We start from the raw sequence: 144179 nt of genomic DNA on the forward strand, positions 1-144179 counted from the left end.
ATGAATATCTCTTCATACCCACTATCCTCTTCCCGTCCACGCCCTGGATATTCGACCAGTGGGAACCGGCATTATCTCACACGTCACTGCACCACTCACCTTCACAGTGGTATCACAGTGGCGCCAGAGGAGATGGCTGCCGTTTTGAGGTACCCTAACCAATTGTGCTATTTTGTTTTTTCGCGTTATTTGTAACTTATTTTGTACATAATATTTCTGGCACTGTCTCTTATGACTGAAAAGAGCTAGATATCAGGACAACGATTTACTCACCTCGTACTGGAAGAAGATTTTTGTTCTTTAACGAGTCGGACCCTAAGCATTTACTTCAGACATCCGATAAGGCCCTCATCTCAATCATATGCAGGAGAAAGAGACAGTTATCGGGGACATGGGTCGGGGTGCCTTGTAAGGATTCGACGGCGAGTGGGTAATCTGCAATCATTGGATAACAAAATAGACAAACTACGATCACATATCCTACCAACGGGACATTAAAAACAAATATTTTATGTTTCACCAAATCGTGGCTGAACGGTGACATGAATAACGTACAGCTGGCTGGTTTTACGCTGTATCGGCAAGATAAAACAGCCGCCTCTGGTAAGACGGGGTGACGGTCTGTGTATATTTGTAAACAACATCTGGTGCACGAAATTAAATAGTAAGTCTCAAGGCTTTGCTCGCCTTAGGTAGAGTATCTCATGATAAGCTGTAGACCACACTATTTACCAAGAGCTTTTATCTATATTCTTCGTAGCTGTCTATTTACTATCACAAACTGATGCTGGCACTAAGACATCACTCAATGAGCTGTATACGACCTTAAGCAAACAGGAAAATGCTCACCGAGAGGGGGCGCACCTAGTGGCCGGGGACTTTAATGCAAGGAAATGTAAATCTGTTTTGATCCTCGTACAAAGCTCTCCCTCACCCTCCATAAAGAAGTGGTCCAATGACGCAGACGCTAAGCTACAGGACTGTTTTGCTAGCACAGACTGGAATATGTTCTGGGATTCTTCCGATGGCATTGAGGAGCGGTGGTGTAAAAATACTTGAAAGTATTAAGTAATTTTTGGGGGTATCTGTACTTTACTATGTATATTTTTGACAACTTTTACTTTTCCTCCACTACCTTCCTAAAGAAAATAATGTATTTTTTACTCCATACATTTTCCCTGACACCCAAAAGTACTCATTCCATTTTGAATGGTTAGCAGGACAGGAAAATGGTCCAATTTACGCACTTATCAAGAGAACATCCCTGCTCATCCCAATGCCTCTGATTTGGCGTTATCACTAAACACAAATACTTCACTTGTAAATTATGTCTGAGTGTGACCATGACTATCCGTAAATTTAAAAAACAATCTTGCCGTCTGGTTTGCCTGATATAAGGAATTTGAAATTATTTGTACTTTTACTTTTGATACTTAAGTATATTTAAAATCAAGTAGTATTTTACTGGGTGACTTTAACTTTTACTTGAGTCATTTTGTAACAGTAACTTTACTTTTAGTATGACTAATGGGTACTTTTTCCCACCACTGTTGAGTACACCACATCAGTCACTGGCTTCATCAAAAAGTGCATCGATGACATTGTCCCCACAGTGACTGTACGTACATACACAAACCAGAAACCATGGGATTACAGGGAACATCTGCACTCAGCGAAAGGGTAGAGCTGCCGATTTCAAGGAAAGGGATCCTAACCCGAAAGCTTATAAGAAATCCCGCTATCCCCCCAACGAACCATCAAACAGGCAAAGCGTCAATACAGGATTAAGATTGAATCGTACTACACCGGCTCCGATGCTTGGCGGATGTGGCAGGGCTTGCAAACTATTACAGTCTACAAAGGGAAGCACAGCCAAGAGCTGCCCAGTGACATGAGCCTACCAGACGAGCTAAATTACTTTTATGCTCGCTTCGAGGCAAGCAACACTGAAGCATGCATGAGTACATCACTGCTGCCAAGCTTCCTGCCATCTAGGACCTCTAAACCAGTCGGTGTCAGAGGAAGGCCCTAAAAATTGTCAGACTCCAGCCACCCTAGTCATCGACTGTTCTCTCTGCTAACGCACGGCAAGCGGTACTGGAGCGGCAAGTCTAGGTCCAAAAGGCTTCTTAACAGCTTCTACCCTCTAGCCATAAGACTCCTGAACAGCTAATCAAATGGCTACCCAGATGTTTGCATTGTCTCCTCCCCCCTATTTTACACTACTGCTACTCTGTTTGATCTATGCATAGTTACTTTAATTCTACCACATGTACAGTTGATGTCGAAAGTTTACATAGTTAGGTTGGAGTCATTAAAACTTGTTTTTCAACCACTCCACAAATATCTTGGCAAGTCGGTTAGGACATCTACTATGTGCATGAGAAGTGATTTTTCCAACAATTGTTTACAGACAGATTATTTAACTTATAATTCACTGTATCACAATTCCAGTCGGTCAGAACTTCACATGCACTAAGTTGACTGTGCCTTTAAACAGCTTGGAAAATTCCAGAAAATGGTGTCATGGCTTTTTTTTTAAATTTTTTATTTATTATTCATAATACAAAAATCAACTTACATTGCTACATCAAACATGTCTAGCAAACCAAACACAGGTATTAACAATGCTCAAACATACACAAAATATAAATAAAATACAAAAAAGAAACCATTTAAGTGCAATTATATTCACTCTGAAAATATCTTATTTTAATGATTCATGAAGATGTTATTCTTATTGTTATTCACTAGGGTTAGTGTTTTAATAAGATAATTAAATTCAATCAGAAAAATTTGTATTTTTGTTATAGAATTTTGGATTTTTTGTTTGTGTATAAAGTATTTGGTAACAAGAATAAAAAAATTAACAATCATTTCAGTGGTTTTGTTATCATTGCAATAGTAACATATGATATATTTTATGTTAAAATTATAGGCAGTGTTCATAATGGTAAATAAGTACTTTGCAAGGTTTTCCCAAAATTCTGACACAAATTTACATTCAAAGAACAAGTGAGACAGATTCTCACCTTTTTCACAGAAAACGCAGATATCATCAATAGCCACAAATTTGGACATCATAGAATTACATGGAAATATCTTATGCAAAATGTTGAAGTGTACTTCCTTTACTTTGTTTGGTATACAGTATTTGTAAGGTCTTAACCATGCATTTTTCCAGACAATGTCAGGAATAAGCATGTTCCAGAAAAACGTTCCTCTCGGTGTAAGTTGGTTTTGTGAATGAAGAATTTGTCTTATCTATTTATTACAACAAGATTTCTCAAGTAAGCCCACGCCTTCCAATCTGAGTTCTGGATAAACTTTGTGATCATTCCCAAAATTAAGATGACTTTTCATAAGTGTAGTTAGACCACTGGGAACGGCTTTGATCACAGAAATAAACTCTCTGAAAGGTATTGGAAACTCTTTCAATGTTATACATTTTTCATATGTGAGAATATTACCCTTGTCGAAAATATCATGGACAAAGTCAACATTCCTCTCATGCCAGCTGGGGTAGAACAATGACTTATTCCTTACAGTTATGTCTGAATTATTCCACAAAAGAGCTTTATGTGGGGAAAAATTGTGCAGGAAACATATTTTCCAGGCCAGTAAAGCTTGTTGGTGAAACCTAGCCAATTTAGCAGGTAATCTTTCAGGAATATAATTACATTTCAGTAAAAACTGAAGACCTCCCAATTTATTAAACACATTATTTGGAATGAAATACCATATTGAATCAGTATCGAGCAAACATTTTTTTCAACCAGTTTATCTTGAAAGTGTTATTTATGACAACAAAGTCCAACACTTCTAGACCGCCTTCAGCTCTTTGGTTAGAAAGGACATTTTTAGTTTGTGAGGCTTATTTTTCCAGATGAAGTCAAGAAAGGTCTTATTGATCTTATTGAGGGGTACACAAAACGAGACAGTCCCTCTGCCTTGGTCAGAAGTACTCTCCCAAGTATAGAAAGATCTCTTTGTAGCCAATTATTAAATATATTTTTAGTTCTCTTAATTTTAGGAGAGAAATTCAAATGTTGTCTGACTAAGTGGTTTTTTGACAGATGTATTCCTAAATATTTAACACAGTCCTTTACAGGAATATTTTCAATTTCTTTATCATCAGAGTCAAATAAACATACAATTTCACATTTAGAAACATTCAGTTTTAATCCTGATGCAATAGGAAATGCAGTTCTAGCATTAAGGGCATGTGCTACCTGGTCTTTGTCTCTTAAGAAAATAATAGTATCATCAGCCAGTTGTCATGGCTTTAGAAGCTTCTGAGGGGCTAATTGACATCATTTGAGTCAATTGGAGGTGTACCTGTGGATGTATTTCAAGGCCTACCTTCAAACTCACTACCTTCAAACTTTGCTTGACATCATGGGAAAATCTATAGAAATCAGCCAAGACCTCAGAAAAAAATAATTGCAGACCTCCACAAGTCTGGTTCATCCTTGGGAGCAATTTCCAAATGCCTGAAGGTACCACGTTCATCTGTACAAACAATAGTACGCAAGTATAAGCATCATGGGACCACGCAGCTGTCATACTGCTCAGGAAGGAGATGCGTTCTGTCTCCTAGAGATTAATGTACTTTGGTGCGAAAAGTGCAAATCAATCCCAGAACAACAGCAAAGGACATTGTGAAGATGCTGGAAGAAACAGGTACAAAAGTATCTATATCCACAGTAAAACGAGTCCTATAGCAACATAACCTGAAAGTCCTCTCAGCAAGGAAGAAGCCACTGCTCCAAACCGCCATAAAGAGAGCCAGACTACGGTTTGCAACTGCACATGCGGACAAAGATCATACCTTTTGGAGAAATGTCCTCTGGTCTGATGAAACAAAAATAGAACTGTTTGGCCATAATGACCATCGTTATGTTTGGAGGAAAAAGGGGGACGCTCGCAAGCTGAAGAACACCATCCCAACAGTGAAGCGTGGGTGTTTTGCTGCAGGAGGGACAGGTGCACTTCAAATAGATGGCATCATGATGGAGGAAAATTATGTGGCTATATTGAAGCAACATCTCAAGACATCAGTCAGGAAGTTAAAGCTTGGTCGCAAATGGGTCTTCCAAATAGACAATGACCCCAAACATACTTCCAAAATTGTGGCAAAATGGCTTAAGGTCAACAAAGTCAAGGTATTGCAGTGGCCATCACAAAGCCCTGATCTCAATCACATAAAAAATTTGCGGGCAGAACTGAAAAAGCGTGTGCGAGCAAGGAGGCCTACACACCTGACTCAGTTACACCAGCTCTATCAGGAGGAATGGGCCAAAATTCACCCAACTTATTGTCGGAAGCTTGTGGAAGGCTACCCGAAACATTTGACCCAACTTAAACAATTTAAAGGCAATGCTACCAAATACTAATTGAGTGTATGTAAACTTATATATAAAAAAAATCAAACGCATAAAAAATGTATATATACAGTGCCTTGCGAAAGTATTCGGCCCCCTTGAACTTTGCGACCTTTTGCCACATTTCAGGCTTCAAACATAAAGATATAAAACTGTATTTTTTTGTGAAGAATCAACAACAAGTGGGACACACTCATGAAGTGGAACGACATTTATTGGATATTTCAAACTTTTTTAACAAATCAAAAACTGAAAAATTGGGCGTGCAAAATTATTCAGCCCTCTTAAGTTAATACTTTGTAGCGCCACCTTTTGCTGCGATTACAGCTGTAAGTCGCTTGGGGTATGTCTCTATCAGTTTTGCACATCGAGAGACTGACATTTTTTCCCATTCCTCCTTGCAAAACAGCTCGAGCTCAGTGAGGTTGGATGGAGAGCATTTGTGAACAGCAGTTTTCAGTTCTTTCCACAGATTCTCGATTGGATTCAGGTCTGGACTTTGACTTGGCCATTCTAACACCTGGATATGTTTATTTTTGAACCATTCCATTGTAGATTTTGCTTTATGTTTTGGATCATTGTCTTGTTGGAAGACAAATCTGTCCCAGTCTCAGGTCTTTTGCAGACTCCATCAGGTTTTCTTCCAGAATGGTCCTGTATTTGGCTCCATCCATCTTCCCATCAATTTTAACCATCTTCCCTGTCCCTGCTGAAGAAAAGCAGGCCCAAACCATGATGCTGCCACCACCATGTTTGACAGTGGGGATGGTGTGTTCAGCTGTGTTGCTTTTACGCCAAACATAACGTTTTGCATTGTTGCCAAAAAGTTCAATTTTGGTTTCATCTGACCAGAGCACCTTCTTCCACATGTTTGGTGTGTCTCCCAGGTGGCTTGTGGCAAACTTTAAACAACACTTTTTATGGATATCTTTAAGAAATGGCTTTCTTGCCACTCTTCCATAAAGGCCAGATTTGTGCAATATACGACTGATTGTTGTCCTATGGACAGAGTCTCCCACCTCAGCTGTAGATCTCTGCAGTTCATCCAGAGTGATCATGGGCCTCTTGGCTGCATCTCTGATCAGTCTTCTCCTTGTATGAGCTGAAAGTTTAGAGGGACGGCCAGGTCTTGGTAGATTTGCAGTGGTCTGATACTCCTTCCATTTCAATATTATCGCTTGCACAGTGCTCCTTGGGATGTTTAAAGCTTGGGAAATCTTTTTGTATCCAAATCCGGCTTTAAACTTCTTCACAACAGTATCTCGGACCTGCCTGGTGTGTTCCTTGTTCTTCATGATGCTCTCTGCGCTTTTAACGGACCTCTGAGACTATCACAGTGCAGGTGCATTTATACGGAGACTTGATTACACACAGGTGGATTGTATTTATCATCATTAGTCATTTAGGTCAACATTGGATCATTCAGAGATCCTCACTGAACTTCTGGAGAGAGTTTGCTGCACTGAAAGTAAAGGGGCTGAATAATTTTGCACGCCCAATTTTTCAGTTTTTGATTTGTTAAAAAAGTTTGAAATATCCAATAAATGTCGTTCCACTTCATGATTGTGTCCCACTTGTTGTTGATTCTTCACAAAAAAATACAGTTTTATATCTTTATGTTTGAAGCCTGAAATGTGGCAAAAGGTCGCAAAGTTCAAGGGGGCCGAATACTTTCGCAAGGCACTGTATATACACACAATGCTCAAAAAAATAAAGGGAACACTAAAATAACACATCCTAGATCTGAATGAATGAAATATTCTTATTAAATACTTTTTTCTTTACATAGTTGAATGTGCTGACCACAAAATCACACAAAAATTATCAATGGAAATCAAATTTATCAACCCATGGAGGTCTGGATTTGGAGTCACACTCAAAATTAAAGTGGAAAACCACACTACAGGCTGATCCAACTTTGATGTAATGTCCTTAAAACAAGTCAAAATTAGGCTCAGTAGTGTGTGTGGCTTCCACGTGCCTGTATGACCTCCCTACAACGCCTGGGCATGCTCCTGATGAGGTGGCGGATGGTCTCCTGAGGGATCTCCTCCCAGACCTGGACTAAAGCATCCGCCAACTCCTGGACAGTCTGTGGTGCAATGGAGCGAGACATGATGGACTGGGCGGGCCAGTCCATAGCATCAATGCCTTCCTCTTGCAGGAACTGCTGACACACTCCAGCCACATGAGGTCTAGCATTGTCTTGCATTAGGAGGAACCCAGGGCCAACCGCACCAGCATATGGTCTCACAAGGGGTCTGAGGGTCTCATCTCGGTACCTAATGGCAGTCAGGCTACCTCTGGCGAGCACATGGAGGGCTGTGCGGCCCCCCAAAGAAATGCCACCCCACACCATGACTGACCCACCGCCAAATCGGTCATGCTGGAGGATGTTTCAGGCAGCAGAACGTTCTCCACGGCGTCTCCACACTGTCACGTCTGTCACATGCTCAGTGTGAACCTGCTTTCATCTGTGAAGAGCACAGGGCGCCAGTGGCGAATTTGCCAATCTTGGTGTTCTCTGGCAAATGCCAAACGTCCTGCACGGTGTTGGGCTGTAAGCACAAACCCACCTGTGGACGTCAGGCCCTCATACCACCCTCATGGAGTTGGTTTCTGACCGTTTGAGCAGACACAGGCACATTTGTGGCCTGCTGGAGGTTCTGGCAGTGCTCCTCCTTGCACAAAGGCGGAGGTAGCGGTCCTGCTGCTGGGTTGTTGCCCTCCTACGGCCTCCTCCACATCTCCTGATGTACTGGCCTGTCTCCTGGTAGCGCCTCCATGCTCTGGACACTACGCTGACAGACACAGCAAACCTTCTTGCCACAGCTCGCATTGATGTGCCATCCTGGATGAGCTGCACTACCTGAGCCACTTGTGTGGGTTGTAGTCTCATGCTACCACTAGAGTGAAAGCACAGCCAGCATTCAAAAGTGACCAAAATATCAGTCAGGAAGCATAGGAACTGAGAAGTGGTATGTGGTCCCCACCTGCAGAACCACTCCTTTATTGGGGGTGTCTTGCTAATTGCCTATAATTTCCACCTGTTGTCTATTCCATTTGCACAACAGCATGTGACATTTATTGTCAATCAGTGTTGCTTCCTAAGTGGACAGTTTGATTTCACAGAAGTGTGATTGACTTGGAGTTACATTGTGTTGTTTAAGTGTTCCCTTTATTTTTTTGAGCAGTGTATACAGTGCCTTGCGAAAGTATCCGGCCCCCTTGAACCTTGACCTTTTGCCACATTTCAGGCTTCAAACATAAAGATATAAAACTGTATTTTTTTTGTGAAGAATCAACAAGTGGGACACAATCATGAAGTGGAACGACATTTATTGGATATTTCAAACCTTTTTAACAAATCAAAAACTGAAAAATTGGGCGTGCAAAATTATTCAGCCCCCTTAAGTTAATACTTTGTAGCGCCACCTTTTGCTTCAAGGGGGCCGAATACTTTCGCAAGGCACTGTATATATATATACACTGCTCAAAAAAATAAAGGGAACACTTAAACAACACAATGTAACTCCAAGTCAATCACACTTCTGTGAAGTCAAACTGTTATATATATATATACTCTATATATATACACGCACTGCAGAACACCCATTTGTTATGCATTTGATTTTTACACTTGAGGACCTTGACCTTAACAAGAATTTATCTTTCAGTCTGCAGCAGATGTTTTTGTTAAGTCTATAACAGTTATGTACATAGTTGGAGTGCAAGGTCTATAAGCAGTGCATACTGTGCATTTTGGAATCTGCTCTTTTGACTAACGCTAATATGGTGTATTTGTCTGTTATACTGCAGTATTCAAAGATGTGGTGGAAGATATGATGTATGTTCCAGAGTTGTGCATCGCAGTTAATTAATTTACTAAAAAGGTTGCTGAAGTGTGGTTTGGCTCTTAAGTGTGCCAGTGAAGTAGTAGCTCACTTTTGCATTGTTGCACATTATAATGTACCAGACATACGTTCATCCATGCAGACCACCAAATGTACAATGGACATGAATTACACAGTTCTATAAAATAACTAAACAGAACAACATATAACCTGCAACACTTACTGTGTAATATTGCTCTATCATTTGCTGTGAGTTATTATCCAACAATGTCCCATGTCGGTTGTTGCATTTACAATATAGTTTTAAAATGTGTTGTGTTTGTGTCAATCCTAAATGAACAATGTTGTGGTCCTTAGCAGATAATGATTACACTGTTCAAATATGGTGGCTTGCCAGTACCAAACAAACGGCATGTTCAACCCCTGGGACAATTTACTCCAGAAAAACATTCATTATAATCGTTTAAAGGCCCAGTGCAGTCACCACTTCAAATTAGTGGATTCGGCTATTTCAACCTCACCCGTTACTGACAGGTATATAAAATCGAGCATACAGCCATGCAATCTCCATAGACAAACATTGGCAGTAGAATGGCCTTACTGACCAGCTCAGTGATTTTCAACGTGGCACTGTCATAGGGTGGCACCTTTCCAACAAGTCAGCTAGGGTTCTGCCCAGCTAGAGCTGCCCCGGTCAACTGTAAGTGCTCCTATTGTGAAGTGGAAACGTCTAGGAGCAACGAAGACACAGCCGCAAAGTGGTAGGCCACAAAAGCTCACAGAATGGGACTGCTGAGTGCTGAAACGTGTAAAAATAGTCTGTCCTTGGTTGCAACACTCTCTACCGAGTTCCAAACGGTCTCTGGAAGCAACGTCAGCACAATAACGGTTCATTGGGAGCTTCATAAATTGGGTTTCCATGGCCGAGCAGCCGCACACAAGCCTAAGATTACAATGCGCAATGCCAAGCGCTGGATGGAGCGGTGTAAACCTAGCCGCCATTGGACTCTCTCTCTGGAGTAATGACTCACGCATCACCATCTGCCAACTGCAAAGTTTGGTAGACAAGGAATAATCGTCTGGGGATGTTTTTCATGGTTCGGGTTAGGTAGTTATTTCCAGTGAAGGGAAATGACACTAGACGATTCTGTGCTTCCAACTTTGTGGCAATAGTTTGGGGAAGGCCCTTTCCTGTTTCAGCATGACAATGCCCCCATGCATATAGCGGGGTCCATACATAAATGGTTTTTCGAGATCAGTGTGGAAGAACTTGACTGGCCTGCACAGAGCCCTGACCTCAACCTCATCAAACAACTTTGGAATGAACTGGAACGCTGACTGTGAGCCAGGCCTATTCCCCCAACATCAGTGCCTGACTTCATTCAGCCACAAGAGCATTAGGGAAAGCAAGTCCCTGCAGCAATGCCTTCCCAAAAGAGTGGAGGATGTTATAGCAGCAAAGGGAGGTCCAACTCCATATTAATGCCCATGATTTTGGAATGAGATGTTCGATGAGCAGGTGTCCATATACTTTTGGTCATGTAGTGTGAAAGCAGGTGCTTCCACACAGGTGTGGTTCTTGAGTTAATTAAGCAATTAACATTCCATCATGCTTGGTGTCATGTATAAAAATGCTGGGCAGGCCATTATTTTGGTTACCATGTCTATGCCCCCCATAGGATGACAATGCCCCCATCCACAGGTCACGAGTGGTCACTGGATGGTTTGGTGAGCATGAAAACGATGTAAACCACATGCCATGGCCGTCTCAGTCACCACATCTCAACCCAATTGAACACACAATTGAACACTTATGGGAGATTCTGGAGCGGCGCCTGAGATGGCGTTTTCCACCGCGATCAACAAAACAAATTATGGAATTTCTTGTGGAAGAATTGTGTCACATCCCTCCAATAGTGTTCCACACAGTAGATTATATGCCAATGTGCATTGAAGCTGTTCTGGCTTGTGGTGGCCCAAAGCCCTAATAAGACATTTTTATATTGATGTTTCCTTTATTTTGGCAGCTACCTGTCTACTGTATTTCCACAGTATGAGGTTGGAATAATACTGAAATTGTGAAAATGATGATAATGCCCTTTTAGTGGAAGAGGTGTTTCAAGAGACCGCCTTAAATTTCAGCCTGTTTTGGTGGGATGGATTTTTGGCCTGCCTGGTGACATCACCCAGCGGTGAATTAGTTTTATAGACCAATAAGAAAGAGAGTTCCAAACCTCTCTGCCAATAACAGCTAGTTTTCAGTTTGCCCCTCCCCACTCTGACTACTCCCAGACAGTCCTAGCTAAATTCTTGCTCGAGAAATTGCTATCTGCTAAGAAACTATTTAGTTTATTTTTTACCATTTTAATTTAAAATAATCACAGTAAGGTACTTAATTGTTACACAGAAATGATTTGATATTGAGATAAAAACAGCTGCATTGGACCTTTAAAAAGCCAGTAGCTCTATTGGACCAGTGCTGGATACCACAGAATACAAACATAACAGAATGAGAATACTGATATGGGAAGATACAATGCAGTGAAGTTCAATTGCAAGTTTGAGATGAACAGTAAAAAAAAGTATAAATGTTTAATAAAATAATGTTTGTGAAGGTATTCCATGCTACCCTGGCCCCAACTCTTGGCAAAATGTGTTTTTAGTTTACATTTGTCTCAAATGAACATTCTAGAAACCTTGCCATGTTCTCGTCCACCTCGGGGAAACACAGTGATGTAACACTGTGACTGTTAATAATGTGCAGTGAAATTGGCCACAAAGTCTATAAGTAGTGCAGACAGTGCATTTTGGAAGCTGCTCTTTTGACTACCGCTAATACTGTGTTTTTGTCTGTTATACTGCTGTGTTAAAACATTTTGTGGACAGTACAGTATGATGCATGTTCCTGAGTAGTGCAAGGCAGTTCATTAAGGCGAGGCACCACACCCTAATATGGTATTTTTACAATTATTTTACCAGTTGAATATAGACTCCAATATAAACTTTTCTGTATTACAACATTTCTGAAATATTTTAATACAATATGTAAATGAGGCAATTTTGTTACAACACTCCAGTACCCAACTTGTATAGAGCAGATTGTGGATATATATTTTTTTGATTCTTTCATCTGTAAAATAGATAAAATTGGTGCATATTTAAAAAAAAAACATCTAGAATCAAAGTCTGGAGAATATATCTAAGGATAACCACACAACATGTGGTGAATGCAGATGTTTCTGAATCTGAGAAAAATTAGTTAGCGTCAGACTTTCGGGAAATGGCAATTAAAGAGAAGTACAATGAATTTAGCCTATTTAGACCCAATCACAGTCTCTTCAAAGGTACAACTTATAGTCTAGTTTGTAACATTATCTATGAAATGGGCTTTTAAATTATGTATGATTACATGTAGTGAGTTTAGAAATTATGCATTTATGTCCATTTGAATGTGGTTTATTTTTTTACATTTTTTTTATGACGGTAGTATGATAAACATTTACATTAAGTTTGACTTTTTTTATTTAGCTTTTTGAAAGTACTAATATTAAAGGGCCGAATTCCCTAAAAATAAAAAATGTACTTTAATGCACAAAATGTCATTTCAGCCTGTGGTGCTTCACTATAATTAATTGATGAATGGTTACTCAAGTGTGGTTTGGCGTGCCAATGAAGTAGGAGCTCACTATTGCATTGTTACACATTATAATGTACCAGACAGACGTTTAACCATGCAGACCACCAAATGTACAATAGACATCAATTGCAGAGTTTTATAAAATAACTAAACAGAACAACAACATATAGCTCTATCATTCTCTGTGTGTTATCATCCAACATGTATTTTGACAATGTCCCATGTCCAATATAGTTTTTAAAGTTTTAGTTGTCGTGTCCTGTGCCAATCCTAAATGAAAAAAATGTGTGGTCAGCACTCCCCTAAGCAGGTAATGATTACATTCTTTAAATATGGGGGCTTTGCCAGTACCAAACAAACATGTCAAAGTTCAACCCCTGATCAATCCCAAATGAACCACACACAGTATATAAAGTGAATTTGGTCCAAATTAAGACGCCAAAGCTGCTGTCTGGAAGGGTGAGTAGGCTACTCTACTGCTATCTATCTCTACACTGGGAAATGTTAACTGGCTCTATAGCTCTGGGCCCGGTTTCCCAAAAGCATCTTATGGCTAAGATCATCGTTAGAACCTTTGTAGGAGCATTGTTAAATCTTCGTGCTGTTTCCCAAAACTATCGTTACTAAAGTTGCACTTGAAAAAGCTTGTTATTTACTGCCTGCCTCAGAGCACTCATAGAACAGCTAAGCACGTTAGAGTTTTTTTTGCCCTTCTGTGTCACTTTATACACAGAAGATCTCCGCTAAATATAGAATCACAATGCTTATCTGTCTCTCTGTGACTGCCGATTTCAGAATGAATTTGACTACAAATACAAAGTAGCCAATATGTTCGCAATTGTTACAAAAAAGTGAAGGATAAAAAATAATTTAGATTATTATCTTTCGATTCTATCAGTATAGAAAAGTATTTGGAAAGTATTCAGACCCCTTGACTTTTTCCACATTTTGTTACGTTACAGCCTTATTTTAAAATGGATTAAATAGTTGTTTCCCCTAATCAATCTACACACAATACCCCATAATGACAAAGAAAAAACAGGTTTTTATATATTTTTGCAAATTTATTACAAATAAAAAAGTGAAATAGCACATTTACATAAGCATTCAGAACCTTAACTCAGTACTTCGTTGAAGCACCTTTGGCAGTTATTACAGCCTCAAGTCTTCTTGGGTATGATGTTACAAGCTTAGCACACCTGTATTTGGGGAGTTTCTCCCGTTCTTCTCTGCAGATTCTCTAAAATTCTGTCAGGTTGGATGGGGAGTGTCACCGCACAGAATCTTTCAGGTCTCTCCAGGGATGTTCGAACGGGTTCAACTCTGGGCTCGGGCTGGGCCACTCAAGGACATTCAGAGACTTGACCCGAAGCCGCTCCTGCATTATCTTGGCTGTGTGCTTAGGGTTGTTGTCCTGTTGGAAGGTGAACCTTCGCCCCATTCTGAAGTCCTGAGCGAATTGGAGCATGTTTTCATCAAAGATCTCTCTGTACTTTGCTCCGTTCATCTTTCCCTCAATCCTGACTAGTTTCCCAGTCCCTGCCTCTGAAAACCATACCCACAGCATGATGCTACCACCACCATGCTTCACCGTAGGGATGGTGCCAGGTTTTTTCCAATTGTGACACTTGGCATTCAGGCAGAAGAGTTCAATCTTGGTTTCATCAGACCAGATAATCTTGTTTCTCATAGTCTGAGAGTCCTTTAGGTGCCTTTTGGCAAACTCCAAGCGGGCTGTCATGTGCCTTTTACTGGACTGACTTCCGTCTGCCCACTCTACCATAAAGGCCTGATTGGTGGAGTGCTGGAGAGATGGTTGTCCTTCTGGAAGGTTCTCCCATCTCCACAGAGGAACTCTGGAGCTCTGTCAGAGGGACCATCGGGTTCTTGGAAACCTCCCTGACCATGGCCCTTCTTCCCCAATTACTCACTTTGGAAGGGCGGCCAGCTCTAGGAAGAGTCTTGGTGGTTTCAAACTTCTTCCATTTAATGATGGGGGCCACTGTGTTCTTGGGGACCTTCAATGCTACATACATTTTTTTGGTAACCTTTCCCCATATCTGTGCCGCAACACCATCCTGTCTTGAAGCTCTACGGACAATTCCTTCGACCTCATGGCTTGGTTATTGCTCTGACATGCACTGTCAACTGTGGGACCTTATACAGACAGGTGTGTGCCTTTACAAATCATGTCCAATCAATTGAATTTACCCCAGGTGGACTCCAATCAAGTTGTAGAAACATCTCAAGGATGATCAATGGAAACAGGATGCAACGGAGCTCCATTTTCTTTTTGTCTCAAAGCAAAGGGTCTGAAAACTTATGTAAATAAGGTATCTTTTTTATTTGTAATAACATTTCTAAAAACCTGTTTTCACTTTGTCACTATGGGGTATTGATGAGGAGAAATTGAATTTCATCAATTTTAGAATAAGGCTGTAATGTAATAAAATCCGAATTCACTGTAGACACATGCTCCAATGATGCACTTGGTGAACGTTATCGCTGCGTGGTGTTTTGGGATCGTCAGCCGTTGTAGGAAAGATACATCATTAAAACACTCGTAAGTAGGGTTGCAAAGCTACCGGTAATTTAACAAAGTCACCAGAATCTTCAGTAATTTTGCTAAATTATACTTGAATAACTTTCAAAAAATGTATTCATATGTAGTATTCATTTTTTATATATCTCTGTCCATATTGTCTATGAGTTTCTAATAGATAGACCTTATGGTTCAAGAGAAAATAGCCTAATTAATTAAAAAAGCATTTAATCAATAATGGCATTATTTTCAATTACCTCTGAAACTTGTCCAACTATTGACTTTTTTCACAGCTGTCACCAGTTTCATGCCCCCCCCCCCCCCCCCCCCCAAAAAGGGATATTTCATGCTGAAACCCTCATATTAAACACCAATGGTATTCACTAAGTTTATGGTTTAGGATAATGTTTACAGCTTTGTCATTATATATTTGTATTTTAAAATCATCATATGTAATTATTTCATATATTTTACATGTTATAAGGCCAGAGAGAGGGCCAGAGATAATTAAAGACACTTGTGATAATCTGAATGACTAAAATGGCCATACATGTCCTGTGATAGATTACAGTACATAACATTATTGAAATATACCAAAAATATGGTAGTTTACTGGTAAACCTTCCAGTAATATACCCTCCCTTTGCAACCCTACTCGTAATATTGAGTTCCATCGCTAGCGGGAAACCGGGCCCTTCCCAAAAACATATTAAGGCTAAATGTATCATTTAACCCTTCACAGCAGCATTATTAAATCTCCGAGCTGTTTCCCAAAACCGTCGTTACTAAAGTTATACTTGTAAAGCTTGTTATTTACCTACTGCCTCAGACCACTCATAAAACAGCTAAGTGTGTCGTTATATGCTTTTTTGCCCTTCTGAGTCGCTTTATTCACAAAAGATCTATGCTAAACATAGAATCAAGTCTTTGCAATTGTTACAAACATGTGAAGGATAAAAATAGGCTTCAAATGAAAACCGAGATGACTGCATTAAAAGATAAATAGGCTACGTATATTTGAATCATATTGAAATCAATTTCATGTTCAATCAATTGAGTTCTGTTTTTGCCTCAATATATTTTATGATGTGCAACTTGTGCGCAATGATGTGACCAATCTGTGATTTAGAGCATAATAAACTGCCTCAATATTTGCAGCCATAGGTAGTAATATCTCTCTTGGTCGGAGCTGATCCGTTGTCAGTAGTGTGGAGTAATTCTAATGTTAAGGTAAGATTTAAATGGAGAAGCAGCGCTGCTTTTCTTTCGTACCAACACATGGTCTAACAACACACTTAGCGAACATTCTCTCTGCGTTGTGTTTTGGCCGTTGTAGCAAAGATGCATCCTTAAAACACTCCTAAGCATAAGTTTCATCCCTTTCAGGAAACTAGGTCCTGTAATGGTTGTAATTTCATATTATTCTGTACGTAAATCAGAGACACTCCATTTAGTTAATTACATGATATGTTATGTTTCGTATGGTATGTATTCATTTGTGGATGTCCATCATCCACTTTGTATGATATGTTACAAATTGCAATTCATACAATATTTTATGAATTAGGCTAAGGGTTAGGTTAAAGGGTTAAGGTTAGGGTTAGGAGTAGAGTTAGCTAAAAGGGTTAGGGTTAGTTAACATGCTAAGTAATTGCAAAGTAGCTAAACAGCAGTAAGTAGTTGCAAAGTTGCTAATTAGCTAAACTGCTAAAGTTGTTCATACGTTGAAGCTTCTTGACACCATTTGAGTCAATTGGAGGTGTACCTGTAGATGTATTTCAAGGCCTACCTTCAAACTCAGTGCCTCTTTTCTTGACATCATGGGAAAATCAAAAGAAATCAGCCAAGACCTCAGAAAAACAATTGTAGACTGGTTCATCCTTGGGAGCAATTTCCAAACACCTGAAGGTACCACGTTCATCTGTACAATATATATATATATATATATATATATATATACACACACACACACACATATACAGTGCCTTGCGAAAGTATTCGGCCCCCTTGAACTTTGCGACCTTTTGCCAAATTTCAGGCTTCAAACATAAAGATATAAAACTGTATTTTTTTTGTAAAGAATCAACAACAAGTGGGACACAATCATGAAGTGGAACGACATTTATTGGATATTTCAAACTTTTTTAACAAATCAAAAACTGAAAAATTGGGCGTGCAAAATTATTCAGCCCCCTTAAGTTAATACTTTGTAGCGCCACCTTTTGCTGCGATTACAGCTGTAAGTTGCTTGGGGTATGTCTCTATCAGTTTTGCACATCGAGAGACTGACATTTTTTCCCATTCCTCCTTGCAAAACAGCTCGAGCTCAGTGAGGTTGGATGGAGAGCATTTGTGAACCGCAGTTTTCAGTTCTTTCCACAGATTCTCGATTGGATTCAGGTCTGGACTTTGACTTGGCCATTCTAACACCTGGATATGTTTATTTTTGAACCATTCCATTGTAGATTTTGCTTTATGTTTTGGATCATTGTCTTGTTGGAAGACAAATCTCTGTCCCAGTCTCAGGTCTTTTGCAGACTCCATCAGGTTTTCTTCCAGAATGGTCCTGTATTTGGCTCCATCCATCTTCCCATCAATTTTAACCATCTTCCCTGTCCCTGCTGAAGAAAAGCAGGCCCAAACCATGATGCTGCCACCACCATGTTTGACAGTGGGGATGGTGTGTTCAGCTGTGTTGCTTTTACGCCAAACATAACGTTTTGCATTGTTGCCAAAAAAGTTCAATTTTGGTTTCATCTGACCAGAGCACCTTCTTCCACATGTTTGGTGTGTCTCCCAGGTGGCTTGTGGCAAACTTTAAACAACACTTTTTATGGATATCTTTAAGAAATGGCTTTCTTCTTGCCACTCTTCCATAAAGGCCAGATTTGTGCAATATACAACTGATTGTTGTCCTATGGACAGAGTCTCCCACCTCAGCTGTAGATCTCTGCAGTTCATCCAGAGTGATCATGGGCCTCTTGGCTGCATCTCTGATCAGTCTTCTCCTTGTATGAGCTGAAAGTTTAGAGGGACGGCCAGGTCTTGGTAGATTTGCAGTGGTCTGATACTCCTTCCATTTCAATATTATCGCTTGCACAGTGCTCCTTGGGATGTTTAAAGCTTGGGAAATCTTTTTGTATCCAAATCCGGCTTTAAACTTCTTCACAACAGTATCTCGGACCTGCCTGGTGTGTTCCTTGTTCTTCATGATGCTCTCTGCGCTTTTAACTGACCTCTGAGACTATCACAGTGCAGGTGCATTTATACGGAGACTTGATTACACACAGGTGGATTGTATTTATCATCATTAGTCATTTAGGTCAACATTGGATCATTCAGAGATCCTCACTGAACTTCTGGAGAGAGTTTGCTGCACTGAAAGTAAAGGGGCTGAATAATTTTGCACGCCCAATTTTTCAGTTTTTGATTTGTTAAAAAAGTTTGAAATATCCAATAAATGTCGTTCCACTTCATGATTGTGTCCCACTTGTTGTTGATTCTTCACAAAAAAATACAGTTTTATATCTTTGTTTGAAGCCTGAAATGTGGCAAAAGGTCGCAAAGTTCAAGGGGGCCGAATACTTTCGCAAGGCACTGTATATGTCACTGGCCAGAAAGTTTTACCAAGTTGTGTTCCCAGATTCAATGGGTTTAGCCTATATCATTATTGAAATGACCTCTGAATAGCGGTACATCTTCCAGATAGTGACATTAATTGTGGAATTGACACCAAATTGATTGACTAATGCTACATGTTTTACTTTGTGATAGTTGCCAAGATGAGGACAGCCCTGTGTTTGTGGATCGTTATGGGAGTGCTCTGCCCGGGAGAGGTCAGAGGTCACAAAGGTAACGGAGGTGACCGCCACCACGGTCACAGTCGCGACCATGGTGGTGACCGTGACCATAGTGACAGGCGTGACTGCGAACATGGTAACAGGCGCGACCACGGTCACGGGCGCGACCATGGTGACAGGCCCGACCACGGTCACGGGCGCAACCATGACCACGGTGACAGGCGCGACCATGACCATGGTGACAGGCGCGACCACGGTCACGGGCGCGACCATGACCATGGTGACAGGCGCGACCATGGTCACGAACGAGACCACGGGCATCATCATCATCATGAGCCCAGTGACAACAGCACTAAACCAGTGATCCAAGGAAACTTGGAGTTTGCTTATAGCCTGTACAATCAGCTGGTGGCTCAGCCTGACAACCAGGGCAAGAACGTGTTCTTCTCCCCGCTGAGTGTGTCCCTGGCCCTGGCCGCTCTGTCTGTGGGGGCCAAGGGTCAAACCCACCAGCAGCTTTTCACTGTTCTGGGCTTCAACAGTAGCCTACTGACCCAAGAACAGGTGGACCAAGCCTTCCAGACCATCCTCACACAGCTCAACCAGAAAATAGGTGTGAACCTGACCGTAGGAAGTGCACTTTTCATGCAAAACACCTTTACACCACACCCTGAGTTCCTTGAGGACTTGAAGCGCTTCTACCTTTCTGAGGGTGTCACAGTGGACTTCACCAACACTGCTAAGGCCATCGATACAATCAATACATACGTGGGGGACAAGACTAAAGGCAAGATAGACAAGTTAGTCAAAGATCTGGACCCAACCACTGTCATGTACCTCCTCAGCTACATTTACTTCAAAGGTAAGAGGATATTGCAAACTTTTAGACAAAAAACAATAATACAAACATGAAATAAGGTCCTTGAAATGAAGTAGAGCTCACTTCTTTGATGGATACAGATCTTGTGGAATCAATTCCTTCTAACTCTGTCAATATGGATTTTTTTGTCTCTGGATGTTGTTGGTGTTATTGATGCCATTGTACCTTTTGGTGGGTCTCCCCCTCAAAAAAACACTTTTGGTCTGGTAACTTTTACTCATCACACCCTGAAATGTTTTACGATTTTCTAATTCTCAAGGAAAATGGGAGATTCCATTTAACCCTGCAGACACAAAGGAGGACACATTTCATGTGGATGAAAACACAACTGTTCCAGTCCAGATGATGAGCATGATGAAGAGGTTCTCCGTCTACTACGACCAGGAGATCTCCACCAGTATCCTGCATCTCCGCTACAACGACTCAGTGTCCATGATGTTGGTGCTACCGGAGAAGGGACTCGCAAGTCTGGACGAGGTCATATGCCTCAACCACATCACCAAGTGGCACAGGTGGAAGAAAGCCAGGTATGACCTGTCTCAATCATTAAGCACCACTCTCATAGAACTAATAAACGTTGGGTGGGTAAAATAACTACGTATCACAATCATTGCAAGTAAAACCTTCTTCCTGTCCATGTTTGTCTTTAGGGAATATCATGTATATGTTCCCAAGTTGTCTATCACCACAACATACTCCCTCAAGGACATTCTGAGTGGAATCGGAATGCCGGACATATTCAGTGATCGAGCTGACTTCAGTGGAATATCAGAGGAACTGAAGGTGGCTGTCTCAGAGGTGGGGAACTCATTCACTCTCAGTGATTCATAAAGACATAAATATACAGGGAAACAACAGCAATACAGCAACAGCAATGCACTAACCTCTCAAGCACAACCATGTATTGACAGCCTTAATGTTGTGGTCATTTTCAATTGGTAGTTTTATCCCTGCTTTGTCAAGGAACCCCTGAAAGCTCTATCTGGCTCCCCAGGGTGTCCTGGGAGAATCACTGTCCTAGAACATATTATATGTGAACTAGGCCTATGTACTGTACATCCGACTGCATTGTGTGGTTGTTTTCAGGTGGTGCAACAAGCTTCCTTGGACGTGGATGAGGCTGGAGTGACCACAGCAGCTGCCACAGGTGTGGTCCTTATGCCCCTCTCCTCCCGACACACCCATGTCTTGAAGTTCGACCATCCATTCATGGTCTTTGTCATGGACCGGGAAACCAATAATATTCTCTTCATGGGCAAGATCATCAACCCAGCCAACAAATAAAACCGGTGCTATGTAAAACCTGTGCTGCAGAAAACATGTGGTCTATTATCACAAATTGAAATCTAAGTGCTGCTGTTAGGAAACCAGTAAGCAAACCCATCCAAACTCTTCTGGGTCAATCTAGCCTGGGAACCCAAAGTTAACAAGTGTATAAATCCTCTGTATTCACTTTGCTGGATATTTGTACTATTAAATACTATTAAATACATATCACCATTTGCTGCCAGTCTTCTTATCTTTTGGTTCTATGCCTAATGAAGCATGTTACAGAATTTGGACACATACATGTTCTTGCAACGTTCCCATGAAACGTGTCTAGAACATTAATACAATATATTTGGTATGGTAACCATGTTCTGTGCATGTTTGGTGGGACGTTCATGGAATATTCTCCTTACCCACAGAAAACTGGACACATTCATTTTCCTGAAATGTTCCCATGAAATGTGTCTAGACCATTAATATATTAAGTTCTGAGAACATGGTAACTGTGTTCTGGGTAAGTTCTAGCTGACATTAAGGGAATGGTCTCTTGGAAAAATTCCTTGCACATCACAGGAACATTGCTATGAAAATGTTAGTTAATGACCTAACTAGACTCGTAAGGGAACGTTCTCTAAAGTTCTGAGGAACGTTTGTTGGGATTAAGGATTGGCGTCCCATCAACGGGACAGTTGTAAATCATTCAGCATGTTATGTCAAGATCCCAGATTTTAGCAACAAATGTTGGTAGAAGTGTCTTATATCAGCTGAAAGCTTAAATTCTTGTTAATATAACTGCACTGTCCAATTTACAGTAGCTATTACTGCAAAAAAAATGCCACGCTATTGTTTGAGGAGAGCTCCTAACACCAAAACCGTTTTTTGACGGCGATAGGTTTGATAAATTCACCTCTGAAGGTGAAATGTGTACTTACGTTCTGAAATCTTGCTCTGATTTATCATCCAAAGGGTCCCAGAGATAACATGAACTGTCGTTTTGTTAGCTAAAATCCCTTTTCATGTCTTAAAAAAGTACATATAACATGCACGATCGATTTTGTATTTGTAGTTCAATTTGCAAAGAAATGAAACTGTGAAAATCTCACCCTAAACGTTGTTTCAACGAGTCAAATCACATTCATATCTATTCCTCAGAGATCCTAGAAGGTAAAACGACTTCACTATTTCATTAGAGGTGTACAGTCGTGGCCAAACGTTTAGAGAATGACACAAATCTTAATTTTCACAAAGTCTGCTGCCTCAGTTTGCATGACGGTAATTTGCATATACTCCAGAATGTTATGAAGAGTGATCAGATGAATTGCAATTAATTGCAAAGTCCCTCTTTCCCATGCAAATTAACTGAATCCCCAAAAAACATTTCTACTACTTTTCAGCCCTGCCACAAAAGGACCAACTGACATCATGTCAGTGATTCTCTCGCTAACACAGGTGTGAGTGTTGACGAGGACAAGGCTGGAGATCACACTGTCATGCTGATTGAGTTTGAATAACAGACTGGAAGCTTCAAAAGGAGGGTGGTGCTTGGAATCATTGTTCTTCCTCTGTCAACCATGGTTACCTGCAAGGAAACACGTGCCGTCATCATTGCTTTGCACAAAAAGGGCTTCACAGGCAAGGATATTGCTGCCAGTAAGATTGCACCTAAATCAACCATTTATCGGATCATCAAGAACTTCATGGAGAGTGGTTCAATTGTTGTGAAGAAGGTTTCAGGGCACCCAAGAAAGGCCAGCAAGCGCCAGGACCGTCTCCTAAAGTTGATTCAGCTGCAGGATCGGAGCACCACCAGTACAGAGTTTGTTCATGAATGGCAGCAGGCAGGTGTGAGTGCATCTGCACACACGGTGAGGCGAAGACTTTTGGAGGATGGCCTGGTGTCAAGAAGGGCAGCAAAGAAGCCACTTCTCACCAGGAAAAACATCAGGGACTGACTGACATTCTGCAAAAGGTACAGGGATTGGACTGCTGAAGACTGGGGTAAAGTCATTTTCTCTGATGAATCCCCTTTCTGATTGTTTGGGGCACCCGGAAAAAAGCTTGTCCGGAGAAGACAAGGTGAGTGCTACCATCAGTCCCGTGTCATGCCAACAGTAAAACATCCTGAGACCATTCATGTGCTGGGGTTGCTTCTCAGCCAAGGGGGTGGGCTCACTCACAATTTTGCCTAAGAACAAATCAAATCAAATTTTATTTGTCACATACACATGGTTAGCAGATGTTAATGCGAGTGTAGCGAAATGCTTGTGCTTCTAGTTCCGACAATGCAGTAATAACCAACGAGTAATCTAACTAACAATTCCAAAACGACTACCTTATACACACAAGTGTAAAGGGATAAAGAATATGAATAAAGAATGGTACCAACACATTCTCAGAGGGCAACTTCTCCCAACTTCTCCCAACCATCCAGGAACAGTTTGGTGACGAACAATGCCTTTTCCAGCATAATGGAGCACCTTGCCATAAGACAAAAGTGATAACTAAGTGGCTCGGGGAACAAAACAACAATATTTTGGGTCCATGGCCAAGAAACTCCCCAGACCTTAATCCCATTGAGAACTTGTGGTCAAGTTCTGACAAATTCTGACAAACTCCAAGCATTGATTATGCAAGAATGGGCTGCCATCAGTCAGGATGTGGCCCAGAAGTTAATTGACATCTGACAAAGTTAACATCTGACAAAAATATCTCAAGACACTAAAGCAGCAAACTTTGTGGAAATTAATATTTGTGTCATTCTCAAAACTATTGGCCACTTCTGTAGTATATCCTATAGGACACCATATTTGGTTAGAGAACGACGTCTTCATGGCACACCGATGATGCGGACGGCCATCTCTTGAACGACTGTATCTTTGTCAAATAAGCACCAATCGGGGTCAAACAAAGCTAGCTAGATAGCCAATGAGTTGGGCTTTATGGGAGTACCCGAAACCATGTATATGTCGTAAAATGTAGCTTTTAAACCTTGTACGACAGCATGATATTCAGAGCTATTAACTTATTCGATATAGGGGGCGCTCTTTTAATTTTGGGATGAAAAACGTTCCCGTTTTAAACAAGATATTTTGTCACGAAAAGATGCTCGACTATGCATATAATTGACAGCTTTGGAAAGAAAACACTGACGTTTCCAAAACTGCAAAGATATTGTCTGTGAGTGCCACAGAACTGATGTTACACGCGAAACCCAGATAAAAATCCAATCAGGAAGAGCCGCATTTTTTGAAACCGCCTCATTCCAATGACTCCTTATATGGCTGTGAAGGAGCTAGGAGTCAGCTTACGTTTTCCACGTTTTCCCCAAGGTGTCTACAGCATTGTGACGTATTTGTAGGCATTTCATTGGAAGATTGACCATAAGAGACTACATCTACCAGGTGGTCGCTTGGTGTCCTCCGTTGCAATTATTGCGTAATCTCCAGCTGCAGTATTTTTCTGTTTGCTTCTGATGAGAAGCCAACTGCCACCACTGATAGATTATCGAATTGATATGTGAAAAACACTTTGAGGATTGATTCTATACAACGTTTGCCATGTTTCTGTCGATATTATGGAGCTAATTTGGAAAAGAGTTTGGCGTTGTAAGTGACTGCATTTTCCGGTCTTTTTCTTAGCCAAACGTGATGAACAAAACGGAGCTATTTCGTCTACACAAATAATATTTTTGGAAGAAATGAACATTTGCTATCTAACTAAGAGTCTCGTCATTGAAAACATCCGAAGTTCTTCAAAGGTAAATGATTTTATTTGAATGCTTTTCTTGTTTTTGTGAAAATGTTGCCTACTGAATGCTAGGCTTAATGCTATGCTAGGCTATCAATACTCTTACACAAATGCTTGCGTAGCTTTGGTTGAAAAGCATATTTTGAAAATCTGAGATGACAGTGTTGTTAACAAAAGGCTAAGCTTGTGTTGGAATATATTTATTTCATTTCATTTGCGATTTTCATGAATAGGAAACGTTCGTTATGGTAATGAGCTTGAGGCTATGATTACGCTCCCGGATACGGGATTGCTCGTCGCTAGAGGTTAAGTTATTAAAAGTGGTTGTTTTGCAAATGTAGAACTTATAATATGACTACTAATACTTGGAAAGCTAAATCAAAGTCCAAGTATACAGATTTGACGATATTCTCACAGATAAATAGAATATGAATGTTAATGTCTCCTTCACGATTTTCCCAAATGTACATGGGGACTTGAGGATCAGTCATACTCCAAGTTATCCATCTGAAACTTTGCACATACACTGCTGCCATCTTCTGGACACTATCGGAATTACAACCAGAGTGATGGCTATAACAGAGACCATTCTCTTGCATTTCAAAGATGGTGGTAAAAAAAACACTGGTTGTTTTTTTCTTTGTATTTTCTTCTATCATATCTATTGTTTTATATTCTCCTAAATTCAATTCACATTTCCACAAACTTCAAAGTGTTTCCTTTCAAATGGTATCAAGAATATGCATTAAATCCAAGATGGCGCAGCAGTCAGACGTCTTTGTCCTCGTCCTGTCGTGTCCCATGTATATATATTTTTATTTATTTTTCTTTGCATATCCTTTTTTTTACATTTTTCTAAACATGAACTTCCAAATACTCTCCTGCAACCCGCCTCACCCAATGTGGTGTCGATCTGCTTTTTTCTAAAGTATTTTTCTTTACTTCGGACCGGAATCCCCTAACAGAAGCTAGCCAGCTAACTTGCTACTAGCTAGTTGTCAGCTAACCACTGCTAGCGGTCATAAGCTAACCTTTAGCTCGGAAAACTCTCGGCAATTTGCGATTCAAACCAGAGCATACCGGACCTATTTTCTCTCCATATCCCCAGATTCCTATCGCGAGTTCTGAACCTTTTCACCTGGATCGTCGCAGCTGGCTAGCTGCAATCCGAGTGGCTACTCCCGGCTAACGTCTAAGTCCCAAAGCAAGCACCAATTAGCCGGGAGCTAACCCATGCTATGTCCATCTCCCGGCTAGCTGAAATGTCCATCAGCCACTCTACAATACCTATTTTGCCAATTAGCCCAGACCCCTTTTACTGCCGGTACAGAGCTCCTTCACGACTGGACTACCAACGTAATCTGCTCAAGAGGGTTATTCAACTGGCTCCTACGTCACGACGTCCCCTGAATGCCCATCTGCTTGCCTGCTTGCCGCGGCCCGCTAGCTGTCTAGAGCATATCGGACTGTTAGCTGAATAGGTCCATCGGTCAATTTCTTGGGCCACTATACCTATTTTGTCAATTGGACTGAACCCTTTTGCTACACGGAACCCTACTACTCCATCACGACTGGTCTAGTTGACGTAACCACACGAGGAGGCTATAACAGACTTCCTCCGCCGCGATGTCCCTCTAAGGCCCTTCTGCTAGCTTGCTATCCCCGGCCTGCTAGCTGTCTGAGTCGCCGTGTCTCCAGCTAGCCTAACTACTCACTGGACTCATATGATCACTCGGCTACGCATGCCTCTCCCTAATGTCCATATGCCTTGTCCATTCCTGTTCTGGTTAGTGATTATTGTCTTATTTCACTGCAGAGCCTCTAGCCCTGCTCAATATGGCTTAGCCAACCCTTTAGTTCCACATCCCACACATGCGGACATCATGCCCACATCAGCTGGTTTAAATGTTCTATAGACAATATCTCTCTCATCATCACACAATGCCTACATTTACCTCCAATGTATTCACATTCTACCATACCTTTGTCTGTACATTATGCCTTGAATCTATTCTATCTCGCCCAGAAATCTGCTCGTTCTACTCTCTGTTCCGAACGTACTAGACGACCAGTTCTTATAGCCTTTAGCCGTACCCTTATCCTACTCCTCCTCTGTTCTTCCGGTGATGTAGAGGTTAATCCAGGCCCTGCAGTGCCTAGCTCCACTCCTATTCCCCAGGTGCTCTCATTTGTTGACTTCTGTAACTGTAAAAGCCTTGGTTTCATGCATGTTAACAATAGAAGCCTCCTCCCTAAGTTTGTTTTATTCACTGCTTTAGCACACTCTGCCAACCCGGATGTCCTAGCGGTGTGTGAATCCTGGCTTAGGACAACCACCAAAAACCCTGAAATGTCCATCCCTAACTATAACATTTTCTGACAAGATAGAACTGGCAAAGGCGGCGGAGTTGCAATCTACTGCAGAGATAGCCTGCAGAGTTCTGTCTTACTATCCTGGTCTGTACCCAAACAATTTGAACTTCTACTTTTAAAAATCCACCTTTCCAGAAACAAGTCTCTCACCGTTTCCGCTTGCTATAGACCACCCTCTGCCCCCAGCTGTGCCCTGGACCCCCTATGTGAATTTATTGTTATATCTGTAGTATTTCTCCTGTCTTATCTAGTGTCCTGTGTGAATTTAAGTATGCTCTCTCTAATTCTCTCTTTCTCTCTTTCTTTCTCTCTCTCTCTCGGAGGACCTGAGCCCTAGGACCATGCTCCAGGACTACCTGGCATGATGACTCCTTGCTGTCCCCAGTCCACCTGGCCGTGCTGCTGCTCCAGTTTCAACTGTTTTGCCTGCGGCTATGGATCCCTGACCTGTTCACCCGACGTGCTACCTGTCCCAGACCTGCTGTTTTCAACTCTCTAGAGACATCAGGAGCGGTAGAGATACTCTTAATGATTGCCTATGAAAAGCCAAATGTCATTTACTCAATAGGTGCTGACCATTTGTACCCTCGACAACTACTGTGATTATTATTGTTGGACCATGCTGGTCATTTATGAACATTTGAACATCTTGGCCATGTTCTGTTATAATATCCACCCGGCACAGCCAGAAGAGGACTGGCACCCCCTCATAGCCTGGTTCCTCTCTAGGTTTCTTCCTAGGTTTTGTACTTTCTAGGGAGTTTATCCTATTCAACGTGCTTCTAAACCTGCATTGCTTGCTGTTTGGGGTTTTAGGCTGGGTTTCTGTACAGCACTTTGAGATATCAGCTGATGTACGAAGGGCTATATAAATATATTTGATTTGATTAGTATGCATATTGAGAAACACTGTCTTTCACTGCAGGTGGAGAGAGTCTGTCCCCACCACCTACACTAAGAATGATCAGTCCATGCTGAAGTACCTGTATGACAGACTGGAAGCGTTGCCATGGCGAGAGAGCTGTGGCAGTCTGACGTGACATTACAGCGCAACAACCGATTGATTGGCTGCCGTCGAGAGCATTTATTTATTTTTAGTTTTTTTTTTTTTAAATAGTAAGAAGACAAACACAAGACAATGGAAAGGTTTGCTTTAAATGTGCTTATTTTCTATATCTCATTGCTGGAACTCCCCGATCACCTTACGTCCAAGCCTTTGAGATTGAGACGGACACCTATAATGGACTGATATGACTAAATCATTCAGCCCTTGGACTGTTTGTCTTCAGTTAGATGTAAGGTGATGTCTCCATGCTGACCTGATGTGGTTGCATGCGTGTTAGACCCGCCTCTACAGCTTCCCAATGTATTTATTTTGTAAAATACAGTGACCAACTCTGGCTATTTATAGTATTTTCTCACTGGGAAAAGTCAGTTGCTGGAGTTGGTAATACTGAGGGTCGGACAAAGTTGTTTTAAACTAATTATATGATTTGAATTTCAGCATTACAAACTGGATCTAGCTACTGCCTCACGTAACAATAAAGGAAAACACAATTTTAAGAAAAAAAATTTAATTTACATTTTAGTCTAATTTTGGTATTGTTCATGACGCAATTCAAATTTATTTGACCAAGGAGATATATTTAGAATGAATCTCCTATATTCCCTCTGTTTGCAGTTACAGACAGAAATAATTTGAAGCATTATGACCAACTATGATCAATGTAATTATTCTACAACAATTCCCCTTTGTCAATTACTGTCTTCAGACTATACAGCCAGGTAGATCGAGAAGTTACAGAAGATAAACATCAGTGGTGAATCCTTTATCATATCAATACATTTCTGTGTACACAGCACAAAAGGAGATTCCATAGTCGTATATAATTAACGGGAGATCCAGTCAGTGCACACATTAAATTATTCACTGACAATGATTGTCCCAATGACCATGTATATGAAGGACTGTCCTAATCAATTGAATGCCCTATTTGGCCATCTCAATAATGCTTTCTCAAGCAACAGGGCCTCTATCAGGTGGTGTGAAAGGAAGGCCCGGAAAATCACCCACTTCATTTGCTTACACACACACTCATACTGACTACACATACAATCATCATATATGCTGCTGCTACTCTGTTTATCATATAACCTGATGCCTACTCACCTTGTCCCTATATATACACACCTACCCCTACCACTCCAGTATCCCTGCACATTGTAAATATGGTATTGGCACTGACCCTGGAACTGATCCTTTGTGTAGCTTATTTACTTTCATGTTCATATTATTTATATTTATTGTGTGTTTTGGTTCTACTTGACTTTTTAAAATAAATATATTCCTACTGATATTTATTAATGCATTGTTGGGAAAGCTCAAGCAAAAAATTAATTTCACTGTACTTGTGTACGTGACAAACTTGAAACGGTAGGTGGCGCTATATTTTCTAGCTGGATTCCTTGGGACGTCCTTACCCAATTGAAATGTAAAATGTTTAGGGTATTCAACTGTTACCCTACGAGGTCCGAGTGGAGGCAGCTGGTTTTCTGTTCTACCTGATAACTAAATTTCACCCACCTGGCATCCAATGTCTAAACCAGCCCCTGATTAGAGGGGAACAATGAGGGAGAAAAATACAGTGGAACTGGCTCCGAGGTCCAGAGTTGCGTTTGAGGGGAGTAGGACACATACTAAAAATAAGGTTTAAGGTATGAACGTCCCGATGATACCAGATAGCACTAACCCTGTTGATGCGGAGAAGAGCCTTGATAGTGGTGGGCGGGAACAGGATACATCCTCTCATTGGTTTCCACAAGATAAGACAGCCACAAAGTCAAAATTGGCTGTATCGTAACATTTCATGAAAACAAACGTGCGTTTGTGTTAATATACAGTTAGCAGTGTGGTTAAGGTTAGTTTTAAAATCCGATTTTAAATTGTAGATATAGGCGGGGTTTATGACTTTGTTAACTAGTGACAACCACTTTCATTGGCCAGACCTCGTGTGAAATTTACACAGTAAGTGGTGCGCGGCTCAGTCAAAACATTGTTACCTGTTGTTGATGCTTGAAAGATTCCACGCTTGTACACATGACGAAAAGGCGAGCTGAAGACGTTTTGTTCCACGACACGCCTGTTAAAAGATCATGTTTTCGTCCATTTGACAAATTTGATACGCAGTTAGAAAGCATGGCTGCAGCCGGGTGCGTGAGTCCGCCATCTCTGCTCGCTTTGTTGGGGAGACGCTGCAAAAAGAGACCGTATTATTTCGAAGATCAGGAGGAACATCAAGAAACACTTAAACCGCGCAAGCTGTCAAATAGTGAACATCGGGTCAGTGCACCACCGAGTGTGCTGGTAAATAATTCTGGAAGTATCCGAGATAGTGCATCTGTGGACTCTGGTTGCTTAACGGTGACCTCTAAGAAACGTGCACGAGATAACACTGTCACAAGATACGATGCTCCAAGGATTGTAAGTATATATATATATATATATGTTACTGCTGCCTAGAAAGTGTATACTGGAACAAACTGCACAAGGTTGAAATTGTTGTAATCAACATCCATTGAGCGCAATACTTGAGGTGTCCACAAGATGTTGCACGTTGTATTTTTTCAGTACCCATTCTTCCTTTCAAACCATGTCACTAAGTTCTTAAGTCACCACTACAACAGTTTCTTGTTTCTGTTAATTATTAAACACTCTCCCTCTTCCTTTCACCTCTAGGTCACACACAAAGATGATGATGGCAATGACCTATGCACTTTCAACTCATTCCAGTACTGGAGGGTCCCTCTACCCGAACTGGACATTTCACTCCTTCAGAATGGAAACCTCTCTGGATCAAATGGAGAACCCCCTGCCAAAGAATTATCCTGTGAAGCCATGGAGTCATAAGTTTTAATTCATGAAGGTCTGCCCACCATGGAACTCTTATGAGAGGTGGCCACCAGTGGAGGCTGGTGGGAGAAGCTATAGGAGGACTGGCTTTGTCTCATGGCTCGAATAGAATTAATGGAACGGAGTCAAACGTGGTTTACATGTGTCTGATACCATTCCATTTATTATATTCCAGCCATTACAAGGAGCCTGTCCTATAGCTCCTCCAACCAGACACACTGCCCATCAGAGCCATAGCTTTAGATCTATACTGTGTAGACCATGGGGTTCTCAAAGTGGGGTACGTGGACACCTGGCCAGATCTCAAAATATATACTGAATATTACATTTTAACCTTAAATGTTATAAAATTAATATTACAAAAAAACATTAAATTGCTTTTGGCCAAAGGATCTGTGGAATAAGTTTAAAGTGTGTAATACAGTGTGATCCTATTAATCTACAATTGATGTTCTTAACCCTGGGCAACATGGGCCTGGGAGGCTCACAGGGATATTGGTATCCACAGTACTCCACAAATAATACATTTGTCAACTCCATACTATTCCCCCAAATTTTTGTTTTGACATGAATGCACTGTAATTTAAGCTTCAAAGCCGCAACGTTACCTCTGCCTCATCGCAAAATTGCAGCATATTATCTTTAAAGCTGCAACAACAAAACAGCTCTGCCCCATGACACAATTTGTAGATTTGCAGGAAATTAGCTTTACAACTGCAACATTTTCGCTCTTTCACCTGGCCTGAGACACTAACTCTGAAATCTGGCTACATGGTTATTGTACCTGCTTTGAACACAAGGATAAAGCTGTATGTACAGTGCGTTCGGAAAGTATTCAGACCCCTTGGTTTTTTCCAAATGTTGTTACGTTACAGCATTATTCTAAAATGGATTAAATAACACCCCCTTTTTTCAATCTACACACAATACCCATAATAACAAAGCAAAAACGTTTTTTTTGTAAATTTATGAAAAATAAACTGAAATCACGTTTACATAAGTATTTAGACCCTTTACTCAGTACTTTCTTGAAGCACCTTTGCTCGTGATTAGAGCCTTGAGTATGCCGCTACAAGCATGGCACCCCTGTATTTGGGGAGTTTTATCCCATTCTTCTCTGCAGATCCTCTTAAGCTCTGTCAGGGTGGATGGGGAGTGTCACAGCAGCTATTTTCAGGTCTCTCCGGAGATGGTTGATCGGGTTCAAGTCCAGATGCTGCCACCACCATGCTTCACCGTAGGGATGATACCAAGTTTCCTCCAGATGTGAGGCTTGGCATTCAGGACAAAGAGTTCAATATTGGTTTCATCAGAGCAGAGATTCTTGTTTCTCATGGTTTGAGAGTCCTTTAGGTGCCTTTTGGAATACACCAAGCGGGCTGTTGTGCCTTTTACTGAGGAGTGGCTTCTGTTGGGCAACTCTACCATAAAGGCCTGATTGGTGGAGTGCTGCTGATATGGTTGTCCTTCTGGAAGGTTCTCCGATCTCTACAGAGGAGCTCTGTCCGAGTGACCATCGGGTTCTTGTTCACCTACCTGACCAAGACCCTTTTCCCCGGACTTCTCCGTTTGGCCGGGCGGCCAGCTCTAGGAATTAGTCTTGGTGGTTTCAAACGTCTTCCACTGTTCTTGGGGACCTTCAATGCTGCAGAATTTTTTTGGTACCCTTCCCCAGATCTGTGCCTCGACATAATCCTGTCTAAGAGCTCTACGGACAATTCCTTTGTCCTCATGGCTTGATTTTTGCTCTGACGTGCACTGTCAACTGTGGGACCCACAGGTGTGCCTTTCCAAATCATGTCCAATCAATTGAATTTACCACAGTCAAGTTGTAGAAACATCTCAAGGATCATCAATGAAATAGGATGCACCTGATCTTAATTTCGAGTCTCATAGCAAAGCATCTGAATACTTATGTAAATAAGGTTTTTCTGTTAGACTTTTAATACATTTGCAAGAATTTCTTAACCTGTTTTCACTTTGTCATTATGGGGTATTGTGTTAATTTTAGAAAAAGGCTGTAACGTAACAAAATGGGAAAAGTCAAGGGGTCTGAATACTTTACGAATGCACTGTACATACCAGGGATACAGTGTCATTACCATGGAAATACAACTATATCTATATGGCTTACAGCATGAAACCAGAGTAAAATTATTTCCACCAGTCGGGACCGGCAGGGGCGAACTAGCATTTGGCTCAAATGCCAGATGGGCTGGTCCACTGGGCCTGTCTAACTAGTACATTTTTTTTGTTTGCAAAATTATCATTACTTGGCTTATAATGGGGACCTCGAGGAAAAAATGGGCTGGTGGGAGGGCCTTGGATAATAGGCCGATGTGTCAGAAATGCCAGTCCGCCCCTGGGGACCGGTATTTGTAAGAGCTTTTATACACTGAACACTAATTGTTTTATTACTTTTAGGAGATAAATCATTGACATAGCGTCATTAAACGGCATTCAGTGCTCCTTTTTTATCTTCATGTAGCCTACAGTATATTGTATTGGAATGAAGATATGAAATGTGTGTTGTCTGCAGCTAGTTGTTGGTACATTAACCCACCCTGGCTACTTTGATGGTTTTTAAAGTGAATGGACTATTTTATTTGAACTAAACCTAAACTATGCTTTTCCTCTAGCTGGGCTTGCTGTTGGTCATAGCTAGCTGTTGGATTCTTACTTTAAATTGCATTCCAAATAGATGGATTTATTGATGAAAGAATTGATGTATTAATCAATTAATGTCTATGTTAAGGCAAACATACGGAAGTCGTTACTCTGTTTACAAGTCTGCTCTTCAGTCTGTAAACTGCCGCTCAACATGTTGTATACAGTACCAGTACATTCTTTGTGAGGTATTTTTTCAATTTGTCATTACAGAGTATTTTGTGTAGAGAGGTGAGGGGGATTTTTCTTCTTTTTATCCATTTTGAATTTAGGCTGCAACACAATTTGTTTTTGTTAAGTCAAGTGGTATGAATCCTTTCTGAAGGCACTGTAGGTAACACAAGGCAAGTTTGAGGTCTGTGTTGGTCTATACAGTTATCGCTTTGTACAATAAAACTATTATTATGTATACTGTTTATTGTTGAAATGACCAATGGGTGGGTGCTGCACTCCCTTAAAGAATGGAGTGCAGCAGACCACAACTCATTCCATGGGTGTTGGGTGAAGTGTGATCGATGGCACACATGTTTACTACACTCTGACAGCCATGTTCTTTGACCAAACTGGGTTGCCCTGGGCTTTCCTAGAGGCCATAACATTGTCCCAAAGTGCACTTTCACACCCCCATTAGGGATTTAAAAGCATTTGATTGGTGGTTATGATGAGCACTGGCTGTATGCAGCACCATCAACCCCTTAGTGAAGTGGTACATGGAGAACAGGAGTTCCAAATCTTAGCCTTTTTTTCAATTGCGAAATCTACCGCGAAGAGTTTTGAAATCTGCCACATCCCCTTTGAATCAGCCATTGTTTTCTCATGTAGAATAGCATGCCCACATTTAGAAACGATACGCAACTTATCCTTTTATATATAAAATATGTAGCACAACTAGCTACTTTTCTTTTGACCACTACACACATGTATTTTGGGGATCTTCCTCTGTAAGTGTAACTTTCCCGATGACATGCTAGTGGGACAGGAGAGTCATTTCATACAAGCACATATGTTTTCTCTACTCAACTAACTTTGACCTTTTCCAAAAGGAGGCGATGAGAGGACGCAAGGAATAGAGCAATCCAATTGAGATTCTCCCAGTGTGTTTATGGTGGAGGAAAGCATGAGATCTTCAAAGCCTTTGTGAAGGAATGACTGACCCTTGGACCAAGGCCTGGTTAAAGCCTGTCTCTAACAATGATCAGCCAATGAGAGAGCAGGGGAGCTGAATGACCCATGAGTTTAATTACTGTATCGGATACCTGTGTCAAGTATACGTATGGACCTATGTTATGATCATTTGTGTGCCTATATGAATGCAGCTTCTACAATGGTAAGTTTGGATAAGTTGTCTTTATATTATCTATATGGCTTCTCATACTGAAGGCAGTTCATTAGCAAGTTTCTATGAGTATTAGTGGTATGAAATTGCAAAATTGTAGCCTAACTGAAATGACTGATTGCAAGATATTTAACTTTTTTTTGTCATTTGAAAAAAAGTCTTCAAATGATTCGAAATCCGTCTTACTTCATTATATAATAATACAAGTGCTTCTTATATAAACTTCAAATAAAGTCAAATCGGCGTGAACTAAGGCTAAGTGAATTTATAGTGGGCATCTCATATCTAATGTGACACAGTTGTGATTCAAATCTGTTCTATTTTTGCCGTTGTCACCATGTGTTTCTAGAAAACAATGTTCTCGCTTCCTTGCTATTCTTGTCAATGTGCTGTCCAAACGTTGCATTTGTTTGTACAGTGCACAGAACCTGAGACGAATTTGGTATTTGTTTCATTAATCCACTGTTTATACAGTCCTAAAGCAATCAAGTTTTCTATGTAAGACTATAGTTTTCAAGATACACTCAAAATCTATATTTTGGGACTATTGTTTTTATTTATCGAAAAACCTAAAATCAAAGTTTACATATGAGAACATTTGTCACTAACCCAAAAATGTGGGGTGTGCAAAACTAAAGCCTAAAGATTGTTTGGTGTGTAAATTACGATCTTGTTGAGATGACCAGGATGAATTTATATATTTTTGGGGGGAGGCAGGTAGCCTAGTGGTTAGAGTGTTGGGCCAGTAACCAAAATGTTGCTAGATCGAATCCCTGAGCTGACAAGGTATAAATCTGTCGTTCTGCCCCTGAACAAGGCAGTTAACCCACTGTTCCTAGGCCGTCATTGTAAACTGACTTGCCTAGTTTAAATGAAGGTACATCTCTCTCTTTCACACACACACACACACACACACAGTGGCGGTTGGTGCCATTTAAGATGAGGGAGGACGTTACATTTTTTTAATGAGCATGGCCTTATTTCTATTACAGAATATTGGATGACTGTCATCATTCACCCAGCTCAAAGTAACGTCAATAGGTTTAGGCTGCTACATGATACTCTAATTTTCTCTATACCCATCATGAGGTTGCTACAACCTAGCATATGAATGAAAGCTTACAACGTAGGTGCACAGCTCAAGATACTTTTTTTTGTAATCAAGGTGAGACAGAGAGTGACACATTCAATACCGCCTTCACACCTGCCTGCATCTAGGCATCTAGCTGATCTAGGGTGTAATCAGTCCAACCATTGTAAAATGAGAGTTTCTACGGGACGAATTCAGGTATGTTTATCTGAATTCATTCGGTGGAATGAATACACCCCTGATCAGACACATGATCACTTTGCTAGTTGTATAATTCCTTCTCGCATCTATGCGCTCTCCTATCACATTTGTCCTTCGCTTGTGCACAACACATCAGCTTTCCAAGCCAAACCTTCATATCATATCTGCTAATCTCTACACACAGCATACGTTGTTGTCACCATATTAGCTAACGCGATAGTCAACATAGCTAATAGAAAGGGTTAGTAAACCCGCTACAATCATGCAATACAGTGCACAGTCAGCAAGCAGTTTAGCAGTTACACTGGCGGGCCCCGGTGGCAATAAATTAATAAAACCAAAAGCTTACCTTGGAATAGTTCCAGTGTTGGATAGCCAGCTAGCTAACATAGGATCCCTCTCTGAGCCAGGTGTTTGAGTAGGCTAAACTATCTAGATGTATTCGCTAAGTAAGTGAAAGTGAAAAAAAATACAAGGACATATAGCTCTCTCATTTGCTTCTCCTTCATTTTTAAATAAATGTGTTTGAAAACTATTAAATTGTCTTTCTCTATGAGTCAACTATTCACCACATTTTATGCACTGCAGTGCCAGCTAGGTATAGCTTATGCTTTCAGTACTATATTCACTCTCTGATCCTTTGATTGGGTGGACATGTCAGTTCATGCTGCAAGAGCTGTGATAGATTGGAGGATGTCCTCTGGAAGTTGTCATAATTACTGTGTAAATCTATGGGGGTGAGAACCATGAGCCTCCTAGGTTTTGCATTGAAGTGAATGTACACAGAGGAGGATGGAAAATACACATGCACACAATACTCAACAACACTCAAGGTCTGAATCATGTTAGATAATCACAGGAAAGGGATGTGTGTATGTTTCTATTTTGAGCTGGGCCAATGTTGAGCAAGAGCCTTTCAGGAAATACATGACGGAGGCTCTGACGAATGTGGAGTAACATGACGAAGGCTCACTGTGATGTTGAGTGGTGGAGAGAGCTGAGCTACAGTCCAATGACATTGGTCTTGGTTTTCTCTCAGTCTCCAGAAATGAACAGACTGTTATGTTTGATTTGTTCTTATAGTCGGATACGGCATTAGGTAGCTTCTGTTAGCCTGATAGCACAGCATTGATGTCTCTCACAAATTCTTCTCAAAAGGTTATGCGTTAGACATTTTAATAGTATCACAGCTTTCATGGTATTCCTCCCTCAGAAAGCATTGTGTTCATTTGTTGTGTGTTGTGTTCCAGTCACGGAGATCTTGGATTGAAGATACCTTCTGCAAGAGAGCATGTGGTAAATTCATCCCAGCATGTCGAGACCTACACAGGTGAGCTGGAATTGGTATTTGCTGAGCAGTGTCAAAATCTCATATGATAATGGACAGTAGTGCTGGAATTATGATATTTACAGTGGTAGGCAGAAATGCAAACTTTTGGTAATGCTCACTTTTCTAGTAGAAGCGGTTATGTTGCTGATGTATCATTTCCTGTTTGTTGCAGATGTTTTCCAATGTGTCAAGTATGCCAAAACCTAATAAGGTATGACTTTGCTGTGTGTGTGTGTGCGTGCGTGCGTGTGTGCGTGCGTGCGTGCGTGTGTGCGTGCGTGCTTTTAGAGTGAGATTGTCCATTTTAGTGTAAAAGTACACTTACAGAAAGTAATTCCATATACACTGAGTACGACAGACTGACCAGGTGAATCCAGGTGAAGGCTATGATCCCTTATTGATGTCACTTGTTAAATCCACTTTAATTATTGTAGATCAAGGGGAGGACAGGTTAACAAAATAATTTTAAGCTTTGAGACAATTGAGACATGGATTGTGTATGTGTGCCATTCAGAGGGTGAATTATTTTTAATTGAACTGGGTATGGTAGTAGGTGCCAAGCGTACCGGTTTGTGTCAAGAACTGAAACGCTGTTGGGTTTTTCACGCTCAACAGTTTCTCGTGTGTATCAACAATGGTCCACCACCAAAAGGACATCCAGCCAACTTGACACAACTGTGGGAAGCATTGGAGATCACATGGGTCAGCATCCTTGTGGAATACTTTCGACACCTTGTACAGTCCATGCCCCGACAAATTGGGGAAGAGGGTGTAACTCAATATTAGGAAGGTGTTCTTAATGTTTGGTATACTCAGTGTATATTATCAAGACATTTATAGGAACAACAATGCATTTTTGTGCCAATGTTTAACAACCAGAAAGGTTTGAGTTTTGCCTCTCTACCCCTAACCCCCAGATGCTGCTGTGGACGTCTGGTAGGGGAGCACACCTTGCTGGAGACTGGCACTTCCATGTCCAGCTGGCCTGGGCCTGGGACAGGGCAACAAGAGGAGTGGTCAGTGGAGTGCCACACACAAACCAGTGCCACCGATGCCTACGGAACCATTGACTTCCAGGACAGTGCTGGACGTAACTGCCATGCCAAGGTTTGTAGCTATTGCTGCATTCATGTGCTAGTCGGAACTCAGAAATATCCAACTGGGAAACAAGGGGTGCAATGATGCTACCTGAGTTTCCCACGTGTATTTATCATTTAGAAGCTTGTTAGGAACGGGTTTGGACGTCTGAAACTCAGAGTAACAAAAACGTGGTGGTTGTGTGTCAATATGCCAATATGCCAACTGCAGTGTAATGCCAAATAGGATGCCAACGAGGACTAGCTGTTATCTCATATTAATGTGTTTGACCTGACCATGCTTTATGTGTTGACCGTTCAGTATGTTCGTGTTGCGGTCGATGCCAAGGTTGAGGCTCTGCTGCAGCTGATGCGGAGTGAATGGCAGATGGAACGGCCTAAACTACTGCTGACGGTTCATGGGGGGACAGAGAACTTCCCCCTCCCTCTCAAGGTTAGACAGGCCTTCAGCAAAGGCCTGATCACAGCAGCCCAGAGCACTGGAGCCTGGATACTCACAGACGGCATCAACACAGGTATGTGTGTGAAATAATGCTGATGAATTTGCAATTGGCTTTTAATTAAGACAGTAAGCACGTGTGGATGTCAGCAAATGTGTGTGATTTTGGGCTCATTTTATATATATACAGTGCCTTGCGAAAGTATTCGGCCCCCTTGAACTTTGCGACCTTTTGCCACATTTCAGGCTTCAAACATAAAGATATAAAACTGTATTTTTTTGTGAAGAATCAACAACAAGTGGGACACAATCATGAAGGGGAACGACATTTATTGGATATTTCAAACTTTTTTAACAAATCAAAAACTGAAAAATTGGGCGTGCAAAATTATTCAGCCCCCTTAAGTTAATACTTTGTAGCGCCACCTTTTGCTGCGATTACAGCTGTAAGTCGCTTGGGGTATGTCTCTATCAGTTTTGCACATCGAGAGACTGACATTTTTTCCCATTCCTCCTTGCAAAACAGCTCGAGCTCAGTGAGGTTGGATGGAGAGCATTTGTGAACAGCAGTTTTCAGTTCTTTCCACAGATTCTCGATTGGATTCAGGTCTGGACTTTGACTTGGCCATTCTAACACCTGGATATGTTTATTTTTGAACCATTCCATTGTAGATTTTGCTTTATGTTTTGGATCATTGTCTTGTTGGAAGACAAATCTCCGTCCCAGTCTCAGGTCTTTTGCAGACTCCATCAGGTTTTCTTCCAGAATGGTCCTGTATTTGGCTCCATCCATCTTCCCGTCAATTTTAACCATCTTCCCTGTCCCTGCTGAAGAAAAGCAGGCCCAAACCATGATGCTGCCACCACCATGTTTGACAGTGGGGATGGTGTGTTGCTTTTACGCCAAAAAACGTTTTGCATTGTTGCCAAAAAGTTCAATTTTGGTTTCATCTGACCAGAGCACCTTCTTCCACATGTTTGGTGTGTCTCCCAGGTGGCTTGTGGCAAACTTTAAACAACACTTTTTATGGATATCTTTAAGAAATGGCTTTCTTCTTGCCACTCTTCCATAAAGGCCAGATTTGTGCAATATACGACTGATTGTTGTCCTATGGACAGAGTCTCCCACCTCAGCTGTAGATCTCTGCAGTTCATCCAGAGTGATCATGGGCCTCTTGGCTGCATCTCTGATCAGTCTTCTCCTTGTATGAGCTGAAAGTTTAGAGGGACGGCCAGGTCTTGGTAGATTTGCAGTGGTCTGATACTCCTTCCATTTCAATATTATCGCTTGCACAGTGCTCCTTGGGATGTTTAAAGCTTGGGAAATCTTTTTGTATCCAAATCCGGCTTTAAACTTCTTCACAACAGTATCTCAGACCTGCCTGGTGTGTTCCTTGTTCTTCATGATGCTCTCTGCGCTTTTAACGGACCTCTGAGACTATCACAGTGCAGGTGCATTTATACGGAGACTTGATTACACACAGGTGGATTGTATTTATCATCATTAGTCATTTAGGTCAACATTGGATCATTCAGAGATCCTCACTGAACTTCTGGAGAGAGTTTGCTGCACTGAAAGTAAAGGGGCTGAATAATTTTGCACGCCCAATTTTTCAGTTTTTGATTTGTTAAAAAAGTTTGAAATATCCAATAAATGTCGTTCCACTTCATGATTGTGTCCCACTTGTTGTTGATTCTTCACAAAAAAATACAGTTTTATATCTTTATGTTTGAAGCCTGAAATGTGGCAAAAGGTTGCAAAGTTCAAAGGGGCCGAATACTTTCGCAAGGCACTGTATATATTATACTGTGTGTGTGGTGTGTATTACATGTACTTGTTTATATGTGTTGTAGATCAGTTTATACGTGTATGTATGTATATACAGTGGCTTTGGAAAGTATTCAGACTAGAGGTTGACTGATTATGATTTTTCAACCCCGATACCGATTATTGGAGGACCAAAAAAAGCCGATATCGATTAATCTGCCAAATTAAAAAAATAAAAAATAATGTTTTTGTAATAATGACAATTACAACAATACTGAATGAACACTTATTTTAACTTACTATAATACATCAATAAAATCAAACAAAGTCCTAACAGAGTTCCCAACGAGCCAGGTTAGCAGGCAATATTAACTAAATATGCAGTCTTAAAAATATATACTTGTGTATTGATTTTAAGAAAGGCATTGATGTTTATGGTTAGGTACACATTGGAGCAAGACAGTCCTTTTTCGCGAACACGCTAGGTAAACTAGTAATATCATCAACCATGTGTAGTTAACTAGTGATTATGATTGATTGATTGTTTTTTATAAAATAAGTTTAATGCTAGCTAGCAACTTACCTTGGCTTCTTACTGCATTCGCGTAACAGGCAGTCTCCTCGTGGAGTGCAATGTAATCAGGTGGTTAGAGCGTTGGACTTGTTAACTGTAAGGTTGCAAGATTGAATCCCCGAGCTGACAAGGTAAAAATCTGTCGTTCTGCCCCTGAACAAGGCAGTTAACCCACCGTTCCTAGGCCGTCATTGAAAATAAGAATGTGTTCTTAACTGACTTGCCTAGTTAAATAAAATATAAATAAATAAAGGATTTTTGATTGTTATGAAAACTTGAAATCGGCCCTAATTAATCGGCCATTCCGATTAATCGGTCGACCTCTAATTCAGATGCCTTGCCTTGTTCCACATTTTGTAATGTTGCAACCTTATTCTAAAATGGATTAAATAAAAAAAACAATACACACAATACCCCATAATGACAAAGCGAAAACATTTCTGTTAAAATAAGAAATATATAAATATATATATTTATGTAAGTGTTCAGATGCTTTGCGAGAGACTCGAAATTGAGGTCAGGTGCATCCTGTTTCCATTGATCATCCTTGATGTTTTCAACTGGATTGGAGTCCACCTGTGGTAAATTCAATTGATTGGACATGATTGGAAAGGCACACATCTGTCCATATAAGGTCCCACATTTGACAGTGCATGTCAGAGCAAAAATCAAGCCTTCAGGTCGAAGGAATTGTCCGTAGAATTCCGAGACAGGATTGTGTTGAGGCACAAGTCTGGGGATGGGTACCAAAACATTTCTGCAGCATTGAAGGTCCCCAAGAACACAGTGTCCTCCATCATTCTTAAATGGAAGAAGTTTGGAACCACCAAGACTCTTCCTAGACCTGGCCGCCTGGCCAAACTGAGCAATCGGGGGAGAAGGGCCTTGGTCACAGAGGTGACCAAGAACCCAATGGTCACTCTGACAGAGCTCTTCTGTGGAGATGGGATAAACTTCCATAAGGACAACCTTCTCTGCAGCACTCCACCAATCAGGCCTTTATGGTAGAGTGGCCAGACAGAAGCCACTCCCCAGTAAAAGGCATATGACAGTTCGCTTGGAGTTTGCCAAAAGGCACCTAAAGACTCTCAGACCATGAGAAACAAGATTCTCTGGTCTGATGAAACCAAAATTGAACTCTTTGGCCTTAATGCCAAGCGTCACGTCTGGACACAACCTGGCACCATCCCTACTGTGAAGCCACCATCATGCTGTGGAGAAAAGTACAGAGAGATCCTAGATGAAAACCTGCTCTAGAGTGCTCAGGTCCTCAGACCGAGCGTCAAAGGTTCACCTTCCAACAGGACCATGACCCTAAGCCAAGACATCAGATGGGGGCCTTCGGGATAAGTCTCTGAATGTCCTTGAGTGGCCCAGCCAGAGCCCGGACTTGAACCTGATCAAACATCTCTGGAGAGACTTGAAAATACCTGAGCAGTAACGCTTCCCATCCAACCTGACAGAGCTTAAGAGGATCTGCAGAGAAGAATGGGAGGAACTCCCCAAATACATGTGTTTCAAGCTTGTAGCGTCATACCCAATAATCAATGCTGCAATCACTGCCAAAGGTGCTTCAACAAAGTACTGAGTAAAGGGTCTGAATACTTATGTAAATGTGATATTTCAGTTTTTTATGTTTTATAAATTAGCAAAAAAATCAAAAAACCTTCTTTTGCTTTGTGATTATGGGGTATTTTATGTAGATTGATGAGGGGGAAACAATTATTTAATCAATTTTAGAATAAGGCTGTAACGTAACAAAATGTGGAAAAAGTCAAGGGTTCTGAATACTTTCCAAAGGCACTGTTAGTGGACTAAGAATCTGCCCCTCCTAGGTGTGTCCCGGTACGTAGGGGAGGCTGTGAAAACATATGGCACCCATGACCTCAGGAAGAGGAACGCTGTAGGGGTTACGCCTTGGGGTGTAATTGACAATCACAGTGACCTTATAGGGAGAGATGTGAGTGTTGTTCTCTGTAAAGATATCATTGCTTTTAAGGAAAGTTTCTAATTAAATCACGCTGTCACATTATAATAAGGTTCGCAGGATTTTTTGCACAAAACTGTACTAATTTGCGCCATGAAAATGTCACCTTTTATCTTTCTTGAGCTGCCATGTGCTCTCACTTTCCCGCTTGGCCTATCTCATATCCTCTTCTGCTTTCTCTCTGGCCTGCTCTCTGACCTGTGTTCTGATACCTGACCCAGGTGCTCAGGCCCTACCAGCCTCTGGGAAACCCCTTGAGTAAGAGGGTGTGTCTGAACGGCCTGCACTCCCACTTCCTGTTAGTGGACGATGGAACTCTGGGAAAACATGGCTGCCAGCTGGGACTGAGGAGGAAGCTGGAGAGGCACATTCAACTGCAGAAGATCCACCCTCGTGAGTGTGTGTGTGACTGTGTGTGTGTGTGAAAGAGAGAGTGTGTGTATGTGAATGGGTGTGAGAAAGAGAGAGAGAGATTGCATTGCAGTGTGTGTGTGAGAGAGAGTATTGTAATACACGTGTGCAACAATATGTCTGTGTGTGATGTTTCCCTTTCTGGTAGGGTTTAACCAGGGTGTGCCAGTGGTGTGTGTGGTGGTGGAGGGCGGCCCTGACATTGTGTCCATGGTACTGGAGTACGTGAGCAGTGTGCCCCCCGTGCCTGTGTTTGTCTTCGAGGGATCAGGTCGGGCAGCTGACCTGCTGGCATTCTTACACAAACAGACTGCTATTGACAGGTGTGGAGTGCTGCTGTAGTCATGCATATAATGGCTTTCACGCCTTTAAGACTTTGGTGTTTGTGTCCGGTGGAGCAGGGATGGGCAACTTTTATGGAGGTGGGGGCCACAAAAAAAACGTAACTCATCAAGAGGGGCCGCAGTGGCTTCTGGGTCTTTGTACCCACATCCATACCCCCCCCCCCCCCCCCCCCCCGAGCAAAACATTTTAGCGGCCCCCCTCGTGATAGCGAGTGTATATACACTTGAAGTCAGGAGTTTACATAAACTTTGGTTGGAGTCATTAAAACTCGTTTTTCAACCACTCCGCAAATTCTTTTGTGAACAAAATATAGTTTTGGCAAATTGGTGAGGACATCTCCTTTGTGACAGATTATTTCACTTATAATTTAATTCACTGTATCACAATTTCAGTGGGTCAGACGTTTACGTACACTAAGTTGACTGTGCCTTTAAACAGCTTGGAAATTTCCAGTAAATTATGTCATGGCTTTAGAAGCTTCTGATTGGCTAATTGACATAATTTGAGTCAATTGGAGGTGTACCTGTGGATGTATTTCAAGACCTACCTTCAAACTCAGTGCCTCTTTGCTTGACATCGTGGGGAAATCAAAAGAAATCAGCCAAGACCACAGAAATAAAATTGTAGACCTCCACAAGTTTGGTTCATCCTTGGGAGCAATTTCCAAACGCCTGAAGGTACCACATTCATCTGTACAAACAATAGTACGCAAGTATAAACACCATGGGACCACGCAGCCATCATACCGCTAACTTACTTTGGTGAAAAAAGTGCAAATCAATCCCAGAACAACAGCAAAGGACCTTGTGAAGATGCTGAAGGAAACAGGTACTAAAGTATCTACAGTGGGGTCAAAAAGTATTTGGTCAGCCACCAATTGTGCAAGTACTCCCACATAAAAATATGAGAGAAGCCTGTAATTTTCATCATAGGTACACTTCAACTATGACAGACAACATGAGAAAAAAAATCCAGAAAATCACATTGTATGATTTTTTATGAATTTATTTGCAAATTATGGTGGCAAATAAGTATTTTGTCACCTACAAACAAGCAAGATATCTGGCTCTCACAGACCTGTAACTTCTTCTTTTAAGAGGCTCACCTGTCCTCCACCTGTATTAATGGCACCTGTTTGAACTTGTTATCAGTATAAAAGACACCTGTCCACAACCTCAAACACTCACACTCCAAACTCCACTATGGCCAAGACCAAAGAGCTGTCAAAGGACACCAGAAACAAAATTGTAGACCTGCACCAGGCTGGGAAGACTGAATCTGCAATAGGTAAGCAGCTTGGTTTGAAGAAATTAACTGTGGGAGCAATGATTAGGAAATGGAAGACATACAAGACCACTGATCATCTCCCTCGATCTGGGGCTCCACGCAAGATCTCACCCTGTGGGGTCAAAAGGATCACAAGAAGGGTGAGCAAAAATCCCAGAACCACACGGGGGGACCTAGTGAATGACCTGCAGAGAGCTGGGACCAAAATAACAAAGCCTACCATCAGTAACACACTACGCCGCCAGGGACTCAAATCCTGCAGTGCCAGACGTGTCCCCCTGCTTAAGCCAGTACATGTCCAGGCCCGTCTGAAGTTTGCTAGAGAGCATGTGGATGATCCAAAATATAACTTTTTGGTAAAAACTCAACTCGTCGTGTTTGGAGGACAAAGAATGCTGAGTTGCATCCAAAGAACACCATACCTACTGTGAAGCATGGGGGTGTAAACATCATGCTTTGGGGATGTTTTTCTGCAAAGGGACCAGGACGACTGATCCGTGTAAAGGAAAGAATGAATGGGGCCATGTATCGTGAGATTTTGAGTGAAAACCTCCTTCCATCACCAAGGGCATTTAAGATGAAACGTGGCTGGGTCTTTCAGCATGACAATGATCCCAAACACACCGCCCGGGCAGTGAAGGAGTGGCTTCGTAAGAAGCATTTCAAGGTCCTGGAGTTGCTTAGCCAGTCTCCAGATCTCAACCCAATAGAAAATCTTTGGAGGGAGTTGAAAGTCCGTGTTGCCCAGCAACAGCCCCAAAACATCACTGCTCTAGAGGAGATCTGCATGGAGGAATGGGCCAAAATACCAGCAACAGTGTGTGAAAACCTTGTGAAGACTTACAGAAAACGTTTGACCTGCCAACAAAGGGTATATAACAAAGTATTGAGATAAACTTTTGTAGGTGACCAAATACTTATTTTCCACCGTCATTTGCAAATAAATTCATTAAAAATCCTACAATGTGATTTTCTTGATTTTTTTTCTGATTTTGTCTGTCATAGTTGAAGTGTACCTATGATGAAAATTACAGGCCTCTCTCATATTTTTAAGTGCGAGAACTTGCACAATTGGTGGCTGACTAAATACTTTTTTGCCCCACTGTATATCCACAGTAAAACAAGTCCTATATCGGCATAACCTAAAAGGCCGCTCAGCAAGGAAGAAGCCACTGCTCCAAAACCGACATAAAAAAGCCAGACTACGGTTTGCAACTGCATATGGGGACAAAGATCGTACTTTTTAGAGAAATGTCCTCTGGTCTGATGAAACAAAATATAACTGTTTGGCCATAATGACCATCATTATGTTTGGTGGAAAAAGAGGGAGGCTTGCAAGCCGAAGAACACCATCCCAACTGTGAAGCACGGGGGTGGCAGCATCATGTTGTGGGGGTGCTTTGCTGCAGGAGGGACTGGTGCACTTCACAAAATAGCTGGCATCATGCGGGAGGAAAATTATGTGGATATATTGAAGCAACATCTCAAGACATCAGCCAGGAAGTTAAAGCTTGGTCACGAATGGGTCTTCCAAATGGACAATGACCCTAAGCATACTTCCAATGTTGTGGCAAAATGGCTTAAGGACAACAAAGTCAAGTTATTGGAGTGGCCATCACAAAGACCTGACCTCTATCCTATAGATATTTGTGGGCAGAACTGCAAAAGCGTGTGCGAGCAAGAAGGCCTACAAACCTGACTCAGTTACACCAGCTCAGTCAGAAGGAATGAGCCAAAATTCACCCAACTTATTGTGGGAAGCTTGTGGGAGGGTACCTGATACGTTGGACCCAAGTTAAACAATGTAAAGGCAATGCTACCAAATACTAATTGAGTGTATGTAAACTTCTAACCGGGAATGTGATGAAATAAATAAAATATGAAATAAATCATTCTCTCTGTTATTATTCTGACATTTCACATTCTTAAAATACATTTCCTGCAATTCTGCACATTTTGCCATGGGGCGTAGAGAAAATGTTGCTGTTTTAAATCAAGTTTGCTGAGCCCTCACCCAGTGGGAGGCTCAGAGTTTTCCCTGGTCAGAAAAATGGGCTAAGGTATACTGTAGGTGTCCAGAGGCATAACACAGGCCGTATTTTGGGGCCAAAACATGACAATTGAGAAATGAGAGTGGAGGCTGGTGTATGAGGCAGCTTGCTAACCAGAGCTCAGATCTTAGCATGTGGTTGAGCCAAAAGGACCCAGGTTGTTAGCCTATGTCTTACTTTACTGGTGTACCAGTATATGTTTACTGTGTTGGTACTGTTTACAGACAGCTGGACACAGACATCCAGGAGGACTTCCTGCTGAGGATAGGGGGCATGTTTGGTCTGGAGAGAGCAGACGCCAGCCAGCTCTACAACCTTCTGATGGAGTGTATGGACTACAGACAGTCTGTGAGTAACGTGACTGTGGACCGGGTTCCCGGGCATTGACTAAAATGTACTCTCAATTGAGATTCTCATTTGAGAATGATTTTTAATCCAGGACTAGGCTTTAACCTGGGAAAACCATCCCATCCTCACCCATTTCTATCTTTATAAAACACAGATCACAATCTTCGACTCGGAATCTGAGGATCAACAGGAGGCAGACTGTGCCATTTTGACGGCCACACTGAAAGGTACCGCTCCTCCTGGCCTTTATGCCTGTGTCAGTCACTGGAATGACCCAGTCCTGTCTTGTCTGTTCTATGTGTTCTCTGGGCTGAATCCTAACTTGAAATCAGAGTTTTCACACAAATGACCTATAGATCTATGCATGATCTACAAAAGTTATGCAGGGCTGATGTCTGGTTAAGATTGGACCCACAGATGCTGTGACGATTGACAGGCACCAAGGCGTCTCCTGGGGAACAGCTCAGTACAGCTCTGGCATGGGACCGAGCAGACATAGCTAAAAAACACATCCTTGTGTATGGCCAGCACTGGCAGGTAAAAACCCAAAACAACTCACACCCTACCGTTGTACTTACCTTTTCAAAAATGCCGTTTCCTGCTAGCACTGACTTTGCTGATAGCTGCTTTATTGAGGAAAATGTACTAGGACATTTTTATTTAACCTTTATTTAACTTGAGATGTGGTTGGCATTGCTAGCCACCGTCAGATGAATGCATTAACTGTAAGTCTCTCTGGAGCGTCTGCTAAATGACTCAAATGTAAGACAGACCCAGGGGGCAGGCAGGGCAAGACTTGCTTAAGCCTGCAACACACTACAAAAACGTAGCGATTGAGCGTCGTATACGTTAGGTTCCAAAGGTATGTAGAACTACATAGAACTCTAAGCAAACTACGCTCCGTTTGTGTAGTCCTTGTTTAAAAAAAATATATATATTTTTTGGTGGGGGGAAGTAAACTGAAATTGCTGTGCATTTAAAAAAAATATGTTTGTGTTTGATGGTATGGCAGTCAGGCTTTATGGTGGGCTTGTGGTGGTTGTCTGTCTAGGTAGGCTCGTTGGAGCAGGCCATGCTGGATGCTCTGGTTATGGACCGGGTCGGCTTTGTCAAACTGCTGATCGACAACGGTATGACCATGAACCGCTTTCTGACCGTGTCACGCCTGGAAGAACTCTATAACACGGTAATGACTTGATCACTTTCTCTCTCTTGTTCTTTTCAGCTCTGCATTTATGAGTTACAACCTATTGTATGCTGTACACGAAGCAATTCTGTGTTTTCCTATTGTAACGACCCTGGGTTTATAAGCGCGGAAATTTCGAGGGTTCGAAACCTGCTCGATGCCTGTTTCATTACACTATTGACAGTACAATGGCCATTAGCTAACTCATATACCAAAATTGCCATAGCAGTGGCAATTGTGGTAATTGCAATCACAGTAATACAGTGTAAGTCTCTCGTTGGTTGTTTGGTTTTCCCACAGTTTGAAGATGTTTTGTAGATCACAGAGCTCTTTGTCACGAGTCCAGCTGTGGATGGTTGTTCGAGTTATAAACAATATTCAATAATTAATAACGTTGTAAATTATTTAACACCATATATTATCATATCCAATTGTGGAAGTTTGTTTTCTAAAAGTTGAAAGGATAACTTTTCATCTGGTCTACCACTTCATTCCATAGGAACAAATGTGGCATTGTAATCCAGATAACTAGCCACTGAAGTCTGGTTTGTGTTTGATGGTTTCTGATTGTGGATAATGAAGACATGACATGCCATTATTTTTTATAGCAGCAGGGACCAACAGACAATTTTCTCCATCTTCTCGTGGAAGATGTGAAACAGGTGAATATTGTGAAACTACATTTTGTGTGTGGTTATGTCTACACTATTTTGCGTGTGGAAATATTGAGTTTCAATTACTCAGGTGTGTGTGTGTTTTTGTGTAGACCCATATACCTAAAGGATACAGAGTCTCCCTCATAGATGTGGGGCAGGTAATCGAGTATCTGATAGGAGGAGCCTATCGGAGCACATACACACGGAAACACTTCCGGGCACACTATAACCTCCTATATGCCCATTGCAAGGTAAGAGACCATGGTCACGTTTCAGGATGACTATTTTGCATTTGCCTGCTAAATCTCACAGCGCCTGGGTAGGTGTTTAACATATTGTAGGCCTATCAGCTGACCACATCATATGATATAGCAATATGAAGCCTGACTACATAGTCAATGACATGGCACGCAGCCATTGGATGATACCTGGACCACGACTGCAAAGTTGTCTAAAACGCAGCCCATGTTAGATTTCTGTATACAGTCAGAGCAAGAGATCACCTTTGGGCCCTCAAGCATTTCTGTTACCATTAATATAGCAGTTTTTCTCTTTTGAGTTGTTGTTGTTGTCTTGTTTTTGTTTAGACATTTTACCTTGTTAAATACGCCTTTGTGTACTCTGCACTGATTTAAGTGACCATCATTTCCAGGAGACTGGACGGGATAGTTCAGGACCCCTTAACAAAAAGAGGACGGCAGACTGCACCCTTCACCCGCACCAAAGCCCAAACAGTAGTCCTTCAAGGCCACCCTTCTTCCGCACTGCTCAGCCCTATAAACGCAAGGTCTGTGAAAGATATGGGACCAGCCAAAACAAATCTGTGACAGAACTAACATGTCTTACAAATGAGAGGTCTTTTAAAGACACTTGTCTCCACTTACACACTGAAACACAAACACACAGGCTTTTGATAGCTAGTACTGTATATTGTGTGGCTACAAATTCCCCTTGTACATTAGTGTTCTAATTGGCTGGCTGCCTCTCCCTTCCCTCCTCTATCTCTACAGGAAAGATCCATGGTGCTCAGGGACCTGAAGGTGGCCCAGCAGCAGAGCTCCGAGCTGGGTGACTCTCCACTGTTTGTTTACAACTTCAATGACCTGTTTGTGTGGGCTGTGCTGCAGAGGCGGCAGCAGATGGCGCTGTTCCTGTGGCAGCACGGGGAGGAGGCCATGGCCCGGGCTACAGTGGCCTGTAAACTGTACCGTGCCATGGCCTACGAGTTTCGGCAGAGTAACATGGATGACACCACAGGGGAGCAGCTCAAAACCTACTCTATGTCAGTGTTTCCTCGTAAACATCAAACGTGTTGTGTAGTAGTAGTGTCGAGAGTTTGGGACTATAATCTTCTATCTACAAAAAGATTCTGAGATAATTGGCTTTAATTTTCTGAAGACTCATTGATTTGAATGGTGGAAGGGATTTTTTATCTTGTATATTTTTGAGCTTAACAGCATGAATTGGAGTATTTAGATTACTGTATAGGTAGAGAACATTGAACAGAACAAGGCTATGTCAATACATATATATATATATATATTTTTTTTTTTTCATGCAGATCGAACCTTATAGTCCCAAACTCTCTGTGTGCCTCTGGGATTTTGTGTATGTTGTTTCAGCAGAGTGAATTTTTGTGGTTGTGTGTGTATATTACTATGTTTTTGAGTGTATGTTTTCCGGTCTGTGTTTCTTAATGTTGGTGTGTTGTGGCATGGATGGCTGTAGGGACTTTGGTCAGCTGGCGGTGGACGTGCTGGACCGTGCCTTCAGACAGAACGAGCGCATGGCCATGAAACTGCTGACTTCGGAGATGGAGGCCTGGAGCCACTTCACCTGTCTGCAGATGGCTGTGTCCTCCCGGCTCCGCCCCTTCGTCTCCCACTCCTGCACCCAGATGCTGCTCACCGACCTGTGGACCGGCCGCCTCAACATGAGGAAGAACTCCTGGTTTAAGGTCAGGCTCTCAAAGTCCTTTTAGCTCAGGGGGAAAATTGTCTTCACAGAGATCCGGAGAGCAACCCTGTATTGCCTTTCCGTCAAAATCTGTGTGCCGCACTTACTAAGACAACTTACTTCTAAGACAACTTACTTCTAAGACAACTTACTTCTAAGACAACTTACCAAGACAACGTACTAAGGCAACTTACTTCTAAGACAACTTACTAAGACAACTTACCAAGACAACGTACTAAGGCAACTTACTAAGACAACTTACTTCTAATACAACTTACTTCTAAGACAACTTACTTCTAAGACAACTTACCAAGACAACGTACTAAGGCAACTTACTAAGACAACTTACTTCTAAGGCGACTTAATTCCAAGACAATTTCTTTCTAAGACAACTTACTTCTAAGACAACTTACTTCTAAGGCGACTTACTAAGACGACTTACTTCTAAGGCGACTTACTTCCAAGACAATTTCTTTCTAAGACAACTTACTTCTAAGACAACTTACTTCTAAGGCGACTTACTTCTAAGATAAGATACCAAGACGACTTACTTCTAAGATAAGATACCAAGACGACTTACTTCTAAGATAAGATACCAAGACGACTTACTTCTAAGATAAGATACCAAGACGACTTTCTAAGACGACTTACTAAGACAACTTACTTCAAAGACAACTTACTTCAAAGACAACTTACTTCAAAGACAACTTACTTCTAAAACAACTTTCTAAGACGACTTACTAAGACAACTTACTTCAAAGACAACTTACTTCAAAGACAACTTACTTCAAAGACAACTTACTTTTAAGACAACTTACTTCTAAGACGACTTACTTCTAAGACGACTTACCAAGATGACTTACTAAGGCGACTTACTAAGACGACTTACTAAGGCCACTTACTTCTAAGACGACTTACTAAGGCCACTTACTTCTAAGACAACTTACTTCTAAGACAACTTACCTCTAAGACGACTTACTTCTAAGATGACTTACTAAGATGACTTACTACGACGGCTTACCAAGACAACTTACCAAGACGACTTACTAAGACAACTTACCAAGGCGACTTACTTCTAAGATAACTTACTAAGACGACTTACTAAGGCGACTTACTAAGACAACTTACTTCTAAGACAACTTACTTCTAAGACAACTTACCTCTAAGACGACTTACTTCTAAGATGACTTACTAAGATGACTTACTACGACGGCTTACCAAGACAACTTACCAAGATGACTTACTAAGACGACTTACTAAGACGACTTACTAAGACAACTTACTTCTAAGGCCACTTACTTCTAAGGCCACTTACTTCTAAGACCACTTACTTCTAAGGCCACTTACTTCTAAGACCACTTACTTCTAAGACAACTTACCTCTAAGACAACTTACCTCTAAGACAACTTACCTCTAAGACAACTTACTTCTAAGACAACTTACCTCTAAGACGACTTACTTCTAAGACAACTCACTTCTAAGATGACTTACTAAGACGGCTTACCAAGACAACTTACCAAGACGACTTACTAAGACGACTTACAAAGACGACTTACTAAGGCATCTTACTACTAAGACAACTTACTAAGACAACTTACTAAGGTGACTTACTAAGGCATCTTACTACTAAGACAACTTACTTCTAAGACAACTTACCTCTAAGGCGACTTACTAAGGCGACTTACTTCTAAGACGACTTACTAAGACGACTTACTTCTAAGGCCACTTACTTCTAAGGCCACTTACTTCTAAGGCCACTTACTTCTAAGACAACTTACCTCTAAGACAACTTACTTCTAAGACGACTTACTAAGGCGACTTACTAAGGCCACTTACTTCTAAGGCCACTTACTTCTAAGGCCACTTACTTCTAAGACAACTTACTTGTAAGACGACTTACTTCTAAGACGACTTACCAAGACGACTTACTAAGGCATCTTACTACTAAGACAACTTACTAAGGCGACTTACTTGACTTACTAAGGCATCACTACTAAGATACTTCTAAGACAACTTACTTCTAAGACAACTTACCTCTAAGACAACTTACTTCTAAGACGACTTACTTCTAAGACGACTTACCAAGACGACTTACTAAGGCATCTTACTACTAAGACAACTTACTAAGACAACTTACTAAGGTGACTTACTAAGGCATCTTACTACTAAGATAACTTACTAAGGCGACTTACCAAGATGACTTACTAAGGTGACTTACTACTAAGACAACTTACTAAGGCTACTTACTACTAAGACAACTTACTAAGGCGACTTACTAAGACAACTTACTAAGACAACCGCGGATCGCATTAAAACATGGGCTGTATCGGGCCCAAGTCCCACCAGTTTGAGTGTTTAAAGGTTCTGAAAAGCAGAGCCAGTGCACCTGAGTGTTTTTCCATGCTAAGATTGATTGACAGCATGAATAACCAGTAGTTGAAGTGAATTTTTAGTCTATTAATGTCAGCTGATGTTATGCTGTTCCAGCAGTTACCCATCAGATTAGACTTGTGTTTATGTGTCTGAATCTTATTCCCTGGGTGTGTGTTAGATTATCCTGAGCATCCTCATGCCCCCTGCCATCCTGCTATTGGAGTTTAAGAGCCAGGCAGAGATGTCCCATGTCCCCCAGTCCCAGGAGGCTTTGCAGTTTGGTTGGGACACGGGAAGACCAGAGGCAGCCCAGGAGGGGGGGCACACGGTAGTTAAGGTTCCAAAATGTACACCATACACCAGTCTCCCAGAATGTCAGAAATTCCTGTTCCTGTCTGTCATGGTCGTTCTAATCTCAGTTTGATGCTAATGTTGATACCAGGGTCGTATTTATTAGGAACAAAATAGTAGAAAATGGACTGAAACAGAGAGGGACTTTGCTCATTATTGATTTCCGTTGCAAAACTTTTTCTGTTGGGTGCTCTAATGAACATGACCCTGATGTCTTGGCTCTCTGAAGGATGGCCAGGATGCGGAGAAGGGATCAGCGTGGTGGGAGAGTTGCTCAGCCCCCGAAGCTGACACAATCACACCTGTTACCACCCAGTGTTTCTTCTGGACCACAAGGCTGTACGATTTCTACACCGCTCCTGTCGTCAAGTTCTGGTTCCACACGGTGAGCTAGCAGCATGCACTCATAATACTCTTCTAAGCCTCAGGACATGCATATTATATAAAGAGGGACCTTCTTTTGTTGAAAATATTTCTCAGTCTGAAACGATTGACTGGGATTAGACTTAGATCCCTTCTTCATTGTTCTCACTCTTGTCCATGTGTCTGATGCTGTTTGACTGTGTGTGGTCTAGATGTCCTACCTGGCCTTTCTCATGCTGTTCTCCTACACTGTTCTGGTAAAGATGGAGGACCGGCCCAGCACTCAGGAGTGGCTGGTCATTGCGTATATTATATCCACTGCTGTGGAGAAAACAAGAGAGGTGAGTGTTGTTATGAGTGTAGTTTAATTGTTAGCACACAGTTAGGCAACACACTCCCAGGATACACTTCCACACTCCATTCCCAGGTGGCAGCACCAACAGGGTCAAGGGCATGTGCTATGCTAATCCTTATTAACCCCACGGGTGGAAGAATCGAGAGATAATTAGTGTGCAAGCTTGCAGAGCCGGTGGCCATGTGGCTTTTGGTTTTGGGTTGAGTCCTTCATTTTGGACATATCCTTTTTTTAAATGTGTGTGTGTATATATATATATATATATATATATATACACTGTATGTGTATATACATATATATGGGTGTATATACATACAGTTGAAGTCGGAAGTTTCCATACACTTTTTAATATATTTATATAATATATAGTCTATATAAAGGAAGAGAAGCTTAGGCCTATATATATATATATAAATACACAGTTGAAGTCAGAAGTTTCCATACACTTAGGTTGGAGTCATTAAAACTCGTTTTTTAACCACTCCACAAATTTCTTGTTAACAAACTATAGTTTTGGCAAGTCAGTTAGGACATATACTTTGTGCATGACACAAGTAATTTTGCCACAATTGTTTATAGACAGATTATTTAACTGAAATTCACTTTATCACAATTCCAGTGGGTCAGAAGTTTACATACACTAAGTTGACTGTGCCTTTAATTAAACAGCTTGGAAAATTCCAGAAAAGGATGTCATGGCTTTGGAAGCTTCTGATTGGCTAATTGACATCAATTGAGTCAAATGGAGCTGTACCTGTGGATGTATTTCAAGGCCTACCTTCAAACTCAGTGCCTCTTTGCTTGACATCATGGAGAAAAAAAAAAAAAATCAGCCAAGACCTCAGAAAAACAATTGTAGACCTCCACAGGTCTGGTTCATCCTTGGGAGCAATTTCCAAACACCTGAAGGTATCACGTTCATCTCTACAAACAATAGTACGCAAGTATAAACACCATGGGACCACGCAGCCGTCATACCGCTCAGGAAGGAGACGCGTTCTGTCTCCTAGAGATGAACGTACTTTGGTGCGAAAAGTGCAAATCAATCTCAGAACAACAGCAAAGGACCTTGTGAAGATGCTGGAGGAAGCAGGTACAAAAGTATCTATATCCACAGTAAAACGAGTCCTTTATCGCCATAACCTGAATGGCCGCTCAGCAAAGAAGAAGGCACTGCTCCAAAACAGCCATAAAAAGCAAGACTACGGTTTGCAACTGTACATGGGGACAAAGATCATACTTTTTGGAGAAATGTCCTCTGGTCTGATGAAACAAAAATAGAACTGTATGGCCATAATGACCATCGTTATGGTTGGAGGGAAAAGGGGGAGGCTTGCAAGCTGAAGAACACCATCACAACCGTGAAGAACGGGGTTGGCAGCATCATGTTGTGGGGGTGCTTTGCTGCAGGAGGGACTGGTGCACTTCACAAAATAGATGGCATCATGAGGTAAGAATATTATGTGGGTATATTGAAGCAACATCTCAAGACATCAGTCAGGCAGGAAGTTAAAGCTTGCTCACAAATGGGTCTTCCAAATAGACAATGATCACAAGCATACTTCCAAAGTTGTGGCAAAATGGCCTAAGGACAACAAAGTCAGGCTATTGGAGTGGCCATCACACAGGCCTGCCCTCAATCCTGTCAAATCTGTGGGCAGAACTGAAAAAACGTGTGCGAGCAAGGAGCCCTACAAACCTGACTCAGTTACACCAGCTCTGCCCAAAATTCACCCAACTTATTCTGGGAAGCGTGTAGAAGGGTACCCGAAACGTTTGACCCAAGTTAAACAATTTCAAGGCAATGCTACCAAATACTAATTGAGTGTATGTAAACCTCTGACCCACTGGGAATGTGATGAAATAAATAAAAGCTGAAATAAATAATTCTCTCTACTATTATTCTGACATTTCACATTCTTAAAATAAAGTGGTGATGCTAACTGACCTAAGACAGGGAATTTTTACTCAGATTAAATGTCAGGAATTGTGAAAAACTGAGTTTAAATGCATTTGGCTAAACTTCCGATCTTGACTGTATGTGTTTTTTTTTGCTGACAAATAAAAATCAATCAGTCCAAACTGTGCAGCAGCAATTTGAATGGAAAGAGACATCTGTTGCAAAACTTTAAAAAGTGAAGAGATATTCAGAGACCAAACCTTCAATAATGGGTAGGCCTAAGGTATAATGATAATGAAGTCCATGTTCTTTTTATTGGTTGTGTGTTGCATTGGCACAGAAACCTGTTGGTGAAAAATGTGTTGTGTATATTTTCTAAAATTATAAATATGGAATCAATATGTTGAAATCCGATTCCCCTAGCTGATCATTGTCTGCAACCACCTCTGATCATGAAGTAATATAACAGGCATGGAGAGTGAGCTCGTCTGTGGTGGTCGGTGAACCCTCAACCTTCTGGCCTGTAGCCCTGCGTGGCATCGACTGTGCCACAAAAGAAGTGGCAGTTATTGTTATTTGTGGTCTTAAACATTATTTTGAGTTAATTCAATGAGAGGGATGTTGTTCAGGGTCATGTGAAAATATTTTTAAAATTGGGGAGGTAGGTGCATTTTCTTTTCTGACACCTTGAGTTGGACCAGCCCCCCACACACACCCCAGACCTGTAAATGTTGATCTGTCCCTTGGAATGCAGTACTTGAACTTGACTCGAGAGTTGACCTGTTCTACTTGGGACTCAACTTGAATCTTGGACCTTGTGACCTGAGATTTACTTGTGACTCAAATAATTGTGACTTGGTCCCACCTCTGGTACCCACAGTCTGAATACAACGTCCACTAGATAGCAGTAGGACAATTTCTCTTTGCCGCTAGAAACCAGTTGTGTCTGGTTTGGGTGGTGAGTCATTATGCCAAGAAATGGCAGAACGGATTTTCAAGGCTGACATCATAAAATGACCTTAGGGCTTTCAAAAATAAGACCCAGAGAAGTGAGGAAACTTCAAACTTATTTTCCTATTGTAAACAATGAGCTAGATAAATGGCACGTGTGGAGGATGCATATGAGGTAATGTGGATGGAGAAGGAATTTCATTGCTTTACAATTATTATTATTTTTTAATGTAACCTTTTTAACTATTCAAGTCAGTTAAGAACAAATTCTTATTTACAATGATGGCCTAGGAATAGTGGGTTAACTGCCTTGTTCGGGGGAAGAACGACAGATTTATACCTTTGTCAGCTTGGGGATTCGATCTAGCAACCTTTTGGTTACTGGCCCAGCGCTCTAACCACTAGGCTACCTGCCGCCCCAATGACCATCATTTGTACCCTTTCCATGCATACTAAATGTTTGCACTTTGTGAATTTGATGAAAATCACCATAGCGCATGATTTATGGCTTTTATGGAGGGGTGCTGGGATCGAGATTTCCAAAAAGACAAGGACTGTGGCTTTCAAATAATATTTCACTTTCTATGGGGGGTGGTACAGGGTCCACAACAACCACTCAGAGTTGAACAGGATGACAGGAGCTTCACAAAAAAATCTCCATATCGTCTTGCTCACTGCTCTTCTAGAAAAATAATGACCATTCTGCACGTCACTACCCATAAATATACTGTACGTTCACTGAATAACTCAGTGGTCATTATCTCACCATCTTACCATAAAGTAATAATATTATACTTCAACTTACCATCAAGCATGTGAGAATCACAATAATAACCAATCACACTGCCAGTCATTATTCATACCATAGAGATCATATACAATTACTTAGTTAATTAGTGTTCTAATTCCTAATTCTATGATTTATACACTATGTTTTATGGCATTACATGATGCTAGAGGTTGCCATGGGAGACACCCTTTAGGCAACTCACAAACATGTCCACAGTAGCCTAATTTTACTGAAATACTTTGATCATCATAGCTGTCTCTGACACGACATACAGCTAGCTATACTACATGGAGATCGACATAATATTGTTACTGTGTTGTGCAAAATAGCCAGCAATAAGGCTATCATCTGTTAATACAGTACTAGGCTAGTAACAAACACTAACAACAGTGCTTTCTTCACCAATGGCATTGAATTAAACTAAATGTATGTATACTGGCTGTATATGTATATTTTAAATGGTTAACTCATTTAAATAATGTGGGTTGTGACTACTTATTAGGTGTTCATGTCAGTGCCGAGGAAACCCAGTCAAAAGCTGAAGGTGTGGTTTGGAGAGTACTGGAATGTGACTGACTTCCTGGCCATCGTCCTCTTCCTGGTGGGGCTGGGGCTACGCTGGGACAGCGGGTCCTACCGGACTGCCGGGCGGATCACCTACTGCCTGGACATCATCTTCTGGTATGTTCGGGTGCTGGACCTGCTGGCCGTCAACCAGCATGCCGGGGCCTACCTCACCATGATCACCAAGATGGTGAGTAAAGCCATGTGCCTTTCCTTCCTTGGGCTAACACCTAGAGTGAGTATGACATGGCATGCTATGGGCCCTGGTCAAAAGTGATGCACATTTTGATAAGTTGATTCAGGTTTGTTAGTGCTGGGTTGGAGCAAAAATGTGCACCATTGTGTGCCCCCTAGTGCTGGGATAGAACACTGACTGATCATATCTTAATTTATACAAACAAAATGGAGTCATATTTTTATTTTCTGTGTTCTCTACCCATCTGCTCAGACTAGTAACATGTTCTACATTGTGGTGATGATGGCGATTGTGCTGCTGAGTTTCGGCGTGTCCAGGAAGGCCATCTTGTCTCCAGACGAAGCTCTGTCATGGAGCCTGCTCAGAGATGTAGTCAACCAGCCGTACTGGATGATGTTTGGAGAAGTGTACGCAGGCGAAATAGACAGTGAGTAACCAGTGACGAGTCACAGTAGTGGCTCAATTGGTTGGCGCTGCTTGCAACACCAGAGCTGTGTAGGTAGAGTCCTGCATGGGCAACAGTCTATGGGAATAGGGTGTTATTTGAGACATCGCTTGTGTGTTTGTGGCAGCCTGTGCAGGTGACACGCCGTGTGTCCCCGGTGCCTTCCTCACCCCCTTCCTCCAGGCCGTCTACCTCTTCTTCCAGTACATCATCATGGTCAACATCCTCATTGCCTTCTTCAAGTAGGGACTCTCTATCAAAATAATTAATTGTATTTTTATTATGTGTGTCTCTGCCTGATTGTGTCTTTATGTTTTATGTACAAATGGGTTTTGCAGCTTCTCTGAGTGCTGTACTGTTTCTTATGGATCCTTTTTGACAGCAATGTCTACTTTGACATGAGGTCCATATCCAATAAGCTGTGGAAGTACAACCGCTACCGTTACATCATGACCTATCAGGAGAAGCCGTGGCTGCCCCCGCCCCTCATCATCCTGAGTCACATGACCCTGTGTGTGACTGCCATTTACCAGAAACACAGAGGCTTGTCCGAGCAGGAGACGGACTCCTGTGGGCTTAGTGAGTGTGTGTGGGCGTGGGCGTGGATGCGTTTATTTCTTGATGAAACACCATTAAAAGTAGGATTTAGCTTTAGCCTACTACACTGTGTTTCTATGACAGTATTGATTCACAACATTTCAATGTGGTGGAAAAATGCTACAGTAGATTGTGTGTTGGAAAAATGTAATCTCTTTCTCCCTCTGTCAGAGCTTTACCTGGGCCAAGAGGAGCTGAAGAGGCTGCATGAGTTTGAGGAGAGGTGTTTGGTGTCGTATTTCCACGAGAAAAACCAAGATGTTCTCTGCAGCCAGATAAACAGGGTACGAGCCACTGCAGAAAGGTGAGACTGGGACTTAGAAAGAGTGTCACAATAGCCATTGAGACTTTTTCTTTGTGATTCACCTGAATATCTGTCTATGTCCTTTACCTGACAGGGCTGAGGAGATGGGTGTGGTTATGGGCGAGGTGTCAGACAGGGTCCACTTCATCCAGGATACCCTGCAGGTGTTGGACAGCCAGCTGGGTCAGCTGCAGGACCTGTCCGCCCTGGCCGTGGACACTCTCACCCTCCTATCGGCCTCCGATAGCCTGCAGCAGGAGGAGGCCCGCCTAGGCCACTGCCGGCCAATCACCCCCTCCCGTCACCATGTCCCCCACAGCTGGACCCTCCCCCACGGAGGTGGAGGCAGTGTTGACATCATGCCCTGCCACACCCCTAGGGCCTACCGCAGCACACCACCCTCCCTGCTGTGGGGCCACCCCTCCTCCCGCAGCCAACGCCCGTCACTGGAGTGGCACACTGGGGCCTGGGGGGGCGGCGACCATGGAGGGCAGGGGGCTGGTGAGTCGTGTGTGCCTTCCCGCTGTGGCTCTCCTCCGTACCCTTCGGCCTTGGCTATAGACAGTTCTCTGGAACCCCCGCACGGCAAACCCAGGGTCTGCTGTGACCCTGAGATGTCCATGGAAAAGGAAGGGGAGGAGTTTGGGAAGTCCTTTGATGTGAATGTGTCCAGGGCCTCTAGTCATGCCTTCCTGTTGTCGGACACCCAGGATGAGAGAGGCTGTGGGGCCAGGGGTTTGGTGAACCCCGCCTTCTGTAAGGACGACGACCCTGGGGCAGTTCACTCCAGACGGGGCCAGTGGGGCAGGAAGCGTCCTCACCGGTGGGCGGGTCTGTCCAGGGACCGGCCCTACAGTCACAGCCGCTCTCTCTCCTCTAGCATGGAGAACATGGCTCTCTCTGGTGTCCCCCTGAGCCAGCTACGAGCCTCCTTCCCCGCCCTCGATTGCCTGTCGGAGGGGGGAAGATTCACAGCTGACATACCCCTTGGCTGCAGTAAAAGCAGAGGTACTCTACCACCGTCTTATGCCATGTTCTCTAAAAATGTTTTGGCCCTGAGCAAATTTCATGTCTGCTGAGCACTGAAAATGTTGTGCAACTTCCGCGTGCGTTTACTGTGAACACTGATGCTGTACCCGCTTTAAGTTACACTTTCAGACTACAGTGACTATTTGATCATAATGTAGGCCTACCAGAGTGGCCTACCATCAAAAACAATGGAGAAAATGCATCCCATAACATTTAAACATGGAAATAGCTGTTCTATCATTCAGCCAACAGTTGCAGCAAATCTGTGCTCAGTGTAGGCCTACATTGCATTAGACATTTGAAAAAAAACATGCAGGGCTTGACATTAACCTGCTTATCCAGGTGACTGAAAATGTTGTGTTGTTTGATGCAAGAAACCACTTTGCAAAAATATATATATACACTTGAAGTAGGAAGTTTACATACAACTTAGCCAAATATATTTAAACTCAGTTTTTCACAATTCCTAACATTTAATCCTGGTAAAAATGTCCTGTCTTAGGTCAGTTAGGATCACCACTTTATTTTAAGAATGTGAAATGTCAGAACAATAGTAGAGAGAATGATTTATTTCAGCTTTTATTTATTTTATCACATTCCCAGTGGGTCAGAAGTTTACATACACTCAAATAGTATTTGGTAGCATCGCCTTGAAATTGTTTAACTTGGGTCAAACGTTTCGGGTAGCCTTCCACAAGCTTCCCACAATAAGTTGGGTGGATTTTGGCCAGGCCACACACGCTTTTTCAGTTCTGCCCACAAATCTTCTATAGGATTGAGGTCAGGGCTTTGTGATGACCTCTCCAATACATTGACTTTGTTGTCCTTAAGCTATTTTGCCACAACTTTGGAAGTATGCTTGGGGTCATTATCCATTTGGAAGACCCATTTGCGACCAAGCTTTAACTGATGTCTTGAGATATTGCTTCAATATATCCACATAATTTTCATGCCTCATGATGCCATCTATTTTGTGAAGTGCACCAGTCCCTCCTGCAGCAAAGCACCTCCACAACATGATGCTACCACTCCCTTGCTTCACGGTTGGGATGGTGTTCTTCAGCTTGCAAGCCTCCCCCTTTTTCCTCCAACCATAACAATGGTAATTATAGCCAAACAGTTCTATTTTTGTTTCATCAGACCAGAGGACATTTCTCCAAAAAGTATGATCTTTGTCCCCATGTGCAGTTGCAAACCGTAGTCTGGCTTTTGTATGGCTGTTTTGGAGCAGTGGCTTCTTCTTTGCTGAGCGGCCTTTCAGGTTATGTCGATATAGGACTCGTTTTACTGTGGATATAGATACTTTTATACCTGCTTCATCCAGCATTTTCACAAGGTACTTTTGCTGTTGTTCTGGGATTGATTTTCACTTTTCGCACCAAAGTGCATTCATCTCTAGGAGACAGAACGCATCTCCTTCCTGAGCGGTATGAAATACATCCACAGGTACACCGCCAATTGACTCAAATTATGTCAATTAGCCTATCAGAAGCTCCTAAAGCCATGATACAATTTTCTGGAATTTTCCAAGCTGTTTAAAGGCACAGTCAACTTAGTGTATGTTATCTTCTGACCCACTGGAATTGTGATACAGTGAATTGCTGGCATAATCTGTCTGAAAACAATTGCTGGCAAAATGACTTGTGTCATGCACGAAGTAGATGTCCTAACCGACTTGCCAAAACTATAGTTTGTTAACAAGAAATTTGTGGATTGGTTGAAAAACAAGTTTTAATGACCCCAACCTAAGTGTATGTTAACTTCTGACTTCAACTGTATCTATATTAATTATTATTCCCATACCATTATTACAGAGAATCAGACAAATTATGCTACCCTCTGCCTATTAGCTACTTAGCTTATTTAAGCCTGTCTCAAAATATAACACTGCTCCTTTAAGACAAAAAAAACTCTTTACCTGACTCGCTTTTCAAAGATGTCTCGAACTGTACACTTTTTGTGCTCTTGTAGGAAGAAATCACTCCCTTACTGCTGGCTACAATTGATCTATAACAGGACTAATAACTCACTAATGAGCAAAGGATATGAACAAATGTGCACACATGGCTACATGCAGCTCTCGCTTTGATCTCAAAACAATTGCATCTATTCACGACCGCTCATGCTGTAAATACAGTCCAGTTCAAAGTGGATTGCATAAATCCATGTATGGCAATGGTCTAGTTGCATATAATTGCATATAGACCTACTTCAGCTCTGATTAGTTATGCCACACTGTGTGGAGTGTAGAGTATGGTCTGAGTCGTGCTGAGTCATGCCTGTCAATACAATAGAATCTTACACTGATGCGTTTTACCTATGACAAAATCTCTTGCATATTAAGTTTTGTATTTTGCATTGAAAGTAGCTAATATTGCTTTGATTAGGTCACAATTCCCACAGTAAAGGGAAACGTTAGTAGCGTTAATAAATGGGAAAAGGAGGCGACGTTGACATCATTCCCTGCCACAGCCCAAGGCCTACCGCAGCATCCCACCCTCCCTGCTGTGGGGCCACACCTCCTCCTGTAGCCAACCCCATCACTGGAGTGGGAAAATGTTGATAGTGTAAAGTAAGGGGGAAAACTCTAAAAAGTTTAATGGAGTTCAATCTTGTGCTTCTATGCGTGGGCTGAGATGAATTCTGCACGTCAGTCCCGGGGGCACAGTTTAGAGGGAACATTGCTCTTATACTTGGTTAGCATTAGCAACAACATACATACAAGGCTCAGTTATATTTTTTTCGTCCTCACATTTGTATTATACACTGCTCAAAAAAATAAAGGGAACACTTAAACAACACAATGTAACTCCAAGTCAATCACACTGCAAATGGAATAGACAACAGGTGGAAATTATAGGCAATTAGCAAGACACCCCCAATAAAGGAGTGGTTCTGCAGGTGGGGACCACAGACCACTTCTCAGTTCCTGTGCTTCCTGGCTAATGTTTTGGTCACTTTTGAATGCTGGCGGTGCTTTCACTCTAGTGGTAGCATGAGACGGAGTCTACAACCCACACAAGTGGCTCAGGTAGTGCAGCTCATCCAGGATGGCACATCAATGCGAGCTGTGGCAAGAAGGTTTGCTGTGTCTGTCAGCGTAGTGTCAAGAGCATGGAGGCGCTACCAGTAGACAGGCCAGTACATCAGGAGACGTGGAGGAGGCCGTAGGAGGGCAACAACCCAGCAGCAGGACCGCTACCTCTGCCTTTGTGCAAGGAGGAGCAGGAGGAGCACTGCCAGAGCCCTGCAAAATTACCTCCAACAGGCCACAAATGTGCATGTGTCTGCTCAAACGGTCAGAAACAGACTCCATGAGGGTGGTATGAGGGCCCGACGTCCACAGGTGGGGGTTGTGCTTACAGCCCAACACCGTGCAGGACGTTTTTCATTTGCCAGAGAACACCAAGATTGGCAAATTCGCCACTGGCGCCCTGTGCTCTTCACAGATGAAAGCAGGTTCACACTGAGCACATGTGACAGTCTGGAGACGCCGTGGAGAACGTTCTGCTGCCTGCAACATCCTCCAGCATGACCGGTTTAGCGGTGGGTCAGTCATGGTGTGGGGTGGCATTTCTTTGGGGGGCCGCACAGCCCTCCATGTGCTCGCCAGAGGTAGCCTGACTGCCATTAGGTACCGAGATGAGATCCTCAAACCCCTTGTGAGACCATATGCTGGTGCGGTTGGCCCTGGGTTCCTCCTAATGCAAGACAATGCTAGACCTCATGTGGCTGGAGTGTGTCAGCAGTTCTTGCAAGAGGAAGGCATTGATGCTATGGACTGGCCCGCCCGTTCCCCAGACTTGAATCCAATTGAGCACATCTGGGACATCATGTCTCGCTCCATCCACGTTGCACCACAGACTGTCCAGGAGTTGGCGGATGCTTTAGTCCAGGTCTGGGAGGAGATCCCTCAGGAGACCATCCGCCACCTCATCAGGAGCATGCCCAGGCGTTGTAGGGAGGTCATACAGGCACGTGGAGGCCACACACACTACTGAGCCTTATTTTGACTTGTTTTAAGGACATTACATCAAAGTTGGATCAGCCTGTAGTGTGGTTTTCCACTTTAATTTTGAGTGTGACTCCAAATCTAGACCTCCATGGGTTGATAAATTTGATTTCCATTGATAATTTTTAGTGATTTTGTGGTCAGCACATTCAACTATGTAAAGAAAAAAGTATTTAATAAGAATATTTCATTCATTCAGATCTAGGATATGTTATTTTAGTGTTCCCTTTATTTTTTTTTAGCAGTGTATATCATATATCCATGTACGAGTACAAATACCAATAAGGTAAAACATTCCATGACACTAATCAGTTTCCCAATGTATCTCAAGGGATTCTACCTGTCCTGGTTGTGTTTTGCAGAGTGGTCCAACTGGTTTGATCTGGCAGTGACTTCAGGGAGCAGAGAGAGGTGTCAGGGCAGGAAGACAGTCAAGATCCTGGAGGAGAGTTCTTCAGACGCTGTAAGACAGACAGTAGACAAACAGATAGACCGACACTAGACAGACAGTAGACAAACAGATAGACCGACATTAGACAGACAGTAGACAAACAGATAGACCGACACTAGACAGACAGTAGACAAACAGATAGACCGACACTAGACAGACAGTAGACAAACAGATAGACCAACACTAGACAGACAGTAGACAGACACTAGACAGACAGTAGACAAACAGATAGACCGACACTAGACAGACAGACAGTAGACAAACAGATAGACAGACAGTAGACAGACACTAGACAGACAGTAGACAAACAGATAGACCAACACTAGACAGACACTAGACAGACACTAGACAGACAGTAGACACACTAGACAGACAGTAGACAGACAGTAGACAGACAGTAGACAGACAGTAGACAGACACTAGACAGACAGTAGACAGACAGTAGACAGACACTAGACAGACAGACAGTGTTCAACTGTTCAAACTGTATCTGCCATTTACTACTAGGTCCTGCATGGTGCCACAGTCTAACAGAGCTGTAGCTATTTACAACAGTACACGTAAAGCTGTGTATAGTCTGTGTATACCGATTGATTTGAGATTACCCTTCATTGACCACTCTGCTCTCAGGGGAAAGAGGTGGACTCATACCTCTCCGACATGTGCAGAAAGAGGAGGCGCAGGGGAGGAGAGCCTGTGTGCTGGTCTGCCTCTGCCAGCCCCAACCCACTCAGTATGTACGCATAGAGACAGAAAGAGGGCAGACCTATCTTTGCCATTGATCAATTCTGTTCACCATCTCACCTTCTCGTGTCGATATTGTTTCAGATTCTGAACCCATGGATTCGTTGCAGAAAGTAGCTTTTTCACGTCAGGTAAGATTTTATCTTGTGTTGTATGTATAAGTAGTTATGTTTTGTCAATATAAAGATGTTAAGTAAAAATAGAGAAAAAGGTACCAGAACCATATATAAAGATGTGTGGAGATTTATACTGTATATAGAGATCTCTCTAGAAATAGTCCGCGAGCCAGCGAAAAAATGTGTCCACTCTTGGGTGGCAAAGGTTTAAGAGTCTTGTCTTTGTCTCCCCATTCCTATGAACACATTGACATGATGCCCACTCCAAAAGAGTAGCTTTGTACAGTTGAAGTTGGAAGTTTACATACACTTAGGTTAAAACTCGTTTTTCAACCACTCTACAAATTCCTTGTTAACAAGCTATAGTTTTGGCAAGTCGGTTAGGACATCTACTTTGTGCATGACACAAGTAATTTTTCCAACAATCGTTTAAAGACAGATTATTTCACTGTATCACAATTCCAGTGGGTCAGATGTTTACGTACACTAAGTTGACTGTGCATTTAAACAGCTTGGAAAATTCCAGAAAATTATGTAATGGTTTTAGAAGCCTCTGATAGGCTAATTGACATCATTTGAGTCCATTGGAGGTGTACCTGTGGATGTATTTCAAGACCTACCTTCAAACTCAGTGCCTCTTTGCTTGACATCATGGGAAAATCAAAAGAAATCAGCGAAGACCTCACACAAGTCTAGTTCATCTTTGGGAGCAATTTCCAAACGCCTGAAGAACTACCGTGTTCATCTGTACAAACAATAGTACACAGAGATAAACACCATGGGACCGCTCAGCCGTCATACCGTTCAGGAAGGAGATGCGTTCTGTCTCCTAGAGATGAACGTACTTTGGTGCGAAGATGCTGGATGCTGGAGTAAACGGGTACAAAAGTATCTATATCAACAGTAAAACGAGTCCTATATTGACATAACCTGAAAGGCCGCTCAGTAAGGAAGAAGCCACTGCTTCAAAACTGCCATAAAAAAAGCCAGACTACGGTTTGCAACTGCACATGGGGACAAAGATCATACTTTTTGGAGAAATGTCCTCTGGTCGGATGAAACAAAAATAGAGCTGTTTGGCCATAATTACCATTGTTATGTTTGGAGGAAAAAGGGGAGGCTTGCAAGCTGAAGAACACCATCCCAACCGTGAAGCACGGGGTTGGCAGCATCATGTTGTGGGGGTGCTTTGCTGCAGGAGGGACTGGTGCACTTCACAAAATAGATGGCATCATTTGCGAGGAAAATTATGTGGATATATTGAAGCAACATCTCAAGACATTGTTCAGGAAGTTAAAGCTTGGTCGCAAATGGGTCTTCCAAATGGACTATGACCCCAAGCATACTTCCAAAATGGTTTAAGGACAACAAAGTCAATGTATTGGAGTGGCCATCACACATCCACGACTCTCTGAGGTCATTAAAGATCCCATGGAATTTATCGTAAGAGTAGGGGTGTTAACCCCGGTGTCCTGGCTAAATTCCCGATCTGGCCCTCAAACCATCACGGTCACCTAATAATCCCCAGTTTACAATTGGCTCATTCATCCCCCTCCTCTCCCCTCATTCCTCAGGGTGTTGCTGCAAATGAGAACGTGTTCTCAGTCAACTTAACTGGTAAAATAACTGATAAATAAAATAAAAAATCCCTGACCTCAATCAAATAGAAATTTTGTGGGCAGAACTGAAAAAGCGTGTGCGAGCAAGGAGGCCTTACCAACCTGACTCAGTTACACCAGCTCTGTCAGGAGGAATGGGCCACAATGCACCCAACTTATTGTGGGAAGCTTGTGCAAGGCTACCCAAAACCTTTGACCCAAGTTAAACAATTTAAAGGCAATGCTACCAAATACTAAAACTTCTGACCCACTGGGAATGTAATGAAAGAAATAAAAGCTAAAATATCATTATCTCTACTATCATTCTGACATTACACATTCTTAAAATAAAGTGGCGATCCTAACTGAACTAAGACAGGGGATTTTTACTCAGTGAAAAACTGAGTTTAAATGTATTTGGCTAAGGTGTATGTAAACTTCTGACTTCAACTGTAAGTTTAAAGGTGTGATAAACATACACAGCTACTCTTTTGGAGTCGGTATCATATCAATGTGTTTTGTTGTATGGGAGTCTATGCAATAAAATGTTTGCAGGCTGATAAAGGAATGTTGAGACAAGTTGAAATGGTCACATGCTCTTTGAAAATGAATACATCAAACAGCAATGGAACATTCTATTGGGTGGATCTCATCTTAAAAACATAGTATTTTGTACAATTTTGCCATCATATCAAATTATTTACCTAGACTGCCTGAAATTCAGAGCCATTCAGAAATTCAGAGCCGAATCATATGGTTGAATTCAAATATACAAATATATTAAAATCATAATAACAATTAGTTACTGGCAGAAATTCCTACAGAATGGAAGAAAACGTTAAGGGAAAGAAAAGATAAACTGCTTGTTTGTGGACCTCATATTAAAACCTCTTAAGGATCCGCCCCTTTTTTTCAGTTTTCGCCTAAAATGACATACCCAAATCTAACTGCCTGTAGCTTAGGCATTGAAGCAAGGATATGCATATTCTTGATACCATTAGAAAGGAAACACTGAAGTTTATGGAAATGTGAAAGGAATGTAGGAGAATATAACACTTTAGATCTGGTAAAAGATAATACAAAGGAAAAACCAACCCATTTTATTGGTTTTGTTTTTGTGCCATCATCTTTGAAATGCAAGAGAAACAGCATAATTAATTATTCTAGCCCAGGTGCATTTAGACTTTGGCCACTAGATGGCACTGTATGTGCAAAGTTTTAGATTGATCCAGTGAACTCTTGCATATCTATTCAAAATGTTGTATCAAGATTGACAAAATGTGCCTAATTGGTTTATTAATACATTTAAGTTCATAATTGTGCACTCTCCTCAAACAATTGCATGGTATTATTTCACTCTAATAACTACTGTAAATTGGACAGTGCAGTTAGATTAACCTCTTAGGGATAGTGAGACGCTAGCATCTCAAGTGGCCAATAGCCTCGGAAAATGCATAGCGCCAAATTCAAATAAAACGTGATTAAACTCAAACTTTCATTAAATCACACATGCAGGGTACTCAATTAAAGCTACACTCATGCGAAAGCATGAGAAGCTATTATCTGATAGCATGCACCCCCCCTGAACCACCTGAACGAGTTATAAACAAAATAATTAGCGTAGCCGGCGCTACACAAAACGCTGAAATAAAATATAAAACATGCATTACCTTTGACGAGCTTCTTTGTTGGCACTCCAATATGTCCCATAAACATCACAATTGGTCCTTTTTTCGATTAAGTCCGTCCATGTATACCCAAAATGTCCATTTATAAAGCAGGTTTGATCCGGAAAAAAACAGCTTTCCAAAACACAACGTCACTACAAAACATTTCAAAAGTTGCCTATAAACTTTGCCAAAATATTTCAAACTACTTTTGTAATACAACTTTAGGTATTTTTAAACGTTAATAATCGATCAAATTGTAGACGGGGCAAACTGTATTCAATAGAGAAAGTAAACAAAACATGCACCATTTCCCTCTTGCGTAACTATCAACAGTGTAACGTTGTTCCAGGATGTGCCTCTTCTTCGTTGCACCAATGATTAACTTCAACCTAATTCCAAAGACTGGTGACATCCTGTGGAAGTCGTAGGAACTGTAAAATGGGCGCTATCTAATTTCCCTTGGCAAAGACAACAGAGGGAACTGTCAGAGGAATTTTTATTATTTATTCTGAACAGTTTTTCCTTGGGGTTTTGCCTGCTACATAAGTTCTGTTATAGTCACAGACATGATTGAACCAGTTTTAGAAACTTCAGAGTGTTTTCTATCCACACCTACTAATCATATGCATATAATATATTCCTGGCATGAGTAGCAGGAAGTTGAAATTGTGCACGCTATTTATCCAAAATTGGAAATGCTGCCCCCTATCTCTAAAATTAACAAGAATTTAAGCTTTCTGCCCATATCAGATATGTCTTTGTCCTGGTATTTTTTGTTTGTTTCTTACAACCTCATGCTAATCACATTAGCTTACGTTAGCTCAACCGTCCGGCGGACGGGACACCGATCCTGTTCTCACAGATGGTTAACTAGAGTTCAAATCATTGAAGACGTACCATTTTCAGTTGGAAAACAACAAATTGGATGCCATCCTACACAAATCCCACTCTTTCTGGGAAGTGCAGTGATACTCCCATTCCTTCGAAACAGCTTTTTGGTGTTTCAAATATGAGGTATCGAAGAATGGGTTGTGGAAGTGGAGGATTTGTTACATATTTTCTGGTATTGTCCCATAGTTGCTAACTTTTGGGCAAAAGTACAAGAGTGGTTACTCTGTTTTACATAATTTTATTATATCTCCACAAAAGGTTATATTGGGTGACTTAATGTCACGTTCTGACCTTAGTTCCTTTGTTTTGTCTTTGTTTATATGGTCAGGGCGTGAGTTGGGGTGGGCAGTCTATGTTTGTTTTTCTATGTTTGGTTTCTGTGTTCGGCCTAGTATGGTTCTCAATCAGAGGCAGGTGTCGTTAGTTGTCTCTGATTGAGAATCATACTTAGGTAGCCTGGGTTTCAGTTTTGGGTTGTGGGTGTTTGTCTTCCGTGTCAGTGTTTGTTGCCACACGGGACTGTTTCGTTCATTTCACGTTTATTGTTTTTGTATTTCGTAGTGTTCAGCTTATGTTTTAAAATAAACATTATGGACACTTACCACGCTGCGTTTTGGTCCTCCGATCCTTCTTGCTTCTCCTCCTCAGAAGAGGAGCACGAGGTTCGTAACACTTAAGTTACAGATGCAACACGATATACAATCTCTTGATTCTGATGGGTAAGGTTTACATTTTTAAAACTCAGAAAACAAATGTTAGTATTGGATTATTTAAAAAATAACAGTCAAACACTATTATACACTAGTAGGATTGATTTGCAAAAGAAAGCGGGAGGTCTCAAGATTTTACTGATAAGTGGGACCAAATAACACTTCAAGGGATGGGCCTGATTTCATAGACTACGGAAAGGTGCTCCGAATCTCCAGTCATATAACAATTAAAATATTATTATTTTTGTAGTTCTATTTTCAAATCTTCTTGTTTATGTTCTTTTATAGTTTGTTAGTGTAATTGGTTGTTTATTTGCCATTTGTGTCTCCACCACACCGAGGTAGTAGGCTGAAGTGGGTGGGGTGTTCTGTTGGCGGTGTGTCGGGTGGTCCGGGGGTCCATGAACTTTTAGCTACCACTTCCCTATTGTGGGATGGTTATTTGTAACAACTGTCAATGGTATTACACTGAGTGCACAAAACATTAGGAACACCTGTCCCTTCCATGACATCTATACCAGGCGGTGTGAGAGGTCGGCCCGGAAAATCTTTAAAGATTCCAACCACCCAAGTCATAGACTGTTCTCTCTGCTTTCACACATCAAGCGGTACCGGTTTATCAAGTCTGACACCAACAGGCTCTTGAACAGCTTCTATACCCAAGCAATAAGACTGATAAATAGCTAACAAAATAGCTTCACAGGCTGTATGAGTTAACATTGTATCCTTATTGACCTTATATTTTTAGTTTTGCACTGTCTCTATGCACACTCACTGGGCCCTACACACTCACTGGGCCCTACACACTCGCTGGGCCCTACACACTCTCTGAGCCCTACACACTCGCTGAGCCCTACACACTCGCTGAGCCCTACACACTCGCTGGGCCCTACACACTCAATCGGCCCTACACACTCGCTGGGCCCTATAAACTCACACACTCACTCCATCATCTGCTCACTCACACATAATATGCACATACATTTATACTGACTCCACACATACACATACACACGCACACATACACATTCACTCACATACAAGCTGCTGCTACTCTGTTTATCTTACGTTCTGTTGCCTAGTCCCCTTTCCCCTATACATATCTACCTCCATCGCTCCAGTATCCCTGTCACCTTACATATCACATATACATATCTACCTCAATCACACCAGTATCCCTACACATGCAAATATGGTGTTGGAACTGACCCTGTATGTAGTATGCTTTCTTCTCTAAATTGTTGTGTTTTTCACATTTTTCTCATATGTTTTTTTCTAATATTACATTGCTATTAATTATTGCATTGTTGGGTTTTGAGTTTGCAAGAAAGGCATTTCACTGTACTTGTGCATATGACATTAAAACTTCAACTTGAAACAGACTGACCAGATGAAAGCAATGATCCCTTATTGAAATCCACTTCAATCAGTGTCGATTTTTAAGCCTTGAGACAATTGAGAAATGGATTGTGCGCCGTTCAGAGGGTGAATTGGCAAGACATAAGATTTAAGTGCCTTTGAACAGGATATGGTAGTAGGTGCCAGGTGCACCGATGTGATTGTGTCAAGAACTGCCACGCTGCTGGGTTTTTCACGCTCAACAGTTTCCTGTGTGTCTCAAGAATGGTCCACCACCCAAAGGACATCCAGCCGACTTGACACAACTGTGGGAAGCATTGGAGTCAACATGGGCCAGCATCCCTGTGGAACGCTTTCGACACCTTGTAGAGACCATGTCCTGACAAATTCAGAGGGTAAAGGGGGGTACAACTCAATATTAGGAAGGTGGTCCTAATGTTTTGTACTCTGTGTACATGCCTAAAATAAAGACGGCTTGGGGAGGAATCTAAACAGCCATAACGATAACCGATGAGAATTATCTTGGGAGGTAGTGGAGTCGGCATTTAATCGACAGGTATTCCAGATCGAGTGAACAAAATTTCGAAGAGTATCTACATTACGACAGTTGAGAGTTGTTGATCATAAAGCATAGCCCACCTTCTTTGTTCTACAACCACTGTTCTGGTATATTTAGCTAAATACATACAGTATATCTGACGTACTTGGACCATCAGTTTGTGTTGTCCTCATTATAACATAGAGTTATGTATGACCTTTGCTGACATTCCTATTGTTCCATATTAATGTGTTGTACTATGAAGTTAATAACATATGAAATGACCTTAGTTTCAGAAGATTCTTCCCAGATAATACAAAATTACATTTCATACCCTCAATCCTGTTGGCCCAACTAACCGGATAGGGGTCATAGCATTTAATGTAGCTACCTCCAATCTGTGGGTATATCAAAATGAAAATCATCATTAGAATTTGCCACCCCAAAGTGGACAAATATGTGAAATGTGGCCTGCTGACCCATGGAGTAATAATAGGTTAAAGTGTTTAAAGATGCTCAGCTAAGACTATGGATATGTTCCAGGCCGACTACATTGCTGTTGCCTGCCAAAACTCAGTCTGGATAGATGTTTACTATATCAGCTCACCACATCATATGACATATCAATCTGATGCCCCACTGTGTAGTAGATGACATGGCAAACAACCATTTATTGATGCAATGCAATAACTGTTATGTAATTCCTGCTCTTGTCCAGCAGGACTCCAGTCAGTCCGTGTGGACCAGCAGGGCCTGCTCTGTCAGCTGCAGATCCTCGTAAGTCTGCATGGGACGGTACCTGGAGATCACATTTACCCTTTTTACATGTGCTGAACCGAACCAAACTCTGCTGGCTCGGATGTTTCCTTTTCATATGATCCTTTTCAGCATGGTTCCAGCTACTAGGGTGGATGCGTACAGTAACTATGCCATCTCCATGCAACTCAGTTTGTCTCGGCCTGGTTCTGCTTAGTAGTGTAAAAAGCCAGACCTGAGTTCAAATCATTTTATTGAACTTTAAAATACTTTGAGCATTTGATTCAGCCTACCTGGAGTGCCGGATAGACGGAATTAACATTTTTGGGACCATCCCTTTGGTTCCATTGCGCCAGGCAAGCTCAATCAACCGCTGCTAGTGATTGGCTAGCAGCTAGTATTTGAAAGAAAACATGGTTACACTTTTTATTTTGATATAGTTGCATATAGATGATCTACAGATGGTCATGCTATCAACAAACTATCCGTTGCTAAGCTACTGCTTGCTAAGGTTACAGTTAGGGCTAATGTTAGGTTTAGAATAAAGGTTTGGGTTAGGGCTAATGTTAGGTTTAGAATAAAGGTTTGGGTTAGGGCTAAGGTTAGGTTTAGAATAAAGGTTTGGGTTAGGGCTAATGTTAGGTTTAGAATAAAGGTTTGGGTTAGGGCTAATGTTAGGTTTAGAATAAAGGTTTGGGTTAGGGCTAATGTTAGGTTTAGAATAAAGGTTTGGGTTAGGGCTAAGGTTAGGTTTAGAATAAAGGTTTGGGTTAGGGCTAATGTTAGGTTTAGAATAAAGGTTTGGGTTAGGGCTAAGGTTAGGTTTAGAATAAAGGTTTGGGTTAGGGCTAATGTTAGGTTTAGAATAAAGGTTTGGGTTAGGGCTAATGTTAGGTTTAGAATAAAGGTTTGGGTTAGGGCTAATGTTAGGTTTAGAATAAAGGTTTGGGTTAGGGCTAATGTTAGGTTTAGAATAAAGGTTTGGGTTAGGGCTAAGGTTAGGTTTAGAATAAAGGTTTGGGTTAGGGCTAATGTTAGGTTTAGAATAAAGGTTTGGGTTAGGGCTAATGTTAGGTTTAGAATAAAGGTTTGGGTTAGGGCTAAGGTTAGGTTTAGAATAAAGGTTTGGGTTAGGGCTAATGTTAGGTTTAGAATAAAGGTTTGGGTTAGGGCTAATGTTAGGTTTAGAATAAAGGTTTGGGTTAGGGCTAATGTTAGGTTTAGAATAAAGGTTTGGGTTAGGGCTAATGTTAGGTTTAGAATAAAGGTTTGGGTTAGGGCTAATGTTAGGTTTAGAATAAAGGTTTGGGTTAGGGCTAATGTTAGGTTTAGAATAAAGGTTTGGGTTAGGGCTAAGGTTAGGTTTAGAATAAAGGTTTGGGTTAGGGCTAATGTTAGGTTTAGAATAAAGGTTTGGGTTAGGGCTAATGTTAGGTTTAGAATAAAGGTTTGGGTTAGGGCTAATGTTAGGTTTAGAATAAAGGTTTGGGTTAGGGCTAATGTTAGGTTTAGAATAAAGGTTTGGGTTAGGGCTAATGTTAGGTTTAGAATAAAGGTTTGGGTTAGGGCTAATGTTAGGTTTAGAATAAAGGTTTGGGTTAGGGCTAAGGTTAGGTTTAGAATAAAGGTTTGGGTTAGGGCTAATGTTAGGTTTAGAATAAAGGTTTGGGTTAGGGCTAAGGTTAGGGTAAGGGTTAAGTTTAGGGTTAGGATAAGGGTTAATGTTAGGGCTAGAGTTAGGGTTAGATAGAGTTGTGGAGAAAGTGGTCACTGTGGAAGTACTGAAGTTGTGTGGGATAGTTGTGTGACTTCTGTATGTTCTTCTGTTGTAGAGTGCGAAGTGGGATCGCACGTGAAGGTAGGCAACCTGATTCATTGTCTGTATTAATGGCTTGTATTTTTTTTAAAGGAAAAAAAGAAAATAAATCACACCTATTAGTTTTCCTTGTCTTTATTTTTCTTAGCTTCTCCTCCGCTAGAATATTTACCTTCCTAAGCAAAAGAGGAATTGTTAACTATAATCGTTCATGTTTTGGTCTGTCGTGGTTGTTTTCGCCGTGTTTGTTTGTCTGTTAGTAAAATCCTCTACATTTCAATCCACAGAAGACCTGGACCCACACTACTCAGGTGCTCCCCAACAATCACATAAATCCTACACAAAAAAATAGATCTGATAGCTAAATTATAGGACCTGTTTTTGTCTAGTTATGTTGCATTACATCGTATTACTCTGTGTTGTGCCTTTCGTGAACTTACACCCCAACTTAACCCCCCCCCTCCTCCCTTACTAACTCTGACTTTGCTGATAGCTACTTTATTGAGGTAAAATGTACTTACTATGACAGTGATATGTGGATGTAGCACCTAGCTATTTTAAGATGAATGCACAAACTGTAAGAAGCTAGATAAGAGCGCCTGCTAAATGACTCAAATGTAAATGTTAATCGTATGTTGTGTTGTAAATGTGTGGTGGTCGTGTTAGCCATGGAAAGGAACAACCTGATGAGGCTTGCTCACACCATACCTTTCACACCTGTCTCCATAATGGGTAAGTCATTAGCCAATCATGTTAAAGGGATAGTTTTTGACGTTTCAATTATTTTAGACTCCCTAGGGTGTGGTTGTTTCTCCAAACAGTTCTTAAATTTGTTAGCTGGTTTTTAAGCCATTTCTAGAATGATCTCACTAGCATTTGTAAAGAATAATGCTAGTGGAAATTGATTGTTTCTGTTTTGGGTGTATTCAAAAGCATGCCATTGCCTCCCTAATACCCATCTTCCCCGTGGTTGCATGGTCCCTGGCAGCGGGAGAGGAGGTGAGTGTCTACACCCTGGAGGAGGTTGAAGCTGCAGGCCCGGAGTCCTCCATATCCTACTGGTCATCCAAGGGGCTGTCTGCGGTGCTGCAGCCGCTGTCCAGCGAGGGCTGTCTAGATGGGGGGCTGCGCAGGGCCATGCTCGTACTTTGCACCTGGGCCGAGAGGGATGTCCTGAGGGTGGGCTGCGTGTATGTGGTCAAAGCCATCCAGCCCGATGTGGTCTGCACCTGGCAGAGGGTCTTCCACAGCGACACCACCCTCCAACTCTGTCTGCGGGTATAAACTTAATATATATGTACATACAGTATATAACATCATAGTTTGTTTTTAGGGTCAGAAGTTTCTGACCACAAGACCCGTTAAACATAAACTCTGGGCCCTGGTTATTGTAAGACAAGCATTTCGCTACACTCGCATTAACATCTGCTAACCATGAGTATGTGACCAATAAGATTTGATTTGATTTGAGATCTTTTCCTGGTCAGGTCATACACTCTGGGCCCTGGTTATTGTAAGACAGATCTTTTCCTGGTCAGGTCATACACTCTGGGCCCTGGTTATTGTAAGACAGATCTTTTCCTGGTCAGGTCATACACTCTGGGCCATCCATTTTCCACAACAAGGCGGAACATCACCTTGTTTTTGTTATGCGCTCTCCTCTTTTTTACCCTCATGTTTTACTTGGCATTTGTTACATCCCTTAATAGCATCATTCTGGCCTTCTGTTTTTGTCCTTACAGGAGATACAGCAACAGAGAGCTGCTCAGAAACTCATGCATGTGTTCAACCAAGTAAAACCAGAAAACATGCCTCATTCTCCAAGGTTGGTACTCAACTCTAGAACTCAGTACTAGTACACGTGTGTGTGTGTGTGTGTGTGTGTGTGTGTGTGTGTGTGTGTGTGTGTGTGTGTGTGTGTGTGTGTGTGTGTGTGTGTGTGTGTGTGTGTGTGTGTGTGTGTGTGTGTGTGTGTGTGTGTGTGTGTGTGTGTGCACATGTAATAATAATAATAGTGGATTGGATTATATAGTGTCTTTCTACCAACTGAGATACTCAAAGTGTTTAACATAGTAAGGGGTAAACTCACCTCGTTTCCCCCTTACTATGTTAACTTCTTGGTGACGGGGCAGTATTTTCACTTCCGGATGAAATGCATGCCCAAACTCAACTGCCTGCTACTCATCCCCAGAAGATAAGATATGCATATTATTGGTAGATTTGGATAGAAAACACTCTGAAGTTTCTAAAACTGTTTGAATCATGTCTGTGAGTATAACACAACTTATTTAGCAGGCGAAATTCCGACGACCATTCAGATATTTTGTTTTTGAGGTCACTCTCTTTTCAATTCCTTTTTGCAGTTCCTATCGCTTCTACTGAATGTCAACAGTCTTTAGAAATTGGTTGAGGTTATTCCTTTGTGTAATGAAGCTGTACGGCCATCTTGAACGAGGGTCACTTGAAGTGTACTGTTAGATAAAGGTGCGTGACCAGAAAACTAGCTACAGTTTTTCTTCCTGTATTGAACAGAGATCATCCCGTCTTCAATGTTATCGATTATTTAGGTAAAAAAATACCTAAAGGGGCCTCCCGGGTGGCGCAGTGGTTAAGGGCGCTGTACTGCAGCGCCAGCTGTGCCATCAGAGACTCTGGGTTCTCGCCCAGGCTCTGTCGTAACCGGCCGCGACCGGGAGGTCCGTGGGGCGACGCACAATTGGCCTAGCGTTGTCCGGGTTAGGGAGGGCTTGGCCGGTAGGGATGTCCTTGTCTCATCGCGCACCAGTGACTCCTGCGCGCTAACCAAGGTTGCCAGGTGCACGGTGTTTCCTCCGACACATTGGTGCGGCTGGCTTCCGGGTTGGATGCGCGCTGTGTTAAGAAGCAGTGCGGCTTGGTTGGGTTGTGTATCGGAGGACGCATGGCTTTCAACCTTCGTCTCTCCCGAGCTCGTACGGGAGTTGTAGCAATGAGACAAGATAGATACTAAAACAATTGGATACCACGAAATTGGGGAGAAAAATTGGTAAAATAAAAAAATAAAAAAATAAAGTTGTATTACAAAAGTAGTTTGAAATGTTTTGGCAAAGTTTACAGGTAACTTTTGAGATATTTTGTAGTCACGTTGCGCAAGTTGGAACCGGTGTTTTTCTGGATCAAACGTGCCGAATAAATTGACATTTTGGATATATATCGACGGAATTAATCGAACAAAAGGACCATTTGTGATGTTAATGGGACATATTGGAGTGCCAAAAAAAGAAGCTCGTCAAAGGTAAGACATTAATTATATTTTTATTTCTGCATTTTGTGTCGCGCCTGCAGGGTTGAAATATGTTTTCTCTCTTTGTTTACGGAGGTGCTATCCTCAGATAATAGCATCGTTTGCTTTTGCCGAAAAGCCTTTTTGAAATCTGACATGTTGGCTGGATTCACAACAAGTGTAGCTTTAATTTTCTATCTTACATGTGTGATTTAATGAAAGTTTGATTTTTATAGTAATTTATTTGAATTTGGCGCTCTGCATTTTCCCTGGCTTTTGGCCAGGTGGGACGCGTCCCACATATCCCAGAGAGGTTAAGCACATATGATATGTGTATATCTATGGAATTACAGTATGTGTGCGTGTTACATGTGTTATGAATGTGCGTCTCCCTCCTAGGTTCCTGGACATGTCTCTTCTTCACTGGCACTCTGACGGCCAGTGGTTGACCATCGAGAGGAACATGACGGGAGATTTCAGGAAGTACAATAATAACACAGGAGAGGAGATCGCCCCCTGCTGTGGGATGGAGGAAACGCTCCTGGCCTTCTCCCACTGGACCTACCAATACTCCTGCAGGGAACTGCTGGTGTTGGACTTACAGGGTCTGTCTGTCTGTCTGTCCATCCCATTCTGTTGAGCTGTCTGTCTATCCCATTCTGTTGAGCTGTCTGTCTGACTATGGATAGATTTATTTTGCAATGACATCACTTCACAGGGTTTGTCCTGTAAACTACTACATTGAACTGAAACCTCTCTTTCCCCTCCTAAATCTTTCACAGGAGTGGGATCGGAGCTTACAGACCCATCGGTCATCCGAGCAGAAGACACAAGGTACCTGCCTCGTACAGTGGAGGTTCAGTGTGTAACACTGACACTTATTGCCATCTTGACATCCATTCTTTTGAGGTCTAAAGACATGTGAGATATGTTTATTTTGTCCTTCCCTCTTTTTTCCCTTGCCTTCCTGTAGCTCGAGTGATGACATGGTGTTTGGTCCTTCTAACCTGGGAGACGCTGCCATCCACAGCTTTGTCATCAAGCACACCTGCAACTCCTGCTGCGAGAACCTCGGACTCTCAGGTGAGAGAAAGGAACCCTTCAGACCGCCACTTTTATATGGGGATTATAGAGGATTGTGGGTGTGTGTAATGTGTGAGAATGTGTGGTCTGTTAGGCATGTGTAGTCGGAGAGTGGACTTCTTACGTGTGTGTGTCACCTTTATGTCGTCACTCGGGAGGTTCGCTGGCCTGAGATTAAGCCCAGAACTTCAAATGAAGATAGAACCGGCTAATTAGGCCAAGGGAAGCATTTATTTAAATGACAACAGAGCATTGGAGGCAGGGGGAGGGACTTGCTTTGTGCGGTGTGCTGAGCTCTCTTTGATTACATATTAAACAGGGCTTTGTGCTGTGGAGAAATTAGCTTTGATTAGATATTAATTGCAATCGCTGAGTAGACACGAGACGCATGATACCAGCATCTAGAGGGAGCATCGCCTCGGAAATTCACTCAAAAACAAACAAGCAAGCAAACAAACATGCAAACATTCAGCCATTCTTGTTTTGATCTTTTCAAAGGTGGTTTGTTTTTTTCTTCTTGTTTTTTCTTCTTCTTGTGTCCTCTCCAAGATTCCCATCAATTCAAAACAAATTATTCATGAAAAATCCATGGACTTCCTCTCTGGCCTGATCAAATCCTCTTTTTAGTGGTAATGACTGTATAAAGTGCCATGTAGCTGATTGATGTTTGTGTTGTCAGATTTGAGGAGGAGCACAGACATCCACGGGAAAACAGAACACAGGCCTTTTGAAAAGGAGAGTGGATTGATCATGACTAGGATGTAACCTCTGATCCGGAAGCAGAAGTACGCCATCCTAACCTCTGATCCGGAAGCAGAAGTACGCCATCCTAACCTCTGATCCCGAAGCAGAAGTACGCCATCCTAACCTCTGATCCGGAAGCAGAAGTACGCCATCCTAACCTCTGATCCCGAAGCAGAAGTACGCCATCCTAACCTCTGATCCGGAAGCAGAAGTACGCCATCCTAACCTCTGATCCGGAAGCCAAAGTACGCCATCCTAACCTCTGATCCCGAAGCAGAAGTATGCCATCCTAACCTCTGATCCGGAAGCAGAAGTACGCCATCCTAACCTCTGATCCGGAAGCAGAAGTACGCCATCCTAACCTCTGGTTCAGGTGGGATGAAGTTGCCCTTAAAGCATAGACACTGATTTAATGTCACTTTTGTGTTTTCCTCCCCAAATGGTTATGGTTAGGATCTGGAGATGCTAAGCGGATCCAGAGGTGTACACGGGTAACTTCTACCCAGGAAGGAAAGCACTCACTTGGTTGGTTTGAATGGATAGTGTACATTGTGTAGCTTTATGTGGACTAAATCTTGTGTTAGATGTCTGGTAGGGCTTTTGTTGAAACAGCAGTTTACATTGCAGAAGTCTCAGCAGCAAGCCAGATGCTGTAGTCTTGCATTCATTCCGCCTATGGAGTGCATAGTGGAGGGAGGCCGCAGTGTCTGTTGTGCCACAGGTAACCTATTAATCAATCAAACACTTTGCCTTATTGTAATGTTATGTATCATTAGACATGATGCAGAGGGCATCCTAGGAAGGTGTTTTCATACACCAAGATATTTTGTTTGTTCTCTGTTCTGTTTAAATGAACTCCTGGTTAATTTTGAAATGAGCACCACTTTTATGATCTTTTCATATCATCTGAGGAATGTTTATACCAGATGTCATGTTTTTATCTGTTGCATAACAGTTTTTATGGTGAAATACCAGCTATTATGGCAGCCATTTTGAATGTTCACAATAACTCACCTTCCTTGTTAAGTTTCAAACGGGCAGACCTTCTGGGATGTTTTCAGATCCCCTGAGGAATTGTTGTACCAAATGTCATGCTTATATCTGCTTCAAAATGTTGTTTTTTTTTTTTTTAAGGTCCCAGACTATTAGGGTATTTCAAGTGTTATAAAAGCTGAACGACAAGCGTAGCAAGGAAAAGCTGTATTTAAGTGACATGTTGAAACCTTTCACATGGACCATGTTCTTCAGGCTGGGCTCAACTGAATGTTAAACAAAACAAATTATTCATCAGAGTCAAAACTACAATCTGGAATTTGTTTTTCAGCAAAACATCCCCTCTCAATTTCATCAAATATATATTTTCCTGTTTTCAAACACTGTTGTACATGTGTGAAATCATATTTTTGTATTTAGCAATACTGAAATATATTGTTATGCTGATTATGTTACAAGTGATTACAAAACTAGAATTAAGCATCGACACAGCTGGACTGAAGCATGGCTTATGTTATGGCTTAAATTCAGAATGAGAACGCTAATACAAGATGGTTGGAATTCACACTGCTCAGACTCAGATTATTCAAATCATCACAATGGATAGCACATCTTTTTTTGTTGTTGTTGCTATAGTCCTTCACTTAAAGAGCAGTTCTGAAGAGTATCTAACCCTTAAAATGCCAGTTTGTTTGTCCACAAAAACTCTACATAAATGCGCGCGTGTGTGTGTGTGTGTGTGTGTGCGTGTGTGCGTGCGCAGTACAATGGAAAAAGAACGAGCCAGAAATACATCCATAAAATGTCCTTTATTTTTGTTCCCACAAAGAAATGTCTACAAAAGCGATAAAATATAGAATTTAACAAAACTCACTTCAGACCTTGACTTGTTTATTTACATCTCGAAGGAGGAGACACTGAGATACCTCAGGACAACTCAGAACTTTGACACAACTGGATCATCAAAGCTCTTAATTTATGACACACGCACACACACGCACACGCACACACACACAGGTCTACATGTGAGCTTCGGGGACATAAAGCTGTGTCAAAGTTCCGATGTTCGAGCCGACTCACGAAGTGAAAAATGCAAACAAACAAACAAACAATTCAATGTAATCAAATACACACTTGCCTCAAAATTCCCCTTTTTGATTGGTTCTCAAGTAAACTCACACAGTAAAGAAACTATTTCCCATTTCACTAATCCAGCAACCTCCTCTCTAACTATGGCACTTGAAAAAACTTTTATGTTTTAGTTAGTCCGTTTAAAAAAGTGTTTGTACCCCAAGTACCTTTTTTAAGGGTTTTGGTCACAGTTGCTGCACTTACTGTACTTGACTTTCTCATCATGGGACGCAAGGACATTCTAATGAATAAATTAAACATGTTTAACACTACTCCAGTTGCACGCATGTATAATGCATTAAGAAAGTTTATAAAGCGCAATAGAGTAAAGAACCTACTCTTTGTTCATTCACTCTCTTTCAGCCTCCATCTCCACACACACACACACAGGTTCTCTAAGGAGATGTTTTTGACTAAGTATATGAAATGTTTTTGACCAAGTCTATAAAATGTCAGTGCACTTTGTGGTCTCGTTAGGGTACCACCTTTTGCCTGTGCTCTGTGGTGTCTCTGTTGATGGAGTAAAAGGTGCATGATGCGTTCAGTCCCTCACGCTGAACACAATACTCCATAACATTCAGAATAAAAAATATCCCCGACCCCTGACCCACAGCATCGCATGAGAAAACCTAAAAGCCCCCATGTTTCATTGCCATGAAACAGCATGCAAAGATAACAGAACAACAATAGACTAATAGTATTATAGTAGTAATAATAGCAATAACAACAATAATAATAATAGTAATAAAATTAAAATAATTGTACAATGCAAACATGACAGTAGTAAATGCTTTCCAGTTATTATTGCTACAGTACCTTACAGTGTTTATTTGTCACTCAGATTACCAACCCCACCCTAAACCCCTGATTCACAGTCTTGCAGGGGAAAATAAAAACAAAGTTGGGTTGAATTCACTGTCCTAAAGGCATGGAATGGGTGGACGCCAGCTTAGTTATGATCTTCCTTCATTGTAAAACAACCAGTACATCTTGAACCGGGGTGGGTTTATGATTGCAGGAACATGATTTTCTGGGACTTTTGTAGAATAGGCTCTCCCCATTATATGGACTCAAAATGCATCCGGACAGTGAATTTATCCCCACACACAGATCCTATCACACGCAGACACACACACACATCCCCCCAAAGCCTTGTCTGGGTAGCTTCCTTCGCTGGGAGCCACCAGCGTATTTATATATCCAAAAAACGCTTACATTTTCAAAAATATTCAAACTCTTTTTATTCAAAGATAGAAAAAGAGTTGCTCCCTGAGAGAGATGCTGTGTAGTGCATCGAGACACAAGTGATTGTCTTTAACAAGCCACTGACCTCTAACTTCACACTCTGTATATGGAGGATGATAGTGTTCACAGCATATGGGAAGGGTTTGGGAAAGTGTAAGGGAATCCTTGAAGATCTTCAACATTAACATTTAAATTGAAGTGATTGTCTATCATAGTTTAGTGTTAAGATTGTTCAATGTATTGCAACTTTAAGTTGCAAATGTTTCAGTGAAAAATATATATTACCCTGTTTTTTTAGGATCTGGAAAAGTGTTCTATAATAAGCAATGCAAGAACTACAGTCCCAGAGAGAACTATGTAGTGTGGAATAGGTTTCAAGTGTCAACTTGAATCTGAAAGATGAAACGTCTGAATAATGTCAGTAGAGTGGCGCAGCGGTCTAAGGCACTGTATCTCAGTGCCTTACAGACCCTACAATCCTCAAAATATTTTACAGCTGCACCATCGAGAGCATCCTGACGGGTTGCGTCACTGCCTGGTATGGCAACTGCTCGGCCTCCGTCCGCAAGGCACTACAGAGGGTAGTGCATACGGCCCAGTACATCACCGGGGCCAAGCTTCCTGACATCCAGGACCTCTATACCAGAGGAATGTGTCAGAGGAAGGCCCTAAAAATGGTCAAAGACTCCAGCCACCCTAGTCATAGACTGTTCTCTCTGCTACCGCACGGCAAGTGGTATCAGAGCGCCAAGTCTAGGGCCAAGGGGCTTCTAAACAGCTTCTACCCCCAAGCCATAACACTCATGAACAGCTAATCAAATGGCTACCCAGACTATTTATTACCTATGCATAGCCACTTTAACAACCCTACCTGCATGTACATAATTATCTCAATTACCTCGACACCGGTGCCCCCACACGTTGACTCTGTACCGGTACCCCCTGTATATAGCCTCCACATTGACTCTGTACTGATACCCCCTGTATATAGCCTCCACATTGACTCTGTACCGGTACCCCCTGTATATAGCCTCCACATTGACTCTGTACCGGTACCCCCTGTATATAGCCTCCACATTGACACATTGAGAGGAAGAGGTTCATGAAGTGACTTGGTTTCTTATTCACTGACTAGGTATGCCCTCATGAAAAGACACTAAGACCAACACACTAGTTTTAGCTAGGTTGGTGGTGTGGTAAGAGGTGGGGGTGGGTGGTGTGGTAAGAGGTGGGGGTGTGTGGTGTGGTAAGAGGTGGGGTGGGTGGTGTGGTAAGAGGTGGGGGTGGGTGGTGTGGTAAGAGATGGGGGTGGGTGGTGTGGTAAGAGGTGGGGGTGGGTGGTGTGGTAAGAGGTGGTGGTGTGTGGTGTGGTAAGAGGTGGGGTGGGTGGTGTGGTAAGATGTGGGGGGGGGTGGTGTGGTAAGAGGTGGTGGGTGGTGTGGTAAGAGGTGGGGGTGTGTGGTGTGGTAAGAGGTGGTGGGTGGTGTGGTAAGAGGTGGGGGTGTGTGGTGTGGTAAGAGGTGGGGGTGGGTGGTGTGGTAAGAGGTGGGGGTGGGTGGTGTGGTAAGAGGTGGTGGGTGGTGTGGTAAGAGGTGGTGGTGTGTGGTGTGGTAAGAGGTGGGGGTGGGTGGTGTGGTAAGAGGTGGGGGTGGGTGGTGTGGTAAGAGGTGGTGGGTGGTGTGGTAAGAGGTGGTGGGTGGTGTGGTAAGAGGTGGGGGTGTGTGGTGTGGTAAGAGGTGGGGTGGGTGGTGTGGTAAGAGGTGGTGGTGTGTGGTGTGGTAAGAGGTGGGGGTGTGTGGTGTGGTAAGAGGTGGGGTGGGTGGTGTGGTAAGAGGTGGTGGTGTGTGGTGTGGTAAGAGGTGGGGGTGTGTGGTGTGGTAAGAGGTGGGGGTGTGTGGTGTGGTAAGAGGTGGGGGTGTGTGGTGTGGTAAGAGGTGGGGGTGGGTGGTGTGGTAAGAGGTGGTGGGTGGTGTGGTAAGAGGTGGGGGTGTGTGGTGTGGTAAGAGGTGGGGTGGGTGGTGTGGTAAGATGTGGGGGTGTGTGGTGTGGTAAGAGGTGGTGGGTGGTGTGGTAAGATGTGGGGGTGTGTGGTGTGGTAAGAGGTGGTGGGTGGTGTGGTAAGAGGTGGGGGTGGGTGGTGTGGTAAGAGGTGGTGGGTGGTGTGGTAAGAGGTGGGGGTGTGTGGTGTGGTAAGAGGTGGGGGTGTGTGGTGTGGTAAGAGGTGGGGTGGGTGGTGTGGTAAGATGTGGGGGTGGGTGGTGTGGTAAGAGGTGGTGGGTGGTGTGGTAAGAGGTGGGGGTGTGTGGTGTGGTAAGAGGTGGGGTGGGTGGTGTGGTAAGATGTGGGGGTGGGTGGTGTGGTAAGAGGTGGTGGGTGGTGTGGTAAGAGGTGGAGGTGGGTGGTGTGGTAAGAGGTGGGGGTGTGTGGTGTGGTAAGAGGTGGTGGTGGGTGGTGTGGTAAGAGGTGGTGGTGGGTTTAGGGGGGCTGGGGGGGAGAGGTACTCCTAATAATCTGTCATTTGATCTGATTGTTCAATAGAGTTATTGCAGCGACAAAAAATGATTGACAGGATGGCAGTCTGACAAAATCTTTTTTTTCACGCAAAATATAATATTTATATACATATCTTCACCTTGAAAAGTAGCCATAATTGTTTAAATCCTTCTTTTACAGTTTGATAGTTCCGAACTGAAAGATGCAATACCCTCTTCACGTATCAACAGAGCCCAGACAAGGCTTTCTCGACATACCAAAATTACCTCCCAGGTTTACCCCAATATTCTTTAACAAGTCTCTTTTTAACTTTACAAATTCTGTACACATGAAAATATTAAATAACAAAACAGACAAGATATCAGCCACATAGGGCTGCTACAGTTTTAAATGAAGACTAAAATATTAACAGAAGATGTAATACTGGAATCCGTTCTTCACTACATAATATCTACAATACCTTTTCTGAATCACACGAATCCCTCCCCCATCTTCAATATCACAATTTCATGTAAAAAAAAAACTAAAATAAACAAATGAACTTACCCAGTTAAAAGACAGCTTAAATTAGCTAGTTAAAGTCTGTACATTTCTGGTCAGTTCTGAAGAGCCCCGTGGTCATGGGTGCGTTATATACATTCTTTAGACTGTATCGGTGAATAGGGTTGGATAAGTGCTGGACATTCCTAGTGTTTGCGGCTGTAAGTGTCTGGATGGTTCGGGCCTGGGGTCCGGGCTGCTTTGCCGTTGCGTTAATGATGCGTCCGCGGTCACGTTGTGGTCCACTCTCTGGGGTTGGACCATAGGAAGTCACTTGGGCATGGTGATCGCTGCATTGGGGTCGGGATTGAACAGCTCCTTGTAGAGCGGGGGGAAGAGCACGTTCACCGTCTCAGGGTGAAGCTGCTGGAAGGCCTGCAGCTCCTCGGTGTGGAGAGTACACACGGCCGACAGCATGGGTATCCGACCAATCAGCTACAGAGGACACAGAGGGGTCAGAGGTCAAGGTTGATGGGTCAAGAAATCCAGATCATAACCTAACTAAAGTCTCAGTATGTACATGAAAACTGCAGCTAAAGTGAAAAGGGTTGTTTGAAACACACTGCCATCGAACAGTGCCTAGGTAATGAACCCCTTTGATGCCAATGTGAAGCCCCACAACTGCTGTACTGTATGAGGCGCTGTGATGCGCCGCGGTGATGCGCCCTACCTTAGCCAGCGCGTCCTCGTCCATGTGGTTCTTCTGCATGATGTGCTGCAGCGCAAAGTAGATCTTCTCCTGGAGCTTTTGCACCTTCCTGGGTTCCATCAGCCATGGACGGTCTGACAGAGGAACACACACCAACATCACGTCAGTCACTGTGTCTGTCTTACTTATAATAAAGACAGCTTCACGAATGCAGCACATGTCAATCACTGTGTTGACAGCAGCATTCTCCATCCAGGCAGTGCCTCAGTAAGGTCTGCCTGTAGGTGGCAGCAGAAGGTAACTGTGGCCGTGAGTAGTCTGTACTAACCTGTGGAGATGAGCACTGCTGCAGAGAACAGAGCGATCTCCTCCTCAGTGAGCTGCAGAGAGCACAGACTCTTGGCAAAGTCAAACACAGCGCTGACCAGGTCGTCACAGCCTGTGAGAGTTAATAACGAGGCGGTCAATATAGAATAACATGCTGTAGTCTCATAGTTATGCTGTAGTCTCATAGTTATGCTGTAGTCTCATAGTTATGCTGTAGTCTCAGGGTTATACTATAGTCTCATAGTTATACTGTAGTCTCATAGTTCTACTGTAGTCTCATAGTTATACTGTAGTCTCATAGCTATACTGTAGTCTCATAGTTACAGTGGGGCAAAAAAGTATTTAGTCAGCCACCAATTGTGCAAGTTCTCCAACTTAAAAAGATGAGAGAGGCCTGTAATTTTCATCATAGGTACACTTCAACTATGACAGACAAAATTAGAATAAAAAAATCCAGAAAATCACATTGTAGGATATTTAATGAATTTATTTGCAAATTATGGTGGAAAATAAGTATTTGGTCACCTACAAACAAGCAAGATTTCTGGCTCTCACAGACCTGTAACTTCTTCTTTAAGAGGCTCCTCTGTCCTCCACTCGTTACCTGTATACTTGCCGTATACTGTAGTCTCATAGTTATGTTGCAGTCTCATATTTATACTGTAGTCTCATAGTTTACTGTAGTCTCATAGCTATGTTGTAGTCTCATAGTTATACTGTGGTCTCATAGTTATACTGTAGTCTCATAGTTATACTGTAGTCTCATAGTTATGTTGTAGTCTCATAGTTATACTGTAGTCTCATAGTTATGCTGTAGTCTCATAGTTATGTTGTAGTCTCATAGTTATGCTGTAGTCTCATAGTTATGCTGTATTCTCATAGTTATGCTGTAGTCTCATAGTTATACTGTAGTCTCATAGTTATGCTGTAGTCTCATAGTTATACTGTAGTCTCATAGTTATGTTGTAGTCTCATAGTTATGCTGTAGTCTCATAGTTATGCTGTAGTCTCATAGTTATGTTGTAGTCTCATAGTTATGCTGTAGTCTCATAGTTATACTGTAGTCTCATAGTTAAACTGTAGTCTCATAGTTATACTGTAGTCTCATAGTTATACTGTAGTCTCATAGTTATACTGTAGTCTCATAGTTATGCTGTAGTCTCATAGTTATGTTGTCTCATAGTTATGTTGTAGTCTCATAGTTATGCTGTAGTCTCATAGTTATACTGTAGTCTCAGTTATACTGTAGTCTCATAGTTATACTGTAGTCTCAGTTATACTGTAGTCTCATAGTTATACTGTAGTCTCATAGTTATACTGTAGTCTCATAGTTATGCTGTAGTCTCATAGTTATACTGTAGTCTCATAGTTATGCTGTAGTCTCATAGTTATACTCTAGTCTCATAGTTATACTGTAGTCTCATAGTTATACTGTAGTCTCATAGTTATACTGTAGTCTCATAGTTATGTTGTAGTCTCATAGTTATACTGTAGTCTCATAGTTATGCTCTAGTCTCATAGTTATACTCTAGTCTCATAGTTATACTGTAGTCTCATAGTTATACTGTAGTCTCATAGTTATACTGTAGTCTCATAGTTATGTTGTAGTCTCATAGTTATGTTGTAGTCTCATAGTTATGTTGTAGTCTCATAGTTATGTTGTAGTCTCATAGTTATACTGTAGTCTCATAGCTATGTTGTAGTCTCATAGTTATACTGTAGTCTCATAGCTATGTTGTAGTCTCATAGTTATACTGTAGTCTCATAGTTATGATGTAGTCTCATAGCTATGTTGTAGTCTCATAGTTATACTGTAGTCTCATAGCTATGTTGTAGTCTCATAGTTATACTGTAGTCTCATAGCTATGTTGTAGTCTCATAGTTATACTGTAGTCTCATAGCTATGTTGTAGTCTCATAGTTATACTGTAGTCTCATAGTTATGCTGTAGTCTCATAGTTATGCTGTAGTCTCATGAAAAATAAGAATACAGTGAACAGAGAAACACTCATACAAACTATACACTGAAGTGTTTTCCCATCCTACTACAGTTATGTGTGCAATTCTGTTACTTCTATGAATGTAATATGTAACAAATCAGAGTTCAGGGTCAGGTCAGAGACTACCCAATATCTTGTCCAGAGCATTATGAGTACTGTAGTACATCATGCTACTTAGATGGCCGTAGATGGAGGCGGTACAGTATCACTAGCAGCAGTGCCTTACCTAGTGCTTTGAACATCTGCATGCCCCCATACTTCCCCTCAAACAGCACCGTGTTGTTGAGAGGGTTAAACGCCCGACACATTCTAACCAGGACCACCTCCAGACAACCTAGAGAGAGACAAAGAAAGATGTTAGTCTTTTTGCAAATCTAATACCTTTTCCCACATTGATACAATATTGTCTTGTCACCATTTGTTGTATGTTTTTGTTGAAAGGAGGTGGAAACAACGCTGTTTCAACCAGGAGACTTGTTTCCAATGGGCAAGCAGGGTGAGGTCACCTGACTTGAGCAGGAGGATCTGGTCGTTCTGGCAAAGCTCCATGAAGCCTGAGATGCGCTTGGCAAACTCCACCACATACTGGATGGAATGGGTGATCTGGATGGCACACTGCTGCCACAGCACGTCTCGCGTCTGCAAAGAAACACACACTTTGCTATGTTTTTATTTTTATTTCCCCTTTATTTAACCAGGTAGGCTAGTTGAGAACAAGTTCTCATTTACAACTGCGACGTGGCCAAGACAAAGCAAAGCAGTGCGACAAAAACAACAACACAGAGTTACACATGGGATAAACAAACATACAGTCAATAACACAATAGAAAAATATGTATACAGTGTGTGCAAATGAAGTAAGGAGGTAGGGACATCTCCACAGACAAATCGACACTGTTATGACAGCTGTGTACATATCATAAACACAACTTTGAAACACTACTATAGCACTTGTGCAAACACAAACAGTATTTCACCCACATGTTTATGCCACAGGACTGTGCACACAACAAGCCATGCAGAAGAGTTGTATTTGGGTCACCCCTTTGTGCTGTTCAATGAAGTACACTACAAAGACAGGAATTTTTATCAAATGAATACTTGTAAAATAGTCAGCTCCATCGCTACTCGGAATATCCAAAGTACAATATCAGCAAGTTGTCTTTGTGTTCTATAGTTTCTAGCTGTAGGATGAATCTCCATGGAGAATATCTCAAAGGGTTCTTCTGTAATGACCCATAATCCATTAGACACAGAGGAATGAGAGAGGTCACAGTGGTAAAGGAACTACTGCTCTGTTACATAGACACACACACACAGGCAGAGAGGAGGAGCGAGAGAGAGAAACAGAAGAAGGAGAAACGAGCAGAGAAAGAACTTGAGAAAGAAAAGAGAAAAAGTGGGAGGTGAGATACTAAAAAAAAAAGAGATTTAAATAGTGATAATAGGGGAGGAAAAAGACATTTCAATAGTGAGTATAGGGGAGGAAAGAGACATTTAAATAGTGAATAAAGGAGAGGAAAGAGACATTTAAATAGTGAATAAAGGGGAGGAAAGAGACATTTAAATAGTGAATATAGGGGAGGAAAGAGACATTTATAGTGAATATAGGGGAGGAAAGAGACATTTATAGTGAATATAGGGGAGGAAAGAGACATTTATAGTGAATATAGGGGAGGAAAGAGACATTTAAATAGTGAATAAAGGAGAGGAAAGAGACATTTAAATAGTGAATAAAGGGGAGGAAAGAGACATTTAAATAGTGAATAAAGGGGAGGAAAGAGACATGTAAATAGTGAATAAAGTGGAGGAAAGAGACATTTATAGTGAATATAGGGGAGGAAAGAGACATTTATAGTGAATATAGGGGAGGAAAGAGACATTTAAATAGTGAATAAAGGAGAGGAAAAAGACATTTAAATAGTGAATAAAGGAGAGGAAAGAGACATGTAAATAGTGAATAAAGGGGAGGAAAGAGACATTTAAATAGTGAATAAAGGAGAGGAAAAAGACATTTAAATAGTGAATAAAGGAGAGGAAAGAGACATGTAAATAGTGAATAAAGGGGAGGAAAGAGACATTTAAATAGTGAATAAAGGGGAGGAAAGAGACATTTAAATAGTGAATAAAGGAGAGGAAAGAGACATGTAAATAGTGAATAAAGGGGAGGAAAGAGACATTTAAATAGTGAATAAAGGGGAGGAAAGAGACATTTAAATAGTGAATAAAGGAGAGGAAAGAGACATGTAAATAGTGAATAAAGGGGAGGAAAGAGACATGTAAATAGTGAATAAAGGGGAGGAAAGAGACATGTAAATAGTGAATAAACGGGAGGAAAGAGACATGTAAATAGTGAATAAAGGGGAGGAAAGAGACATTTAAATAGTGAATAAAGGGGAGGAAAGAGACATTTAAATAGTGAATATAGAGGAGGAAAGAGACATTTAAATAGTGAATAAAGGAGAGGAAAGAGACATGTAAATAGTGAATAAAGGGGAGGAAAGAGACATTTAAATAGTGAATAAAGGAGAGGAAAGAGACATGTAAATAGTGAATAAAGGGGAGGAAAGAGACATTTAAATAGTGAATAAAGGGGAGGAAAGAGACATTTAAATAGTGAATAAAGGAGAGGAAAGAGACATGTAAATAGTGAATAAAGGGGAGGAAAGAGACATGTAAATAGTGAATAAAGGGGAGGAAAGAGACATGTAAATAGTGAATAAAGGGGAGGAAAGAGACATGTAAATAGTGAATACAGGGGAGGAAAGAGACATTTAAATAGTGAATAAAGGGGAGGAAAGAGACATTTAAATAGTGAATAAAGGAGAGGAAAGAGACATTTAAATAGTGAATAAAGGGGAGGAAAGAGACATTGGATGAAATGTTTTTTCGTTTTTTTTTGTAGACACTCTTATCCAAATGACTTACAGTAAAAAGTGCATACATTTAAAATATATATATATTTATACTAGAGTTGGGGGGTGTATAGGGGAGGAAAGAGACATTGGATGACAATGGAGTTGGAGGGTGTATAGCGGAGAAAAGAGGCATTGGATGACAATGGAGTTGGGGGGGGGGGGGGGGTGCTCAGAGGTTGTAGGTAAGTGAGCAGTGCAAAGTCAGCTGGTCAGAAGGAACACACAGACACACACAAACACACACTGGTCACAAGGAACACACAGACATACACTGGTCACACACTCACTTTGCTCTGGTACATCTTGATGTCATCGTAGGAGTGTGTTTGCCAGGCCAGCTGCTGCAGCTCATCTGCTGTGTATTGACAGGTCTCCAGGTGAGACTTTATAATGTTCTGGGCGATACGATCTATGGAGGGAGAGGACAGAGAAGAGACAGTCACACACAAATTTGAGCAAAATGGTAGCTTATCATTCATTGTCTATGGGAGCGTGAAACTGATGAACCGATCATAAGTTTAGTGAAAATTATTGCACCTTTATTTAGCTGTGTTCAACCTCCCAAAGTTTCAGTCTTCACACAGCTTTGTATGTGGTCTCGTCTACCAGGCTTTGAGACCAGGTTACTTTTTATGTAGCATCATTTTAATCTGTATTGTAGAAATGTAATTTTTGTTTGTTTGAATGTTGGCGCTAATTGAAACGGGGTATAGAAAACAGCAGAACCGATGTTTACAAGAATCAGGGAATGTATTGTATACCTCCATCCGAGTAGATGTGTGACAACTCAAATATGGAATGCACTAGTAAAACTGTGTTCCACTAAATTGACATTACAGCCTTAGTAAGGCAGGCCACACATTAAGGCAGGCCACACTCTCAATGGGGGTTTCTTGCATTGATGGGCTAAGCTTAAATATGACGCATGCACAGCTTTCTCTCGCTCTCTTTCTCTCTCTCTTCCTCCCTCCCTCTCTTTCTATCTCTCTCTTCTTCCCTCCCTCTTTCTTTCTCTCTCTCTCTCTCTCTCTCTCTCTCTCTTCCTCCCTCTCTCCCTAAGCCTGTTTGATCTCCTGTCCCACACACAGCTTATCACACTGACTCACACTCCTTTAGCCTCACCATGACACCCTCCTATTCAAATCATCAATTAAGGCCTGGTATCTTCCTGCACTATGCAACACTCACTCAGAGACGGCATCATGCATGTTTTCGAGGGGGCACTGACGGACAAATTTGATATCTTTGAATGAACTTAACAGTAACCCTTAGTTACCTAGCTCTCCCATGCTGACATTGCTGTGCGCCAGCTGACTGTCCTGGTAGGTGCTATAGTTGAACAGGTTAGCCACAGGGGTCAGGTCGTACACCGGCTCCTGCTTGATGTGCTTAATGCCCGCCAAGTCCAGGCCTGACTGGTCCGGGGAGGGCTGGGTGGAGTCCATACCATGGTAGTAGCCACCCGTGGCACCACCGTTCACCTGGCCCTTGGGGAGCTCGATGACGTGGCCGTTGGCGTAGGTGCCTCCGATCTCGTGGTTGAGGGTGCTGAGGCCGTTGGTCAGGCTGGAGGAGTAGACACGCGCCAGGGCCTCTGCCTCACACGTCTGCTGCTGCCGCTCATTCAGGATCCGCTGCTGGTGCTTCTGTACCTCGGCGTACAGGCTGTCACGCTGCTTCTTGGACATGCGGCCAAACTTCACCGCTACGCACAGAGAGGGAGGGAGAGAGAGAGAGGTTGTTTATTAGTCACATTGTGTTTATTTTCTCTCAGCTTCACCTGGGCTTTAGACATAAAACTTTATTTTAAAAAACATTGTTTTTTTTACCCCTTTTTCGCCCTAATTTGGTATCCAATTGGTAGTTACAGTCTTGTCTCATCGCTGCAACTCCCATACGGACTCAGGAAGGTCGAGAGCCGTGTGTCATCCGAAACACACCCCAACCAAGCTGCACTGCTTCTTGACACAATGCCCACTTAACCCGGAAGCCAGCCGCACCAATGTGTCAGATGAAACACCCTACACCTGGCGATGGTGTCAGTGTGCACTGCGCCCGGCCTGCAACAGGAGTCGCTAGAGTGCGATGGGACAAGGACATCCCTGCCGGCCAAACCCTCCCCTAACCCGGATGACGCTGGGCCAATAGTGCACCGCCCCATGGGTCTCCCAGTCGTGGCCGGCTGCGACAGAGCCTGGACTCGAACCCAGAATCTCTAGTGGCACAGCTAGCACTGTCTTAGACCACTGCACCACTCGGGAGTAGGTGACAATCTTAAGTAGGTAAGAGTCTACGTGTGTGTGTGTGTGTGTGTGTGTGTGTGTGTGTGTGTGTGTGTGTGTGTGTGTGTGTGTGTGTGTGTGTGTGTGTGTGTGTGTGTGTGTGTGTGTGTGTAAGTAGTCTCACCATCTCTGGACATTCCGAGTGCAAGACACTTCTGTAAACGGCAGTGCTGGCAGCGGTTTCGGTTGGTCCTGTCGATCAGACAGTTCCTCTGGCGAGGGCATGAGTATGCAGCGTTGTTCTGCTGACTTCGTCTGAAGAACCCCTACAGGACAACCACAACAGTCAGTTAACGGTCAGTCTATGATTTGGAAAAGAATAGAATAGAAAAGAGTTGACAGAGAGTAGAACGCAGATGCTGGAATAGAAATTAACATATGAAACAGGAATGACAGGAGAATGATGGGGATAGAGTCAGACAGAGGGAACAACAGAGCTGTGTGGAGAACTCACTTTGCAGCCCTCACACGTGATGACTCCATAGTGGATTCCTGATGATTTGTCTCCACAGATTTTGCACGGTATAACTTCGATTTGGGCTGTGGACAAAGAGATGGGAGGGGGAAAACACACACACACCTGGATTACATAACTGTTTCATTGTGTCACACACACCTGGGTTACATAACTGTTTCATTGTGTCACACACACCTGGGTTACATAACTGTTTCATTGTGTCACACACACCTGGGTTACATAACTGTTTCATTGTGTCACACACACCTGGGTTACATAACTGTTTCATTGTGTCACACACACCTGGGTTACATAACTGTTTCATTGTGTCACACACACCTGGGTTACATAACTGTTTCATTGTGTCACACACACCTGGGTTACATAACTGTTTCATTGTGTCACACACACTTGCCTGTACTGTACCAGTATTAATGGCCACTCAACGTTCCCCCGACTGTCAGGGGGCTCATTAGGGTGTGTGCGTGGTTGTGTGTGTTTCTATCACATGACCCAGTGAGAGGGAACAGTGCTCCCAATCAGAAGGAACCTCTCCAGTTAACAGGACTCTGTGACATCCTGTTCATTTTAGCAGTGTTTTATGGTGTGGTAATGACAGGTGACAGACATTTTGTCATGAGGATGAGCAGGGGTCCTTAGATCTGGTCCCTGGATTGTAGTGGGGTTACATCACCAAAGTATCTTCATTTACTCACTCACTCACTCACTCACTCACTCACTCACTCACTCACTCGTAGTATACATGTAGTGTACTATAGGACTGAACTGTGTACTGTAGGTCTGAAATCGGCACACACAGAAACCTTTAGGAGCATCCTGTGCCCACAGTAACCAGTGTGGCCACGTAGTTTGAGACGGAGAAGGATAGTGACAGATAGAGAGATAGCTAGAGAGAAATTATAGATACATATATATATATACATATACATAGAGAGAGAGATAGATGGCACATATCTGCTGAGAATGCACACTCACTATAAGGAGATTAGACACGCAATCTAATCCTATATTATTTCCTTCCTCACACGCTGTTTCCCTGCTCTGCACACTGGCTGGCTAATCCAAAGCAGTAGGACCCTAATAACCTCTCTGCACCTGCAACTGCACTATTCTCCCAGAAATCAGGTAAAATGGCTACAAACAGACTAGACAAAATAATCATCCTATTTTCGGTTTGTGAAATAGTAATATTCCACAAATCTACAATAAGCAATTCTTCAGATTTTGCCAGAAACATAGAAAACAGAAATGACACATAACTTTGGTGACCCTGAGTATAGTCCCCCCAACAACAAAAAAAGGGACCGAAAACTGAGTTATGTTCATAAGGAACCAAACGGACTGAAAAGGGGAGGGACTACCTGGATTTGTCCAATAAGGAACATACGTTTTTGTTTTACATGTGCCCTGTGAACACGACCAAGGATCCATTCCCGAGCTGTAGAGCAATAACAGAAAAGCTGCAAAGTACACGATAAATGACTGTAAGGGGTAATCTTCTAACGTTCTAACCTAAGCTTCTGATATTAATGTAGTAATTTAGGGTAAAAGGCAATGTCCAAAAGTATGTCTTACCTACGACATCCGTTTTCATTTTCGGTGGAGACAAGCACGCATAAACAGATGTACGTACACACACCGTTCTGTGTGGCAGCTGCAATAGGAAGACAGGTGTTTCAATGTGTGTGCTAATGAATGTGTCCATAGGTATGTCTTATGTGTCTGATTGGTTTACGGCTAGGACTTAATTGGTCTGATCAGCAGTGTTTATGAAGTGTGTGTGTATGTGGTTTGTATGTGATCTGTGTGTGCAGTGTCATAATGGGATTAGCGCAGAAAGATGATGACTACTCGGGAGTTGCGTCTGCTGTCTAAGCTGTATGGGGCTGTCTTGTACCTCTTTACCCAGGAAGGTACGTCCCACTCCCCCCTCAAAGCCTGAGTCAGAGAGGGTCTAACTGGGGGTCTTAATGACCATGACCTCTGTGACCCCTGAGCCCCAGACCATGTGCTGACTTAAGGTCAGTTTGATCCTGACCTCACCCGACCCAGGACACTATACTAGACAGACGGACGGACGTACTGGCTGACTCCCAATCAGCCAGACAGACAGAAATGTAAAGAATGTAAGAATGTCCTAGTTCAAATAAAATGTTATTTTTCACATGCGCCAAATACAACAGTGAAATGCTTACTTACAAGCCCTTAACCAACAATGCAGTTATAAGAAAATTCCTAAAAAGTAAGAGATAAGAATAACAAATCATTAAAGAGCAGCAGTGAATAACAATAGCGGGGCTATATACAGGGGGTACCGGTACAGAGTCAATGTGCCAATGTGCGGGGGGCACCGGAGTCGAGGTAATTGAGGTAATTATGTACATGCAGGTAGAGTTATTAAAGTGGCTAAGCATAGATGATAACAGAGAGTAGCAGCAGCGTGGGGGGGGGTCAATGGAAATAGTCTGGGTAGCCATTTGATTAGCTGTTCAGGAGTCTTATGGCTTGGGGGTAGAAGCTGTTTAGAAGCCTCTTGGACCTAGACTTGACGCTCCAGGAACACTTGCCGGGCGGGAGCAGAGAGAACAGTCTATGACTAGGGTGGCTGGAGGCTTTGACCATTTTTAGGGCTTTCCTCTGACACCACCTGGTATAGAGGTCCTGGGTGGCAGGAAGCATGGCCCGGGTGATGTACTGGGCCATTTGCACTACCCTCTGTAGTGCCTTGCGGTCAGAGGCAGAGCAGTTGCCATACCAGGTGGTGATGCAACCCGTCAGGATGCTCTCGATGGTGCAGCTGTAGAACCTTTTGAGGATCTGAGGACCCATGCCAAATCTTTTCAGTCTCCTGAGGGGGAATAGGTTTTGTCGTGCCCTCTTCACAACTGTCTTGGTGTGCTTGGACCATGTTAGTTTGAGGGTGATGTGGACACCAAGGAACTTGAAGCTCTCAACCTGCTCCACTACAGCCCTGTCAATGAGAATGGGGGCGTGCTCGGCCCTCCTTTTCCTGTAGTCCACAATCATCTCCTTTGTCTTGATCACGTTGAGGGAGAGGTTGTTGTCCTTGCACCACACTGTCAGGTCTCTAACCTCCTCCCTATAGGCTGTCTCATCGTTGTCGGTGATCAGGCCTACCATTGTTGCGTCATCAGCAAACTTAATGATGGTGTTGGAGTTGTGCCTGGCAGTGCAGTCATGAGTGAACAGGGAGTTCAGGAGGGGACTGAGCACGCAGCCCTGAGGGGACCCCTTTTTGAGGATCAGCGTAGTGGATGTGTTGTTACCTACCCTTAACACCTGGGGGTGGCACGCCAGGAAGTCCAGGATTCAGTTGCAGATGGATGTGTTTAGTCCCAGGGTCCTTAGCTTAGTGATGAGCTTTGAAGGCACTATGGTGTTGAATGGTGAGCTGTAGTCAATGAATAGCATTCTCACATAGGTGTTCCTTTTGTCCAGATATGAAAGGGCAGTGTGGAGTGCAATATAGATTGCATCATCTGTGGATCTTTTGGTGCTAGGGGTTTTGGGATAATGGAGTTGATGTGAGCCATGACCAGCCTTTCAAAGCATTTCATTAATAAAGACGTGAGTGCTATGGGTCGGTAGTCATTTAGGCAGGTTACCTTAGTGTTCTTGGGCTCAGGGACTATGGTGGTCTGCTTGAAACATGTTGGTATTACAGACTCAGACAGGGAGAGGTTGAAAATGTCAGTAAAACACTTACCAGTTGGTCAGTGCATATTTGCAGTACACGTCCTGGTAATCTGTCTGAATATTGACCTGTTTAAACGTCTTACTCACATCGGTTGCGGAGAGCTTGATCACACAGTCGTCCGGAACAGCTGATGCTCTCATGCATGTTTCAGTGTTACTTGCCTCAATGCTAGAATAGAAGCTATTTAGCTCGTCTGGTAGGCTCATGTCACTGAGCAGCTCTTGGCTGTGCTTCCCTTTGTAGTCTGTAATAGTTTGCAAGCCCTGCCACATCCGACGAGCATCGTAGCCGGTGTAGTATGATTAAATCTTAGTCCTGTATTGACGCTTTGCCTGTTTGACAGTTCGTCAGAGGGCATAGCGGAATTTCTTATAAGCTTCCGGGTTAGAGCCCCGTTCCTTGAAAGCGGCAGCTCTACCCTTTAGCTCAGAGCAAATTTAGCCTGTAATCCATGACTTCTGGTTGTGGTATGGACGTACAGTCACTGCTGCGACGTCGTCCTCAATGCACTTATTGATAAAGCCAGTGACTGATGTGGTGTACTCCTCAATGCCATCGGAAGAATCCCAGAACATTTTCCAGTCTGTGATAGCAAAACAGTCCTGTAGTTTAGCATCTGCTTTATCTGACCACTTTTTTTTATAGACTGAGTCACTGGTGCTTCCTGCATTAATTTGAGCTTGTAAGCAGGAATCAGAAGGATATAGTTATGGTCAGATTTTCCAAATGGAGAGCTTTGTGTGTGGAGTAAAGATGGTCTAGAATTTTTTTCCCTCTGGTTGCACATTTAACATGCTGATAGAAATTAGGTAAAACTGATTTAAGTTTATTTTTATTAAAGTCCCCGGCCACTAGGAGTGCCACCTCTGGATGAACGTTTTCCTGTTTGCTTATGACGGAATACAGCTAATTGAGTGCGGTTTTAGTGCCAGCCACGGTCTGTGGTGGTATGTAAACAGCTATGAAAAATACAGATGAAAACTCTAGGTAGATAGTGTGGTCTACAGCTTCTCATGAGATACTCTACCTCAGGTGAGCAAAACCCTGAGACTTCCTTAGATATCGTGCACCAGCTATTGTGTACAAATATGCATAGGCCCCCGCAACCGTGTCTTACCAGAGGCTGCTGTTCTGTCCTGCCGATGGAGTGTATAACCCGCCAGTTGTATGTTCTTAATGTCGTCGTTCAGCCACGACTCGGTGAAACATAAGATATTACAGTTTTTAATGTCCCGTTGGTAGGATATACAGTGCCTTGCGAAAGTATTCGGCCCCCTTGACTTTTGCGACCTTTTGCCACATTTCAGGCTTCAAACATAAAGATATAAAACTGTATTTTTTGTGAAGAATCAACAACAAGTGGGACACAATCATGAAGTGGAACGACATTTATTGGATATTTCAAACTTTTTTAACAAATCAAAAACTGAAAAATTGGGCGTGCAAAATTATTCAGCCCCCTTAAGTTAATACTTTGTAGCGCCACCTTTTGCTGCGATTACAGCTGTAAGTCGCTTGAGGTATGTCTCTATCAGTTTTGCACATCGAGAGACTGAAATTTTTTCCCATTCCTCCTTGCAAAACAGCTCGAGCTCAGTGAGGTTGGATGGAGAGCATTTGTGAACAGCGGTTTTCAGTTCTTTCCACAGATTCTCGATTGGATTCAGGTCTGGACTTTGACTTGGCCATTCTAACACCTGGATATGTTTATTTTTTAATCATTCCATTGTAGATTTTGCTTTATGTTTTGGATCATTGTCTTGTTGGAAGACAAATCTCTGTCCCAGTCTCAGGTCTTTTGCAGACTCCATCAGGTGTTCTTCCAGAATGGTCCTGTATTTGGCTCCATCCATCTTCCCATCAATTTTAACCATCTTCCCTGTCCCTGCTGAAGAAAAGCAGGCCCAAACCATGATGCTGCCACCACCATGTTTGACAGTGGGGATGGTGTGTTCAGCTGTGTTGCTTTTACGCCAAACATAACGTTTTGCATTGTTGCCAAAAAGTTATATTTTGGTTTCATCTGACCAGAGCACCTTCTTCCACATGTTTGGTGTGTCTCCCAGGTGGCTTGTGGCAAACTTTAAACGACACTTTTTATGGATATCTTTAAGAAATGGCTTTCTTCTTGCCACTCTTCCATAAAGGCCAGATTTGTGCAATATACGACTGATTGTTGTCCTATGGACAGAGTCTCCCACCTCAGCTGTAGATCTCTGCAGTTCATCCAGAGTGATCATTGGCCTCTTGGCTGCATCTCTGATCAGTCTTCTCCTTGTATGAGCTGAAAGTTTAGAGGGACGGCCAGGTCTTGGTAGATTTGCAGTGGTCTGATACTCCTTCCATTTCAATATTATCGCTTGCACAGTGCTCCTTGGGATGTTTAAAGCTTGGGAAATCTTTTTGTATCCAAATCCGGCTTTAAACTTCTTCACAACAGTATCTCAGACCTGCCTGGTGTGTTCCTTGTTCTTCATGATGCTCTCTGCGCTTTTAACGGACCTCTGAGACTATCACAGTGCAGGTGCATTTATACGGAGACTTGATTACACACAGGTGGATTGTATTTATCATCATTAGTCATTTAGGTCAACATTGGATCATTCAGAGATCCTCACTGAACTTCTGGAGAGAGTTTGCTGCACTGAAAGTAAAGGGGCTGAATAATTTTGCACGCCCAATTTTTCAGTTTTTGATTTGTTAAAAAAGTTTGAAATATCCAATAAATGTCGTTCCACTTCATGATTGTGTCCCACTTGTTGTTGATTCTTCACAAAAAAATACAGTTTTATATCTTTATGTTTGAAGCCTGAAATGTGGCAAAAGGTCGCAAAGTTCAAGGGGGCCGAATACTTTCGCAAGGCACTGTACGTGCTTTCAGTTCGTCCCATTTGTTTTCCAGCGATTGAACGTTAGCTATAAGAACGGAAGGGGTTAATACTAAAAAATGTTTTTTAATAAAGACTGATAAGGGGTACGAGAAGGTCGTCTCTGAGAACTGAAAACCCTTAGCAGTCAGAACAGACAGGACAGATTGTACTTACTGACCCTCTTCAAACCCCCATTCATATCCTCTTCTACCTATTATTTTCTCTAATGGATCTACAAGCTCTACATACCCATGGTGAATGAGAATTATCAATATAGAGCACTAGTTGACAAAGTTAGCTGCTAAATTGCCCATACCCCACCCCATAGAAAACCACCACAAGCATCTCTTTCAGGCTCAACATTAATGAACAGATAGCACATTAATGAACGAAAGCACAATCAACAATTATTGAGCATGATCTCTCTGTGTGTGTGCGTGCGTGTGTTAAGTTCCAATGTATATGTTTGATAGCTGCTGTGTGTGGACTGGGCCTGTGAGTGTAATGAAGTTAGTACTCTCTGGATTGGTTCTAGAGGTGACCCAGTTCCTGGCCAGCGCCAAACTGGGTCAGAGCAGCACAGTGCACTGGGATGGACTGGGCCGGACTGGGGAGGAAAACAGACACATACACACACTGAGTGCTAAAGTGAAGATGTCAATGGAAGTGGTGTCTAACGGTATATTTATAGTGAAAACAGGTCAGTTGTGCTGCAGGACATAAAGGTAATAAACAGAGACCGAATATAACCAGTAAACAAACACAGAACAAAACTCTGTGTGTGTGTGTGTGTGTGTGTGTGTGTGTGTGTGTGTGTGTGTGTGTGTGTGTGTGTGTGTGTGTGTGTGTGTGTGTGTGTGTGTGTGTGTGTGTGTGTGTGTGTGTGTGTGTGTGTGTGTGTGTGTGTGTGTGTGTCCCACCACTCTTATTTAGTGCCATGTACAACCTTGTTCTGCTATACATCCCAGAATGTCTCTTTGTAGATCCTTTAAGAACAACTTCTACTTGGACTTCAAGGATGAACATGTTCAAAAGGGATTTATCAACTGACCAGTCTAAAGTTTATAAAAACGGCTTGAGGGGTGTGTGGACCGACAAAGATTATAATCTGACTGTTTTGTTTGTGTTTCTGTGTTCGTCTGTATGTGTGTGTGTTTGAGAGTGTCTGTGTGTGTTTCAGAATGTGTGTGCATGTGTTAGAGAGAGTGTGTTTCAGATTGTGTGTGTGTGATTCAGTGGGTGTGATAGTGTGTTTCAGAATGTGTTTGTGTGGGTGTGTTTCAAAGTGTGTGTGCATAGCCACCGGGCCTGTCAGGTGGAATAAGGAGCGAGTCATGACAGTTTGGCTGTTGCTAAGGCGACCACTCACTCGTTCCTGTCGTCTGGCTGTCAGAGCAATGATTCGCTGAGCAGTCACACACATGCCTACAGGAAGTGATATCACCAAACTCTGGAGATTGTCTTGCTTACTATCACATTCTAAGTAGGTTCCTTCTTATTGCCTCCTCTCACTTGGTGTTGGTGCCAACACTGGTCATACTTTACACCAAGTGGCTCTAGAACTGTCTATTTACATAGTAGTCACACAGACAGGTACATTGTGAATACAGTTCAGTTACGACTGTATATGGAACACCTGTGCTTCAGGAGATTATTCATGATTCTGCAAAGTTTAGAACAGATAGATAGCAGATAGAGAGCTGCAGATAGAAGTGTGGTGTATAGAACTACATTAATGATTCCTAGGCCCTCTAACTGGCTGGCTGTGTGGGTATGGCTGCCCTCTGACTGGCTGGCTGTGTGGGTGTGGCTGCCCTCTGACTTGCTGGCTGTGTGGGTGAGAGCTAGGCCCTGACTGGCAGTCCTGATTTATCCTGAAGTTATGTAAGAGCCGTAGTGCAGCGCTGGCGATTCCATGGCCAAGATGAGCTCAGCCCCACAATCTCCTCAGAGAGAGAGAGAGATACAGAGAGAGACAGATACACATCCAGACAGACAGACGTGTTACAGTCATCTAACGGAAAGCGTTTTGTGAGGTGGACTGTGGGTGTCTGGTTGGTACAGTGAGTGATGTGTGGTGAACTGGCACGTGGAGTGTGTTAATTGATTTTTAATGAAGTGAGGAACTCCACTCAGTCTCATGGGCTCCCCACTCTCTAAATAGAGCCTTAATTAGCTTCATTTGAGGAGATGGGAGCATCCGCACATGAGCACTGGCTTACCATAACTCAATTTGTAGTGAACAAACACACGCACACACACACACAAAGGGATATGGGCACAAAGCAGCAAGACAACATCAATACTAAGCGCAATGTTCAACCAGCAGTCGTCCTTACCTCGGGCATCTGGTGATGCTTGTTACCACTAGGTGTTGCTGTATTTCAACAGCCGTAAGGGCTATTTGTTATGTAAGTGTGAACAGAAGGGGCAGACTGGACATGCATGTTTCATCCATTAGCTAAAGGGGGCTAGTTACAAAAACACACCCAGGGCTATAATGTGTTCAGCATGCTGTTGCCATGGAATAGCAGCAATAGGAGTTATGTTGTTACTTTTGTTGCTCCTCACACACACACATCCACACACACACAGCCTGACCCTCACACCTGTGTTTTCACTAGGGTCACCAATGCCTACATTGACTCACTTGGATGGCTCTGGCATCGTGGCAGCAGCCGGGTATTATGGGTAATTACTCAGACCTGATTGTATGGTTGGCACAGTCTCCACGGGGTCCATCCAGACTCTGGGTAATAACGCAGGGCAGACAGGGGCCCATCCCCCCTCCCTTCTCCCCTCCCCTCCCGACTGCCTGTGTGTTATGGGGAAAACATGTCTTTGTCCAGTAGCCATGTTGAACAGTAGCCATGTTGAACAGTAGCCATGTTGAACAGTAGCCATGTTGAACAGTAGCCATTTTGAACAGTAGCCATGTTGAACAGTAGCCATGATGCATCATGGATGTTAATTATTGCTCCCCGTCCCCCTCCCCTCCCTCATATGTCAGAGGGAACAGGCTCATCCAGTTTTCCACGAGGTGCAGTGTACTCTGGGTAATTGCTCATGGGGCAGCAGGTCTGGGATCAGCTGCATTGGGCTCATGGAATCCAGCTCTGTGTTCTGATTGGACACGTCAGAGAGGGTACAGAAGGGGGCCACTGCCTGACGTCCAACGCATCGATACACACTCACATGCGCACGCAGACACATACAGAAAAGTGTACATATGTATGCACACGTACAAATCACATCGTGAAATGCAGAAATGTACTGCATGGATTTAGAAATGCTATGGCAACACTATAAAGTCAGTGGTTCCCAAACTGAGTGTTCGGCAGGGCCCCCCCCCCAAAAAAAATGTACAAATTATAATACAATTATAATACAAATTATAATACAATATATATATGTACCAGTCAAAAGTTTGGACACACCTACTCATTCCAGGGTTTTTCTTTATTTTGACTATTTTCTAATAGTGAAGACTTAAAAACCATAATGCGCTATGATGAAACTGGCTCTCATGAGCACCGCCACAGGAATGGAAGACCCAGAGTTACCTCTGCTGCAGAGGATGAGTTCATTAGAGTTACCAGCCTCAGAAATTGCAGCTGAAATAAATGCTTCACAGAGCTCAAGTAACAGACACATTTCAACATCAACTATTCAGAGGAGACTGCGTGAAACAGCCTTCATGGTCGAATTGCTGCAAAGAAACCACTACTAAAGGACACCAATGCTTGGGCCAAGAAACACGAGCAATGGACATTAGACCGGTGGAAATCTGTCCATTGGTCTGATGTGTCCATATTGGAGATTTTTGGTTCCAACCGCCATGTCTTTGAGAGACGCAGAGTAGGTGAACGGATGATCACCGCATGTGTGTTCCCACCGTGAAGCATGGAGGAGGAGCTGTGATGGTTTGGGGGTGCTTTGCTGGTGATACTCTCTGTGATTTATTTAGAATTCAAGGCACATTAACCAGCATGGCTACCACAGCATTCTGCAGCAATACACCATCCCATCTGGTTTGTGCTTAGTGGTCCTATCATTTGTTTTTCAACAGGACAATGACCCAACACACCTCCAGGCTGTGTAAAGGCTATTTCAAGGAGAGTGATGGAGTGCTGCATCAGATGACCTGGCCTCCACAATCACCCGACCTCAACCCATTTGGGATGAATTGGGCCGCGGAGTGAAGGAAAACAGTGCTCAGCAAATGTGGGAAGTCCTTCAAAAGCATTCCAGGTGAAGAGAAGAGAATGCCAAGAGTGTGCAAAGCTGTCATCAAGGCAAAGGGTGGCTACTTTAAAGAATCTAAAATATAACATATATTTTGATTTGTTTAACACTTTTTGGTTACTACATGATTCCAAACGTCATAGTTTTGATGTCTTCACTATTATTCTACAATGTAGAAAATAGTACAAATAAAGAAAAACCCTGGAATGAGTAGGTGTGTATTTTAAAATGATTATATATATATTTTTAAAGGATCTCAGTCTGGCTTTAAACTTGCTCTTGAAAGTTGTAATAGTGGAAGGTGCATTTTCGAAGTTGGGTAGTGCATCATCAGTTTTCCTTTGTTATTTTAGTCATTTCATAACATAGAGAGCTATTTATAACTTGCCAAAAATGTCCAGATTAACTAGCCCATGTCAGCTAATGTTTTTATATTCTGTATAGTTTTTCTAGGCCATAAATATTTTTGTAATTTTTTTGTCCCTCAAATATCACGAATACACATTAGACATGGCAAAATGAACAGTTTGTGTCATGAACAGTGCTTGTACCCATAGAAATAGACATGGCGCAGGGGAGGGGTGGGGGCGGGGGATGTTCCCCAATGCTAGAAGGTGGGCCCCGAGTGAAACATTTTGGGAACCTCTGCTATAAGTGAAACCCATACAACACTGTGGGGTTCATGGTAAGTGGGCCTGAAATGGGGAGGTATGCAAGGGAGGCTTGGGAAATACTCCACAGGGTAGACTCGATCCCAATGCCCCTTTCCCTCCCCAAACACCCTCCCCCATCTCGTCCCTCCCACCCTTCTGTCCCCTCAGGTCCTTCCCAACACCCTCCTCTGTGATCCCCCCTCAGGCTTGACCTCTGAACTTTCCTTAGAGAGAGACAGAGAGGAACAAGTCCAAGGGTGATGTGACCACAGCATCTGGTCTACCCCTTCTGAGAGCAGGGGTAGGCTACACACTGTGTTGCAGAGCTACTGATGATAATGATCCAAATAATGTATTTGTAAGTAAATGCCTGGAGCACCGCTCCCTAACCCTCCCTTAAACAAACCCACTCTGATCTTCCTATGATTTTGGTCTTGGTCCTAATTGTAGATGATGTGTGTGTGCTTGTGTACATGTGTTTGTGTGTGCGTGCATGCATGTGTAAGAAGGGAAGGGTATAGGGGACTAATAGCTTACAACTTAATTTAGAAACATGCATATTCCAGCTCATCTTGGAGGACACTAGCTAATCACATGGATCCAAAGGTACCAAACTACAACAATTGCCTTGGAGAGAGAGACTGTGTGTGTGTGTGTGTGTGTGTGTGTGTGTGTGTGTGTGTGTGTGTGTGTGTGTGTGTGTGTGTGTGTGTGTGTGTGGACCCTAATAGCTCGCCTTAGGCCACAATTTAACTGTCTAACCAGGTTTTCCCCAAAGTGGCCCCAGGGGCATCTTTCTCAAAGACAATCAAAGAGCTCTCTTCACATACAATACGAGTATTTCATCAAACTTTAATATGAAGACACTGTTTAAAACAAAAAGGCTATTATGATTCTAGAAAATATATGAACACTATACATGGAATACTGAGGATAGATCAGACCTGGGTTCAAATACTATTTGAAATCTTTCAAATGCTTTGGGCTTTTGCTTTAGCCCATCTGGAGCACTAGATTGGCGGGGTGTACAATGTCATGACATTATTTGTTCCATTGCAACAAGCAATCTCAATCAAGCACAGAAATAATATTTGAACCCAGCAGCTCTGGTACTGTGTTTCAAGATGTGTAAGTGCAGCAAACAAGAGAGAAATAGAACTGATAAAGCCCTGGAGACTCTCCTCAGTGAGATTAGGCACTGACGCTAATACAGGCTAATCTTTTCCACTCACAAAACATGCCACACTGATGCTAACCGCTACCTGAAGCTCATCCTTATAGTCAACACAGTAAGTGCTACAGGTATGCCACCACAAACAACCTTCTATGGGATACGATGGTGGGCAATGCCTTTTTAAAGCATCTAATTGTGTTGTGGAATATGCTAAATGCATAATTAGTCTTCAGGAAATAGCTTTAGGTAATTACAAATCTGTTACAAATCTGTTACTTCCATGGTAGCTATGGTCACCTCCTGTAGCAAGCATATAAATGCACTATATAATGACAGAAATGACACCTATTTTCCTCCTAGTACATAGTAAAGTGTGGAATGTAACAGGAAAACTCAACACTCATTTGGGGTAAGCAGCTGTGGGTGCAGTAATGGAGCTCTGGTGGTGGAGGTTAGAATAGTGCCAGAAAGTACCACAAAGGGTTCTGCCTGCCTACACACCGTCCAAGAAATATGCACAAGGTTACAAGTTTAGTAGCTGTCATTGTTCTATTGGTAACGCACATGCGCACACACGCACACAAACACACCCATCTGGTGAATTGTACACATACAGAAACCCAAATCAACCCGCTCACAAGATTATAATTTCACCATTGCATAACTCTTTCTCTCTGTCCCCCATCTCTCTCTCTCTGCATCTTTCTCCCTCTGCCCCCTCTCTTTCTCCTTTACCCGTTACTTGTTCTCTGTGATTCACATCATGATGACCGCCACCCACAATCTCTAAAGCGTACACTTGGGATATAGCCAGGTGCTACTGAACAAAAGTAAGCTGATGAGGTCAAAGTTCAATCCCATATTGCACCACATCACACTACACCGCACTACCAGAGTGCGTCTGCTACCATCACTACCAGCCAGTGTATTAGACTACATGAAGAATCCTGCCCGGATACGCTGCATCTATTAAGAGATACTGCCAGTGTGTTTAACTAGGACTTTCTAAAGAGAGAAAGCTTGTTTATTTAACTCAGAGTCAGGCAGCACTGAGGTGCTAGGGATCTCTTATCCCTCACAGCTGAGATAAAGTAGAAGAAATGTACTGTGCTGCAATGTAATGCTAGTCACACACACACACACATCACACTGACTGAACATATTCCATTGCTCTCAGCGGGGTATTGCCTAGACTCCCCTCAAAAGCTGACGAAATAAAATCAACACGGAGCAGTCCCTAAGCAAACACACTTGGATTCCACTGGGAACCACACTGTACAGACACATTCTACAGGCTACAGTATCTAAAATACACTGATAAATCAAACATGCACACACACACACCACCTCTCCTCATTTGAGTTGAAAGCAGGAGTGAAAGAAGAGCAGACAGGTGGAGTGAGGAGAGACAGTGATACAGGGTTAGAGAGATGATAGAGGAACACATTTAGAGATAGATAGAGACTATACATAGTCATATGTGGATGTGTGTGTGTTGTGGTGCAACGCCTCAGTGTGGAGGATTAGCTCTCCTGGCCCGGGCTTTGAGTAATCTTTCCCCCAGTTACATAACACTGGGCCATTAGTCAGCAACACACACACAATGAAAACATTTGCCTCTCTTTTATTCTGGTCATTCTTCAGGTACATTGACAAACATTTCACCACCACCAATAAAGGTTTGTAGGGATGCTTCTTCACCACAATGAATGATACTCAATGAAAGTAAGTTTGATGTTCCTAACTAAGACAATAATACACTGAACAAAAATATAAACGCAACATGCAACAATTTCAAAGAGTTACAGTTCATATGACAAAATCAGTCAATTGAAATAAATAAATTAGGCCCTAATCTATGGATTTCACATGATATGCATCTGTTGGTCACAGAGAACTTTTAAAAAATGGGCCTCAGGATCTCGTCTTGGTATTTCTTTGCATTCAAATTTCCAGCGATAAAATGCAACTGTGTTCGTTGTCCGTAGTTTATGCCTGCCCATACCATAACCCCACTGCCACCATGGGGCACTCTTTTCACAGCAAACCGCTCGCCCACACGATGCTATACACGTGGTCTGCGGTTGTGAGGCCAGTTGGATGTTCTGTTAACGACGTTGGAGGCGGCTTATGGTAGAGAAATCAACATACAATTCTGGCAACGGCTCTGGTTTACATTCCTGCAGTCAGCATGCCAATTGCACGCTCCCTCAAAACTTGAGACATCTGTGGCATTGTGTTGTGTGACAAAACTGCACATTTTAGAGTGGCCTTTTATTGTCACCAGCACAATGTGCATCTGTGTAATGATCGTGCTGTTGTATCAGCTTCTTGACATGCCACACCAGGCAGATGGATGGATTATCTTGGCAAAGGAGAAATGCTCACTAACAAGGATGTTAACAAATGTGTGCACAACATTTTGAGAGAAATTTGCTTTTTGTGCGTCTGGAACATTTCTGGGATATTTTTTTTAGCTCATGAAACATGGGGCCAACACTTTACATGTTGCCTTTATATTGTTGTTCAGTGTATAAAGAATGCTGATCATGCTTTGGGAACTGTTGATGAAATGATGAGATGGATCATGTAATGTGATATAAATTATGTGTAGATTGTCAATGATTAAACTATGCATTACAGTATAGATTATGAAAATGATTAGACTATGCGTTACAGTATAGATTATATAAATGATTAGACTATGTATTACAGTATAGATTATGTAAATTATTAAACTGCGCATTACAGTATAGATTATGTAAATGATTAGACTATGCGTTACATTATAGAATATGTAAATTATTAGACTATTTATTATAGTATAGATGATATAAATGATTCAACTATGCACAACAGTATATATTCTTTAAATGATTACATGATGCATTACAGTATAGATTATGTAATGATTAAACTATTCATTACAGCATAGATTATGTAAATGATTAAACTGCACTACAACATAGATTATGTTGGGGATTGCTTCCGTAGAGCTTCAGGAGGCATCGATCCCCTGATCACGCTAGGATTGACTGATCAATGCAGATGCAGGATGTCTCATTCTATTGGCATTGGGGCCTCATGCATGACATTCTGGCTATGCACTGTGTGTGTGTGTGTGTGTGTGTGTGTGTGTGTGTGTGTGTGTGTGTATGTGTGTGTGTGTGAAACAGAGAGTGAAAAAAGCGATAGGTAAAGCGATGTGAAAGGGAGTAGAGAGGGGGGAGGAGAGGGAGGAGAGAGACTGTGGGCTTGTTTGAGTGGAAAGGCTGAAGCAACCAACTGCAGACAAAAGTCGAGGAGTGAAGTCGGAGGAGGTGCATCTGCTACAGCTGAAAGTCAGACACTGATGTGGTTTTCCAACAGCAAGGCTTAGTGCAACATGGCAGTGTTTGTTTGACCTGACCAAAATCCATTTTGGATGAAACGTTGTCAATAAACCAGTGAATTGGGAGCTTTAACCCTGTGCGCAGGCTTACTTGTTCTTTACTAACATGGCAGTGTTGCCATTGTTAATGAAGTTTTTCTTTGTAACATGTCTCCAACCCCCATATCACACACTCAAACTGTAAATATATGTGTGTACATTGTATTATCAATTTGGGAGAGAAAGCCTCAAATATCACATACATTTCTATGGGTGTAAAGTACTTAAGTACAAATACTTTAAAGTACTACTTAAGTAGTTTTTGAAGGTCTCTAGCCTTAACTTTACTATTTATATTTTATACTTTTACTTCACTACATTCCTAAAGGAAATAATGTACTTTTTACTTCATACATTTTCCCTGACACCCAAAAGTACTCTTTACATTTTGACAGGAAAATTGTCAAATTCACACACTTATCAAGAGAACATCCCTGGTCATCCCTACTGCCTCTGATCTAGCGGACTCACTAAACACAAATGCTTGTTTGTAAATTATGTCTGAGTGTTGGAGTGTGCCCCTGGCTATCCGTCAATTTAAAAAAAAGATATATAAAATTGTGCCATCTGGTTTGCTTAATATAAGGAATTTGAAATGATTTATACTTTTACTCTTGATACTTATGTACATTTTAGCAATTCCATTTACTTTTGATACTTAAATATACTTTTACTCAAGTAGTATTTTCCTGGGTGACTTTCACTTTTATTTGAGTCATTTTCTATTAAGGTATCTTTACTTTTACTCAAGTATGACAATTGAGTACTTTTTCCACCACTGTTAATTTGTACATATCCAATGTATACATATGAAACGCGACAAAGTTGCTTGCTGTTTAGTCACGTCTTTGGTCCCGTTCATGTGGGTCAAACAAAGACACTGTAATGATTGGATGACAAATAGTGCCTCCCACAATGCATGCGATGACTACAAGTTGCAGCTGGTGAAGAGCAACTGCAGAAAATTGAAGTTGACCGCAGTCGAAAAGTCATGACCTTTGATCACATGGTTGTTGTTCATGCAGTCAACATGTAAATATACGTCTAACAATGTTTATCCCCATAATGCAACACACTTTGAAATGCTGGTCACCGACTAGAAAAAAGTGATCCGCTCAAATGCGCCAACAGAGAGAGAAGAAGACAGTGAAAGGGAGGACTAGGGTTGCAAAGCTACTTGTAATATACCAAATTAGTGGAATCTATGGCATCTTTGGTCATTTATACCTTAATAACTTGTATGTCTGTGTCCATATTGTCCATGAGTGTTTAATGGATAGACCATATGGTTGTTAATGGGATCGGGGTGTGAACTAAGGTGTTGATGGAAAGGCTTTGTTAACTAGTCCTATAGGCAGAAATTAGCAGTTTGGGAATATAGCTATAGGATTACTAGTAGGGATGCACTGATATGACATTTTTGGCCGATACCGATATCTGATATTTTCCTTGCCAAAAAAACAATACCGATAACCGATATTGAAAAATGTTGCGGCCTTTTAAGCATTCTAGTACAGTTAAATAGTTAACACATACACACACATGGACGCAGCGGTCTAAGGCACTGCATCTCAGTGCAAGAGGCGTCACTACAGTCCCTGGTTCGAATCCAGGCTGTATCACATCCGGCCGTGATTGGGAGTCCCATAGGGTGGCACACAATTGGCCCAGCGTTGTCCGGGTATGGCTGGGGTAGGCCGTCATTGTAAATAAAAATGTGTTCTTAACTGATTTGCCTAGTTAAATAAAGGTTACACACACACACACACTGACCAAAAAGTTATTTTGTTGGCATTTAGGCATGTAAAACATAATCAAGACCCATTTCTTTCACTTACTTGCTGTGCTGTTTCGTTGTTCATTTGTTCAGTCGTTTCATTCTCAACCAGGATTTTATCATACACGTCAAGCAGTGACGTTTCAGCTCTGTCTGTCCGTGGTCTCTCTTCCTCGGTGCGAACTGTCACTGTGTCCGTTTCCATCTTGTCCAGCTGTGTATGTAACATTTCACGTACACCCTGTTTCTGGTCTGCATCAAAGTAACGGTCCTTGTACCTAGCATTGAGCATGGCGGCGACACAGTACAGAGGCTCAGAGAGAATGCCACCGAATCACTTGTTCACAGCCTTGAGTACTTTTGTAAGTTTTAACCCCATGGTCTGTCGACAGTTTGTTGAGCAGGCATTTCAATACCATGACAGAGGGTATCACGTCTGCTGCAGACACAGTTGATTAGCTTATTTCTCCAGTCAGTTGTTCAAATGGCGTTAGGAGTGTGTTCATGTTTCTAAGTTTCAAACATGTTCTCAAATGCCATTGAAATGGCAGCAGCGGTATGAGAACCAGCACATTCTTGAACATGCAATACGACTTTCCTCAGTAGGAAATCCTCGTCAACCCACTGTGCTGTTAGACTCAGCATGCTCATGGGGCTGACATCGCTGGTCCAAATGTCAGTCATGAAGCTAATAGCAGTGACACCCATAGCAAATAGCCCATAGATGTACATTTCAACAATACTGTGTAACTCCATTAGGGCAACATCTGAAAAATAGTGTGTACTGGGGCTCGACCAGTTGGCGAAAGCCAACATCATCCACGACAGAGGACGGTTGATTGTCAAGGGCAATACATTTTATTATCTTAGCTTTAAATGATTTTGCCTTTGAGCTGTCTCGCTGAAATGTTCTTACTCTTTCAAATGACTGCTCGCCTTGAACTTGCTTAGTTGTTGGAAGTGTTTGCTTAGTATTTTTCTGCTTTTGTTCTGTGTAGCTCTGTATTTTTCGTGGCATCATTACGTCATCTACCTACGTTATATAGGTATGCACGTCATCTACCTACGTTATATAGGTACGCACGTCATCTACCTACGTTATATAGGTATGCACGTCATCTACCTACGTTATATAGGTATGCACGTCATCTACCTACGTTATATAGGTATGCACGTCATCTACCTACGTTATATAGGTATGCACGTCATCTACCTACGTTATATAGGTATGCACTTCAGCTTTGACATCGGTTTTGCACCACAGCGTTAAACTAGACATCGGGCCGATGCCGATTTTGGCATTTTTAGCTAATATCGTCCGATTTCGATATGCTCACCGATATATCATGCATCCCTAATTACTAGACTGAGATTTCTGTGCATAGGATGACCAGATTAAATGAATGTAATGACGTTCACTTCAATACCTTCAGAGAGTATTTTCCCCAACACAAAACAGAAATAGGGTGCACACTGGAGGACAACAATGTTTATCTTTGCTCTCGAAGTGATACCTACAGAATCACCACTCTAGTTATACTGCACGGCTTTGTGTTATGTTGACAATAAACATTATAGAAGAAGAGGCGTCATACCTTTAGATTTATTATCTCTGATCCCCCCCTCCTCTTTGTTCTTTCTTTTTTTCTCTCTTTCTCTCTTTCTTTCTTTCTTTCTTTCTTTCTTTCTTTCTTTCTTTCTTTCTTTCTTTCTTTCTTTCTTTCTTTCTTTCTCTCTCTCTCGCAATCTTCCTCTCTCACATTTCCACCACACCTCAGGTGAAGTGAAATGAAAGGCGAGGGTTAATTAAGGTTGTTATAACAGAAAAAACCTTGACGTTAAGTTTAGGCATTCATTCTGACTGGTTGTCAGGGTTAAGGTTCGGGATAAGGTTAAAACAGGAAATAAATAAAACAAGTGTCTATCTAGCACTGAGTTAAATAAAGGTTAAATATATATATATATAAGCCTGGGATTGAACCCGCAATCCTCAGAGCCGAAAGCGCACAGTTTAACACAATGCCCTCGTAAGCTGCGAGCCTACTAGATGGTAATACATGCTCACGTTGCCCCTAGTGGACGGTATTGAAGGCATCTCCTGACGTCCTGGAGACCTGGACAAATGTCGAATACTGAAGTCTATCTGGTGTGATCTCGCTGCAAATAGCCCACCTCTGACCCATGATCCATCCTCTCTCTGCTCTGGACTAAACTCAGTGACCTATACCGTCTATGGGAGGGTTAGCCTGGGTAATACTGGCTTCAGCAGCATAATCTCATCAGCAATACAAAGCACAAGACTCAGTCTATCTCACTGAACACACACACACACACACACACACACACACACAGGAATAAATCGTATGAGGTAAACAAAATTGGATTGCATTGCAGTAGATTGTCATTGCCATTGCCTGTGTGTGTATGTGTGTGTGTTTATTTGTTGGTATGCATTCGTGCATGTAGCCTACACACATATATACACATATATACACATATATTATTAATTTAAGTGTGTTTGGCCATGTTTATTAGGCCTATGTATGTATTCCCATATCTGTGAGAATGTATGTTTGTGATCATGTGCACTTGCATGTGATGTGTGCATGCATGGAGGCGTCATTGTGTTTATTATAATGAAGGTATGTTTTGGGGGGTTCACTGTGTTTGTGTGTGTGGAGGTGGGAGTGTACAGTAAAGTGCAGGTGCAATGCAAAGGTGCACGTGGTTCCTGAAGCCCCCTGACCAAACATAGGCCTAATCAAACCGAAAAAACCTAATCCATCTGCACCAATATGATTCTAGAATGTGAATTGATTTGAGGTATGAAACCTTAGAAAAAGATGCAGAAAATAAACCAAACATTATTTAATTTGAAAGGACAATGTTGGTTAATTAAAGAAGTAGGCTGTTTGATTATTAGAATAATTGAAAAATAAAGTTGAGTGATTAGAGAACTTGTATAAACCAATTATTAGTGATAGCCTGGTCAACAAGATCAAAACGGGCTTGAAGTTATTTAATTGGCAGTAAAAAAGAAATCAGGAGAAGGTTCACTTGGGAAACTAAATGCTTGGACCCCAAACATTAAAATCTAAGAATGAGTTAATGGAATCAAATCAGGGAAATAAAAATAACAGCTATTAACAAGAGCACATACAAAAACATTTTACTTGAGCACGTTCTTATTTAAAAAAAAATGTTTTAGGGCAGTTCAGGTTGGGCTTTAGGCCAGATGTGTCAAACTCATTCCACAGAGGAGTGTCTGCGGGTTTTCGCTCCACCCTTGTACTTGATTGATGCATTAAGGTCACTAATTAGTACGGAACTCCCCTCACCTGGTTGTCTCGGTGTTAATTGAAAGAAGAAGAAAAAACGAACACGCTTGGTTCATGTGGAATGAGTTTGACACCCCTGTTATATGCTAATTGTTTCAGAGGGTTTCCAACATGCTTGACATTGAATAACGTATATTTAGCCTAACAGTAGGACTATAAGAGCCGCGACAATGAGAATTATTTGATAACCAACTTCTCTTTTTCACCAAACAACGTTTTCTTTCTCCCTTGTTTGGTTGTGATTATTAGTCTAGCATATGCTACATCATCGTCCGTCAGTCAGTCGGGACAGGAATTTTGGCAATTGCTAAATGATAATTAAACAAGACATATTGTGGGGCCCTCTATTTTTTTATAACCTCGTGGATGGGAGTGCATTTCTCTGTGAGCAGCATATACTCCACAGGCCGCAAAGGTTGGGAGAGGGGCCGCCCGGCGCATACTGATTTAATCATATCCGACAAAACCCTTTGGTCGTGCAGAGAGAGAGAGGAAGACTGGGAGGGAGAGAGAGCCTCTTTTACCCACCACGGCTATAAAGTAAAAGGTTAATGCAAGAAAGCGTTTGACTTTCAATGCTAAATAGCATTAGCTAGCAAGGGACACCATAATAGTCACGAAAAAAAATACTGTTAATATCACAAAAGTGTTGTGGCCTAAATGAATTATGTTGAATAGGCTAAATATTGACTAAAATATCTAGAACTTCAACAATTGGCAAAAATTAACAGGGGAATAATGTAATAATAATAATAACAATTTGAATGCTATTATTACAACAGCAATTTCGGTATGCACCATCCCCATGTTTTCTCTTTAATGATGACAAACTCAAATTAAGATACCCGTTGATAATCGATTATTAACGGTAAATTTCCTATAATTCAGAAGTCTACAGTTTAGTTAAACCTCACTTCATTATTAACATAATTATGTTTTGTTTATTATTTGCGATTATAGGTATACAACGTAGAATTAGTATGTTGCCTGAACAACAGAGGTAATAGCCTACCTCCCAGTGAGCCTATCACCTGTCTTTCATTTAAAAAACAGAGTATGGGCTACTTTTATGTAATGATAATAATTCCTGTAGGCTTAGTTTCTTCATGGGTTATATTTTTAGTGATTGTATTTATTTTACAATTAATAAGTTATAGCCTATAGGCTATAGTGATCAGCTTAATAACACTACCTATGTAATTTGCTCACAATTAGTAATCAGGGATACGTTCATTTGTTCAATTATTGGGCAGAACTGCATTGCCACTGTTTTGCCATTCTGGCATAATTTGTAGGAGATGTAAAATAGGCCTACTATTCAGCATTAAAAGCCTTTGATCTAAAGCACATGATTGGGACCGGGAGAGCTGTGGAGTGAACTTCCGTCTGGAAGACTGGGGTCAGTTCTTTATCGCTCACTCTCTCTGGTGTGTGTATGCGCGAGCGCGTGTGTGTGTGTATGTGTTGGACCTGGGGGGCACTGCATTTCGATGCTTTCGGCGCGGTGCGGCGCTTGACTGACGGAAATGGGTTAGTAGAGCGCATAACACGTTGGAACACAGAACCTCCGCGCTTGGCCCTAGCACCATGGAGGTCTGGTACACACAGCCTATACCTGCTGCTCTCTGAGAAAATAGTTGTTTCTTTAAATCATCACTGGCAATAGTTAATGGCAATGGAAAAAGAGGTATTCACGTGCGCCCATTTGTTTGTAGTGAGTAGAAGTTCCTCCAAACTAGTGGAGTGTGAAGTTAACTCAAACACTGTAACTCACTTAATGCAAGGTGTTTGATGGACCACACACACACACACACACACGCACACACACACACACACACACGAATATCCGAATAGGCTACAACAATGACAATAAATGGCCATGTTATCCTCACACTTGGGCTAATAGTTTGACTGAGGCTGTATGAGCAAGTTAGGCTGAAACAACTTCCCGAGTAAGTTTACACAGCCCACACACAACATAACTACAGTCCCGAATGGATTTGTGGAATACCAGTGTGATGTGAGTGAGTGGATATAGCGGCCGGGCGCCACACGCGCTCCATGGCCAGCTATTTAAATGAGCTGTCAAAAGCAGTTGGATTCTCCTTACCTCGCATAGTGGTTGTGGTGCGATTCGCTTCCGAATGCAGCAGTCATGAAGAAACAAACATAAAGACTTAAAAAAGCAATATCCTCGGGGGAAAAAAACAATGTTAATATTCGGCGTCGTCCACGTTCATTCAATGAGTGTTTTTTATGTGCAAAAGCATTCCAGTCCAGAACGGGCTCGAGCTTGGTGACGCACTGGGCAGAGCGCGGGCGGTGGAGTCTGGAGCAGTAGTCGGACGGTTTGAGTCGTGTGCGCAGCGAGCATGCGAGTTTTCACATGACATCTGCGTCTGCACATCAACCCGAGGTTTTCACTGTTTCCCCCCGGCGGAGGGGAGAGCGCTAGAGGCTTACAGGAGCAGGGATTGGACTAGCACTTTCTGCTCCTCCCACTCTCGAACGTCCCCAATGAGTGTGAGTGTAGTAGCCCATGTTAGACAGTATCCGTCTGCGTGTGAGGGCACTGTCAACTGTGAGGATAAGATACATCATCCTCCCAAATAAATTGTGTTTACAAACAGTTAGTTAGCCTACAATAACACATAACCTAACTATCTAACTATCTGAATTGTAGTCAAAAGATGGAGCGTTTGGGTTAAGTCTGTCTACATGAATACGTTTCTAAGTTCACAGACAGTTTGCAGTCAAAGCAATAGGTTACATAAATGCTTTTTCAATTTATAGGCCTATACATATCTTACAATCAGGTATAATAGCCTAGGCTACACCAGTTAGATGAGCAAATCTTTAAATCTTTCAGAATTGGGATTTGATAAATGGTTGTATCTAAATAGTTTATTGATACACAGTTCAACACTCTGCTAAATATTAAAAATATTCATTGGATGTTAAACACTGTAATGGCTGTGAATTAAATAGTAGAATAGAGCCGTGGAATAATATATATATATTTAAATAGGCTATTCAATTGGTAATCAGTAACATTTTGCTGTTCAAATGCTTATTTAAGTGTCACTGAGAGGATGACATTAGGCTACATGTCTAATCTATTTGGTGATTGGTCAATACATTGCTTGTAATAGCTTTATTGAAAACAGGAAGTGACAGAAATTTTTTCTTTGTGGCCCTCAGTGGTTGTGGCTGATGGTGACCATCCTGTCCTTGCTCCTACAGAAAGTCCTCCATCCACCTGTACTCTGACTCTCAACTTACATTACCAATAACCATATTCAGGCATATTCAGTTAGAGTAAAGAAACATGCATTGTTTTATGCAGAGCATCACAGAGATGAACAAACAATTCACCTCTTCAATAATGAGGAATTACCGGTAAGTAACACCACAGAACCCATTCAAATGAAGCCTATATTCTATATACAGTGGGGCAAAAAAGTATTTAGTCAGCCACCAATGGTGCAAGTTCTCCCACTTAAAAAGATGAGAGGCCTGTAATTTTCATCTAATTTTGTGTGTCATAGTTGAAGTGTACCTACGATGAAAATTACAGGCCTCTCTCATCTTTTTAAGTGGGAGAACTTGCACAATTGGTGGCTGACTAAATACTTTTTTGCCCCACTGGATGCCCCTGCGTAGTGAAGAGTAATTGAAGGTCATGTGTAGTGATGATAATGGAGTTGTCCGATTGTGCCATCACTAGCAAATAGAGGAATGCTGCCTATATATATACACTTGTAATCACTGACCATTTTAATAAATGGAACACTAGTCACTTTAATAATGTTTACATATCTTGCATTACTCATCTCATATCTCATATAAATACTGTATTTTATTCTACTGTATCTTAGTCTATGCCGCTCTGACATTGCTCGTCCATATATCTACTGTATATATTCTTAATTCCATTCCTTAATTAGATTTGTGTGTATTGGGTATATTTTGGGAAATTGTTAGATATTACTTGTTAGATATTACTGCACTGTCGGAGCTAGAAACACAAGCATTTCACTACACCCGCAATAACATCTGCTAAACACTTGTATGTGAGCAATAAAATTTGATTTAATTTAGAGACGTTATTATGCCATTCTTACCCCAGCCTGACCAGCTCTGACCCCGCATTACATTACTTCCTATTATGTCTGACTTCACTGTACCTCAGTGTACCTACAGTTTCACTCTATTGCAATCTGAACCGTTATGTCATAAGCATGCATTGCAGTGACTCTTCCTCGTCACTTATGGGATCATTACTGCCTTACTGAGATTTTAGCAACACATCTTGTTTTTTTCATTCTGAGTAGCCCAGCTACAGTTGTATCCCAATTGTATTTCATGGAGATTATTAGGCTTATGATGGACATAATGATGGATGTAAGCACCTTTACATGCAAGAGTATATGTTGGCTTGCAGTCTATAGCCCCCTGTCCCATAGCCCCTGTAGTTGTGGCGTCAGAGTGTTGGACCTGGAAAGGCAAGGAAAGAGAGAGAGACAGAAAGAGGGAGAGAGAGAGAAACAGCCCTGAGCACATCTCCACTGACCTACATTTCATCCCTTGCTTTTTTTCATCCATTATATTTTCATCTCATTTCTCTTGTACCAACAGCTCCGTAATTGTGATGTAATGACCAAAGCAAGTATGACAAAAGGCTAGACTGGTCAAAAAAGATGGCCCTGAAGAGAGACAGACATCCAGAGAGAGAGAGGGAGAGAGGGAGAGAGGGAGAGAGGGAGAGAGGGAGAAGGGAAGAAAGGAAGGAGTGGGCTGTGTCAAAATACAAAAAGCTTTTTATTTTTGTTCAGGCAATACAACCTGTCCTCGTGTGCTCTTTGTGTGCTTCAGTGATCTTAATGGCATATAGCATAGTAAGCAGGAGCCATCTGAGCTCTAAGGATCCATTAAGCAGGATTACCTCCCATACGGATGCCTTATCAACTGAGAGAAAACCTATTGATGACATGGAACTGAAATGATGTGACACTACATTGTTCCTTGAGAAGGAAAAAAATAGAGGATAACATTCTTGTGTTGGTGGAGGTTCCTTTAGCTAGGAAACGGAAGATAGACCTCCATAGAAAAAAATATCAAATAATATTCATTCTACTATATATAGGCTTATGAAATATCCTCCTTGTAAGTACAACTACTGGTATACTAAGTGTGTAATTCTGAATTGAAGAAGTCTGCTGCCATATGGTGTCTAAGCAGAGTGAGAAAGGAAGTGACTGGGCCATGCCCAAGGGCTTAGCTTGGGGAATGCATTGAAAAGCACTCAGACCAGAGACAGGATCCAAGGTCTCTCTCTCTCAGTCTGTCTTTCTATCTGATTCAGCGCTACTGCTTCACTTCACCTCCCTGGTTTTGTTCTCTTCCTGATTCTTCCAGTTGCATCCTCTCATAAATCTTCTCCTATGTGGTCTTTTTACATTTGACCTGCTTGTTTCACCCCAGCCATATGTCTAAAACAGTTATGAAATGATCTCTCTGTATCACTTTCTCTCTCATTATATCTCTCTCTGTATCTCTCTCTCTCTCTCTCTCTCTCTCTCTCTCTCTCTCTCTCTCCCAATTTCAATTAAATTCAATTTCAATGTAAGGGCTTTATTGCCATGGGAAACATATATTAACATTGCCAAAGCAAGTGAAGTAGAAAATAAACAAAAGTGAAATAAACAACAACAATTAACAGTAAACATTACACTCACAAAATTTCCAAAATAATAAAGACGTTTCAAATGTCATATTATGTGCAAATAGTTAAAAGCACAAAAGTAAACATAAACTCAGCAAAAAAAGAAACGTCCTCTCACTCTCAACTGCGTTTATTTTCAGCAAACTTCAGCAAACTTTTTATGAACATAACAAGATTCAACAACTGAGATATAAACTGAACAAGTTCCACAGACATGTGACTAACATAAATGGAATAATGTGTCCCTGAACAAAGGGGGGGTTAAAATCAAAAGTAACAGTCAGTATCTGGTGTGGCCACCAGCTGCATTCAGTACTGCAGTGCATCTCCTCGTCATGGACTGCAACAGATTTGCCAGTTCTTGCTGTGAGATGTTACCCCACTCTTCCACCAAGGCACCTGCAAGTTCCCGGACATTTCTGGGGGGAATTGCCCTAGCCCTCACCCTCCGATCCAACAGGTCCCAGATGTGCTCAATGGGATTGAGATCCGGGCTTTTCGCTGGCCATGGCATAACACTGACATTCCTGTCTTGCAGGAAATCACGCACAGAACGAGCAGTATGGTTGGTGGCATTGTCATGCTGGAGAGTCATGTCAGGATGAGCCCGCATTGTGTCCCACCCATCACCCGCCAACCCCTCTTTTACACTACTGCTACTCTCTGTTCATCATATATGCATAGTCACTTTAACCATATCTACATGTACATACTACCTCAATCAGCCTGACTAACCGGTGTCTGTATGTAGCTTCGCTACTTTTATAGCCTCACTACTGTATATAGCCTGTCTTTTTACTGTTGTTTTTATTTCTTTACTGACCTATTGTTCACCTAATACCTTTTTTTGCACTATTGGTCAGAGCCTGTAAGTAAGCAGTTCACTGTAAGGTGTTGTATTCAGCACACATGACAAATACACTTTGATTTGATTTGTGTACATGGATTTTATAATGTTGTATATTTTTGCCCCAACACCGCTTTCCATCCATTTTTATAGCAAACCCTCATGCCAAATTGAGTCAATTTGTAGTTCATTCAATGTAACTGGAGCATCCAGTGGGTTCTGGTTGTCTTTAATAGTTGATTCTAAGATTTGTATTTGATCATGTATATTTTTTTTCTGTTTGTTCTTTGTTATATGGACAAAAAGATTGGATAACTGGTTTACCCATACATCTCTGTTTTGGATAGATAACTCTTTGTGTTGTTGTTCGTTTAGTGTTTTCCAATTTTTCCAGAAGTGGTTAGAGTCTATGGAATCTTCAATAATATTGATCTGATTTCTGATGTGCTGTTCCTTCTTTTTTTGTAGTGCATTTCTGTATTGTTTTAGTGATTCATCATATTGAAGGATGTAGGCTCAGGTTTTCCGGGTCTCTATGTTTTTGGTTGGACAGGTTTCTCAATTTCTTTCTTAGGTTTTTGCATTCTTCATCAAGCCTTTTGTCATTGTTGTTCATTTTCATTTTTATATTTGATAGGGAAGCTGAGAGGTCAAATTTACTGTTTAGGTTTTCTACTGCCAAGTTTATACCTTCACTATTACAGTGAAACCTTTTGTCCAGGAAGATGTCTAAAAGGGATTGAATGAATTGTTGCCTAATTGCTTTTTGGTAGGTTTCCACACTACTTTCCTTCCATCTATAGCATTTCTTAATATTATTCAGTTCCTTTGGATTTGATGCCTCAGGATTGAGTATTGCTCTGTTCAAGTAGACTATGATTTTGCTCTGATCTTAGAGGGGTGTCAGTGGGCTGACAGTGAACGCTCTGAGAGACTCTGGGTTGAGGTCAGTGATAAAGTAGCTACAGGTGTACCTACTGTAGGAGTCCCCTTGAAGCCTACTATCTCTTGCTCTCTCTCTCTCTCTCTCTCTCTCTCTCTCTCTCTCTCTCTCTCTCTCTCTCTCTCTCTCTCTCTCTCTCTCTCTCTCTCTCTCTCTGTCTGTGTGTGTGTGTGTGTAGAAATGTGTTGCACATGTCATTTTGATTACAGCTCACACATACAGACTTACATGCGCACACACACACAACACACACACACCCAAGCACTTTGTGCGTACAACACAGAATTAAAGAGGATAATATTAGGGCTTATGTGTGTGAGCAGGAACAGGAGACAAGAAGAGATGGGATTGTGTGCTGATAGTGTGCTGATAGTCCTGTTTTTTGAGGATTTAACTCATTCATACCACTCTGTCCCGCCCTTGAGTCGACCATCAGGAAGTTAACTTACATATAATTAGAACGTTTTCCTCCTGAAAATATAAAATTAGGCCAATGGTCTCTAAGGATTCCCCCTCTCGTCTCAAACGACATGTACAACATTGCCTTTTATTTTCTCCTGAAACAAGCAGGTGATTTTCACTGTGTGTGTGTGTGTGTGTGTGTGTGTGTGTGTGTGTGTGTGTGTGTGTGTGTGTGTGTGTGTGTGTGTGTGTGTGTGTGTGTGTGTGTGTGTGTGTGTGTGTGTGTGTGCACATTTGGGTCCATGTGTGTCTGTAGATCTATGCGAGGGAACATTTCTGTCTTTGTGCATAAATAAGTGTCGGTGGGATATCATCCACCTTGAACTTTCTGAAGTGTCAAAGTAGAGTGAGCGAGAACGAGAGAGAGATTGAAAATACACTTGAGAAATGTGCAGAAAGATACCACAAGTGACATAGGCAATTTCTGGAGAAAAATGACTTCATCATAATTTCAATCCCAAAAAGAATTGAAAGGCAAGCCCTGAAGGAGGAAGGAGGCCGTGTCACCTTGAGAAGCATTAGAGAAAATGTCAGCACACACACACACACACACACACACACACACACACACACACACACACACACACACACACACACACACACACACACACATAAAGAAAATAACAAATACATTTGAAAATAAACAATTAAGCACATGTATGCCCTTCATTATGTTTGTAATATGTGTAAAATCATTTCAATATTATTGAATAATGAAAATGACTGTAGGATTTGGTTCTGTGCTTAGCCATGGCACAGTTCTTGCTTAACAGTGTTGCACTCCAGTTAAACTAAAAGGCTGTGGTAACCAGTGTCATCTCATCAAAGCTTTAAATAGTCAGTCACTTAGACAAAACAGGCCTATTTTCCACACTATACCTCACAGTACCAATCATCTGATTTTAATTGGATTTCTGTTTTATCCCTGTTCTTTCCACACAAAGCCATTAAGATATTAAATCTAGTTTTCATGTCCTTATTTTGGTACGCATTAGAATATGCCTGTACGGCCTGAGGCGCACTTTGAAAATTATTTAGCCGTTGATTTTGTTCGGAGCGCTTAATATAGTAAACGTTGACGTTAAAATTGTGAGAAATAGCAATCAGAGAGTCAGAAGCTTTCATGTTCAGGGTCTGTTGTTTGATATGTTCTGGATGGATCTAGCAAGGGAGACCAATCCCAATCCATACTCCTCTCAGATCAGTTTCTAAAGGTTGAACAATTCATCGTACTTTAATCGTCACTGTTCCCCCATTAGCCTTTATTTCAAAATATCCTCTATAGCAGCTCTGAGTGACTTAAAGCAACAAGAAGACTGGCTCCAGTATTACTGTTACTGACGATTCAGTCTCCAATAGTAATGTCGGCGATGACAGCTTGACTGTAATTAAAAGGTCAACAAGTTTTTCTTTACATTTACATTCTTACATCTTTCAGTAACAGCAGGTATTTCCACTCTCTATCCATCTTATTTCCTAACCCCCTAGAGTTGATGTCCACGTCCCCCGGAAATTGAATTAGAATAATACAACAATCCCCATCCAAATCTGTCTGTTTAAGCTAGATATATTTTTAAATGGGCTCCGTCTCAAGACTCGTCTGAAGGTAGCCCAGTACCAGTTTTAAAAATGAATGGAAGTATATATATGTAAGTACTGTAGTGCCAATAAAGGGATTAAATATGGCAAAAAGAAATGTACAAATATATACACTGTATATACAAAAGTATGTGGACACCCCTTCAAATTAGTGGATTTGACTATTTCAGCCACAAGTCAGTTTGTAAAAGTCTTCCCTTCTAGAGTTGCCCCGGTCAACTGTAAGTGCTGTTATTGTGAAGTGGAAAGGTGTAGGAGCAACAACGGCTCAGCCGTGAGTGCAGAAGCGCGTAGCACGTAAAAATCATCTGTCCTCGGTAGCAACACTCACTACCGAGTTCCAAACTGCCTCTGGAAGCAATGTCAGCACAATAACTGTCCGTCTGGAGCTTCATGAAATGGATTTCCATGGCCAAGCAGCCGCACACAAGCCTAAGATCACCATGTGTAATGCCAAGCGTTGGCTGGAGTGATGTAAAGCTCGCCGCCATTGGACTCTGGAGCAGTGGAAACGCATTCTCTGGAGTGACCATCTGGCAGATTGACGGACGAATCTGGGTTTGGTGGATGCCAGAAGAATGCTACCTGCCCAATTGCATAGTGCCAACTATAAAGTTTGTTGGAGGAGGAATATGGTCTGGGGCTGTTTTTCGTTGTTTGGGCTAGGCCCCTTATTTCCAGTGAAGGGAAATCTTAATGCTACAGCATTCTATACATTTCCATGCTTCCAACTTTGTGGCAAAAGTTTGGAGAAGGCCCTTTCCTGTTTCAGCATGACAATGCTCCCATACACACATCGAGGTCCATACAGAAATGGTTTGTAGAGATCGATGTGGAAGGACTTGACTGGCCTGCATAGAGCCCTGACCTCCACCCCATCGAACACCTTTGGGATTAATTGGAACGACTACAGCAAACCAGGCCTAATCTCCCAACATCAGTGCCCGACCTCACTAATGCTCTTGTGGCTCAATGAAGCAAGTCCCTGCAGCAATGTTTCAACATCTATTGGAAAGTCTTCCCATGAGAGTGGAGGCTGTTATAGCAGCAAAGGGGGGACCAACTCTATATTAATGCCCATGATTTTGGAATGAGCTGTTCAACAAGCAGGTGTCCACATACCTTTGTACCTAGTGTATATATCATTTCCTGATCTTTCTTATATATCTCAGATACAGGACAGACACTTCAAAACACACTTCCGTTTGATTTATTTCTTGTCTCTCTATTTTGCCATGTATGAATCTATTATTCAATGTGTTTCTATAAGCTAAGAGCAGTAAGGCCAAATTCAATGTCTCATCAAAAACTTCATCAAAGTTTTTATACCTACAGGGGTCCTACACTTCAAAATCAATTAGCTAAATGATCCTTGTTTAAACATCTTAAAACAATTCCATATGTTAAGTTAGTAGAAACCGTGCTCTGTGCCATTAGATAAACGTCCAATGAAGCAGTTTTTATGTCAATATCAAATCATTTCTGGGTTTCAAGAATTTTACTAGGACTGTCTGGGAGTGGTTTTAGTGGGGAGGGGAAGCGGTACATTCGCTGTTATTGGCAGAGAGGTTTTGGGACATTCTTTCTTATTGGCTCATTTATGTCATGGTGATGTCACCGTGGAAGGCCAAAACTCCCTCCCACCAAAACAGGCTGAAATTTCAGTTCTTACACTAAAAGGGCATTATCATTATTTTCACAATTTCACAGTATTATACCAACCTCATAGTGTGGAAATACTGTATATACTGAACAAAAATATAAACGCAACATGCAACAATTTAAAAGATTTGACGGAGTTACAGTTCATATAAGGACATCAGTCAATTGCAATTAATTAATTAGGCCCTAATCTATGGATTTCACATGACTGGGAATACAGATGTGCATATGTTGGTCACAGATACCTTGAAAGAAAGTAGAGGCGTGAATCAGGATACCAGTCAGTATCTAGTGTGACCACCATTTGCCTCATACAGCGCGACACATCTCCTTCACATAGAGTTGATCAGGCTGTTGATTGTGGCCTGTGGAATGTTGTCCCAATCCTCTTTAATGGCTGTGTGAAGTTGCTGGATATTGATGGGAAATGGAACACACTGTCGTACACGTTGATCCAGAGCATCCCAAACATGCTCAATGGGTGACATGTCTGATGAGTATGCAGTCCATGGAAGAACTGGGACATTTTCAGCTTCCAGGAATTGTGTACAGATCCTTGCGACATGGGGCTGTGCATTATCATGCTGAAACATGAGGTGATGGTGACGGATGAATGGCACGACAGTGGGCCTCAGGATCTCGTCACGGTATCTCTGTGCATTCAAATTGCCATCAATAAAATGCAATGTGTTTAAGTTCGTAGCTTATGCCTGCCAATACCATAACCCCACCACCTCCATTGGGCAGTCTGTTCACAATGTGCACCTGTTTAATGATCATGCTGTTTAATCAGCTTCTTGGGATGCCACACCAGTCAGGTGGATGGATTATCTTGGCAAAGGAGAAATGCTCACTAACAAGGATGTTAACAAATTTGAGAAATCAGCTTTTTGTGCATCTGGAACATTTCTGGGTGATTTTATTTCAGCTCATGAAACATGGGACCAACACTTTACATGCTGTGTTTATATTTTTGTTCAGAATATATACAACTCCCTGGAATGATAAATCCCTATTCTCTGATTGATAACACACCACACAGGCCCCTATCTTCATTAAGTCCTGCCCACCTCTAACCCTTACCTTTTGACCTCCACCCTATCAGAGGGATGCTTGACCAGAAGCTTTTACAGGAGACTAATAACAAATCCCTGGGGTATGCCCCAAAATCCTCTTACTGTCTGTTTCACAGGGGCAGCACTAAGCACTTTAATCTGGAGATAGCGACTATATGGATGTGGGTGGTGGGCATGGGTAGAAGAGCGGGGGCTCATGTTTTTAACCCCTCGCTCGCCCTCCTCTTTAATCCCAAGTCTAGCATGGGGATTAGAGGGCAGTGTCCCTCACCACTGTTTGACATAAAGCAGTGTTTCTTATGGCACATCTATAAGATTACGTCTATAAGCAGTTTACCCTTTCCGCACTGTGAGAATATTACAGTCAGCACATGGCTAAGGCTAATGACTTTATATGCAATCAGAACATCCCTCCATACATCCACCATGCAGCATCAGGGCCTGGTATGTCTATAGAAGTGTGTGTGTGTGTGTGTGTGTATATATATGTTTGAGTCAACAACAGGTGTGCCCATCAATGTGGCCCTGTCACTCACTCAGTAGACTAGAGAATCTGGCTTCTCCCTTTTCATTCTCCCCGGCTCACTGGTAACTCCCCCCCTCCCCTCCCAACACACACACCCACCACACCATGCAAATACGAACTACACCCTTAACTGCTGGGGGTTGATTTGACATCTCTCTTGGTTTGGGCTGACGTAAAATTAGTCTGTTAGTCTATTAATCTGTTAGGATTGAGAAGTAACAACAATCCCCCATGGAGTGTGTGTGTGTGTGTGTGTGTGTGTGTGTGTGTGTGTGTGTGTGTGTGTGTGTGTGTGTGTGTGTGTGTGTGTGTGTGTGTGTGTGTGTGTGTGTGTGAATTTAATGACATTAGCAGATTTTTGTAGAAAAAAAAACTTGACATGATAAAATACATTTAGATAATATATATAGTATATTAGCCAGAAATTATGCTAAATATTTTGTATTTCCAAATCAGTCCCAGTGTCATCAGCTCTCAGTCTTGGCATGAGATCTGATGTTAAGATTTGACCTCACACAACTCTTGATGTTGTTTCATTTACAGTATGTTGATCATCTGACCACACGGAGGATAAGTTCCCAAGTAAGACACAATAGTAATGGTTTTGGGATTGCTAATGTGAGTTTAAAATGAGAAGGGGACGCATCAGGGATTATATGATTGTTCTTTGGTATTACATACGCTTTGATGAGCATCTACTTAAGTCCTGCCTTATGTGCTGCTGTCTGGAGCACACACACACACACACACACACATACACACACACACACACACACACACACACACACACACACACACACACACACACACACGCACACGCATACGCACACACACACACACACACACACAAAGTACCCTGTTCTATTCACACATTCAAACACCATTAGTACAGTCCAGCTGATACTCTCATTACACAGAAGAAAGGAGAAGAAACATGTCAAGTCTTTGTCTTCCTCTGTCTGGCTCATTCATTGTCTCGCTTATAGGAGGAAGGATGGGAAAGAAAAAGTGGACAGATTAATTAATTAAAGTTTATGGTTTTAAGTGGTAAACACTTTACTTTACATTGGCTATACTGAGCCGTTTCATCAACAAATACACACCACTACTCCACCTCACGTATGGTACACAAATAACGTACACAAATAAACTTTTGTTATCATGTTAATTTTGTTGTGCTGAAACACAATTACCATTGTATCAAATGCAGCTGCTCATCATGTAAGTAACATGTATACAGCATTATAGACTTTCAACCTCTTTTGGAATAATAGGATATTATAGTTTTCTAGATACCATTACAAAATAATTGTTTAAACTGTAGTTTCTCTATGAAGAATGTGGTAACACTTTACATCAAGTGTGAAGTATGTGGAGGTCTCGCTCTGAACTGATTATAAACATTATTAAACACAGATTCACTTCCGGTTGAAAAGTTTTTTTTCTCTCTCTACACAGCGAGCACAATTGTAAGCTTGATTGACTTCTAACACTGCAAGACAGTTGAGTGAGTTTTAATATCAAAGTATTTCACTTATGAGGGGCAGTCTGAGATTCTGGGGATGTTCCAGAAAAGTTGCCATCTTCTAGAGACGATTTGCATTGAGCGATAGTTTTTGGATGCGGTGCTTCGAGAATTCACAAAACTTGTGCCACGAAGGCTAAACGCAAGGCTCAACGCAATGCTCAACGCCATGCTTGTTCAATGGAATTGCAAGGGAAATCGGTTATACCATCCAGGTAATATTATTTATCTCCCAGCCATGGCAAAACCAGTGTGGCTCCATGAACGCACTCGAAGTTCACAAAAAGCACATGCTAGGGTTTGTACAGAAGGGCAAGAATCTAGTTAATATATTGTCAATATATTTTAGGCTGGCATGAATCCAAACATTTATGGAAGGGTATGTTTTGTTTAGTCCATACTGTATGTGTAAATTATTTATGATTATATAGGCCCAAATGTATTCACAACATATTAGTGAATGCATGAAGGAATACTATGTAATGATTTACTAACAGTTTAGGAATATTAACAAGTAATTTAATACTGGCATATTCCACAGGCACACCATCAAACTAAGTGTTACCAAAGATATAAATTGCAAGGGTTTGACATAACTGTATATTAACCATTTAGGTATTTTCTATATAAATGTATTCATATGTTACAAAATATCTATAAAGTATCTATTCTTGCTTTTCAATAGTAACTACTGAACTGCTTACACCCTATCAAACCTTGATTGATACTTTAACACAGGCATTCCTTTGAGTTGGGCTTCAGAATATTTTGTTACGCTGTTCAGTGACATAATGCTATACGCACTCCAATCTGTCTTCTCCTGGGGTGTTTTTTCTTCTTCTGGGTTTTGTTCCACATACTTAACAATTTTTGTCATTTTGCTTCAGTGACTTCCATCTCTCCCCATGCCCTGCTATCCCCCTTTGGACCTCGTTCTGAATTATCCATACCGATCTCTCTTCTCTTCTTCACCCCCCTCTTTCCTGTCCTCATGCCTGCATGTCTACAGTACACCTCTCTCCCTCTCAGCCTCACATCCCCCATCTCACTTTACACTCTCCTCCTCTCTCTGCTCTCTCTCTCCAGTTGCTCTCCATTTCCAACACTCTATCACAGCCCTTCCTCTCGTCTCTCTCTCTCCCTTCCTCTCTCTGTCTCTCCCTCTCCCGTCTTCTCTGTCTCTCTCTTCCTTCCTCTTTCTGTCTCTCTCTATCCCTTCATATCTCTCTCTACCTTCCTTCCTCCCTCTCCCTTCCTCTCTATCTCTCTGTCTCCCTTCCTCTCTCTGTCTCTCTGTCTCCCTGCCTCTCTCTGTCTCCCTTCCTCTCTCTGTCTCTCTCTCTCTCTCTTCCTCTCTATCTCTGTCTCTCTCTCTGTGTCTCTCAGTCTCGATCCCTCTCTCTCTCTATCTGACTCTGACTCTCTCTCTCTCTGTGCGGGTGTGCAGTGTAACTGTAGGATATAGGTCAGCAGGGTGACTTGACTGGCTTGTGTCTAGACTCAACCTCAGTCTTGGGGGCATGCAGTCCCACAGTGAAGCACATTGACCAGCACAATCAGCAAAGCACAGAGCTGCTCCAATGCACACTCCACTGTGTGTGTGTGTCTGACAAGCATGAAACCTCACTTCCCTAAACAGAAACAGGAGGGAGTACGAGACACGAGTGCCCAAAACATCTGCACAAACATCTGCACGAACACATACACACTCAGGCATCTAACACACACACACACACACACACACACACACACACACACACACACACACACACACACACACACACACACACACACACACACACACACACACACAAACACACACACACACACACACACACACACACACACACACACACACACACACACACACACACACACACACACACAGGGCAATTGGGCTTGTTAGGAAGCCTCACAGCACACTGAGCATTACCAAAAACATTCACACCGTCTGCGAGGACATAAATGTACCCAGTCAAATGTCAGTCAAATGCCATTAGTTGATATTTACATCAGGGCTAACCACAGGCAGTCTTTAAAGTGATATGAAATTCAAAGAATGCATCCATGCAAATATACATACTCATTAATACAAAGTGTACATGTAAGCATACAGTGTTTTCCATTTGGTTTGAATGGCAATAGAAATAGAACCCAGCTATTTAAAATAAAACATTGAAATCTGCATGTCTGCAGAACTCATAGTATAATGTAAGATAATAGTATTGAAGGTGTGTGTGTGGAGGCATGGGGGGGAAGCTGTATGGCAGTGGGTGCTGCATGGTGTAGGATGATGTGGGGAAGGGTAGAGGGGGGCAATGAGGATGGGGGGCATGATTCATTAATGTGAATCTAGCCATGTAACCCCATCCACTTTTCTTCCCTCCCCCCTCCAAGTCTGTAAGTCCAGATGTGATCCCCGTGTGTGTGTGTGTGTGTGTGTGTGTGTGTGTGTGTGTGTGTGTGTGTGTGTGTGTGCGTGCGTGTGCGTGTGTAGTTGAGAGTCTCTACATTGAGGTGGGTTGATGGCTTTGGGGGGGGATGTGTGTGTGTGTGTGTGTGTGTATTTTCTTTTGATATTGCCATTTATAAATTGTTCCCCAGTTAATGTTATTTTTTTTACATTTTGACTTCAATCAGGGTGACGACAGGAGAAAATAAGTGATTCTGCCTAGCAACAGCAGTTTCCCCTTAATGTCATGCTGAAATATTGATAGGTGAATTATGAATGGAGTAGAGTGGAGGTGAGGGTGAAATGTGAGTGTGTGTGAAGGAGTGACTTTTTGCATGTATACTGGAGAAAGAGAAGTTACTGTATGTTGGTTGTAAGTACAGTATTATCCACTATACCACCACCACCACCACCACCACCACCACCACCACCACCACCACCACCACCACCACTACTCCCCCCCAACACCACTACTACCAACACCAACACCCCCCCCCCACCCCCCCAACACCACTACTACTACTACCAACACCCCCACACAACAACAACACCACATACATGCAACAACTCACTCCTTCACTGTATTATGATGACAAGATCAATGATATAAAATCTTTAAATGAAATTGTGGGTAGAAAGATACATTCAAGTTCATCTTTCATCGAATCAGATGGCTTATTCATCACAACACCATTTGATGTTGCCAATTATTTTTATGATTACTTCATTGGTAAAGTGGGCAAACTTAAGCAGGAAATGCCAACAGCACACAGTGAGCCATTTTGTAAAGTTAGTGTAGGACAGGTGGGAAAATTGTTGTTATTGATCAATAATGACAAACCTCTTGGCATTGACAACTTAGATGGATATGGTAGCTGACTCCATGCTCACTCCTATCTGTCATATATTTAATCTGAGAGTAGAGGAAGGTGTTTTTCCTCGGGCTTGTAGGGAAGCCAAAGTCATTCCGCTACCCAAGAGTGGTAAAGCAGCCTATATTGGTTCTAACAGCAGACCAATCAGTTTGCTACCAGCTCTTGACAAAGATGTTCAGCATGCTGATAGAGAAAAGTACTGCACTGCCACAAATGACTGATGACTGATTGAAAGTAATTGATAAGAAGAAGATTGTGGGAGCTGTACTGTTAGATTTCTGTGCAACTTTTGATATTATTGACCATAAGCTGTTGTTGAGAAAACGTATGTTTTATTGCTTTTCAAGCTTTACCATATCGTGGATTAATAGAACTCAGAGGTTTTCTTTAATGGAAGCTTCTCTAATGTTAAACATGTAGGGTGTGGTATACCGCAGGGCAGTTCTCTAGGTCCTCTACTTTTTATATTTTTACCAATGACATGCCACTGGCATGAAAAAAATCCTGTGTGTCCATTGATGCTGATGATTCAACCATATATGTGTCAGCAACCACAGCTAATGAAGTCACTGAAACCATTATCAAGGAGTTGCAGTCCGTTTTGGAATGGGTGGCCAGTAATAAACTGGTCCTGAACATCTCTAAAACTAAGAGAATAAGCATTTGGTGCAAAACATTCCCTAAGCTCTAGACCTCTGCTGAATCTGGTGATGAATGGTGTGGCTGTTGTACAAGTTGAGGAGACTACATTACTTGGTTTTACTTTAGATTGTAAACTGTTATGGTCAAAACATATAGATTCAATGGTTGTAAAGATGTGGCGAGGTCTGTCCATAATAAAGAGATGTTCTCCGCTTTCTTGACTCCACACTCCACAAAGCACGTCCTGCAGGCTATAATTTTGTTTTATCTTGATTATTGTCCAGCTATGTGGTCACGTGCTGTTAAAAACAACCTAGTTAAGCCCAAAACAGAGCAGCACTTCTTTCTCTTCATTGTAACCAGAGGGCTAATATAAATACTATGTATGCTAGTCCCTCTTGGTCCCTCTTGGCTGTGTCGTGACTTGACTTTAACATTAATCTGATGATTTATCTAATCAACTAACAATGTTTTATTTTTACCCAATTACATGAATCATGTAACAATGAACTCATTAGGATCTGGGGAACCACAATATCGTTTTTTAAAGAGTTACCATCTCCTGAATTAAACTCTAAAAGGTCTTTACCGATCACATCTTTAAACAGTCAACTTATTAACCATTACCTCATATCGTATCATCATTCTGAACAGTCATTAACCTCCTTGCATCTGCAAAAACCAGAGCCTTACTTATTATTCAGTACTACACAAATGTGTTAAATTATTTATTCACTAGCTAATTAAATGGTAACACAGGATAAACATACACACACAACATAAACACATACAGTGCCTTGCGAAAGTATTCGGCCCCCTTGAACTTTGCGACCTTTTGCCACATTTCAGGCTTCAAACATAAAGATATAAAACTGTATTTTTTTGTTAAGAATCAACAACAAGTGGGACACAATCATGAAGTGGAACGACATTTACTTTTTTAACAAATCAAAAACTGAAAAATTGGGCGTGCAAAATTATTCAGCCCCTTTACTTTCAGTGCAGCAAACTCTCTCCAGAAGTTCAGTGAGGATCTCTGAATGATCCAATGTTGACCTAAATGACTAATGATGATAAATACAATCCACCTGTGTGTAATCAAGTCTCCGTATAAATGTACTTGCACTGTGATAGTCTCAGAGGTCCGTCAAAAGCGCAGAGAGCATCATGAAGAACAAGGAACACACCAGGCAGGTCCGAGATACTGTTGTGAAGAAGTTTAAAGCTGGATTTGGATACAAAAATATTTCCCAAACTTTAAACATCCCAAGGAGCACTGTGCAAGCGATAATATTGAAATGGAAGGAGTATCAGACCACTGCAAATCTACCAAGACCTGGCCGTCCCTCTAAACTTTCAGCTCATACAAGGAGAAGACTGATCAGAGATGCAGCCAAGAGGCCCATGATCACTCTGGATGAACTGCAGAGATCTACAGCTGAGGTGGGAGACTCTGTCTATAGGACAACAATCAGTTGTATATTGCACAAATCTGGCCTTTATGGAAGAGTGGCAAGAAGAAAGCCATTTCTTAAAGATATCCATAAAAAGTGTTGTTTAAAGTTTGCCACAAGCCACCTGGGAGACACACCAAACATGTGGAAGAAGGTGCTCTGGTCAGATGAAACCAAAATTGAACTTTTTGGCAACAATGCAAAACGTTATGTTTGGCGTAAAAGCAACACCCTGAACACACCATCCCCACTGTCAAATATGGTGGTGGCAGCATCATGGTTTGGGCCTGCTTTTCTTCAGCAGGGACAGGGAAGATGGTTAAAATTGATGGGAAGATGGATGGAGCCAAATACAGGACCATTCTGGAAGAAAACCTGATGGAGTCTGCAAAAGACCTGAGACTGGGACGGAGATTTGTCTTCCAACAAGACAATGATCCAAAACATAAAGCAAAATCTACAATGGAATGGTTCAAAAATAAACATATCCAGGTGTTAGAATGGCCAAGTCAAAGTCCAGACCTGAATCCAATCGAGAATCTGTGGAAAGAACTGAAAACTGCTGTTCACAAGTGCTCTCCATCCAATCTCACTGAGCTCGTGCTGTTTTGCAAGGAGGAATGGGAAAAAATGTCAGTCTCTCGATGTGCAAATCTGATAGAGACATACCCCAAGCGACTTACATCTGTAATCGTAGCAAAAGGTGGCACTACAAAGTATTCACTGAAGGGGGCTGAATAATTTTGCACGCCCAATTTTTCAGTTTTTGATTTGTTAAAAAAGTTTGAAATATCCAATAAATGTCGTTCCACTTCATGATTGTGTCCCACTTGTTGTTGATTCTTCACAAAAAAAATACACAATACAATACTTTATGTTTGAAGCCTGAAATGTGGCAAAAGGTCGCAAAGTTCAAGGGGGCCGAATACTTTCGCAAGGCACTGTACATACATACGTTAAAAAAGGTCGCTAGTGGACTGACAACAATATGGCTGCTTGTTACAAAAGAGATGGAGAGGGCGAGAGAGAGAGGGACAGAGACACTTAACGTTGGTACATTTAGAAACCACTCTCACTTACAGGAACCATATACTTTGCAAACGAACCGCCATGGTTTTTCAACCACTCACCAAATTTCTTGTTAACAAACTATAGTTTTGGCAAGTTTATTTAGGGCATCTACTTTGTGCATGACACAAATCTTTTTTCCAACAATTGTTTACAGACAGATTATTTCACGTATAATTCACTGTATCACAATTTCAGTGGGTCAAAGGTTTACATACACTAAGTTGACTGTGCCTTTAAAAAGCTTGGAAAATTCCAGAAAATTATGTCATGGCTTTAGAAGCTTCTGATAGGCCAATTGACATCATTTGAGTCAATTGGAGGTGTACCTTTGGATGTATTTCAAGGCCTACCTTCAAACTCAGTGCCTCTTTGCTTGACATCATTGGAAAATAAAAAGAAATCAGCCAAGACATCATAAAAAAATTGCAGACCTCAAGTCTGATTCATCCTTGGGAGCAATTTTCAAACGCCTGAATGTACCACATTCATCTGTACAAACAATAGTACGCAAGTATAAACACCATGGGACCACGCAGCCGTCATACCGCTCAGGAAGGAGACACGTTCTGTCTCCTAGAGATGAATGCACTTTGGTGCGAAAACTGCAAATCAATCCCAGAACAACAGCAAAGGACCTTGTGAAGATGCTGGAGGAAACAGGTACAAAAGTATCTATATCCACAGTAAAACTAATCCTATATCAACATAACCTGAAAGGCCGCTCAGCAGGGAAGAAGCCACTGCTCCAAAACCGCCATTAAAAAGCCAGACTATGGTTTGCAACTGCACATGGGGACAAAGATCGTACTTTTTGGAGAAATGTCCTCTGGTCTGATGAAAAAATGAACTGTTTGGCCATAATAAACATTATTATGTTTGGAGGGAAAAGGGGGAGGCTTGCAAGTCAAAGAACACCATCCTAACCGTGTAGCACAGGGGTGGCAGCATCATGTTGTGGGGGTGCTTTGCTGCAGGAGGGACTGGTGCACTTCACAAAATAGATTGCATCATGTGGAGGTAAAATTATGTGGATATATTGAAGGAACATCTCAAGACTTCAGTCAGGAAGTTAAAGCTTGGTCGCAAATAGGTCTTCCAAATGGACAATGACCCCAAGTATACTTCTAAAGTTGTGGCAAAATGACTTAAGGACAACAAAGTCAAGGTATTGGAGTGGCCATCACAAAGCCCTGACCTCAATCCTATAGAAAATGTATGGGCAGAACTGAAAAAGCGTGTGCGAGCAAGGAGGCCTACAAACCTGACTCAGTTACAGCAGCTCTGTCAGGAGCAATGGGCCAAAATTCACCCAACTTATTGTTAGAAGCTTGTGGAAGGCTACCCGAAACGTTTGATCCAAGTTTAAAGAATTGAAAAGCAATGCTACCAAATACTAATTGAGTGAATGTAAACTTCTGACCCACTGGGAATGTGATGAAATAAATATCCTAACTGACCTAAGACAGGGAATTTTTACCAAGATTAAATGTCAGGAATTGTGATAAACTGTGTTTAAATGTATTTGGTTAAAAGGTGTATATAAATTTCAGACTTCAACTGTATTTACGTGAAATGCCTTAGTTCGCTGGATCTCTCTCGGTGGACAGTGCCGGGAGTTGGGCCTTTTCGCAACACTCATGTAAGACTCTGATTGTCCAAAAGGGTTCCAAGAAGTCTTCTACTGTTGTTCTTCTCTGTAGTTGTCCAGTATCTGGTGACTTGTCGTGTAGTCCTGAACATAACTACAGAGTTTATTTTCCTTCCCTTGAGTTTATGGTTTCTTCGTCGTGTTAAGATTCATAGTTCAGACCACTTTAAATGTGTGGCTGCAGCTTGACACTTTTCTGGTCTGTTGTGTTAATTTCTTGACTCATCATTTATACAGTTTGTTTGAAAGGGGCGGCTTCGCCAGGTTGACACGCTCTCCGACCTCACCCAGGGGCGGTGGCTACTGACTGTGCACAGTTATAAAAAAACGATATATCTTATATTTTCAAATCACATCCCTCTCTTAACAAAAACACTTTCCTTCATTGTTCATATTACATGCACAACGCATAGTATGGAAACTTTGTACATGTAGTGTGTATACTTTCCAAGTTACAGTATTTTCTTCATAACATTTTTAATGACATCACAAAATAACAAACAAAATGACATTGGTGTTCTATAGATTGCCTCTGACCATTCCCCACGTTCTATGTTAGAAATATTGTTCCAGTATTTGCTTTTGAACTTGTTAGTTTCATCTGGAAAAGTCTCTTGAAACAAAGCACATTCCTTTGGTGAATATTGGAGGTCATGGATCTTCTCTCCTTGATTTACGACAGGACGTGAGTTGTTAATCCCATCTAGTTCTTTCCACACCCCTCTGCGGGTGAGAGCGGGTCTGAGTGAAGTTATTCATTGCAAACCTAATCTGACCTATTTGGATTCTTGTGGACAGTCATGACTGCTGCATCACTTTTCTTTTTATAAGAAACATTAATGTGTTGAAAATTCCAAATTGTCCGGATTCAATCCCAGGCTGTGTCACAACCGGCCGTGATCGGGAGTCCCATAGGGGCGGTGCACAATTGGCCCAGGGCCGTCCGGGTTAGGGGAGGGTTTGGCCGGGGGCCTTTACTCTAGCGAGTCCTTGTGGCGGGCGCCTGCAGTCTGACCTCGGTTGTCAGTTGAATGGTGTGTCCTCCAAAACAGGCAGGGGTTAAGAAGCTGGGTTTTGCGGGTCATGTTTTGGAGGACGCATGACTTGACCTTTGCCTATCCTGAGCCCTTTGGGGAGTTGCAGCGATGAGACAAGGTCGTAATTGGATATCAAAAAATTGGGGAGAAAAAGGAGGTAAAACAAAAATAAAATGAAATAAAAAAAGAAAAATCCAAATTGTTTGCATAGTCAACTTATGAACAGCTCTGAAACACACACACTTACCCCACCAGAAATGCCACCAGGGGCCTGTTCATAATCCCTCAAATCCAGCACAAATTCAAGAAAACATTCAGTATTATATAGAGCCATCATTGCAAGGAACTCTCTTCTATCTTATATAGCTCAAATGAACAGAAAACCTGGTTTCAAAAAACAGGTAAAGCAACACCTCATGGCACAAAGCAAATCCAAGATGGCGTAGCAGTGCAGACGTGGTTTGTTGTCCTCTCGTTTACTTTTTGTATTTTTCGTCTATTTTGTATATACTCCAATTTAATTGAATTTCAATTTAATATCTCTTTTTCCATTTTTAAATTAAATATACCTTCCGGTAACCCGCCTCACTCAATGTGACACGGATCCGCAATTTTTTTAGACCCTATAGCCAAAACTTTCATCAGAAGCCAGCTAATTAGCTAAGTTACTAGTCATTGTTAGCCACTGCTAGTGGCCTTTACCCTCTGCTCAGGCACCAGCTGTTTTTTTAGCCTGGATAATACCTGCCAGCCTCGGACTGTTTTTCTCCACTACAACGCCAGATTCCTGCCGTAAACCCTGGACCATTGATCATCACAGCTAGCTAGCTGCCACTGAGTGACCCAGCCCCAAAGCTAGCCCTGAGCCAGGCGCATCTCCCGGCAAGCAAACAAAATTACCAAAACTACAATACCTCTTTCGCCATCTGGCCCGGTCCCTTCGTCGACACGGCGCCCCGCCGTACCACCACGACTGGTCCGCAGACGTAATTCCATCAGCAGTGCCTTCAATTGGCCTTTACCGGACTGTACCCGCACCCCACCATACCCCTGTCTGCACATTATGCCCTGAATCTATTCTACCACACCCAGAAATCTGCTCCTTTTATTCTCTATCCCCAACGCACTAGACGACCAGTTTTGCTAGCCTTTAGCCGTACCCTCATCCTTCTCCTCCTCTGTTCCTCGGGTGATGTGGAGGCTAACCCAGGCCCTGCGTGTCCCCAAACACTCTCATTTGTTGACTTCTGTAATCAAAAAAGCCTAGGTTTCATGCATGTTAACATCAGAAGCCTCCTCCCTAAGTTTGTTTTACTCACTGCTTTAGCACACTCCGCCAACCCTGATGTCCTTGCTGTGTCTGAATTCTGGCTTAGGAAGGCAACCAAGAATTCTGAGATTTCCATACCCAACCATAACATTTTCCATCAAGATAGAACTGCCAAAGTGGGAGGAGTTGCAATCTACTGCAGAGATAGCTTGCAAAGTTCTGTCATACTTTCCAGGTCTATGCCCAAACAGTTCAAGCTTCTAATTTTTGAAATTAATGAATTGAAATGAATCTCTCCAGAAATAAGTCTCTCACTGTTGCCGCCTGTTATAGAACCCCTTCAGCTCCCAGCTGTGCCCTGGACACCATATGTGAATTGATTGCCCCCCATCTATCTTCAGAGTTCGTTATGTTAGGTAACTTCAACTGAGATATGCTTAACACCCCAGCAGTCCTACAATCTAAGCTAGATGCCCTCAATCTCACACAAATCATCAAGGAAACCACCAGGTACAACTCTAAATCCGTAAACATGGGCACACTCATAGATATTATCCTGACCAACTTGCCCTCCAAATACACCTCTGCTGTTTTTGATCATGATCTCAGCGATCACTGCCTCATTGCCTGCATTCGCTATGGGGCCGCGGTCAAACGACCAACCCTCATCACTGTCAAACGCTCCCTAAAACACTTCTGTGAGCAGGCCTTTCTAATGACCTCTAGTGACCTGGCCCAGGTATCCTGGAAGGATATTGACCTCATCCCGTCAGTCGAGGATATCTGGTCGTTCTTTAAAAGTGCTTTCCTCACCATCTTAAATAAGCATGCCCCTTTCCAAAAATGTAGAACTAAGAACAGATATAGCCCTTGGTTCACTCCAGGCCTGACTGCCCTTGACCAACACACAAACATAATGTGGCGGACTGCAATAGCATCGAATAGTCCCAGCGATATGCAACTGTTCAGGGAAGTCAGGAACCAATACACACAAGTCAGTCAGGAAAGCAAA

The 144179-nt window shown here is 42.0% G+C and overlaps 5 protein-coding genes across 10 annotated transcripts; 3 read left to right on the forward strand and 2 right to left on the reverse strand.

Annotated features, from left to right (window-relative positions):
• The first annotated feature begins 12021 nt into the window (after positions 1-12021).
• On the forward strand, positions 12022-21597 carry LOC139410715 (alpha-1-antitrypsin-like). Of its 4 annotated transcripts, none has more exons than XM_071156146.1 (6): positions 12022-12170; positions 17254-17325; positions 19192-20079; positions 20357-20624; positions 20748-20895; positions 21184-21597. In XM_071156146.1, exons 3-6 carry the CDS (start codon positions 19200-19202, stop codon positions 21379-21381), a joined length of 1494 nt encoding a protein of 497 aa, XP_071012247.1. In that variant the 5' UTR covers positions 12022-12170; positions 17254-17325; positions 19192-19199; the 3' UTR covers positions 21382-21597. The 4 variants fall into 4 exon arrangements, with proteins under 4 accessions (XP_071012247.1, XP_071012246.1, XP_071012245.1 ...); XM_071156147.1 differs by lacking the exon at positions 12022-12170 and adding an exon at positions 16575-16647; XM_071156145.1 differs by lacking the exon at positions 17254-17325 and having other exon boundaries at positions 12023-12170.
• An 8908-nt stretch (positions 21598-30505) lies between these two features.
• LOC139410716 (uncharacterized) lies at positions 30506-31576 on the forward strand. Its single transcript, XM_071156149.1, has 2 exons — positions 30506-30967; positions 31223-31576. The coding sequence occupies exons 1-2, from the start codon at positions 30584-30586 to the stop codon at positions 31391-31393; spliced, it is 555 nt and encodes a 184-aa protein (XP_071012250.1). The 5' UTR covers positions 30506-30583; the 3' UTR covers positions 31394-31576.
• A 3760-nt stretch (positions 31577-35336) lies between these two features.
• Positions 35337-83203, forward strand: LOC139410718 (transient receptor potential cation channel subfamily M member 6-like). Its single transcript, XM_071156153.1, has 39 exons — positions 35337-35390; positions 37941-38020; positions 38193-38231; positions 38938-39127; positions 39419-39632; positions 43734-43858; positions 44107-44278; positions 44445-44619; positions 48204-48327; positions 48482-48554; positions 48764-48864; positions 49379-49513; positions 50122-50175; positions 50280-50420; positions 50822-50956; positions 51180-51451; positions 51898-52126; positions 54677-54826; positions 55079-55234; positions 55425-55553; positions 59711-59962; positions 60221-60395; positions 60541-60655; positions 60796-60992; positions 61182-61314; positions 61409-62322; positions 66718-66818; positions 67437-67539; positions 67635-67681; positions 75151-75209; positions 77021-77046; positions 77265-77315; positions 77671-77736; positions 77993-78282; positions 78747-78829; positions 80666-80871; positions 81049-81100; positions 81240-81349; positions 82029-83203. The coding sequence occupies exons 1-39, from the start codon at positions 35337-35339 to the stop codon at positions 82112-82114; spliced, it is 5814 nt and encodes a 1937-aa protein (XP_071012254.1). The 3' UTR covers positions 82115-83203.
• Positions 83204-86642: 3439 nt separating this feature from the next.
• Positions 86643-88577, reverse strand: LOC139412310 (uncharacterized). The gene is made up of 2 exons (XM_071159149.1): positions 88544-88577; positions 86643-87946 (listed from the first exon to the last, which is right to left on the reverse strand). The coding sequence occupies exons 1-2, from the start codon at positions 88575-88577 to the stop codon at positions 86643-86645; spliced, it is 1338 nt and encodes a 445-aa protein (XP_071015250.1).
• LOC139410717 (nuclear receptor ROR-beta-like) lies at positions 87887-120747 on the reverse strand. Of its 3 annotated transcripts, none has more exons than XM_071156151.1 (10): positions 120464-120747; positions 97125-97210; positions 96795-96936; positions 95665-96093; positions 94676-94797; positions 91977-92109; positions 91697-91804; positions 89473-89583; positions 89166-89278; positions 87887-88930 (listed from the first exon to the last, which is right to left on the reverse strand). In XM_071156151.1, exons 1-10 carry the CDS (start codon positions 120468-120470, stop codon positions 88766-88768), a joined length of 1416 nt encoding a protein of 471 aa, XP_071012252.1. In that variant the 5' UTR covers positions 120471-120747; the 3' UTR covers positions 87887-88765. The 3 variants fall into 3 exon arrangements, with proteins under 3 accessions (XP_071012252.1, XP_071012251.1, XP_071012253.1); XM_071156150.1 differs by lacking the exon at positions 120464-120747 and adding an exon at positions 98724-98941 and having other exon boundaries at positions 87888-88930; XM_071156152.1 differs by lacking the exons at positions 87887-88930; positions 89166-89278; positions 89473-89583; positions 120464-120747 and adding an exon at positions 98724-98941 and having other exon boundaries at positions 91702-91804; positions 91886-92109.
• Positions 120748-144179: the final 23432 nt, after the last annotated feature.

The sequence above is a fragment of the Oncorhynchus clarkii genome, chromosome 6 (assembly GCF_045791955.1).
Source record: "Oncorhynchus clarkii lewisi isolate Uvic-CL-2024 chromosome 6, UVic_Ocla_1.0, whole genome shotgun sequence".
NCBI classification, from domain to species: domain Eukaryota; kingdom Metazoa; phylum Chordata; class Actinopteri; order Salmoniformes; family Salmonidae; genus Oncorhynchus; species Oncorhynchus clarkii.

Coding starts and splice junctions, on each gene's coding strand:
- LOC139412310 (XM_071159149.1), bottom strand. CDS start 88,577: ATGACCACGGGGCTCTTCAGAACTGACCAGAAAT. Junction 87,947..88,543: donor CTTCAGAACTGACCAGAAAT/GTACAGACTTTA, acceptor TCTCCCCCCCAG/CCCCCCTAAACCCACCACCA.
- LOC139410717 (XM_071156150.1), bottom strand. CDS start 98,853: ATGGACACATTCATTAGCACACACATTGAAACACCTGTCTTCCTATTG. Junction 92,110..94,675: donor TCAAGATGTACCAGAGCAAA/GTGAGTGTGTGA, acceptor GTTTCTTTGCAG/ACGCGAGACGTGCTGTGGCA. Junction 89,584..91,696: donor GCAGATGTTCAAAGCACTAG/GTAAGGCACTGC, acceptor TAACTCTCACAG/GCTGTGACGACCTGGTCAGC.
- LOC139410718 (XM_071156153.1), top strand. CDS start 35,337: ATGGACCTATGTTATGATCATTTGTGTGCCTATATGAATGCAGCTTCT. Junction 48,865..49,378: donor TGTATGGCCAGCACTGGCAG/GTAAAAACCCAA, acceptor TTGTCTGTCTAG/GTAGGCTCGTTGGAGCAGGC. Junction 50,957..51,179: donor CTCAGCCCTATAAACGCAAG/GTCTGTGAAAGA, acceptor CTATCTCTACAG/GAAAGATCCATGGTGCTCAG.
- LOC139410715 (XM_071156146.1), top strand. CDS start 19,200: ATGAGGACAGCCCTGTGTTTGTGGATCGTTATGGGAGTGCTCTGCCCG. Junction 20,080..20,356: donor CAGCTACATTTACTTCAAAG/GTAAGAGGATAT, acceptor CTAATTCTCAAG/GAAAATGGGAGATTCCATTT. Junction 20,625..20,747: donor CACAGGTGGAAGAAAGCCAG/GTATGACCTGTC, acceptor GTTTGTCTTTAG/GGAATATCATGTATATGTTC.
- LOC139410716 (XM_071156149.1), top strand. CDS start 30,584: ATGACGAAAAGGCGAGCTGAAGACGTTTTGTTCCACGACACGCCTGTT. Junction 30,968..31,222: donor GATACGATGCTCCAAGGATT/GTAAGTATATAT, acceptor TTTCACCTCTAG/GTCACACACAAAGATGATGA.